General features: G+C 44.4%; 1 protein-coding gene across 2 annotated transcripts; it reads left to right on the top strand.

The window, feature by feature from the left end:
* The first annotated feature begins 29,629 nt into the window (after positions 1 to 29,629).
* Positions 29,630 to 103,294, top strand: LEPR (leptin receptor). 2 transcript variants are annotated; one of them, XM_075321141.1, is made up of 19 exons: positions 29,630 to 29,689; positions 47,736 to 47,793; positions 53,216 to 53,527; positions 53,936 to 54,059; positions 57,045 to 57,220; positions 64,252 to 64,400; positions 65,953 to 66,097; positions 72,980 to 73,273; positions 74,971 to 75,088; positions 79,515 to 79,720; positions 85,356 to 85,519; positions 86,562 to 86,715; positions 87,233 to 87,315; positions 93,097 to 93,313; positions 96,334 to 96,513; positions 99,563 to 99,658; positions 100,711 to 100,807; positions 101,161 to 101,236; positions 101,448 to 103,294. In XM_075321141.1, the coding sequence occupies exons 2-19, from the start codon at positions 47,757 to 47,759 to the stop codon at positions 102,240 to 102,242; spliced, it is 3,423 nt and encodes a 1,140-aa protein (XP_075177256.1). In that variant the 5' UTR covers positions 29,630 to 29,689; positions 47,736 to 47,756; the 3' UTR covers positions 102,243 to 103,294. The 2 variants fall into 2 exon arrangements, with proteins under 2 accessions (XP_075177256.1, XP_075177257.1); XM_075321142.1 differs by having other exon boundaries at positions 101,452 to 101,537.
* The last annotated feature ends 40,885 nt before the right edge of the window (positions 103,295 to 144,179 follow it).

Genomic DNA, 144,179 nt, shown 5'->3' with positions numbered 1-144,179 from the left:
ACTGCCCCCCTAGGTGAGTATTATAAAACTAATTTTTACGTTATACAGCACGGCCTGGCCTTTTATTTACAGTGTTCTCTAACGCTGTATATAAGAGCTCAGTGGTGGTGGCCGCAGCTTACAGTCGCCAAATCTGGTGATAGGTTCCCTTTAAAAACGTTTTGCCAGACATACCGGTTAGCTGCTTATTCTTACAGCAATAAATCTATATTTCCTCTTGCTATAAGCACAGGCAGGAGAATAGTCATAGATCAAGAAATACATAGCTATTTTAGGGACACTGTCTCAAAGTCTCATCTACTAAGAACATCTGGATGGACAGAGAGACCTGGTCCCTAGGAAGTGTAAGCCAATGTATGAATCTCCCCCTCCTGCCCTGTATATCTGTACCCGTCTGTATAAAGTATTATATTACTTTCAGCTTATTGCTGAGGAGGTGACTGGAGCTTCATTTGCTCCCACGCAGCCTCCCGCCTGTTGTCCGGTTCTGCACAGTAATGACATATTTACAGCCAAACATCCCAGATATTGATGCCGCTGCTGCCAATTCTCCACCTGCGTGAACCATTAACCCAGGTGGTCAATACATATTACATTACTCCGCTCAAAACACAGGACAAAGGTATTTTCCCTATATATAACTACTGAAGAAATTATCTACAGCAATATACAATGTATTCAGACAAGTCCAAATACAGTTAGTCTAGAAATATTTGGACATTGACACAAGTTTTTACATTTTAGCTATTTATCAAAACATATTTAAGATCAAGTTATATGGGCTTAAAGTGCCGACTTTCAGCTTCAATATGAGGAAATTCACATTGTAATTGGAGGAAGGGTTTAGGAATTACAGCTCTTTAACACTAGAACTACTGAGATAGTCATTTTGACTACTTTGCACCATGTATTTCTAAATAGGTGTCACGAGTCCAGTAGTTCTAGTGTTAATATGTAGCTTCTTTTTCAACGGACCAAACGTAATTAGACAATTATCTAAAAAGCTCTTTAATGGGCTGTATGGGCGACTCCCTCATTAATCCATCATTAATCAGGAAAAAGGTCTGGAGCTGATTCCAGGTTTGGCATTTATATTTAGAGCTGTTGTTGTGAACCCACAACATGCGGTCAAAAAAAACTCTTAATGGAATAAAAACAGACCATTATCAAGCTGAAACCCCCCCCCCAGGAAATCCATCAGAGAGATAACACAAATATTAGGAGTGGATAAATTAACACTTTGGTACTGTCATGTGTTTGGATTCAAACCCTTAAGTCTGTGGTCAGCTTCTCTGTCCAGTAGATTCACATTTTCTTTGGGTGTTTAGTTTCTGTAATCCTTGAATTAGTACTATTAGGCTAATTTGTGTATTCATTTACTCATTTGCCTGCCCAATCATCTTTCAGGTGTGGATGTGATTTTCCTCTTGCTGGTGATATTCTCATTTTGAAGTCTAACCACATCGTTGTTAGTTTCTGCCAGTCAGCGGAATACCAGCTACGATATTTCCCTCTGCTGTTTTCGTTCTCCACTCTACACCTATCTGGTTTGTTGTCAGTAAGTAGGTGCCATATTTTTGGGCAATATTCACCTTCTCTGGTATTTTGCTGTTTGTTTTACTCATTCTGGGGTCACTTTCCACTTCAGCACATCTTCCCTTCTGTAGGTACTTTGCTTTCTGCTCTGCTTTCCAGTTCTTTAGGAGGAATGTGAAGTGTTAAATGGCCGAAAAGGCAGCATAGGCCCGAGTTGCCATTAGTGTCAGTGGTCAGGGCTATTCCAACTCAAGCAGGGACCACTAGGAACTGCAAAGTTAGTGTTATGATCCAGGCCAGCTTCCGCTACTGTGGTTTCCCCCAGCTCCGGTCTGGTCATGTCAGAAGTTAATTCCTCCCTACTTCATTCTGGCTCCTGGGACACTATATCTTGGCGCTGCACCTCCGGTTCAGCGCCAGTGATTTTCTATGCTCCACGGCGTGTGTTTTTGGCTCCGGTGAGTTCCCCAACCTTCCCTGTCCCCCTGCTACCTAGTTCTGACTCGTGTCTCCCTTTGTTCGCCCTCCCATCTCGGTTCCTTACTATTCATCCCTGTCTGTCTTATCCCGATTCTGACCTGCTTGCCCTCCTCCTCTCTTGTCTGTGCTTAGACTTCCCGGCATCTGACCTGTATCCTCGTTACCCACTCTAGTCTTGTCTTTCTCTTCAGCTGTATCCGTGACCTCTTGGCTTCTGAACCTCGGCTATCACCTGACCACGATTTGCATATCCCTGTGAACTGTCTTGACCTCCTGCTGCTGACTCGGTGTGTTGACTACTCTGCTGCCCTCTGCTGGCTTGCCTGCTAACTGCACTCTGAAGTTACATTGCTGGTAACTTCAGTATCTTCCTAGTGCAATGTGACAGTTAGGATGTTCAGTCTGTACAGGAACCAGTTGCACATTTTAGTGTGTTACCTTTATTCCTTTGTGAGTTGTTGTATGAACATAACAGATACATTCTGCAATAAAAAAGAGTGCACTGTTGAACTTGGGGCTCAAAACAGCCTAGACATTCACGGAAGACAACAGTGATGAATGATCACAGAATCATTTTCATAGTGAAGAAAACCCCCTTCACAGCATCCAACTCTATCATAAAGAGATGACATAATGAGAACAAATACAGAGGGGTCACCATTCATGCAAGCCATTCATCAGCCTAAAAAATAGAAAGGCTAGGATAGACTTTGCTAGAAAATCATCCAAAGAAACCGCTCAGTTCTGGAAAAGCAGCAGAGGACGGATGAGACTAAGATCAACATGTACCATAATGATGTACCAGAAAGTCTGGAGAAGGCTTGGAGCAGCTCCTGATCCCCATCACAGCACGTCCTCTGTAACACATTTCGGAGGCGGTGTGCTGGCTGGGCATGCAGGACTAACAATGGCCCTGGGGCACTAGTGGTTATTGATGATGTGACTGAAGACAAAAGCAGCCGGATGAATTCTAGAGTGTACGGGCGATACTTTCTGCTCAGATTCAACCAAATACAGCAATGATTGGACGGCGCTTTACAGAAAGATGAACAATGACCCAAAACATCCTGCAAAAGCGAAGAGGGATATTCTGCAATGGCCGAGTCATCACCAGATCTTACCCCATCGAGCTGCATTTCACAGGATTAAGACAGAAAGAGCCACAAACAAAAAACAACTGAAGACGCTGCAGTAAAGGCAGCAAAGCATCACACATGAAGAGACCAGCGATGGAGACGTCCATGGCCGAAAGACTTCAGGCATCCTTGCCTGAAAAGGATTCTCTACAAAAGATTAAATATGGACATTTTAGTTATGGATTAAGTTAAATTGTCCAATTACTTTTGCGTCTCTGAAATGAGGAGGCTTTGTAAAAAAATGGTTGCTATTCCTAAACGTTTCACGTTTTTTTTTGTCCAACCCCTTTAATTAAACCTGAAAGTCTCCACTTCAATTGCATCTCAGTTGTTTCATTTAAATAAAAAATAGTGGCCTGCAGAGCTGAAATCACGAAGATTCGGTCACTGTTCAAATATTTTTGGACCTAAGTGTATATATTATTATATTTTCTCTATCTACATTACCGTATGTCCACATTACCATATTATATGTAGTATCAACACCACCCCATGTCTATATTACTGTATTATCTATAATATCTACACTACGTCATGTCTATATTACCGTATTATCTGTGATATCGACATCACCTCATGTTTATTTTACCATATTATCTGTAATGTCTACATTATGTCATTTCTATATAACCATATCATCTGTAATATCTACATTACATCATGTCTATATTACATTATTATCTATATTATCTACATTACATCATGTCCATAGTAGCGTATTATCTTTAATATCTATATTACCCCATTTCTATATTACTGTATTATCTGTAATATCTACATCATCCCATACCTATTACCATATTATCTATAATAGCTACATTACATCATGTCCATATTACCGTATTATTTATAATACCTACATTACTCCATGCCCATAGTACCGTATTACCTATAATATCTACATTACTCCATGTCCATATTACCGTATTACCTATAATTCTACATTACTCCATGTCCATATTACCGTATTACCTATAATATATCACCCCATGTGTTGTTTCATGGTAATGGGCTGCAGAACATCTGCTTCATCCTAATGTCTCCATGTCTGTAAGATCCAACGAGGTTTTAATTAGTAATGACTAAGCCTGATGCAATAAAACAGTGACAATTTCACTCATGGAGCGTTTTGCCTCCTCCTTTCATAAGCAGTGACACAGGCTGCTCGTCTGCGGGGAGCGCTGCATTAATAATACATTCACGCTGTCTTTCGGTGAATTCAATCACTGGATTGAATTACCTCATATTCCTGCGCTTCTTCCCGACAAAATAACTAAACAACAGATCTTGTTTCCATACAAGTGATGAATGTGAACGACGTTTAACCCCTGGGTTTCCTGGAGCTATTTTGGTGCCAAAAGTGATTGTCTCCTGTGCGCAAGGATATTTAGTTATAGTGGGGTCCAATGACGACTAGCCGATCACAGGGTCGCCGGCTGCCAAGACACAAAGCGATTATTTGTACTCTCACCACTCTTCAGGCCGCTTTACACGCTGCGATATCGTTACCGATATCGCTGGCGCACGTACCCGCCCCCCTTGGTTGTGCGAGATGGGCAAATCGCTGCCCGTAGCGCACAACATCGCTCAGAGCCGTCACACTACTTACCTGCCTAGCGATGTCGCTGTGACTGGCGAACTGTCTCCTTTCTAAGGGGGCGGTTCGTTCGGCGTCACAGCGACGTCACTAAGCGGGCGCCCAATAGAAGCGGAGGGGCGGAGATGAGCGAGACATAACATCCTGCCCACCTCCTTCCTTCCTCATTGCCGGCGGGACGCAGGTAAGGCGATGTTCCTCATTCCTGCGGTGTCACACATAGCGATGTGTGCTGCCGCAGGAATGACGAACAACATCGTACCTGCAGCAGCAACGATAATTGAGAATAGGGGGGCATGTCACCGATTAGCGATTTTGCACATTTTTGCGACGATGCAAAATCGCTCATAGGTGTCACACGCAACGGCATCGCTAAAGCGGCCGGATGTGCGTCACAAATTCTGTGACCCCAACGAGATCGCTTGAGCGATGTCGTAGCGTGTAAAGTGGCCTTTCTATGAAGCGCTGCCACAGACTTCATAGGTGTACAAACATGGTGGACGCTGGCCTTCATCATGCCTCGGGACACTATGACCATGCCATTAACAATCCACAATTGTGTTCCAGAAGAAGTGATGATTGTTGGATGAGACCCTTCCTGCTTACTTTTTACACCCTCTTAGGGGTACTTTGCACACTACGACATCGCAGGTGCGAGGTCGGTGGGGTCATGTCGAAAGTGACGCACTTCCTGCGTCGCTCTCGACATCGTAGTGTGTAAATCCGAGATGATACGATTAAGGAGCGCAAAATCGTCATAATGGTATCATCGGTGTAGCGTCGGCGAATTCCATAATTACGCTGACGCGACAGTCCGATGTTGTTCTTCGCTCATGCGGCAGCACACATCGCTGTGTGTGAAGTCGCAGGAGTGAGGAACATCTCCTACCTGCGTCACTGCGGCTCCCGTAGGATATGCGGAAGGAAGGAGGTGGGCGGGATGTTTACATCCCGCTCATCTCCGCCCCTCCGCTCCTATTGGCCGCCTGCCGTGTGACGTAGCAGTGACGCCGCACGACCCGCCCCCATAATAAGGAGGCGGTTCGCCGGCCAGAGCGACGTCGCACGGCAGGTGAGTGCATGTGAAGCTGCCGTAGCGATAACATTCGCTACGGCAGCTATCACAATGATATCGCAGCTTCGAGGGGGGCGGGGACTATCGCGCTCGGCATCGCAGCATCGGCTTGCGATGTCGTAGTGTGCAAAGTACCCCTTAAGTGTCACTGTCACAATTGATAGCAGCATCTAAGGGGTTAAACTTACTTAGGTGCTGACTGTTCAACACAGCTGCCACTGATGCTGTATGGAACCTCCCAGCCCATTCCATACATGCAGTGTTTACAGGGTAAAGAGGGCCTCAAGTGTATTGTGCTCCTGCACTTACCTGGATTCATAAGGTGTTTGTGCCAACCCTCCACATAACCACTGGACACCAGGGAATGACATATTAATGGATTGGGAAACTGACCACTAATCAACGGATGCATTGGAAACAACTACATTCTGGAACACTAAAGCAATCAAAGCAGAATGGGGCAAATTAAATAGTGGACACCAGGGACTAAGTCGTTAAACTACTGTCCACCAGGGATAAAGAGGACACATCATGAAAAAATTGCTATGTAAGGAGTCGGCTTTGCAGAATATGAGACCTATCAAGATCAGAGGAACTGGTGACGTTGGTCACACTCCCTACCCAGTGGTTGTGGGCATTAGGCTTCATGTTTTGAGTTTTACCCAGCATTTTGCCTGAATAATCTGGTTGTGAATGAGTATAATGTGCGCAGAATTTGCTGCTGCTCTCGACTTCTGTATTCTTGGCAGACACAACACTCCGGCTGTGAGGCTACAGCTGCTGATATGGAAGACTTACAAACAGCGCACAAGAGGAAAGAGCCAGGAGATCACTGTGACTTTGAGACCTGACGCATCTAAAAGCTAATTTTCTGCAATAAATCCTTTCCCCACACCCTCAAAGGCAGTCTTATCCTCCATACCATTATCGTACAATTTGGGCAGTACGGTGGCTCAGTGGTTAGCACTGCAGTCTTGCAGCACTGGGGTCCTGAGCTCAAGTCCAACATCTGCAAGGAGTTTGAATGTTCTCCCTATGTATGTATGGGTTTGCTCCCACACTGCAAAGACATACTGATAGGACATTTAGCATGTGAGCCCCAATCGGGACAGTGATGATCATGTTTGGGAATTTTGTTTGGCAGCTGCCTCGGCACCAAATCCAGTTCACTTTTTAATAGGTCATTGATAAGACCAGGGGCAGACATATGGTTGGGGCAACCTGTGTAGTTGCACAGGGCCCCAGGAGGTAAGGGGGCTCATGACTACCTCCAAAGCAGGTGGAATTGTGCATTATGATGAGTTTTTGGACAGCCAAGGAGCCATATACTGTTCCTGCACAGAACCCTCTTCTGTCTGTTCCCACCACTGGATGAGTCCTATCGTTCAGACAATTTGATCCTTGTCAGAGTCAATCAGAAAGTTAAGCCTGCTTTACACCTTACGATCCAGCATACGATATCGTATGCGATCGTAACCGCCCCCATTTTATGTGCGGCACGTTCAATTTGTTGAACGTGCCGCACAAACGATTAACCCCCGTCACACGTACTTACCCGTCCATATGACCTCGCTGTGGGCGGCGAATGTCCACTTCCTGGAGTGGGAGGGACGTTCGCCATCACAGCGACGTCACGCGGCAGCCGTCCAATAGAAGCGGAGGGGCGGAGATGAGCGGGTCGTAAACATCCCGCCCACCTCCTTCCTTCCGCATTGCTGGGCGGGAGCCACAGGACGCAGGTAAGATCTGTTCATCGTTCCCGGGGTATCACACAATGCGATGTGTGCTACCCCGGGTACGATGAACAATCTGATGTGCAATTCTAGACAAAGGAACGATGTGCGTGCGATGAACGTTTTACCGTTCAATCGCAATCGCACGTACCTGTCACACACTGCAATATATCTTACGATGCCGGATGTGCGTCACTTACGACGTGACCCCGCCGACACATTGTAAGATACATTGCAGCGTGTACAGCGGGCTTTACGCTTGTCAAATTTTAGTGCTTCCAACATAACAACTTGAAGACCTGACGATTCACTCCCCATCTAATATATCCCACTCCTGACAGGCACCATCGTCACTAGATAATCAATGTTAATCACTTTACCTGTCGTTGGTTGTAATGTTATGGCTGATCCATTTTTTCTACATTACTATTAATTATTTCCATCCCATGCACCAGTGGTTGCTGTTCATTCACTGCATCACTGGTCATAAGAATCTATTGAGAAAAGCGGGACGAGGAGGACAAGTTCCCTCGATTAAAGTTTTCTAAGAACGTTTGAAGACGATGACATCAAATCCACCAAACGTTCTGTTCAGCCCTTAGAAGGAGTGAGGACGACCATGAGACGGTGCGGCGGTGCAGACACAATACATATAAAGGAGATGAATAGAAGGGAAAGGCTGCACACATTCAGCCAGCAGAGGACTGCTCATCCATTGTATGTGCATCACTACGCGGAATGAGTCAGTCGTGTAGGGAGATTCTAACTCCCACCATCTGCAGCCTCTGATTCACCCCATTCCTTTACCAGATGTAAATCTGTCAACTTTTAGAGAAAACTTCAGCTGAAGACTTTTATTACGTAAATCTGACAACCCTATTACGTGTCCCCAAAAGTGCACCAATGATCTGAGGATGTGCAAATATACAGATTCAATTATTTTACAAAAGTTTATGAACCGGACACAACCACATTATCCACATGCACGTCATGTCGTTGGAAGATATTTGGGGGAAACAGTTCCTGCAGTTGAAACATTGTATAAAAATGTTCATATATTTATGTTGTGGTTCGTGTATATTAGAACTGCATACCAGAAAATTTGCCCTAAAATTTGCTGGTCACGTGTGTGTAATTATATATGTGATGCTAACACTAGGGGGAGCCGGTACTCAGGTAGGATGTAGTGATTCTAAGTGTAGTTAGGCGCAAGCCCACTAGAGGTCACTAGCATCTGCGGAAGGATGCAATAGAATGGTCGATCAAGCCGAAGGTCAGTGCCGGGAAGTCACGTAGGTACAGAGGGGTAAGCGGAGCCAGAGTCAAGTGAGAGCCGAGGGTTGGAAAACCAGGAGGTGTCGTCAGGAGCCGGAGGGGAGCAGAGCTGTAGTCAGATAGCAAGCTGGGGTCGGAAACCAAGAGGACAAGTAAGTATAGAGGAGGGAGCGGAGAAGTGATAACAAAGCAGAGAGCGGGTTAGGGAGACAGGGAGGTAAGACAAGACGGGAAGGACGGAGGTCAGGGAAAGCAGTACTAGGTAGTGGGCAGGATCAGAACAGACTCACAGGAACCAGAAGCACACACTGCAGAGCAGGAACTATCACTGGCGGCCTACCAAGAAAAACAGTTCCAAGATAAACCAGCGTGACCCCCGGAACGAGGTACGACAGAATAGGCTCCTCCTACCGGACCTAACCTCGGAGAATGCAGACAGCAGGAAAACAAACACATACAATGGCTCTACACAAGCAGAGTCATACATGAATCATGGCAATATACTCTCCTCAACATTCAAATTGAAACACCAAGAAGGAATTTGTGTTGTGAATCGCTATCTCAGCATTGGTAACTCAGTCACCAACCACAGAAGGAACAATTGTTTCCTTGTGCTAAGAAAAAAGTTTTACTGACACATACACCGCCATCACTTTGTGGGGTTGCTATTAAAGCCTCTATGCCTCATCCATAACCCTGTTACTACATAATCACCCCATTACTTAGGTATATGTAGTATATCATCAAATTACTGATATATAGACCCTGTATGCTTTGGCGGACGAGGCTGGGTGGCAGAGGGGCATATACTACCAAGCAGGTCCCCTAGTAGCTGTTTAGGGTCACTTGGCCCTTTAGTGTTTTAGCAGCCATTACCTTTAAATACTCTGTGGCCACCTTACAATATGTAACTGGTGTAGCAAATATAGCAAATTGTGGTTACACCACAGGCGATTTAATAAAAGGTACTTTGCCGCTAACACAACCGGTGGCACGGAAACCTAAAGAATTACTCTGCTAGAAATCATTTAAAGGCCCCTGGTTACTTCATGTTTTAGTGGTGCTGTATCTTTCAATCTGCAGATACAACAGAATCTGTTGTACTTGTCTATAACAGTACATGTCTGCCGGAGATGAATGCAGGCCTGAGAGGAGGGCAAAATTGAGAGAAGTGATGGGGCTGTTTTTAGAGGGGCTAAAGAGCAATGAACTGCAAGAGGTGTCTTTATATAGAGGAGAAAAGCTATGTATTGCAGTAGGGGGTGTACATAGTGGATTTATGTACTAAAGGAGTGGGCTACATATAGGGACACTGATAGGTGCAAACTACTGCAAGACTGGGCTGTATATAGAGGGGCTGAGGGTGTGATGTACTACAGGATGGGGCTGTATATAGAAGAGAGGCACTATGTAATATTGGAGGGGGCTGTATATAAATTAACTGATAAGAGTGAAGTACTGAAGGATGGTGTTGTATATAGAGGAGTTGAGAGGAGTGAAATACTGAATTATGCGGCTGTATGTAAACAGCCTGAAAATAATGATGTATTGCAGGAGGGAACTGATTATAAATTGGCTGTGACAAGTTATATAGTTCTGGAGGGAGCTGAATAAAGTGGAGCTGAGAGGATTGAGGAGGCTGTATGTTGGCAGGCTGTGAGGACTGATGGGGCCATATACTGAGGAGTGATGTACTGTATATAATGAAGAAAAGCTATGTAATGCATAATTGGGCCATATATAGAGGGAGCTGAAAGGAGTGATGTGGAGTGATGTGGCGCATTATGGAGCTGTATATAGAAGGCCAGTGGTGTACTGCAGGATGGGACTGTCTATAGAGGGGCTGAAAGGAGAGATATGCTCCCTGATGGAGCTGGATACAGAGGGGGCTGAGAGGAGCAATGTCGTGCAGAAGGAGGCTGTAAATAGAGGACTAAATAGTGATGTATTGGCAGGATGGGATTGTATAGTGAGAGGGCTGAGAGGAGATAATCATTTACTGCACATCAGAATCTTTAAAACAACCCCACATGCCACCACACGTCTTCATGCTTCATACTTTTATGGGCAGGGACACATTATGCATAGATGACTGTGACGTTAAGTGAGTTTAATTTTTCATGCAGTAGTATTCAGGTTGTTGAGTGTTTATTAGTGTTTATTAGTTGCCATTGGAATGCGTGCTTCCTATTGTGTAAACACTCAACATTTTATGTATTTATTGTAACAATGTGGCGCAGCATTGCTCTAGATCTTTTGGGATGGGGATATGGTTATAGATTTGGGTGAAATGTATTTATTTATACAATAGGGGTGCACTGTTTGGAATGATATTATAATTTGGGGTGGGGTGATTAATGGGTTATTTTTTCCAAAAACTAAGTAATCCTCTATTCATAGGATAGAGGATAACTTGCTAATTGCTGGGCACACCATCTAAACACTCTATAACTTGTAGAGGTCATACTGGTGGATTTCCTGGTGAAGAAGTGGGGTTACACTTCGAAATGCGTTGAATTAAACCACCTTGCATTATACCTCTCCTAGATGTGAGTCGTATCTCCAGCAGTGCAGTAATAGTTCCACATTTACAGTGTTCCCGAGTGATCTTTGGCTTCTTCAGCAAGTTGGCTCTGCAGCAGCTGGTTACAAGCTTTACTTCTAGTTGTGTGATACACAACCCAATAAGGTGAGCACATTCCCTTATTACTTTTATTCCTTGTACTGTGTAAGGGCTCATGTGCACGTTGCGTAATTGCATGCATTTACGCTGCGTGTTGCACTGCAGCGTAAATGCTTGCGTCCTGCGTCCCCAGCACAATCTATGTAGATTGTGCATGATACGTGCGCACGTTGCTTTTTTGAACGTAGCGATTTGGATGCACATGTGCTGTCAAATCGCTGCAGAATATTCAGCATTTATGTGCGAACAAGCCCTAAAGGGGGCTTTACACGCTACGATATCGTTAATGTTTTATCGTCGGGGTCACGTCGTTAGTGACGCACATCCGGCGGCATTAACGTTATCGCAGCGTGTGACACTTATGAGCGATTTTGAATCGTTGCAAAAACGTTCAAAATCGCTCATCGGTGACATGGCCCCCTATTCCTTAGAAAGGAGGCGGTTCGCCGGTCACAGCGACGTCGCTAGGCAGGTAAGTATGTGTGACGGGTTTGGGCGATGTTGTGCGGCACGGGCAGCGATTTGCCTGTGTCGCACAACCGATGGGAGCGGGAACGCATGTTAGCGATATCGGTACCGATATCCCTTCCCACACAGCGCTGGCTCCTCCTTCTTGACTGATGGCTCCTTTGCATGAAGTCACACTACATAGTGGCAATCAGTCAAGCAGATGATGGTGCTAGATGGGTATAGATCTGGAGCGACAAAGGCTTCAAATCTACAACCTCATTTGCATATCAGTTCAAACACTGATTTCTCAGTTACAGATGCACTGACTGGTCACGTAAAGGTATTGCTGGACTTGTCTTTAAAAGAGGTACATGCACATATAAATAATTTGGTGGGTAAAATCTTGCTTTCAGATTCCATTTAAAGGAAGAAAAAGAATGTAAGGAAACATCACAACAAACATTTCATCGTCAGCAACTTGTTACAATTACCTTACAATCATACGGTAGTATAAAGAAGAGTTCTTCTACTATTTATTATACAAAGCATTTTAATTAACCTCCATTTACAATACTATACTTCCTGTTGAAGAAAGGTGACATTCATGTTTTACATTAAAGAAGCTGAAACTCATCCTGTCCCAGTGCTGATGACATAACTACAGTTTGCTACATTTTGCATCAAGAAAATCTTTGAGATACAGTAAAGCGGCAGAAATCTCCCTCTTCTCTTGTACTTCAGATTGATGTCACCACGAGGTCATGTATACAGCTTTAACTGTTCACAAAAAGTTAGGGATATTTGGTTTTCGGGTGAAATTTCTGGATGATCCTAATATGCCCTCTGACCTTTTCAGGTGACCTTAATGTGACTTCTCTACACGTGAATGCTCATATCCAACTGTTCAGTGTTAAATAGTGTTTCAGGACTTTTTGCACAATTTGCTGTTCTCTAACAAGGAGCTTATTGGCAAGATTTACAACAGGTGTTTGATTCATCGCCCAATAAATTACGGGGTTCAATTAGGATTTTCATTAAACCGTCCTCCTCATCAGGCTGAGCATATATTGATATCATGAGAACAAGATGACACCTAACAATTGATCAGCAGCACCACGCCATTGTGAGGCTTAAAACAGGAGGTTCCCAGACGGAGGTGGCCACTGAGCTTAGAGCGTCACAGAGTGTTACCAGCAGGTTGTACAGATATACAGAGAGACTGGAAGAGTCACAGAAAGGCAGAGAAGTGGACATCCCTCGGCCATATCCCACACTGATGACCACTTCATTGTGAACAATGCCTTTTGGAACCGGATGATGATTTATGCCACACAACTCCAGGCACATTTAATAGAGGTGAGAGGCACCCAAGTGTCACGTCAGACCATTCAAGACCATTTGCATCAGCCTGGTCTGTGTGCTAGACAACATGCAAGGTACCTGACCACATCACCAGGCACAGGCATCATCTATGCTGGAGGAGGGGCCATGGGATCAGTGCTGGTCACTGATGAAAATTGATTCGCACTGAGCAGAAATGATGACCGCCAACGATGTTGGAGACATCAAGGAGAGCGCTATGCATCAGCCACTGCTGTCACCAAATAAGCCTTTGGTGGTGGTGTTACAGTGTGGGCCGGTGTCTAGTCAGTACAGAACGGCCCTACACTGTGTGAATGGTACAATTACAGCCTCTACATTAATCCAGTCATTGTGCCTCTGCATGAAGAACAACGGCCTAATTTCATCTTCATGGAGGATAATGCTAAAGCTTATCAAATTTGCATCATTAGGGAGCGGCTGCTAGAGACTGGAGGACCTCAAATAGAGAGGCTGGCACTTTCTCAAAGACCTGAATCCCATTGAACTCTATGGGATCAGCTGAGTCACCATGTAGAGGCCGTAACTCTACACCCCAGAACCTCAATGACCTGAGGACCGCCCTTCAAGGAGAGTGGGATGCTGCCTCCACAGAGAATAACTCCACTTTAGGGCCAGCAGGAGGCGTCATCGTCAGCTGGAATTCATATTTAAGATCACATGACAAGTTATTGAGACCCTAAAAGTTTGGGGGGTCTCCACCACTGGTGTTGGATTTTGTTTCAATAAATTGTTTAACATGAGGAAATCACCATTGCTGCTTCTACATAAATGCCCGACTGTTATGATAAAATATCACTGTAGCGAGAACATTTTACTTTTTCCATAATTTTCACCCTAAAGCCAAATATCCCTATTTTTTTATGACTAGTGTATGCACCTTCTCTGGTTTGTTTAGAGCCATAATAGGGCACTCATTGACTTCTATAGGATCTAACTATCAAGTGTATGTCTCTGATTTCATAAATATGTTTTTAGGCACTGTTACGAAACAGGGGGTAGGAAGCGGAAGTCACACCCTTCCTTTCTACCACCCGACAGACAGAGCACGTGACGCGCTCTCTAGCGCCCCTCTTATAGTCAGGCCAATTATGGAATTGCCCGACAATAAGCAAGAAGGCCGCTATTCTACTATGCCGATGATTGAAGGGTTCCCGGTGAGAGTAAGGTATATATTACCCCGGCCTCAGCGGACGGAATATATCTAAACCTCCCTCAGATCTCACTGGTTGCCCCACAATGATCCTTGGCATAAACTCGCTGCCACCAATCAATTATGATAAGTATCATGCCGAGCACACAGACGTGGAGTTCAGGATCGAGATAACAGAACAGCCCAAGATTAATTATATATTTTAATCGGCCTAAATGGCACACTAGAAATTACAATATATACAATATGGAATTTACAAAATATATACAAAGGTCAGAGTACATCTACAAATAAGGCATGGTTACAAACAGAGGCAGATCAGGCAATTACCTTATGCGTCTGGCCACAGGGGGGCGCCGTTTGACCAGGGTTCCAGGGACTTTCTCACAGGTGTATAGGACACTTGACCCCCGAGCAAAGACAAGCTAAAAATGTCTGAACTGGGATTATCAAACTGGCTCAATCCATGTCCCCTCCCCTTTTGGTGACCTCACAGGGGAGCACTGCCCCACCCCTGTCTTGACTCTAAAATAATATCCCAAAGTGATTATTGGCCATAACTTTGCCTGGGAACGTCGCAGGCGGACGCTAATGCTCTCATTTTTACAGTTATGATTTTACCTTTACAATGATAGGACACATGGGTAGTTTGCTGGTACCCCAATGGCCCATATCAAATTTGGGATACCTACAAAGGTCCCACACCTATATAAAATATGTGCTGGAATCATCAGCATGCCAGGATGCCATATTCCTGTTTGACATATTTATAGGAAGCACGGCTCACGAGATATTACACATTTATTCCTGGTGCCTGTCTGTCTCAGGTGTTCAGGATGCCTGTTAACTAGTTAGGAACTTCTTCTACAGGGTCACCGAGGGGGGTCTTCCTCCCCCTTTGTTCTCGAGGCCTGAACAGGACACCTAATTTCCATATCATACGAGATTGCCTTTTGTTCACTCCACTGCTAATAGAAAATTGCCTCAAGTTAATTAGCATACTGATTAAACCCTCTTTAGACCTGAAGGCCCAGTCACAGACAACCCTGACAAGATGGCGGCTATAGGAATATGGCTTATAGCTCAGAATATCCCTATGTCCTCACAGGCACATTCCATGAAATGCTGCATTATCGAGATATTCCCCCTAGAAGCAGTGATTTGGAATATACATAGGGCACCACATGCAGCACCATACTCCTGCGAATGTACATGTGCTCCAATTGTACATCGTAACAAATCCATCAGCTGTGTAAAATATAGTCCAGTCCTAATAAATGTTATATGTGGAAACAGACAACACTAAAAAGACATCATACAATGGACCAAAACTTGGACTATTATACAAGAATGTAGCGTTCATTCCACAAAAGACCAAGTGACTCATCCGACAGCAATGCATAAAATTAAAATGTTGCTAATTCCATCAAAATACAAGGTTTGTGTCCGCTCCTTCATGTGAGAGGGAATGTTACATAATAGTGGACAGTTATAACATAATAGACTTGCTGACTGTTCACAGCTGCAGAGTGATTTGTGTTAGAAAACCAAAAAGTATCCCAAAAGGCTCAAGAAATGTATCCGGCATTCCTGAGTGACTCCCTGTACAATAAGAAACTTTCCAACTACAAGACAGACATATTCTAATTCACAAAAACAAACTTCTCTAGTGGGGTCCAGTAAAAGTATTTAGGGTAATATAATGATGGCCTCTAGGAGGCAGCACATTGCTTTCTACAAAATATATTCAAGAAACCTTGTGGAGTATTTTTGTGCATGCACTGAGAACATGCAGACATACTCTCCGGGGAAGATTTTTCATGATTTTAAAAGGAACCTGTCAACAGAAATTTTGCTCTAAACCTAAAAGATTCCCCTTCTGCAGCTCGTGGGCTGCATTCTTGCAAGGTTCCTATTGTTATTGTGCCCCCTTTTAGACCAAAATAAATACTTTATAAAGTGGTACCTTTTCCTATGCAAATCTTGTTAATCGTACACGGGGGCGGGCTGTCTGGTGTCCGTTATCCTGCGTCCTGCTGCTTTACGCCGTCCCCATCGCTCAATTTCATACTTCAAGACACCGCCCAGTGCGCCCCAGGTCTCGCGCATGCGCCGTGCCACTCTAGCGGGACTGCACTGTGCACAGTGTGACCGCTGGTGACGTGTTGCGCAGGCGTGAGATTATAGGCGGCGCTGTGATTTTCATCAGCAAGTACCCGCCCATAATCTCGTGCCCGCGCTTTCCCCTCTGTCTCCACTGTTCTGCGCAAGCGCTGGCCAGATGAATCCACGTCACCTCTTCTCCAGATAGGAGAGAGGATTGAAAGCGCAATAAGGTCTTACCCTAAACACGTGTAGAAAGTGATAGGGGACTGTGCTCACCTTGTAGGGTTGTGTGACACACAACCAGTATTTAGACACGTAATCCAGCTTCTGCAGAGTATTCATTCTAAAAAGCCAGGGATAATCCGGAACCAAATAAAAGTGGAACTTTTCTGCGCTGCTGTAAGTATGACAAAAATCCAAAAGGTGCTGATTAAAATAATCCAAAAGAAAAAAATATTCCAGCTCACCTGTTTTCCCTTGCTCGATGCTGATTAAAATGTTTTATTTTGCACGTTTCAATGTGTCCATACTTCTTCATCAGGAAGATCGGTGGGGATCCTGATGAAGAAGTGAGGACACATTGAAACGCGTAGAATGAATCCACCTTCATTTTATTCAGCACCTTTGGAATTTCATCATTCTTACAGCAGCGCAGAAAAGCTCCACTTTTATTTGGTTCCCGATTATCAATATGTCTGACTTTAAAGGGAAGCTGTCACCAGGATTTTCCCCTATAAGCTGTCATCAGTGAGCCAATTATATACAGTATTCTAGAATATTGTATATAAGAGCCCAGGCCGATGTTTAGAACGTAAAAAAGACCTTTCTTATACTCATCTGTGGGCGGTCGGGTCCAATGGGCATCACTGCTCTCAGTCCGGCGCCTCCTCTATCTTGTGCAGTCGACATCCTCCTTCCCAGCCCCGTGTGGATGATGCATCCTATGCCATCCACACAGAGGACGCCATTTCATTACACGCCTGGGAACTTTGATCTGCCATGCTGAGGGCAGGGCAAAGTACTGTAATGCGCAGGTGCAAGAAAAGGTCAAAGACCGCCCGCGCATGCGCACTACACTAATTTAATCTGATCAAAGTGCACATGTGCAGAAGCGCAATGGCAGCCATTGTGTGGATTATGCATGCGTCATCCACTCTGGACTGGGAAGGAGGACGGTGACTGCACAAGATAGAGTAGGGACCGGACCAAGACCATTGACGCCCATTGGACTCGACCGCCCCCTAGGTGAGTATAATAAAGGTCTTTTTTACATTCGACAGATCGGCCTGGGCTCTTATATACAGCATTCTAGAACGCTGTATATAATGGCTCACTGGTGGTGGCCACAGCTGATAAGGGAAAATCCTAGTGACTGGTTCCCCTTAATGTCTATTATACTAAATAATTTCCTCTGGCTCAAACCCCCACATAAATAGGGATGTCAGACTAGACCCCAAAAAGTATTATATTTTAGTGACAGATCTGCTTAAAATGAAATAAAATGGGGACTTGTAGATTGACTTTATTCCTTTCCCCACCTCCCTAAATATACCTCAGTATCAGAATCTTTTATGATACTATTTTCCACTCAAAGCCCTCTGGGACATTATTATTAACCCAGAATGTTCTGTGACATCATTATCCATTCATAATGTTCTGTGACATCAAGAATCCTCTGGGACATTATTCACCCAAAATGTTCTATGACATCATTATTCACTCATAATGTTCTATGACATCATTATTCACTCGTAATGTTCTATGACATCATTACCTTGGAATTTTCTGTGATATAATTTTCTACCTTTGACATCATTATCCACTCACGATCCTTTGTGACATCATTATCCACTCACGATCCTCTGTGACATCATTATCCACTCACGTTCCTCTGTGACATCATTATCCACTCACGTTCCTCTGTGACATCATTATCTACTCACGATCCTCTGTGACATCATTATCCACTCACGTTCCTCTGTGACATCATTATCTACTCACGATCCTCTGTGACATCATTATCCACTCACGATCCTCTGTGACATCATTATCCTCTCATGATTCTCTGTGACATCATTATCTACTAACGATCCTCTGTGACATCATTATCCACTCACGATCCTCTGTGACATCATTATCCACTCACAATCCTCTGTGACATCATTATCCACTAACGATCTTCAGTGACATCATTATCCACTCACGATCCTCTGTGACATCATTATACACTCACGATCCTCTGTGACATCATCCACTCGCGATCCTTTGTGACATCATTATCTACTCATGATCCTCTGTGACATCATTATCTACACACGTTCCTCTGTAACATCATTATCCACTCACATTCCTCTATGACATCATTATCTACTCATGATCCTCTGTGACATCATTATTCACCTACAATCACCAGGACAAAATTTCCACTCAGAATTATCTGTGACATCATTAATGATTCAGAATCTTCTGGGACATTGTTATCCATCAGTGTGTGTTTAACCATATTTTTGCAAACATTAAGTTAACCTTTTTCTATTTAAAATCAATTCTGAAAGTCAATTTTGTAATAAAGTATCTTTATTGTCAGTCATTAAACATTTACATTGAGGTAGTTAAAATTATTGTCCTGTTATACAAAGTTACTGAATTCCAGTCAAGCCCAGATATATATCCTGTTCTGTAGCAGCAGGACTCAATGGTTTGAAGTTCTCCTATTTAACAGGAAATTATGATGTTTGTAAAATTTTGGTAACAAGAAAAGGAAACATCATTTGATAAAGAGACAATTTGTACAATAGTCAGAATACCCAGGGTGCAACATGAGAGGCAAAGGATTGGCAAATACTGAAGTCAGGAAAATCCCCCACCGTGTATGTTAATAAGCATTGTTCTCCAGCTCACAGAGAAACATATAAAAATCAGCAGTCATGTTCTTTTTCATCATGATCATCAGTAAATAAGAAATAAATTCAATTTCTGAGACGAATTTAATAATTTACTTTAAAAAAAAACATACTTTTAAAATTTAAAAGTAACCAGTAAACATTTTTAAAAATGACTGCTCTTTTTGGAAATAAAACAAGATCTTTTATAACATTGCCCACTGTGTACAAGAATAATACCCTCTGTATAAGCATATAACTACTAAAATACTGCTCCCATGTACAATCATATAACTACTATAATACTGCCCCTATGTACAAGACTATAACTACTATAATACTGCTCCTATGTACAAGAATATAACTACTATAATACTGCTCCTATGTACAAGAACATAACTGCTATAATACTGCCCCCTATGTACAAGAATATAACTACTATAATACTGCCCCCTATGTACAAGAGTATAACTACTATAATACTGCTCCTATGTACAAGAATATAACTACTATAATACTGCCCCCTATGTACAAGAATATAACTACTATAATACTGCCCCTATGTACAAGAATATAACTACTATAATACTGCCCCCATGTACAAGAATATAACTACTATAAGACTGCTCCTATGTACAAGAATATAACTACTATAATACTGCTCCTACGTATAAGAATATAACTACTATAATACTGATCCTATGTACAAGAATATAACTACTACAATACTGCCCCTATGTACAAGAATATAACTACTATAATACTGCTCCTATGCACAAAAATATAACTACTATAATACTGCTCCTATGTACAAGAATATAACTACTATAATACTGCTCCTTACATACAAGAATATAACTACTATGATACTGCCCCTTACGTACAAGAACATAACTGCTATAATACTGCCCCCCTATTTACAAGAATATAACTACTATAATACTGCTCCTATGTACAACATAACAACTACTATGATACTGCTCTTATATACAAGAATATAACTATTATAATACTGCTCCTATGTGCAAGAATATAACTATTTTAATACTGCCACTATATATATATATATATATATATATATATATATATATATATATATATATATATAAAACTATAACTACTATAATACTGGCCCTTATGTACAAGAATATAAGAGCTATAATACTGCACCCTATGTACAAGAATATAACTACTTTAATACTGTCCGTTTGTACAAGACTATAACTACCATAATACTGCCCCTATGTACAAGAATATAACTACTATAATACTGCCCCTATGTACAAGAATATAACTACTATAATACTGCTCCCTACGTACAAGACTAACTACTATAATACTGCTCACATATACAGGAATACAGCTAGTGAAACAAGCATCAATTAGTGTAATTTTCAGGCGTTCATATATTTATTATATCTCACTGCCATAGCCTTGGATAGGAAAATTCCTATAATATTCAATAGTTACACAAATTACACACCTCATCGTTTTCTTAGGCCACGTGCTCACATTGAGTATTTGGAGAGGTTTTTGCCTCAGTATTTGGAAGGCAAAACCAGGAGTGGGTAACAAATGCAGAAGTGATGCCCATGTTTCTATTATCCTTTTCCTCTGATTTTTCCACTCCTGCTTTTGGCTTACAAATACTGAGGTTAAAAAAACCTCAACAAATATTTGACGCGTGCACGTGGCCTTATTGTTCCTCCTTTCTGCTCAGAGAGTCATTCTTTTGTTCTTATACTATAGCTCTGTTTATATTGATTGGCTTTTTAGATATTATCAAAAACTCACCAGGAATATAGTTCTTATAGCTCAGTTCCATTATAGTAAAGGAAGAATGATATACAAAATAAAATGTAAGTAGGAGCATGTAGAGATGTATGGGAGAAAGACAACTACCTGTACAGGAAAACCAAGCAGGTATGCAATCTGAACATCTCCAGCTACACAGATACATATAAATTGTGTGAAAAGGGTGCACATTCACTATAATTATATAATTTCCTTACAATGATTGAATATATACAGCATGTGGGTCCAGTACCAATGCAGGAAAGAAAAAAATATTATCACATCAGCCCCATTAAGGTCCAACACAGACAAAATTTTATTGTTTGTGCCATTCTGTACCTAATGTTCCAGGAAAAAGAACATGATAACTATTGGATATTCATACCGGTTATTAACTGTTATTCTTCACATCTCAAAGGCAGTAGCAACAAATCCTGATGTCTGTGTTACATACAGTGGCATGTAAACGTTTGGGCACCCCTTTTCAAAATTACTGTTATTATGAACAGTTAATCAAGTTGATGATGAAACGATCTCTAAAAGGCATAAAGTTAAATATTACACATTTCCTTTGTATGTTAGGCAAAAAAAATATTTCCATCTTTCACATTTGAAAAATTACAAAAAGGAAAATGGGCCGATGCAAAAGTTTGGGCACCCTTTGATATTTGTGTGCTCAGATAACTTTGACCAGGGTTTCAGACCTTATTTAGCCTGCTAGGGTTATTATTTGTTCACCACCATTGTTAGGAAAAGCCAGGGGATGCAAGTTTCACAGCTTTACAAAAAAAACCAGAATCCTCTAACCTTGTGCCAAAAACAGCAGCCATGTGTTCCACTAAACAGCTGCCTAGCACTCTGAAAATTAAACTGGTGGAGGCCCACAAAGCAGGAGAAGACTATAAGATAGTAAAGTATTTTCAAGTTGCCCTTTCCTCAGTTTGAAATGTAATTAAGAAATCGCAGTTAACAGGAACAGTGGAGGTCAAGATAAGGTCTGGAAGACCAAGCAACATTTCTGTGCGAGCTGCTCGTAGGAGTGCTCGAGAGGCAAATCAGAACCCCCTGCGTGACTGCAAAAGACATTCAGGAAGAGGTAGCAGACTCTGGAGCTGTGGCACATTGTTCTTCTGTTTAGAGACACCTACACAAATATGGCCTTCATGGAAGAGTCATCAGAAGAAACCTCTCCTGCATCCTCACCATAAAATTTAGAGTCAGAAGTCTGCAAAAAAACATATGAACAAGACTGATGCATTTTGGAAAAGTCCTGGGCACTGATGAGATTAAAATACAACTCTTTGGCCACAATGATCAAAGGTATGTGTGGAGAAAAAAGGGCACAGAAATTCAGGAAAAAAAACAACTCACCAACCATTAAGCATGGGGGTGGATCATTCATACTTTGGTGTTGTGTTGCAGCTAATGGCACGGGGAACATTTTTCATTTTAGAGGAAAGAATAGATTCAATGAAATTTCAACAAATTGTTGATGCAAATATAACACTATTTGTAAAAAAACTGAAGTTGAAAAAAGGACGAAAAGAGGAGAAAAGAAAATGGCTTCTGCTTCTACAAATGGATAATGATCCTAAACACACGTCAAACTCTACAATAGACGACCTCAAATGGTGCAAGCTGAAGGTTTTACAATGGCCCTGACAGTCCCCTGATCTGAACATCATTGAAAAATTTAGCTAGACCTCAAAAGAGCAGTGCATGCAAGACGAGCCAGGAATCTCACAGAACTGGAAGACATCATCAAGGAAGAATGAATGAAAATCCCTCAAACAAAGATTGAAAGACTCTTGGCTGCTACAAAAAGCGTTTACAAGCTGTGATATTTCCCAAAGGGGTTGCTACTAGTTACTAACCAATGCTAATGCAGGGTGCCCAAACGTTTGCATTGACTCATTTTCCTTATTTGTTAATTTTCAAATGTAAAAGATGAAATTTTTTTTTGTCCTAAAATTGTCATGATCGGCCGCTGTGGTTTGATTATTTTATCCAGCTCTGGCCTAGTCATGTCAGGGGTTAACGCCTTCCTGACGCACTCCGGTTTCTGGGACACTATATTCTGGTGCTGCACCTACGGTTCAGTGCCAGTGATAGATTATGCTCTGCAGCGTGTGTTACTGGTTCTGGTGAGTTACCTGATCTGTCCTGCCTCCCAGCTACCTTGTTCTGACCCGTACTTTCCTCCATTTGTCTGTCTCTCCCAGTCCCTGACTACCCGCTCCTGTCTACTGTAAACCCTTCCCTGTCTGTCTTATCTTGGTCCTGACCTGTTTGTCCTCCTCCCTTGTTTGTACTTGGACTTCCCGGCATCTGACCTGTATCCATGTTCCTGAATCTGGCCTCCGTCTCTCCCTTCCCTATATCCATGACTTCTTGGCTTCAGACCCTCGGCTATCACCTGACTATGATTTGACTATCCCTGTACTATTGTCGAGACCTCCTGCTGCTGACCTGGTTTACTGATTACTCTACTGCCCTCTGATGGTTTGCCTGCTAACTGCACTCTGAAGCTACACTGCTTGTAGCTTCAGCGTCTACCTTGTGTACAGAGTGACAAAAATACAAAGGAAATGTGTCATCTTCAATTTTAAGCCTTTTAGAGATCATTTCATCTTCAACTTGCTTAAATGGTTATTCCCATCTCCAAGATCCTATCCCAATATGTAGTAGGTGTAGTAATAATAATAATATTAGCAAATACCTCCAATTAAAAATGTAATATAACTCTACTGATTCACTATGTCGCTTGGCCCTTATCCAGGGCATTGCAGGACCTTAGGTATACATGGTTACGACCATGCATATAGTAACAGTTAGTTAGTTATTAGTGGCTTTAACGATGGATACCTAAGGTCCTGCAATGCCCTGAACAAGAGGTAACTGACATAGTGAATCAGAAGAACTATATTACATTTCTAATTGGAGGTATTTGCTATTATTATTATTATTATTATTATTATTATTTCACCTACTACATACTGGCTATGATCCTGGAGATAGGAATACCCCTTTAACTGTTCACAATAACAGTAATTTTGATCAGGGGTGCCTAAACTTTCACATGCTACTGTCTATCTCCTATATTTCTTGTTTAAAATGTTCAGTTTCATATGAAAATGTACTGCAAAACACTTGGTGAACATGATCATCTCTAGGTAAGAAGGAAAGAAGGAAGGAAGAGAGGTAAAAAAGAATGATCATAAGGGAGGAGAAGGAGGATGGATGGATGGATGGAGGGATGGATGGAGGGATGGATGGAGGGATGGATGGAGGGATGGATGGATGGATGGGTGGGTGGATGGAGGATTTTGACAGAGAGAGAGGGGAAGGCAGAAGTGGAAGGAGAACAGAAGAAGGAAGGATAGAAGAAGATAAACAAGGATGGAAGGAAGAAGAAAAAGGTTAGAAAGCAGGATAAAGCATTCGAAGGAAAGGAGAGAAAAGGAATAACGTTATGAAGGAAAAATTGAACATGGAATTAAGGAATGCGGAAAAGAAGGGGAGTGAGGATGAAAAGAAGGAAGGGAGAGAGGAAGGAAGCAAGGAAGGTGGGTGGGATTGTAAGGGGAGAAGAAAGAAATGTCATAGATGTGTGTGAGAAGATCACATTGTAGAAGTTTGTTTACCCGAAGCCACCCATTGTTTCCAAAATAAAGCTTGTTTTGTATTAGGCTATGTGCGCACGTTGCGTACTAGCCCTGCAGAAATTTCTGCAGCGATCTGAAGAGCACATGTGCGCTTTAGATCGCTGCAGAAATGTCCGTAGTGAGCGCCGATTCCATGCGCTCTGCCTGCAGCTCCTGCCATAGACAGAGCAGGACCTGCCGGCAAAGCGCAGGAAAGAAGTGACATGTCACTTCTTTTTGCGCAGTGCTTCGGCAGTAGCCGAAGCGCTGCGCTCTGAGACGCCACGTGCGCACGGCCCCTGCACAATCTCCATAGACTGTGCAGGGGACGCAGGACGCATGCAGTTACGCTGCGCTGCAAAGCGCAGCGTAACTGCATGAATTTACGCAACGTGCGCACATAGCCTTACTGTTATTTCTAGTTTAAAGCCGTACTATTTCTTTGGGGTAAATAGGGGGTGTTAAACAGAAATAATAGTGTTAGACAGCATGTCTGATTTAGGCACTATTCACAATGTGTTTTTGCAGTGTGTTTGAGGGTTTCATATGAATCCAAATACAAATGGGATCGAGACAAACCCCTTATGGAGTCAAAGGCTTTTGTGACACTTAGGGATACTTTACACGCTGCGACAATGCTAGTGATTGCTAGCGATGTCGAGCGCGATAGTACCCGCCCCCGTCGCACATGCGATATGCGGTGATAGCTGCCATAGCGAACATTATCGCTACGGCAGCTTCACACGCACATACCTGGTCGGTGACGTTGTGGTGACTGCCGACCAATCCTTCCCTCAAGGGGAAGGTGCGTTCGGTGTCACCGTGACGTCACCACGACGTCACTAAGCGGCCGGCCAATAGAAGCGGAGGGGCGGAGATGAGCGGGACGTAACATCCCGCCCACCTCCTTCCTTCCGCATTGCCGTTGGCACGCAGGTAAGGAGATGTTTGTCGCTCCTGCGGCTTCACACACAGCGATGTGTGGTGCTGCAGGAACGACAAACAACATCGTACCTGCGGTCGACCCGACATTGTGGAAATGAACGACGTTACACAGATCAGCGATATTGTACACTTCTGTGCTCGTTCATCGTCAAACCTAGGATTTACACGTTGCGATGTCGCTACCAGCGCCGGATGTGCGACACTAACGACGTGACCCCGACGATATATCAGTAGGGATGTCGCAACGTGTAAAGCACCCCTTAGAGTTCTCTCACACTGGTGTAGAAAAAAATCGGTCCCATTCTCATCCAGAAAAGTCGGATGAGTGAAATCCGTTTTTCACTCCATATGTCATGTGAGTGTTTGATTTTTTTTTTCACCTAACATCTGTATGACATGCGTTTTTTTTCTCAGTAACTCTTATTCTACAGTCATTTATAGGACCATTTAGAGTGTTTTATGCTATAGAATGGTAATGTATCTATAGAAAAACTGATGTCACATGTGCGACCCATTGACTTGCATTGATGAGTTGTGTTCGATAGACGACTGCAGTCCCAGGATGCTGCAATTTTTTTCTTCAGTCCAATTTGAGATGAGGAAAAACTTGCAGATCTGCTCTGCACTCGCTCGTTTTATACGCCAGTGTGAGAGAACCTTACGGAGCTTACATAAACTTCATTTGTGCTTTTTCTGATTGTCATTTCAGACTACATTTCTGTGCTTGTTTGAAATGACAGACACTTTCAGAACAAGCACAAATGGAATTTATTTGAACTCCGTTAGTGTCATGGCAGGCTGTTGCTCCATCAGGGATTTGTCTCAATTCTGCTTGTCAGGCCCCCTTCAAATGTCCTGCTGCTTCCGCGTCCACGATGTCGTGAATATTCATGAGCATAATTAGTGGGACCCAGAAGCAAGTGACAGCAGCACCGAAGACAGCAGTGCAGGAGACAGGTGAGTATAGAAAATAATTTTATTTCAAAGACGTGTTTTCTCCGTTATGTGTCACACTTATGTCACTTGGATCGCATCAGTGTGTGGTCCGTGTGACATCAATGCTGCTGGAGAAAAACGGACATATCTCTGTGCGGAACACACAGACACGTGTGTGCTTCATACGGTCATACGGTCCTTGTGAAAACACTGATGTGTGCACAGATGGGTCTGCGTATGTCCGTGTCTCCGGTGAGTATGAAAACGAACGTCATATGTACCAGAATCACTGAAGTGTGAAGGGGCCTTAGGCAGGTCAGCTACATGGAGAACACTCACTCTGGAGGACTCAGCACTACCATACATTACACTGATAACAATGGGAACAATGTAGTAGTGCTTCACTTTCCCTCTGATGTTGCTGTGGGAATATAGTTTGCAGTATTCAGTTTGCACCTGTTCACATTAGAAAGGTAGGATGTGTCATCAGTCTTTTTCTTAAATTACAGGGTTATGCCTTCTGATTGAGCTCCAGCTCTTCAGCCTCAGGTGATTTTAATTATCAATTTTAAGGTTCCTGTCCTCTCATAAATTGGAAGTTTTTTACCCCAAAGAGAGGCATTAGTTTAATAGGGACCCAACAAAAATGAGGTCACCTTGCCGCTGGCTGTTGGGCTCACACAAAATCTGGCAAATTTTGTGTGCTAAGTATCTCAATTTTTACATGCTTTTCATAGCAGTATTGCGTATCTATATGCCCATATTCATTGTTACATATATCTTAGCACTACAGAGAGCAGCGGTCTCCTTTTTGTTACTATGTTTCATATTCAGTATGCACCTGTTCACATTAGAGAGGTAGGATGTGCCATCAGTCTTTTTCTGAGAACACTTATTGCCAGATTAAGTCGCAGATGACAGTTGATCATTGGGCATTTCACTTTGTGATCTTCACCATCATGGGATCATGCTAACAAAATAGAATTACATAGTGGACCTGTGGTATGGGACTAAGATTTTTGGTACAAAATATCCACAACATGCCATGCACTTAGTTATTGATTAGAAGCATGACAGATACCCAGCAACATAAATCTCTGAGCAGAGCCAAAGGGGTTTCGTTGATCTATAGTACGCTTTTCATTCTGGAAATTAGCAGTGATCCAAGATCAAGTCAGATTAGAAGATTAGTGTAAATGATTTTCCCCTTTAAGTCAAAGCAAAAAAGTAAAGTGAAGGTGTTAGATGGGGATTGAAGACATAGCCGTGGTGCTAATAGACCCCTGAGATCCATCCTGACTCTTTATCTGTCAGTCACTCGGACATACAGTAAGAATATCAGGAACTGTGGCATCTGCTCCATTGAATTCTTAACACAAAGATGAATTAAGTGCATTCAATTATCCGGCGTTGCTGCCTCTTTAATGAATAGCTATTGATTCTCATAACACTCCAGTGATGACGGCGCTGAGACTTGAAGTGGAGTCACTGACTTTAAACAGGAGGATCTCCCATTTCATTAGTGGGTTATGTCTTCTGGGGTTCTTGATTTTATAGATTTAGATATAACATAACTGATCAATAATGACAATAATTGCGGCACTCTATACTAATCCTTTTGCTATTTCTTGTGCTGCCGGATCCTGATCGAAACCTTGATCAGTTTTAGGGTCTGTGCGCACTGGGAAAATGTGTTTCTTAAGTAAAATGTGCACTCTCTGGCAAAATTCCGCACCCGCGGCAAAAAAAACCGCACCAAAAATCCGCATGCGGTTTTACCGCGGTTTTGGTGCAGTTTTGCTGCGGTCTTTCCGCGGGTTGGTCTCTACGGTTTTTAACCATTATTTAATGGCAAAACCTCAGGTCACTGCGGAAAATAAGTGACATGCTACTTCTTTTTGCTGCAGAAATTCTGCAGCAAAACCTGTAGGAAAAAAAAACCGCACTGTGCGCACAGCATTTTGGATTTCCCATAGATTTTACTGGGGAAGGACTGTAAAAATGTTATTATTATCATTATTATTATAGCGCCATTTATTCCATGGCGCTTTACAAGTGAAAGAGGGTATACGTACAACAATCATTAACAGTACAAAACAGACTGGTATAGGAGGAGAGAGGACCCTGCCCGCGAGGGCTCACAGTCTACTGGGAATGCGTGATGGTACATTAGGTGAGGACATGAACAAAAACTGCACCTTTTCTGCAGGAAATCTGCGGCAAAAAACGCAGTATGTGAACAGGGCTTTAAAACAAACAAAAAAAAAAAACCAAAAAAAACCCCCTAGATTAGTTTTTTTCTTATTCTAGAAAAACATGGTAAAATTGACACATGAAAGATGAAAATGGTAAGATTGTCAACTGATATTCAGAATTAGTAAGGTAAGAAGAACTGAACATTAAAATTGGGTTTTCTTTCTACGACATGCCCTTCACATACTGGATTTATAAGAAGCGCTCTAGATACATCATATAGGGCCATTAGCCCGTGAGCACGCTACGGCACGTTTCATCTCTTCTAGTCCATGGTTTGTTTGGCACATTACTGCTTTTGGTAATTACATTGATAAGATTTGTTCTTTCATGCTCCCTTGTGGCTCCCTGATGAATGAGAGATCCTGATGGATCCAGATGTCCCTTGGTGTCAGGATGGCATCTCTGCCCGCTCACTTCACCCTTCAATGAACAGCTCTGTGATTCAGCTTTGCAGTCCTCAGCATATGTCAGCCCCCCTACCCTCCCCTGTGTATGTGTGGGAGCTGGGCTGGCTCTTCTAGGGGGTGTGATAGCTCACATACCCACATCAGGATCTGCAACTGCACACAAAGCTGGAAGAGCCTGTGAGCACTTCACACACTGACCCAACACTGCTGCAGCTTCACTGGTAATGTACAAGATTTCCTCTGCTACTTTATTACTTTCCACTCTTATTTAATAATATCTTTGTCAGATGTTGCAGAGCTGAGTTTGTCATTTGGCACAAGATATGGTGCTATATCAAAAGGTGTATTAACCTTGTAGGATATCTGCAATCCTAAAAAGATAAATGACAAATACAGCTCTGCTACATTGACTATAATTATACATTAATAACATTTTATAAAGAAATCTGAATAATTGCATATTTTCAATTGTCAGTATCAATATTATTTCTTATCTTGTCAATTGTCAGAGCCAATAAGATTATATCATCATATTTAGGTAATATCAGCTTTCAATGTCAGTATATAAACTAATTATGTCATTATTGCTTACTGTCAATTGTCAGGTGTGATATGTATATATTGTTAGATATCATAGAGATTGTTATTGTCAGTTGTCAGGGTTATACACACATGGCAACTGCCAGGATTATACTACATGCACTTGTCTTTTTTTTCTGCCCAGATCAATATAAAAGCATGAATCTGTATCTCTTCTATCAGTATAATAAATGTTATTATTGTCACTTGCTGGTATCATACTGTATGCATTTATTTGCACTGGCAGATGACTGCGTGACTGTGTATGTGCTGACTGTCAGTGTATGTTTATGTGAATGTCAAGTATCAAACTTTTTAGGCAGTCAGTAAGGATGACTTTAGAGGAGTTAAAAGAAATGAGTACTGAATATAACTGGAATAATACTAGAGGCTTATACAGTATATTGTATCCATATTATACCATACTAGAGCTGGATACATTGCTTCACTAGTAATGTACAATACTAAAGGTGGATAGAATGTATCACTATTATATTAAAAGTGATACAATATATCACTATTATATTAGTTGTGAATACAATGTATCATTATTATACGAGCGGTGGATACAATGTATCACTATTAGGCTGGATGTGTATACAATGTATCATTATTATACGAGCGGTGGATACAATGTATCACTATTATACTAGTGGTGACTACAATGCATCATTATTATACTAGAGGTGGATACAATATATCACTATTATACTACTGGTGAATATAATGTATCGCTATTATACTAGAGGTGGATACAATGTATCACTAATATACTTGTGACCGGTTATGTCACTTGTATCACATGACCCGTGAGGGATGCGTCCAGCAATGCAAAATCACACTAAATTTTATGTCCTGTCCCACTGATCCCAACAAAAACAGGACTGCCCTTTTAATCTAAATAAGTCTGGAACACACCCTTTGAAGTCTGATAGGTGAGACAATCCCATCAAGGTTGCTGCTTTTCAAAAATGTGATTAATATGTTAGTTAGAGATGAGTTAAACAGTATTTTTCACCTGTTATGGGCAAAGTTGCAAATATATTGTACAAATCCTGCGAATGTATAACACACAAACATATATAGACACCACATTTAATGAAATGGTCATGTGACTAGATCATAAAACTGCTGCCCATGACATCACATTGCTGCTGCCCATGACATCACATTGCTGCTGCCCATGACATCACATTGCTCCAGGACATGACATCACATTGCTCCAGGACATGACATCACATTGCTCCAGGACATGACATCACATTGCTCCAGGACATGACATCACATTGCTCCAGGACATGACATCACATTGCTCCTGGACATGACATCACATTGTTCCTGGACATTACATCACATTGCTCCTGGACATGACATCACATTGCTGCTGCCCATGACATCACATTGTTCCTGGACATTACATCACATTGCTCCTGGACATGACATCACATTGCTGCTGGACATGACATCACATTGCTGCTGCCCATGACATCACATTGTTCCCGGACATGACATCACATTGCTGTTGGACATGACATCACATTGTTACCGAACATGACATCACATTGCTGCTGGATATGACATCACATTGTTCCCGGACATGACATCACATTGCTGCTGGACATGACATCACAATGTTCCCGGACATGACATTACATTGCTGCTGGGCATGACATCACATTGCCGCAGGACATGACATCATATTGCTGCTGGACATGACATCACATTGCTGCTGCCCATGACATTACATTGTTCCCGGACATGACATTACATTGCTGTTGGACATGACATCACATTGCCGCAGGACATGACATCACATTGCTGCTGGACATGACATCACATTGCCGCAGGGCATGACATCACATTGCTGCTGGACATGACATCACATTGCTGCAGGACATGACATCACATTGCTGTTGGACATGACATCACATTGCCGCAGGACATGACATCACATTGCTGCTGGACATGACATCACATTTCTGCTGGACATGACATCACATTGCTGCTGTCCATGACATCACATTGTTCCCGGACATGACATCACATTGCTCCTGGACATGACATCACATTGCTCCTGGACATGACATCACATTGCTGCTGGACATGACATCACATTGCTGCTGCCCATGACATCACATTGTTACTGTACATGACATCACATTGCTCCAGGACATGACATCACATTGCTGCTGGACATGACATCACATTGCTGCTGGACATGACATGACATTGCTACTGGACATGACATCACATTGCCGCAGGACATGACATCATATTGCTGCTGGACATGACATCACATTGCTGCTGGACATAACATCACATTGCCGCAGGACATGACATCACATTGCTGCTGCCCATGACATTACATTGTTCCCGGACATGACATCACATTGCTGCTGGACATGACATCACATTGCTCCAGGACATGACATCATATTGCTGCTGGACATGACATCCCATTGCTGCTGGACATGACATCACATTGCTCCAGGACATGACATCATATTGCTGCTGGACATGACATCACATTGCTGCTGGACATGACATCACATTGTTCCTGGATATGACATCACATTGCTGCTGGACATGACATCCCATTGCTGCTGGACATGACATCAGATTGCTGCTGGACATGACATCACATTGCTCCAGGACATGACATCAGATTGCTGCTGGACATGACATCACATTGCTGCTGGACATGACATCACATTGCTCCTGGACATGACATCACATTGCTGCTGGACATGACATCACATTGCTGCTGGACATGACATCACATTGCTCCTGGACATGACATCACATTGCTCCTGGACATGACATCACATTGCTCCAGGACATGACATCACATTGCTGCTGGACATGACATCACATTGCTCCTGGACATGAAATCGCATTGTTCCCGGACATGACATCACATTGCTGCTGGACATAACATCACATTGCTCCCGGACATGACATCACATTGCTGCTGGACATGACATCACATTGTTCCCGGACATGACATCATATTGCTGCTGGACATGACATCACATTGCTCCCGGACATGACATCACATTGCTGCTGGACATGACATCACTAGCAGTCATGTGGTTTTATACACAGATCTTTAAAAAATAATGTTATTAGTATAGTAAATGCATTTTTGAATGCAGTATGTTTATCAATTATAAAAAGTTATCAAAGTACACGTTTTATGTTTCTGTTGAGTAGAAACAGTCAGCAAGAAGGTTAAAGCATCTTATTTTATTAACGTAGTTAGGACACTGTATCTGCGGAAGTCTAAAGCGGGCTTTACACGCTACGATTTCGTTTCATTACATCACATTGCTCCTGGACATGACATCACATTGCTCCTGTCCATGACATCACATTGCTCCTGGACATGACATCACATTGCTGCTGAACATGACATCACATTGCTGCTGAACATGACATCACATTGCTGCTGCCCATGACATCACATTGTTCCCGGACATGACATCAAATTGCTGTTGCACATGACATCACATTGTTCCCGGACATGACATCACATTGCTGCTGGACATGACATCACAATGTTCCCGGACATGACATCACATTGCTGCTGGGCATGACATCACATTGCCGCAGGACATGACATCATATTGCTGCTGGACATGACATCACATTGCTGCTGCCCATGACATTACATTGTTCCCGGACATGACATCACATTGCTGTTGGACATGACATCACATTGCAGCAGGAAATGACATCACATTGCTGCTGGACATGACATCACATTGCCGCAGGGCATGACATCACATTGCCGCTGGACATGACATCACATTGCCGCAGGACATGACATCACATTGCTGCTGGACATGACATCACATTGCTGCAGGACATGACATCACATTGCTGTTGGACATGACATCACATTGTTCCCGGACATGACATCACATTGCTCCTGGACATGACATCACATTGCTCCTGGACATGACATCACATTGCTGCTGGACATGACATCACATTGCTGCTGCCCATGACATCACATTGTTACTGGACATGACATCACATTGCTCCAGGACATGACATCACATTGCTGCTGGACATGACATCACATTGCTACTGGACATGACATCACATTGCTGCTGGACATGACATCACTAGCAGTCATGTGGTTTTATACACAGATCTTTAAAAAATAATGTTATTAGTATAGTAAATGCATTTTTGAATGCAGTATGTTTATCAATTATAAAAAGTTATCAAAGTACACGTTTTATGTTTCTGTTGAGTAGAAACAGTCAGCAAGAAGGTTAAAGCATCTTATTTTATTAACGTAGTTAGGACACTGTATCTGCGGAAGTCTAAAGCGGGCTTTACTCGCTACGATTTCGTTTCATTACATCACATTGCTCCTGGACATGACATCACATTGCTCCTGTCCATGACATCACATTGCTCCTGGACATGACATCACATTGCTGCTGAACATGACATCACATTGCTGCTGAACATGACATCACATTGCTGCTGCCCATGACATCACATTGTTCCCGGACATGACATCAAATTGCTGTTGCACATGACATCACATTGTTCCCGGACATGACATCACATTGCTGCTGGACATGACATCACAATGTTCCCGGACATGACATCACATTGCTGCTGGGCATGACATCACATTGCCGCAGGACATGACATCATATTGCTGCTGGACATGACATCACATTGCTGCTGCCCATGACATTACATTGTTCCCGGACATGACATCACATTGCTGTTGGACATGACATCACATTGCAGCAGGAAATGACATCACATTGCTGCTGGACATGACATCACATTGCCGCAGGGCATGACATCACATTGCCGCTGGACATGACATCACATTGCCGCAGGACATGACATCACATTGCTGCTGGACATGACATCACATTGCTGCAGGACATGACATCACATTGCTGTTGGACATGACATCACATTGTTCCCGGACATGACATCACATTGCTCCTGGACATGACATCACATTGCTCCTGGACATGACATCACATTGCTGCTGGACATGACATCACATTGCTGCTGCCCATGACATCACATTGTTACTGGACATGACATCACATTGCTCCAGGACATGACATCACATTGCTGCTGGACATGACATCACATTGCTACTGGACATGACATCACATTGCCGCAGGACATGACATCACATTGCTGCTGGACATGACATCACATTGTTACTGTACATGACATCACATTGCTGCTGGACATAACATCACATTGCCGCAGGACATGACATCACATTGCTGCTGCCCATGACATTACATTGTTTCCGGACATGACATCACATTGCTGCTGGACATGACATCACATTGCTCCAGGACATGACATCACATTGTTCCTGGGCATGACATCACATTGCTGCTGGACATGACATCCCATTGCTGCTGGACATGACATCAGATTGCTGCTGGACATGACATCAGATTGCTCCAGGACATGACATCAGATTGCTGCTGGACATGACATCACATTGCTGCTGGACATGACATCACATTGCTCCTGGACATGACATCACATTGCTGCTGGACATAACATCACATTGCCGCAGGACATGACATCACATTGCTGCTGCCCATGACATTACATTGTTTCCGGACATGACATCATATTGCTGCTGGACATGACATCACATTGCTGCTGGACATGACATCACATTGTTCCTGGACATGACATCACATTGCTGCTGGACATGACATCCCATTGCTGCTGGACATGACATCAGATTGCTGCTGGACATGACATCAGATTGCTCCAGGACATGACATCAGATTGCTGCTGGACATGACATCACATTGCTGCTGGACATGACATCACATTGCTCCTGGACATGACATCACATTGCTGCTGGACATGACATCACATTGCTGCTGGACATGACATCACATTGCTCCTGGACATGACATCACATTGCTGCTGGACATGACATCACATTGCTGCTGGACATGACATCACATTGCTCCTGGACATGACATCACATTGCTCCAGGACATGACATCACATTGCTCCTGGACATGACATCACATTGCTCCAGGACATGACATCACATGGCTGCTGGACATGACATCACATTGCTGCTGGACATGAAATCGCATTGTTCCCGGACATGACATTACATTGCTACTGCCCATGACATCACATTCTTCCCGGACATGACATCACATTGCTGCTGGACATGACATCACATTGTTCCCGGACATGACATCACATTGCTGCTGGACATAACATCACATTGCTCCCGGACATGACATCACATTGCTGCTGGACATGACATCACATTGCTGCTGGACATGACATCACTAGCAGTCATGTGGTTTTATACACAGATCTTTAAAAAATAATGTTATTAGTATAGTAAATGCATTTTTGAATGCAGTATGTTTATCAATTATAAAAAGTTATCAAAGTACACGTTTTATGTTTCTGTTGAGTAGAAACAGTCAGCAAGAAGGTTAAAGCATCTTATTTTATTAACGTAGTTAGGACACTGTATCTGCGGAAGTCTAAAGCGGGCTTTACACGCTACGATTTCGTTAATGAATTATCGTCGGGGTCACGGTGTTTGTGACGCACATCCGGCATTAACGAGATTGCAGTGTGTGACACTTATGAGCGACCTTAAATGATCGCAAAAGCGGTCAAAATTGTTTGCCGCGGAGAGGTCGTCCTGAAACAAAAAATCGTTTTCTGTTTATTAACGATGTTGTTCCTCGTTCCTGCGGCAGCATACATCGCTGTGTGTGACACTGCAGGAGCGAGGAACATCTCCTTACCTGCCTCCACCGGCAATGCGGAAGGAAGGAGGTGGGCGGGATGTTACGTCCCGCTCATCTCCGCCCCTCCACTTCTATTGGATGCATGCCGTGTGACATCGCTGTGACGCCGCATGAACCGCCCCCTTAGAAAGGAGGCGGTTCGCTGGCCAGAGCGACGTCGCAGAGCAGGTATGTGCGTGTGACGCTGCCATAGCGATAATGTTCGCTACGGCAGCAATCACCACATATCGGCCGTACGACGGGGGCGGGTGCTATCGCGCTCGACATCGCCAGCAAATGCTAGCGATGTCGTAGCGTGTAAAGCCCGCTTAAGAACACTATTGGCATTTCCCCTTTAAATCTGGATTCCGTCTATAAATCTGATCTAGTCAGTTACATGAAGGTTCGTTAGGAAGACGTTAATGAGCTCCGATAACTGAGAGGAGTTTTATAGACCGGCACCTGCTTGTGAAATAATGAGTATTCATTCAGTGATCTGCCTGGATATCGATGCTTCCTGGAATACAAGGGGGATCAGGTTACGAGCCTGCTGTGATTTATGCAGAAGAGATCAGCCAGACAGTAGCACAAAAACTTTCCAGGGGCTTCAGCATTTGCATGTGATGATGATGTCATCATTAGATCACTAAGTATTCACAGACTATGACATCATGATCCAAAATAAGCTAAACCAAGATTAGCTAACCATGTCAGTGGCAGAGGAAGGGTCCATCCTTTAACAACATTTTGGTTTAAAGGGATTGTCCACTACTAGGAAAACATTACAAGGAAGACAGAGCTCCCTTCCTATTCATCCAAAAACTGGGTCAATAAGAGTGAAGAGTGAAGCCTGCGCTGATCGGACGCAGGGTTCATGTGTTGTAACAACCTCATGTGAGTCCTGTGAAAACGATTACTGACACCCCTGGAAACTGCGCTGCTACGGGAGGTGAGAATAAGCTTTTTTTAAGGCTGGAATCACACGATTGTATGAAAAAACGGTCCCATTCTCGTCCAGGAGAGTCGGACGAGTGGTATCCGTTTGGTAGTCCATGTGTACTGCAAGTGGGTGATTTCTTCCTCACTTGTCATCCGTGTGCTGTCAGTATGCTGTCCGTGTGCAATATGTTTTTTTCTCAGCAATTATTAGACATTTACAGGACCATTTACAGTGTTATGTGCAACATGATAGTAATGTATTCATAAAAATGGACGTCATTAGGATGGTCCATGTGCTGTCCATGTGGCGTCCGTTTTTTTATCGCACCCATTGACTTGTATTAGCGAGACTCGCACGATTTCGGCAACAAATTGCATCATGTTGCGACTTTTCCCTCCTACAAAATCTGGAGGAGAAAAAAAACTGACCAACTGCTCTGCCTCATTGACTAACATTGGTCCGATTGCAATGCAAGATTTTCTCGCATTGCACACATTTGTGTGAGCGTACCCTAATGGGGACAAGCGTGCTAGAGAAGGGGTTGTCCAAGTAGTAGACAACCCCTTTAATATTTGTGTTGAGTAATGCAGAAACAAAGAGCTAAATAATTAGTCTACCTGCTGTCACCTCTAGGGGGAACTCATTGCATACAACTCACACATTGACCTCAGTAATATACTGTATATGTATGTAATAAGCGCCTCCTAGTGGTGGCTGCAAACAGTCAGAATTGAATAATTTAAAGGGAAACTGTTAAGTGATTGACAGGTCATTCCTAAAGCCTGCTTTACATGCTGCAATGTATCTTACAATGTGTCGGCGGGGTCACGTCGTAAGTGACGCACATCCGGCATTGTAAGGTACATTGCAGTGTGTGACAGGTACGTGCGATTGCGATTGAACGTTAAAACGTTCATCGCATACACATCGTACTTTTCTCTAGAATTGCACGTCAGATTGTTCATCGTACCCGGGGTAGCGCACATCCGTGTGTGTGACACCCCAGGAACGATGAACAGATCTTACCAGCGTCCTGTGGCTCCCAGCCCACAATGCGGAAGGAAGGAGGTGGGCGGGATGTTTACGTCCCGCTCAGCTCCGCCCTTCCGCTTCTATTGGCCGGCTGCCGCGTGACGTCGATGTGACGCCGAACGTCCCTCCCACTCCAGGAAGTGGACGTTCGCCGCCCACATCGAGGTTGTATGGAAGTTAAGTTCGTGTGACGGGAGTTAATCGTTTGTGCGGCACATTCAACAAATTGAACGTGCCACACATACGATGGGGGCGTTGCAAATCGCATACAATATCGTATGCGAAATTGCAACGTGTAAAGCAGGCTTAATGCACACTAGAAGGAAAGATCTGTCAATCAACTGCAGCGGCTTTGGGAAGACCCGGACTTGTCTGTATCCTAAAGTATATGATATACTTACTTGCATTTGTAAGTAGCCAGGTTGTAGTTTGAGCAGCATGAATCGTTCGACAGGTTCCCTTTACTCTTGAACCATCTGTTAATGACATCAGTGGAGCTTTACTTACATTGTACTGTACTTCTTGTTTATTTTGCATGCAGTGTCTGCACTTAAAATTTGTCTAATTACAACTTGACCTGAGAGATAGAAGAACTAAAGGGTTCGTGCAGGATCAGAAGGGCATGACGCATGACTGCTTTTTTAAGGGTGCTTTCAGTCTGCATTGCACTCCCTGCTCAGTGGTCCTGTTGGGGCGTCCATTGGAACCCCCCACAAAATATTTGGATGTATCGGGACCACTGACTATAATGGTTCAGACGGAGTCACCGTGTGCTTTGTTGTGGACCATTTTCGGGCGTATACGCCTATGGAAGGCAGACACCCAGACATAGCAGACTGTGTTTGGTTGCCGCCTGCTGTTAAGGGCTTTCCCCCATGAAAATGGTGCACGACTGAGTACACGGTGACTCCATCTGCATTATTGTAGTCAGTGGCCCCGACAGCGCATACATCTGAATCCCATTTTGCAGGAGGCTTGGATGGAAGCCCCGACAAGACCACTGAACGGGGAGAGGAACGCAGAGTGAAAGCGGCCTAAGAAATTGCACTACACCTAAATATGGGTTGGTCTAGTATGGCAGCGTGCTCCATTTAAGTGCAGTGTTTTTTTTTTTTTAATTAGTTAATTTTTAAGAAAGCCGCTTCACCTTTCACCCCTGGACGCTACCATTTCTGTGGTTCTGATATTTGTCACCAGCATAGGACAGATCTGTTTACTGCTATTACTCCTATTGACCTGCAGAGGATATTAGTATGGATCGCCCCCTAGAGATGACAAGAGACGGCACAGCTTTTTAAAATTCTAAATATTAGAAAACGTGGCAAATGTTATATGGATGACAACAGTGGAGGTGCTGCAAACTGACCAGAGAACAAACATGGAAATCTTACTCACCATGTTTACCTTCCCCTTGATAGAGTATTAATTGATATGGAAAGGTCTGTTATTTGCTCAGGTTCAATATTACAAAGCTTTTAGGAGAACCTGGAACACGTTTTCTAACAAGCACTTAATTGCGTCACCTGCAGAATCAGCGCAGTATGGCACTGGCAGGACGAGCTTGTAATGAGCACCTTCATTTTGACTCTTACCTGCTTACGCCTCAGTTCCCCCATTATAGATGCGAATGTTACATTTTACTTGTGTCAGATAATGACTTTACAGTTAAACCAGCCAAAGCTACAGTGAAAAAAAGCAAAACTAGAGCAGGACGCGAGGTGCACGGTGCAGAAGTCCCTGCTGGGAGGCCTGCATTAAGGTTAGCGGGTCAGCCATTTAAAGGAAGGCAGCATGAGTGCATTATACTAAAGGCGAAGAAACCGCGTTACAAATACACTAACTCTAGGCATACACCTCCTGTGGCAAGAGATGTTGGAAATTGCTCCCACGCGTTTCGTGACACTTCCATGTTGTAAGTTGTTAGTGATGTAAGGTGTTTTGGTCCATAGCTTCCCACAGAACATAATCTGGAGGTGTGAGATTGGATGACCATGGTGGTCCTATGTCCCTAAACATTAATCTATCCCCCAAGACATTGCAGACTGAAAGTATGGAGGTAACCGCTGTGTATACAGCAAATTTATCCTGATAGGAAAGTGAACGGCCTGGTGAAAGGATACAAGATCAGTCCATAACAATGCCCCATGCTTATGATCCCAGCTAGGAATATGTCTATCTGTCTAATGTTTTCATGTGGACCTACCTGTTAGCTTTGTACTAATTGAGCTCTCCGCCTGCCTAATGGCAGCTGCAGACAGACAGAATATTGGCATTCAAAGGGGTTGAACCCCAAAACAAGCTTTATCACTTATGTGACGCCCTGGCCTATCAGGTCGTCGCAGGGTATTGTGCAATCTGCCCTTCTGCACAGTATCCACTCCTCCTTGGTTATGGATCCTGGTCCTTTGGTGTTGCTAACAGCTTAGCCAATTAAAATCCTAGGAACACTTTACACTTTACCCACCAGACACACCATTGGGGGGCCTGAAGGGAATAGGGCCGCCCACTTGGGGGGTTGGTGAGGGGAAAGTGAGAAAGTGACGGAGAGCGAGTTGAGCAGAGGAAGGAGAAGGAGGCTGAAGTGACTCTCTGTGAGGGAGAGGTCACCGGCCTGGAGCTGGGCTCCTCAGTTACTAGGTGGCAGAGGTTGGTCTGGGCCTGGTAGGAGCTGGAACCCCGGTCGCAGGGGATTGTGTCAAGGGGTACGGACTGCCGAAGAGGGCAGACGGCGGCCTTGAGCTATCACCGGGCAGGGGTCAGGGCACGACGGGGTACGTGGACCCTAGGCCGGAATGTAGCTTCACGCGTTCCAGTAATTTACCCGACAGGGGGAAGACTTCAAGATTCATTCCCAACCCGCTCCAAAATCGGGGTACCAGCGCACCGATGGGATATGACTTTTCCAATACAGTCCAAAGAAATCCTACGCATGAACCCTGAGAGCAAGCTCACTCCGTTAGCCATACGGGTGAGCGGGACCCGAAGAGTTTCACACTTGAGGGTCCAAATAGAGACAAAGGTGACAAGGAAAGGGCCACAGGCTAACAGCAACACCAAGGGCACAGACCCAAGCATGCTCCCTACAAGCTGCAGTGGTGCTCAGAATTCTGGTTTACAAGCTGTCGGTGTTGTTAGTCCTGGACTGAGTGAGTACACTCAAAAACCCTTTTCCTATCCCCAACGGCACCCCAAGCACCAACAATCCAACGGGCCCTAGGACATAAACCCCCTACCCACGGAGGGGTTAAACATCCTGCTGCTACACCATCGTCACCGGGCTCCCCAACAGTAGCAGTGGTCCCTCATATTACCACGCACCGTGGGTGGTGTCACGAACTTTCTAATCCCCCTGTACATACCCCCCCTTCTTTTAATTAGAGTGTCCACGCGGAACCCCACAGGACCGGAGACCCCTCGAGCCACTGCGGCTCCGGATCCGAGCGGCTCGGCCGCTGGCATGGGGGCGGTACACTTATGCACAGGATAATGGGTAATATGTGTATGATCAATCTGGTCTGGCTGCTGAGACTCACACAATCTTCAGAACAAAGGTCCCAAAGTCCATTGTGTAAATGAGCATGTACAACCACTGCTCTTAAAGCCAGTAAAAAGGGCAAATAGCAGAGTGGTTACACAGAGTAATTCCACTCCATACACACAGGACTTACTACCTACTTCAGTGGGGGTCCCCAACAAACAAACATTTATCATTCATCCACAGAATTTATGTTGTTTATGAATTAACCCAGGGGTGGGATTCAAGTTTTTAACAACAGGTTATCTGTGAACCCCGGCCATTTGAAAGCCACACCCATTAGGTAACTACACCCATTTTGTTAGCCACACCCATTTCACGCACTTTCCTCCACCAAAAAATACAAGTAATTTAAAATATAATCTCTCTCCCCTTCTTACCCTCCTATACATTCACTCTCCTGTTCCAGTCACTGTCAGTCATATTGTATTAAACGGTGTTTCTACATTTTTTAAAAATTATTACTAAAGGAGACCTGCTAAAATTGGAACGGACGACCTTCCCCATACAGATCTCATCCCATGTGGCTGCTTTTCCAGTGCAGTTCCCATCCCATGTGGCTCCTTTCCCCCTACAGATCCCATCCCATGTGGTCTCTCTCCCCTGCAGATCCCATCCAATGTGGTCTCTCTCCCCTGCAGATCCCATCCCATGTGGTCTCTTTCCCCTGCAGATCCCATCCCATGTGGTCTCTTTCCCCTGCAGATCCCATCCTATTATGGCCTTTTTCCCCTGCAGGTCCCATCCCATTATGGCCTCTTTCCCCCTGCAGACCCCATCCCATTATGGCCTCTATCCCCTGCAGATCCCATCCCATTATGGCCTCTTTCCCCTGCAGATCCGATTCCATTATGGCCTCTTTCCCATGCAAATCCCATCCCATTATGGCCTCTTTCCCCTGCAGATCCCATCCCATTATGGCCTCTATCCCCTGCAGATCCCATCCCATTATGGCCTCTTTCCCATTCAGATCCCATCCCATTATGGCCTCTTTCCCCTGCAGATCCCATCCCATGTTGCCTCTTTCCCCTGCAGATCCTATCCCATTATGACCTCTTTCCCCTGCAGATCCGATCCCATTATGGCCTCTTTCCCATGCAAATCCCATACTATTATGGCCTCTTTCTCCTGCAGATCCCATCTCATTATGGCCTTTTTCCCATGCAGATCCCATTCCATTATGGCCTCTTTCCCCTGCAGATTCCATCCCATTATGGCCTCTTTCCCCTGCAGATATCATCCCATTATGGCCTCTTTCCCCTGCAGATCCCATCCCATTATGGCCTCTTTCCCCTGCAGATTCCATCCCATTATGGCCTCTTTCCCCTGCAGATACCATCCCATTATGGCCTCTTTCCCCTGCAGATCCCATCCCATTATGGCCTCTTTCTCCTGCAGATCCCATCTCATTATGGCCTTTTTCCCATGCAGATCCCATCCCATTATGGCCTCTTTCCCCTGCAGATCCCATCCCATTATGGCCTCTCTCCCCTGCAGATCCCATCTCATTATGGCCTCTTTAACCTGCAGATCCCATCCCATTATGGCCTCCTTCCCCTGCAGATCCCATCTCATTATGGCCTCTTTCCCCTGCAGATTTCATCCCATGTGCTCATTTTCTCCTGCAGATCCTGTCCCATATGGATCTTTTCCCCATATAGTTCCCATCTTATGTGGCCTCCACTCCCCATATAGTTCCCGTCTTTTGCGGCTCCTCTCCCCGTATAGTTCCCATCTTTTGCAGAGAGAGCAGACACTGACAGAAGGGCTCCACTGAACCTGGAAGTGCGGCGTGGAGGTATGGGGATTAATTTATATTAGTGTCTTAAAGACACTAACAAAAGTGAATACAGGGAACCGGATCGGCGAAGCAGTTTCTTGCCGGTTCGGCAATTGACATGTCAATTGTTTTTGCCATTTGAGTTTTGAACTGCACAGCAGAGTTTTTGCCCAAATTTCTGCCACAAAAAGGCAGCATTTTGAACTGCATAGTGCGGTTTAGAAAACCAAATTCCCATAGACTTTGCTTGAAAAGCAGAACACATCCATTTTGGCATTAAACGCTGCAGTTGAAAAAGCAGCAAAAAAGGAGGTAAAAAGCAAAGTGCGGTCTCAGCCTTAATGTAGCAACCCCACAGGAGAAATGACGTATTGCATGAGTCCTATTAAAATGAACGAACTGTCTGTATAAGGACCTACGTGCTGACTCCTAAAAGTGCAAGATGTCTTTTGTAGCTTCTGATCAATAAGAATCATAATAAGGAACCGTTATATTAAGTTGAAATATCCAAATATCATGGAAATGGGAGTTTCATTGAAACCATAATCCCAAGATGTAGATTGAAGCTCCTTGACCTCCAATTTGTTCCTAGGGCCTTCAGTTGTCAGTTATAGAATTTCTGCCTTCTAATATGACATTGGGACATTTGGACCCCGCCACACACTATAATTGCCACCCCTTTGCCCTCTATGTCTTTGCTATTGAAACACATGCTGTTATTATTTTTTTCTTGTTTTCTTGACGTCAACTTGTATTACAAAACGAAAGGACCTCAAAAAGTCTTGTTACATTTCCCTGCTTTGGAAAGGACAGAACATTGTGTCTCTCAGGTTGTTTAAAAGGGAAATAATGAGAGTAATGACAATGATTATATCTGTAACTGCTTACCAGACCTGTAATCCGCTTTTTGTAATGTGTATATTGCAAATTAGACTGAGCTTGAAAGTTACATTATTTTTCCATCTGGAAGAGTTTAATAATAAGGATTCACCCGAGGAGATCGAATACCTGCGACCTGGGAGATACGGATGATGGCTCTGTCATGTCGGCCCTCAGACTTTTGAAATTGATTCTTGGTATCAGTGTACTCTGATATCTTCCGAGGGATTCCAGAATGTCAACCATTTGGAGAAGCGAAGCACCAAGGGAAGTTGAGAACCTCCTTTATATCAGTTCTCAAGGGTCTTAGATAATGAGGACATGAGACGTTACTGCCTTTAGACAAGGATATCAGAAATGCAGCCGTTTGTGAAGCTTCATTGCGATCTTGGAGTGGAGCTTGATATATCCAGAAGAGCCAGAAATTTTGCTTAGACATTCAAAATTGTACATTATTCACTGTATCTGATCTTCAAGTCTCGTGACCAACAAAACCATTGGGTGCAAGGGCTACAGAGGTCTAGTTCATGGGCAGAACCAGTGACTGATATCGGGCCCATGGGCTCAAGATGCAATCTGTTGGATTTGGTCCAACAGATAATGTCTATCTATCTATCTATCCATCTATCTATCTAAACATTGAAAAAGGTTGGTCACAACCGAAAGTTAGCCATGTAGGCTAATAAACTCCACTTTTTTCACTTTATTTGGAGTGCTGCCTTCCCATTTTGCTTATCTATCTTTAGAAGCATTAAATATATGAGATATAAACCACATTACTACAATATAGATTGTATTCATAAAATGAAGCTGGACAATTCATGAGAGCCCACCAGCCACGACAAGGCATACCTTTCTTTGATGGGACCCTAAATCTAAGGGGCACTTTGCACACTACGACATCGCAGCTGCGATGTCGGAGGGGTCATGTCGAAAGTGACGTACTTCCGGCGTCGCACTCGACATCGTAGTGTGTAAATCCTAGATGATACGATTAATGAGCGCAAAATCGTCGCAATCGTATCATCGGTGTAGTGTCTGGGAATTCCATAATTACGCGACTGCGACAGGTACAATGTTGTTCCTCGTTCCTGCGGCAGCACACATCGCTATGTGTGAAGCCGCAGGAGCGAAGGAACATCTCCTACCTGCGTCCTGAAGCTCATGCCGGCTATGCGGAAGGAAGAAGGTGGGCGGGATGTTTACGTCTTACATCTCCGACACCTCCGCTTCTATTGGCCGCCTGCCGTGTGACGTCGCTATGTTGCCGCACGACCCGCCCCCTTAATAAGGAGGCGGGTCGCCGGCCAGATCGACGTCGCAAGGCAGGTGAGTCCATGTGAAGCTGCCGTAGCGATAATGTTCGCTACGGCTGCTATCAAAGAGATCGCTGCTGCGACGGGCGCAGGGACTATCGTGCTCGGCATCGCAAGCATCGGCTTGCAATGTTGTTGTGTGCAAAGTGCCCCAAATATTTATCAAACATTCCTCTCCTGAGCTAAGAGCTACAAATATAAAGGGCAGGTAGGATCCATCACTAGTTAAAACACATTCTAGGCTGATAGGAAGAGTGCTCAGTCAAATATGGAGGCAGCCACCACCTCCTAATGAGGGGTAGAAAGGAAAAACAAAAAAGTAACCAGCACATACTAACAGGAAAAAAATCAAGTGTGAACAAGTACAAGCTTCTATGACTGCATAATATGCAAACAAAAGAAAATAGCAGCCTATCTATCTATCTATCTATCTATCTATCTATCTATCTATCTATCTATCAATCTCTATTTGCCAACTTTAGCTTTGATTTAATAAAGTATAGTGAACATCCCGCATGGCTATGTACTTACTTATTCTGTGTACATCAATACATATGCTATACCTGCAGGGGAGATTCCCACTGACAATGAATCAGTGCAGTGTTGGAGTTAATGTTGCTATTCTGTTATAATGTAACAAATTCCATTTCTACTTTAATCCAGCAACCTGAAAACAATAAGAAAGATTTCACAAGTGACACCTCGGGGGGCTTAAAAGTGACTAGACTTAATGAGATACAGAAGACCTGGCGGTAGAATATGTCCAGCTTTACAACCTGTGCATCTGAAATAAAAAATAAACTAACTTGAAAAATAGTCTTGACTATACACCTACTGTTTTGTGAGTAGCTGCTGTACAATACAATTTGTCTCCATGGCAACAGACTACAAACCACTTTGTGTAGTCTGATCTTACAATCACACTCCCTCCTTCTCGTTTGTCTCCTACGACATCTTGGTGATATTGGTTGTCACTCAAATTTCTTAAAGACAGATATACGGTAACTAAATAGCATTTTTAAAGCTTACATGTCACAATATTCGCTCTTTTATATAGAATTACAATTGATGACATTTCGGTGGTTACTTCTTTTGTGTTGTGAGATTGCATTCTAATTAAGCTTCTATAGGTCTCTGTTGTTCATCTCGTGCGGTGTATCAGATCTCACTTGAACATTACTCATTCACTGCATACAAATAACCCCCAACCCTCAGAGCAGCAATCTGCAGGAAACATAACTCACCTGAATTAATATGATAATTAGATAAGACCTGAGGAGGGGGATGGCAGCCAGGGGTCAATCTGACAGGGAATAGATTAATCAATAAACCTTGCATGCGGCAGGAATGTTAATTTTGGGTCGTGAAGGAAGTTTACTGCTCTTCTGTGTTTAAAATAATCACATATTGTATTTCAGATTTGTCCTTAAGAAAAAGACATGGTCCTAAGATGGATATTGGCAGCTCTACTTCAAGGTAAAAAAGATCGATCTATCTATATATCTATCTATCTATCTATGTATCTATCTCTCTGTCTGTCTAGCCATCCATCCATCCATGTATCTATCTATTTATCTAACTATCCCTCTATCTATCTATCCCTCTATCTATCTATCTATCCCTCTATCTATCTATCTTTATATCTATCTATCCCTCTATCTATCTATCTATCTATCTTTATATCTATCTATCTATCCCTCTATCTATCTATCTATCTATCCATCTATCTATCCCTCTATCTATCTATCCATCTATCTATCCCTCTATCTATCCCTCTATCTATCTATCTATCCCTCTATCTATCTATATCTATCCATCTATTTATCCCTCTATCTATCTATCTATCTATCTATCTATCTATCTATCTATCTATCTATCCCTCTATCTATCTATCTATCCCTCTATGTATCTATCTATCTATCTATCTATCTATCCCTCTATCTATCTATCTATCTATCTATCTATCTATCTATCTACCTACCTATCTATCTATCTATCTATCCCTCTATCTATCTATCTATCCCTCTATCTATCCATCTATCTATCCCTCTATCTATCCATCTATCTATCCATCTATCTATCCATCTATCTATCCCTCTATCTATCCCTCTATCTATCCATCTATCTATCTATCCCTCTATCTATCTATCTATCTATCTATCTATCTATCCCTCTATCTATCTATAAATCTATCTATCTATCTATCTATCTATCTATCTATCCCTCTATCTATCTATCTATCTATCCATCTATCCCTCTATCTATCTATCTATCTATCTATCTATCTATCTATCTATCTATCCCTATCAAGTGGCCGTCATATACAGACCCCCGGGCCCAACCACTGCCTTTATCGACCAGTTCTCCGCCTGGCTTCTACACTTTCTCTCTGCTGACATCCCCACTATCATCATGGGTGACTTCAACATCCCCACTGACACCCGCCAGTCAGCGGCCTCCAAACTCCTCTCCCTCGCCTCATCTTTTGGTCTAACTCAGTTGTCCGCCTCTGCCACCCACAAAGATGGCCACACACTAGACCTTATCTTCACCCGTCTCTGCTCTCTATCTAACCTCACTACCTCCCCTCTCCCCTTATCTGACCACCATCTGCTGACCTTTTCAGCCTTGTCCTCCTCACCTGCCCCCCCTGTCCAGCACATATCACACCCCCGCAGAAACCTTGCACACATCAACATACACACCCTTTCTGACTCTATCCTACCGCTGTCCTCCATATCTTCACTCCACGACACAAACAGTGCCACCATTTTCTACAACGCCACTCTCACATCAGCTATTGATTCAGTCGCTCCTCTTGTGAACGGCAGAGCAAGACGAATCAATAGACAACCCTGGCACAACAGCCTCACTAAAAAACTACGGCAAGTGTCTAGAGCCGCAGAGCGGCGCTGGAAGAAAACGCACTCCCAGGAAGACTTCACCACATTCAAAAATGCAATTCACACATTTCGCTTGGCCCTTACCTCGGCTAAACAGAATTACTTCAAAAACCTCATATCCTCTTTAACACACAACCCCAAACAGCTATTTAACACTTTTACCTCCCTCCTTCGCCCACCGCTGCCCCCTCCAACCTCCCTCATCTCCGCAGAAGAATTTGCCACATATTTCAAAGAAAAGATCGACCAAACCAGACAAGTCTTTTCTGCTGAACCACCACAACCCCTTTATATAACAGACCACTGCCCCTCCCCCATAAACTTCCTCCCCACTATCACCGAAGGAGAGCTTGCACATCTTCTCTCAAAAGCGCACCTCACTACATGCGCACTTGACCCCATCCCATCCCACCTCCTCCCCAACCTCACCACTATCCTTATTCCCGCCTTATCCCATCTCTTCAACCTATCTCTAACAACTGGTACCTTCCCTTCTGCCTTTAAGCATGCAACAGTCACACCTATCCTAAAGAAACCTTCCCTCGACCCAACCTCTACTACCAGCTATCGACCCATATCGCTACTCCCACTTGCCTCAAAACTCCTGGAACAGCATGTCCATGCTGAACTTTCCTCCCACCTCTCCTCTAACTCTCTCTTTGACAACCTACAGTCCGGCTTCCGTCCACATCATTCCACTGAAACTGCCCTGACTAAAATCACAAATGACTTACTTACCGCCAAAGCTAACAACCACTTCTCTGTACTCCTACTTCTAGACCTATCCTCAGCCTTTGACACTGTTGACCACTCCCTGCTACTACAGATCCTCTCTTCCCTTGGTGTCAGAGACCTCGCTCTCTCTTGGATCTCTTCATACCTCTCCAACCGCACTTTTAGTGTCTCCCATTCCCACACAACCTCTTCATCCCGTTCTCTCTCTGTTGGTGTCCCTCAAGGCTCTGTCCTGGGACCCTTACTTTTTTCTATCTATACATTTGGCCTGGGACAACTCATAAAGTCCCATGGCTTCCAGTACCACCTGTATGCCGATGACACTCAGATCTACCTCTCTGGTCCAGATGTCACATCTCTGCTGTCCAGAATCCCAGAGTGCCTATCTGCTATATCTTCCTTCTTTTCCTCTCGCTTCCTAAAGCTCAATATGGCCAAAACTGAACTGATCATCTTTCCTCCATCTCCCCTGCACTCTCCACCTGATCTATCCATTACAATTAATAACATCACGCTCTCCCCAGCACCCAAAGTTCGGTGCCTCGGAGTGACCTTTGACTCTGCCCTGTCCTTCATACCGCACATCCAATCCCTCACCACCTCCTGCCGTTTTCAACTCAAAAATATCTCCAGAATCCGCCCTTTTCTCAATCCCCAATCTACAAAAATTCTAGTGCACGCCCTCATAATCTCCCGCATCGACTACTGCAACATCCTCCTCTGTGGTCTCCCTGCTAACACACTCGCCCCTCTCCAGTCCATCCTTAACTCTGCTGCCCGACTGATCCACCTCTCTCCTCAATACCACCCCGCTTCTCCTCTCTGCAAGTCCCTCCACTGGCTCCCAATCTTCCACCGTATCCAATTCAAATTACTAACACTGACCTACAAAGCTATCCATAATCTGTCTCCTCCATATATCTCTGAACTAATCTCTCGCTACACTCCAAAACGTAACCTCCGGTCCTCCCAAGATCTCCTTCTATCCTCCTCTCTCATTCGCTCCTCATGCAACCGACTCCAAGACTTCTCCCGAGCATCCCCAGTCTCCTGGAACTCACTGCCTCAACACGTCAGACTATCTACTACACTCGCAAGCTTCAAACGGAACCTAAAGACTCATCTGTTCAGAAATGCCTATAACCTTCAATGACCTCACTGCTTCACCACCGTGCGGAGCTGCCGCCCCACCACCGTGCGGAGCTGCCGCCCCACCACCGTGCGGAGCTGCCGCCCCACCACCGTGCGGAGCTGCCGCCCCACCACCGTGCGGAGCTGCCGCCCCACCACCGTGCGGAGCTGCCGCCCCACCACCGTGCGGAGCTGCCGCCCCACCACCGTGCGGAGCTGCCGCCCCACCACCGTGCGGAGCTGCCGCCCCACCACCGTGCGGAGCTGCCGCCCCACCACCGTGCGGAGCTGCCGCCCCACCTACACCCCACCTACTGTCTCCTCCCCAAAATCCTTTAGGATGTAAGCCCGCAAGGGCAGGGCCCTCTTCCCCCTGTGCTAGTCTGTCTATTGTAACGTGTACATGTATTCTGTATGTAACCCCCTCATGTACAGCACCATGGAATCAATGGTGCTCTATAAATAAACAATAATAATAATAATAATAATAATATCAGATTTCTACCTATAAAGTAATCATTTTTCTTTTTTGGCAATTTAACTTAAAAGCAATGTTTAAACCCTAAGGCCTGGATGAGACTGGGCAGTCAGTTCTGATATTCCCACATAATTGATGTTATTGTGATATGATTGGTTCCTAATGGATTGGTGAATTGACTTATTGAATATTGCTCAGCTCCTGGACTTTCAGCCATCACGGTGTGTAAAGTTGGTGATTAGCAGAGCTATTATGTGACATGAACAATCTACATTCACAGTACATCACACCAATAAACCACTTATCAATATATTGATAGGTTGATTGTTCAGAGCTGTCCCCTGGGTGATCGTCACAGTGTGTCAGGATATAGAGAATATAGTGTGGGGATTTATTATTCCCAGATTTTCCACCAGGATTTTAGTATCTGCATTAAAATGTGTGATGGTGAAAGCTCGGTTCTATTGAATGAGTGATTCTTCGGGGTGGCTATGCACAACAATCACTTTTATGCATGGCTTTGGGACTGGCTGGGTCTTGGGATCTGTTCTTCTCCTACCACGTAGATCTTGCAGAAGAATTCTGATTGGGTGTATATACTATATAACATTTTATAATGCATGTCATAAGAATATAAAAAGTTAAGATGCTCAGACTTGAAAAATGTTGTACGTTAAGTGTATACAGCTATTATGCAGAGCTATGTATCTTCATGGTTACAGACTGTGTGCAGTCTGATCCCCCAGTCCATGTGCTACTTCCCATCCTATTTCTCCTCTTCTTCTTGTTTGGATTCTGTGACCATACAAACATATAGTTCTACCTAAGAGCTGAAAACCCAAATTGTTAGGAGACTGTAAAACTGCTTCATTTTTTTTTTTTCTTTTTATAAATCCTGGATACATTGGAAAATTTACAAAGCTAGTTGCAAAAGTTTACACACCCTTTAATTAAGTATCATGTAATATCTTACATTTTTATTGTGCAAAACTACATTTAGGCCTTGTGTGCACGCTGTTTTTTTTTTTTGCTGCGTTTTTGCTGCTTTTTTTGGTGCAGTTTTGGGTGCAGTTTGTGGTACTAAACTGCATGTATGACCTTCTCCTGCAAAGTCTATGAGAAATCTGAAAGGTTGTACGCACTTTGCTTTTTTTTTTTTTTTTGCCTGTAGTTTTGATTGCAGAAAAAAGAAGCAGCATGTCACTTCTTTTCTGCATTTTTTGCTGCATTTTGCCATTGACAATGTTAAAAAAATGAAGGGGGCAAAAAGGTACCAAAATGCGGCAAAAATACACCAAAACGCATGCGTTTTTTTATGCGTTTTTTTGACCAGAGGTGTGTTTTTCTGCTGTAGAAACAAAACTGCAATGTGCACACATACCCTTAAAGATCAAGAACCAGTCTGGGTAAAACATGTAAAGAGGAAGGGGTTGAATACTTTTTCATATCACTGCAGCTCTAAAGAGTAACAAAGGGGAGACCTGCTGAGACCTTTAACAAGGCAAAGAATCTGAAAAGCCATAGATCAGTCTCTCTAACCTGCAGCTGTCAGAGCATGTCGGGAGTTGTAGTTTTGCAACAGCTGCAGGGCTACAGGTTAGAGGCCACCGCTATAGATTAGTCTCTAATAATAATAATTCTTTCTTTCTAGACTGTCTGGCTATATCCATCGTATCCTCCGAGGTGCACATAGTTCCTCCTTCAGGAGTCTATCTCTCTTACCTGTTGACCAATGGATCATCCTCTTCTCCACTGCTGGAAGGTCTGGGACCAGAAGAGGCCACAGAGAAGCATGGAGATGTACAGCAAAGAAATTCCTCATGTGTCCATGTACAACACAGCAAACCTGCAGAATATGGCATCCTGTGTGCGTGGAATGGGACCGGGCACAATGCTGACACAGCGACTCAGGATTATATGGCATTCAACAAGATTATGTACCCTTCAGATTCACACATAATAGGTGTGTGGTAAACATACAGCAAAACTATGCACATACATATTATGTCCTGAGTAACATCCTGTATTTAATTTTTTAAATTGTATATATATATATATATATATATATATATATATATATATATATATATATATATATATATATATATAATATGTGTCCAGAGCTGCACTCACTATTCTGCTGGTGCATACATTACATTACTAATCCTGTACTGATCCTGAGTTACATCCTGTATTATACTCCAGAGCTGGACTCACTATTCTGCTGGTGCAGTCACTGTGTACATACATTACTGATCCTGTACTGATCCTGAGTTACATCCTGTATTATTGTCACACAGAATTTTGCACAAACTTCGCCGACTGTCATGGCGGCATTAATAATATTTTTATATGTATTTCTTCTTGATAGATTACACATGGCAGTTGCAGTGCTTTATCAAAGAAAATACAAATCAAATGACCTGTGTGATCCAATATGTGACGCAGGAGACAGATATGAATCTGGAGTTTATCCCTCATCTACACTATGCAAGGTGAGTGTGTACGCGCTGCCCCTTCACCTAGGAATTCACTTTAAGGCCTAATTCAGATGTCCGTGAATTACATGCTTGTTCTATCCTTCTATCCATGAATATCAAAGGTAGAACACATTAATTAACGCACCACTACAGGTTTTTTTTATTGCACCACTGGAGTAGTGCTTAAAGGGAACCTGCCATCAGAAATTTAGCTATAAAGCTAAAAGTTCCCCCCTCTGCAGCTCCTGGGCTGCATTCTAGGAAGCTTCCTATAGTTTTTGTGGCCCCTTTTATTCCAAAATAAATACTTTACAAACTTGTACCTTTTCGTATGCAAATTTCTTAAATCTTCCATGGGGGCGGGCTGCCTGATGTACGTTGCTGTCCTCCTGCCGATCTACGCCGCCCCCGAACGCTGAATTTCAAACCTCAGGACGCCGCCCCTGGGCGCCCGTGGTTCCGCGCATGCGCTGTGCTACTGTAGCGGTGCCGTGCACTGTGTGCACGTGTGACCGCTAGTGACACTTTGCGCGGGCACGAGGTTATGGGCGGCGCTGTGAGTGTCATCAGCAAGTGCCGCCCATAACCTCGTGACCGCACTTTCCCCTCTTCCTCCAGCGTTCTGCGCAAGCGCTCGCTGGCCAGATGACCGGACGTCACCTCCTTCCCATCCTGCTCAGCAGCAGGAAATAGATGGGAGGAGCGGACGGAGCAGTCAGTGCCCGCGCAAAAGCGTCACCAGCGGTCACACGTGCACACAGTATTAATGAGGAAAAAATGAACTTTTTTGAATTTACCAAATGGCTGCAATGAAGCAAAGAGTGAAAAATCTAAAAGGGGTCTGAAGCCCTAAGGCTGGACTCACACGAACGTATTAAAAAACGGTCCCATTCTCGTTTGCGAGAGTCGGACAAATTTTTCTCACTTGTCATCAGTGTGCTCTCAGTGTGCTGTCAGTTTGCTGTCCGTGTGCAATCCGTTTTTTTCTCTGCAGATATTAGTCATTTACAGTCAATAACATGAACATTTACAGTGTTCTATGCTACATGATAGAATTGTATTCATAAAAACGGATGTCACCAGGATGGTCCGTGTGCCGTCCGTGTGCCGTTTGTTTTTTTCTCGCACCCATAGACTTGTATTGGCGAGTCAGAGACGTTTTATGTATGAATACGCAGCATGCTGCCACTTTTCTCGCATCCAGAATCTGGATGCGAAAAAAGCTGACCAACAGCTCGCACTCATAGAATAACATTGGTCCGAGTGTAATGCGAGAATTTCTCGCATTGCTCTCGTCCGATTTTCATGATCGTGTGAGCGTACCCTAACATTGAGAACTCTGTTATTTACTGGAAGCAAACCAAGAATTTACTAACTTCAATGACTAATTGTAAGATCATTACACAATGGAGTTCCCAGGGGCCTGAGTTTTACATTTTTCTTTTATTTATATTGGTTTTGTTTTATTTTTGTTTGTTTTTGGGCATAGACCTGAGAAGAATAGTCTCAATGTGTCGACCACATGAACACAGAACATTAGAGCTCAGCCAGAAGGAACAGTGTGTATCCTTGCAGGGGATTATAAAAAGATTCAAAACAGAGCGTTGTCCATTTTTACGCTCTCGCCTGTAAACGATTCATATTTAACATGCCAAGATTCCAGAATTCCAAGAAAACGAGCCCGCGGCAGAAATACGATGTACTGTTCCATATGTGCAGCAGAGGTGAATCTCTCCCTGAGAGCTTAGCAGTATCGTCTTTTTTTAATATTATGTACAGGGTGTATAAATATTTGCAAACATTTTGTTTAATTGGATGAAAATAATCATATTTTGCAAAATATGATATACTGTAACATTTAATTAAAAAAAATCACGGATTGAATAAAGACCTTGAATATGTAATCAACGTATATTGAAAAGATGAGAAATTATGTAAACTGACAGGTTTCTACTTGTTGTCAGTGAATGGAAACAATTTAAAGTGCACCAATCACCAGGATTTTCCTATATAACCTAAAGCCAGTGTTATACTGGCACTATGAAGCTGATTCTATACATACCTTTAGTTGTCAGCTCGGATGTATAGATTTTGAAACACAAGCAATTAAAGTTTGGAAAATGAGCAGCTATTTGAATGACAGCAGCTACCAATCATCTGATACCTGGGATGGGTTTTCATAGTGATTCCCACCCCTACCTGTTGTTCCTCCCCCTATCTGTTATTTATGCTAATTCTATTATACAATCATTTAACTAAGTGGCTAGAAGGACCTGTGCTGATGTCATACCCATGTGACCAGAAGGGGCGGTGACTCAGCCAACACAGCTAATACCAGGAAGCAACATTATTTTTCTGTTGGCTGAGGCCCCACCCCTTCTGGTCACATGGGTATGACATCAGCACAGATCCTTCTAGTCACTTAGTAAAATGATTCTATAATAGAATTAGCATAAATAACAGGAGGAAGACGGACAGGCAGGGAGCGGAAATCACTATGAAAACCTACCCCAGCTATCAGCTGATTGGCAGCTGCTGCCAGTCAAAAAGCTGCTCATTTTACAAACTTTACTTGTTTGTGTATCAAAACCTAAACATCCTAGCTGACCACTAAAGGTATGTATAGAATCAGCCTGATAGTGCCAGTATAGCACTGGCTATAGGTTATGTAGGAAAATCCTGGTGATTGGTGCTCTTTAACATGCATAGACTTTTACTATGAAACATAGCAGAATTTTCTATGCAGCTTTGGGTGTGAATAGAGTATGCAATTTGCTTATCTTTAGTCCTATGCTTGAAGTGATTCTTATGGCAATGTTCTGCTCAGCACAGGGTGAGCGTGAGGTTGGGGGTTCGTGAAGCTGTTGCTTATGTTAATGAGGCTCATATGTAAGTGCCACTAAAGGATCGCTGCTGTGATGTCTCTCTAATCACACATGCTTTTGATGGATTGTCTCCTGGGGTACAGATTGTTCAGAATTTTCCTTTACATTTATGTAGGAATGACAAGGATGGAGACAAAATGGAAGCTGATTGCAGATGCCACAGACATAAGCGGTGTGAGTGCGACATCTCTCCTGCCGTATACAACGAGTCCTACACCCTGTGGATGGAAATTGTTGGTCCTGTCACATCGCTGCGCTTCCCTCCAATGCTGCTCCGAGCTGCGACCATTAGTAAGTGACACCTCACAAAGCACAGAAATTGTTAAATTTTCAGTTACATCTCACTAATGCTACTTTTGTCAAGGGATTTTCACACATTGGTAACTATTCACTCATAGTGTATCGATTTCTACACTATTTGCTAAATTTATTGATCCATTAGTCAGTGTATAGGGAAAGATCACCGATAATATTAGTCATATCCAAAATATCATATATATATGATATATGACATATATACATATGATATATGACATATGTGCAAAATCTCATATCTGTCTGCCTCACATAGCTACAATGAAACAAACAAGCAAAAAAAATTATTAGCACCTCCTTACAGAATGAAGAGTGAACACGTAAAAGCTGCTGTGACTATGTAACATTTCGCCGTTTTGGCTCCAATGTGGCAAAAGTATTCGGCATTTCTTGAGAAAGGCTCATTTTTTTGGAGTAAAAATGTTGCATATTTTGGCCATGGAATAATAAACATTTATTCCTCTTTGAATTAAAGGATTAGATTGGATTAGAACAGTTTTACAATATTGTTTTTAATTATCATCTATGTTTTTATATCTATTATCTATCTTTCTTTCTATCTACTGGTAGACACAGACGGAAAAAGGGCCCCTGTGCAAAAATAATATATGGGCCCTTTGCAGCCTAAACGTTCATCATCAAAAAACACAATTCTACTTATTTTAGAGGTAGAAATAGCCCCCAGCCTCTTCCAGCCGCACAGGCTAGACCAGGGGTCGGGAACCTATGGCTCGCGAGCCAGATATGGCTCTTTTGATGGCCGTATCTGGCTCGCAGACAGGGCTCCTACCTGTCTATGGGAAGGATCAGGGCCGGCGCCAGCACAATTGAGAGCAATGATGAGAGAGTGAGCGGCGCTCTCTCTCTTATCATTCTCCCCGCTGTGACTGCGTTCTGACAGCTCTGCAGCGAGCGCGGTGACGTCATCACTGCGCACCTGCTGAGAGGTCAGCGAGCGACAGCAATGGACGATGCGCCGAGGAGACCGGATCAGCGGGGGAACGAGAAGTGAGTCGCCCCTCTACTGACACTGGGCTCCCCTGACTCACAGGCCGGCCACTACACAGCGGCACTAGTACACATAGGGGCCCGGCAGCCGCTCTGCGTCTATGTGTAGTGCTGCTGTGTAGTGGCCGAACTGTGAGTCAGGGGAGCCCAGTGTCAGTAGAGGGGCCCCTGACCTGGAGAGGCCACCAGCCATGTCTGAGCTGCAGGAGTGCTAGTCCTGACCTGCACAGCAGACGGAATCTCCATCCTGCAGGACCTGCGATGATGTCACGCCCATGTGACTGTGTGGGAGGAGACACAGGAGGCCGGGCAGAAAGCAAGAGACTGAATCCTGAAGGAGATAATGGACACATGATGACTGGTAATAAGAAAAGAGGGGACATGAGGGTGAGGGGGGCTGCAGGGTGAGGGGCATATGAGGGCTGCAGACTGTGACATAAGCATGTGAAGGGGTGCAGAGTGTTTGAGAGGGGTAAGTTGGGGTACAGGCAGGGTGAGATATGTGAGCAGGGTGTGTGAGATATGGGGGTGTATTGTGTGTGATATGGGGGGTGCAGGCTGTATGGGAAGCAGGGTATGTGACATATGGGGGTGTAGTGTGTGAGATCTGGGGGGTGCAGGCTGTATGGGGAGCAGTGTGTGTGTGTGATATGGGGGGTGCAGGCTGTATGGGAAGCAGTGTGTGTGTGTGTGATATGGGGGGTGCAGGCTGTATGGGAAGCAGGGTGTCTGGGCCACTGACAGATACAATTGCTCCAGCGGTCACTTAGTACACAAAGGAGTGTTCCTCTCTGCTGCACTAAGCCACCGCTGGACCTAAACAATAATTCGCTGTAAAATAATAAAATAGATAATTGACATAACTGACAATGCGTTGTGTGACATGTCCAATATTCCAGCTTCTTTCTTCTGCGAATGCCTCAAAGCTGGCATTCTCTCAACATCAGGTGGGAAGAATGCCAGCTTCCAGTCATGCGCAGGAAAAAGAAGAAGCCAGACTGCTGGACTGATGTCATGCATCGCAAGTTCACAATGTAAGTTATTTATTTGATTTTTTTACTGCTAATTACCATTGTTTCAGTCCAGTTGTGGCTTTATACAGCAGGGAGGAGCATTCCTTGCTGTACTAAGTGAACATTGGAGCGATTGATCTGTCAATGGCCCTTTAAACATATTGTACGGCTCTCGCTGAATTATATTTCAAAATATGTGGCGTTTACGGCTCTCTTAGCCAAAAAGGTTCCTGACCCCTGGGCTAGACCAATGATATGTCCGCCTCTGTATGTATGTCTGTATCTATCTGTCTATCTATTATCTAACTATCTCTTTTTCGTCTATTTATCTACCTATCTATCTAACTCTTAAGTTCCTATTAATGAGAAAAATAAGAACTTCATGGGCACTCGACCTTCGGTGATACATGCATTTGCACCTTCTTGGCCTTTGGTGGTGTCTAAATTACATTCCTGGTAATTGTGTTGTCGTCTTCATTCCTGGTGTTCTCTCCACAAGACTTTGATAAATATTATCATTAGTGATAATTGCCGCCGTCTCTCCAGACCGTCCAGCCTCGTGGACAGACACTTCCCTGGATACCTAATAGGCTTCATGTAATGAGTTATCACATGGAGGTGTGCGGCTCTCATATCTCACCGACTGGAGGCAGATCGATAATCGTGTCAGTGCTCGATGTAAAGCTGCGTTCACTTATTTAATGGTACGGAGTGGTGTAAGTGAAGCAATATTGTGCACCAGTCATGTCATCTGTCACCCACTTCTGCAACTTAATGCGTGCAGGATTGCAGAACTGAAGCAATAAGACTCCAATGATCATTTAATTCCATAAAATAGTGAAGTGAACACTGAGTAAAGGAATTTTATATTAATACTGACTTTATATAACTTTCTAATAGACTTATTGTTCACCATTTTCAAGATCTCTGCTTGCTGATAACAATGCTGTTTACATGCAATGGCTGACAATCAGTACAGACTTAGGGGTACTTGTCACATAGCGAGATCGCTGCGGAGTCACGGGTTTTGTGACGTACCAGTGACCTCCTCAGCGATCTCGCTGTGTGTGACACTAAGCAGCGACCTGGCCCCTGCTGTGAAATAGCTGTTCGTTACACACTGTTCTGGTTCATTTTTTGCTCGTTGGTCTCCCGCTGTGCAGGACACATCAACGTGTTTGACAGTGGGAGACCAACAAGCACCGACTATGTGTAAGCAGCGTACGCTGGTAACCAGGGTAAATATCGGGTAACTAAGCAAAGCGCTTTGCTTGGTTACCCGATATTTACCCTGGTTACCAGCGTACACCGCTAAGCGCTGGCTCCCTGCACACGTAACCAGGGTAAATATCGGCTAACTAAGCAAAGCGCTTTGCTTAGTAACCCGATGTGTACACTAGCTACGTGTGCAGGGAGCCAGCGCTAAGCGGTGTACGCTGGTAACCAGGGTAAATATCGGGTAACCAAGCAAAGCGCTTTGCTTGGTTACCAGATATTTACCCTGGTTACCAGCGTACAGCGTACACCGCTTAGCGCTGGCTCCCTGCACATGTAACCAGGGTAAATATCAAGTATCTAAGAAAAGTGCTTTGTTTAGTAACCCAATGTGTACCTTGGTTACCAAGCGCAGAGTCGCTGGTGGCTGGTCACGGGTGAGATCTGCCTGTCTGACAGCTCACCAGCGACCATATAGCGACGCATCAGCGACCATATAGCGACGCACCAGCGATCCTGACCAGGTCAAATCGTGGTCGGAATCCCTGGTACGTCGTTTAGTGAGACGGTACCCTTACTACTACTCACAGATGAGGACAACCTGCATTTAACACACACAGATTTTACAGCAGATACGGAGGGGGGGGGGGGGAATGTGCAACAAAAACTTATTGTGTGAACTTAACCATGGAAATTCAGGATATTGAAGTCCCACATTGGGACCATCTGGGAAGATCTAGCAAAAATGCTCACCTTTGGGTGTGTTTTTCCTAAATTAATCCCATTTTTTATTCAGTTCATGGGACTATCCTGGCAAAATGTGGATCATTGGTAATTTTGTAAGGAAGAGTAATGTCTAGTATGGATACAAATGTAACAAACTCTCAGCTGTGACATGTTTGGTCTGTAGTGTTTTTTTAGTCTTTGGATGTAAACAAAAAACAACATTTCATTCAGTAGCCGCAAGCTCTTGAAGATGGTCAAAAATTAAAGCAAAAAATATTAGAACGTTTTTAATTGCTTTTTTAGAACTTGTCTGTATATAATTATTAAAGGGTATCCATTGTATTCTAAACTGGGCTGGGAGCTAGGATCTAAAAGATCAGATATGGAAGGCTATAGTCTATGTACAATAGATCTGTGCATCCGTGCTCCATACTTTAAAAGATAAGTTAATGCGAAAACTGAAAGAATTCCTGGAAGACAGCCAGGTGTCTTTTTGAGTATCTTTCCTTGAAAAACTGTTAGCGATTTCCTTATTGTTGAATGAAGTTTTAAAAAATGACCAGAAAACAAAACTAAAAAACAAAGAAAAGTCACTACAAATGACGCTTCAGGAAAAAAAAAACAACGCTGGCATTTCCTAAAGCGTCTTCCTCTAGAAAAACTTGGCGAGTTCACCTGCTTGCTCAAAAGGATTTGGGATTTTAGGTTAATTTTGAAAGGGTTCTTGCTACTTTTTTCTATAGAGAAATACTCAGGTTGCACCCCAATCATAGTAATGGCATGAGCCTTTCAAGATTTGAGGATGACAACCATTGCTGTGTAGACTTAGCTTTAGGGCAGAATCAAACTTGCGTATAGGATGCAATATGTTAATGACCCTCGGCTCAGTCTCTGCTGCGAGTGTGGTCCGAGTATCATGTGACTGTGATCCGATCCTGAGATCAGATCACAGCTGTGGAGGAGAGGGAAAGATTAATCTCCCTATCTCCTCCATTGTAAGCCTGGGTGTATATCGCACTGCACTTGAATGTCATCCGAGTGCAGTCCAATGTTTTTCTTGTACCCATGAGTGCGAGTGACACGGCTCTCGCGGACAATCGCTGCATGCTGCGATTTCTTCCTCAGTCTGTTTTAGGGCTGAGGAAAGACTTGCAGATCTGAGCTGAAGCATTGTCTTACATGGGGCCGAGTGCAATAAGAGATGCATGCGAGTCATATGCAAGTGTGACTCTGCCCTTAAACTGGAAAATTGTAGTAAGTGGAAAGCCCTGGTGCAAACAATGCCTGGTATATTGTGACATATTGCATTGTGTGGCGAGTGACATGCCTGACTTGCCAGTGTAAGGAGCCTTATAAGCCATGGAATGCTCCTTAGATAAATTAGATATGCACATTGCCTCTTCAGAGAAGGTAGAGGACTTGAAGTCTAGTGCCACCTATTGAAAGTAGCAATCATAAAAGTCAATATCGACCCTTTAATGAGCCTTTCTCATAGCATCGCGATGCTCGGACTGGCCAGCGGTTCTCCTGTCCCGAGTGTGAAAGCGTCTGTTTCTATGCAGGTGTCATGCTCACGTCAGGAGAGCCACCGGCCAATCCGAGCATTGCGATTCAATCATCATCCATGTTATACAGCTGTCTGACTTCTCAATTATGACAAGGCTCGTTAAAGGGTCAATATTGCTGCTTCAATTAGGAGGAACTAAAATTCAAGTCCTCTTCCTCCCTCAAAAGGAAATTTGCATATTTAATTTCTCAGAGAGGCATTGCACGGCTTATAAGCCTCCTTACACTGGCATGTTACTCTACAAAGAGAAACGTTACCTCTTAGACTACAGTTAAAAGATTCCCGTATAGCAAGATCAGATTTTCACTGATGAGGGACAACACTTTGAAACACTGTTCCTGAAAATCTGAGATTCTGGTTTGGGCTTTTATCCTAAGTCATATGATAAGGCTCGTTAAAGGGTTTATATTGTCTTTTAGGATTGCTACTTCCAGTAGGTGACACTAGATTTCAAATTCTCTTCCTCTCTGAAGAGGCAATATGTATACAGTATGTCCACCTATATCCTGTCCACCACCATTAACTTGAGAACGGCAGCAGCTATAGGAATAAAAGTGGTGTCTAGGTATAGTAAAGTAGCCATGCGCTACACAATGGAACCACCTATAGCGCCACCTGGTGGAAACCAACGGAGTTAGCATTTTTATCTCGAAAACGGAAGAAGATAGAGAAAAAAAGTGAATTACAAAGTTGTAGGGCATCATCAATTCAATACGAATCGACACCTTGCAGAAATGCTATTATATGAAACCCATGACCTCCCCAAAACATTGAATGCTGGTCACGCATGTGGCGCTCAATTAACTTTGATGCTCAAAGTGGCCACCGTCAGCTGCAATGCACATCTGCACTCTGGACAGCATACTGTATCTTGCTGCACGTTGTGCAATATGGTAGGTGACACGTTTGCACAAGCATCTGTGATACGTCGTCGTAGGTCCTGTAATGTTGGTGGAGGGGTCGCATACACCTGCTGTTTGATGTGACCTCACAGAAAGAAGTTGAATGGGGTCAGGTGAGCGTGGAGGCCACTCCACACAGCCACCATACCCAATGACTTGTAGGAAGGTCTCCATGAGGTATCGCTTCACGTCCGCAGCCTTGTGAGTTTTACACATTCTAATCATAGAATTTCTGTATGCAAGGCGTCGATTCGTATGAATTGATGATGCCCTACAACTTTGTAATTCACTTTTTTTCTCTATCTCGTTCCGTTTTCAATGCTAACTCCGTTGTTTTCCACCAGGTGGCGCTATAGGGGGTTTCATTGCGTAGCGCATGGCTACTTTACTATACCTAGACACCACTTCTATACCTTTAGCTGCCGCCATTCTCAAGTTAATGGTGGTGGACAGGATATGGGGAGACACACTGTATATGGTATATTGTAATCCCAATCGTAGATTAGCTTCAGTTTCCAAGACACTTCTGCTACCTGTATTGCAGTAAACCATTCATGATATTCTTATTATCCACAGTAATGCCAGATCCACCAAGTCACCTCCGGACAGAGATAACCAGTGACGGAAAGTTAAAAGTTCTTTGGTCCAGTTTTGCGTCCACTTCCCATAGGCTTCAGTGTCAAGTGAAACATTATCTGAGCACAACAGAGAAGATCTCCCCTCCGGTAAAAACCTGCATGTTATAATACGTCCAGACTCCAGTAATATGTAGGCACATGTTAATTCAGACTGTGACCCCATCACTGACCTGCACGAGTAATCAGTGGCTTCATTATTATAAGCCTGTAACGAGGGACTTGTGTGGTTTATATTGTGTTCATATATTGTAAATCAATGAAAATTTCTGCTAATGAGGAATGTATATACTGCACAATGTTGAAGAGAGGGAAAGGGGGCTACTAGAAAGTTCTCGGGTCCTCTAATATGATGTTTTTGGAGAAAAGTTGTTTTGGACCTTGGAGTTTAAAATTTATTTTTTACAAAACGAAAATTGAAAAATGTCCTCCCTAATTATTACTGTAAGACATTTATTTAATAACTAAGCACAATAATAACATTCTGGCTGAATGCATCTTCCACTAGGGGGAGCTCTTTCTATATGGATTTCTTACAAATCCCATTGAAGTCAATACCAGCTGCACAACAAATCTGTATGCAGTAAACTCCCCCTAGTGGTGACTGCAAACAGCCAGAATTAAATACTTTAGCAAAATAGGGAAATAATTTGGAGATCTGGATAGAAAAAAAATAATTTATCTTACTCACTATTAAAATATATATGAAGAAGAAAACGGCACTTCCTTCGTATATATTTTGAAAAGATGTTGGGGTGCACTTCAGGTTCCAAAGCCATAAAACAAGAAGTAACAAGGCACTCCCAAAGTATGATGAAAAAGTGTATTTATTATTCATGGCAGCCCCCATGCAGCGGTGGATTCCGCGCCCGCAGTCCATGCCACATCACTCCTCACATTTGTGCTACTGAGGAAGGTCCAATTTGGACCGAAAACGTTCTTCAAGCACAATAAATACACTTTTTCATCATACTTTGGGAGTGCCTTGTTACTTCTTATTAAAATATATGGCAGTGTCTGTTGGACTGGATAGTCAGCAGATGCTTTTGGACTTTTCAGGCTCCAGGGCTGCACCTCATATAGTTTGAATATTGGGCAGTGTTCACACACTGCATCTTATACTGTATTTTTGGTGCATTTTTGAGGTCACAAAGATGCACCTAAATGCATGCATTTCCTTCTTCCAGCAAAGTCTATGAGACTTCTATTTTGCTGTCCACACACTGGGCATCTTTTTTTGGCTGCATCTTGGCTGCGTTTTTGAAGATGCAGCATGTCAATTCTTTTTGCGTTTTACCTGCGTATTTGAGCCATTCCAGTAAATAGATTTCACTTTAAAAACGCATTGGGCAAAATGCGGTAAAAAAAAACCGTGGCAAAAATGCGTAAAAAAATGCATGATTTTTTGTCGCGTGTGCATTTTTTGGGGCCAAAAAACGCTGCATCTTTGTGGTTAAGAAAAGATGCAGTGTGTGAACATAGCCAAAATCAGAATTCATACATTTTGGCTTCTTCTCTAACTTTTTAATTATTAATAAGAGGCTTCTTTGACAATGGGCTTGTTAAACTCTTCTATAACAATTAAATAAACAATACATTTTTGCTATTTCTAATGTGCAAAACTAACTTTTCATTTATACAGTCTTATGCGGTGGTAGAGAAAAGCTATGTCATCTTAGATGTCCCAGAATCCTGCTCACCATTGGTATTTGAGGTGCGATGCAGACGATTCCCTGCACTTGGTGTTTGGAGTAACTGGAGTCTTCCCACAATCCTTAAATCTCAAGGTAAGTTGCATAACTAATTGGGAAAGGGAATGACCATATATCTCACTTGCCATATTTGCTATAAAAAAACCATGGCACTTAAAAGATCGACTTTATTTGCAGATCCACTTTTCTATAATAATATAACAATACTGTCTCTTATGCACAAGAATATAACTATATTAATACTGCCCCCTTTGTACTATTACATAACTACTATAATACTGCCCCCTATGTACAAAAATATAACTACTGTAATACTGCCTGATATGTGCAAGAATATAACTACTATAATACTGCCCCTAATATAACTACTATGATACTGCCCCTATGTACAAGAATATAAATACTATAATACTGCCCTCTATGTACAAGAATATAAATACTATAATACTGCCCTCTATGTTCAAGAATCTAACACTATAATACTGCCCCCTTATGTAGAAGAATATAACTACTATACTACTGCCTCTATGTATAAGAATACAACTACTACAATATATACAGTTAGGTCCAGAAATATTGGGACAGTGACACAAGTTTTGTTATTTTAGCTGTTTACAAAAACATGTTCAGAAATACAATTATATATATATAATATGGGCTGAAAGTGCACACTCCCAGCTGCAATATGAGAGTTTTCACATCCAAATCCGAGAAAGGGTTTAGGAATCATAGCTCTGTAATGCATAGCCTCCTCTTTTTCAAGGGACCAAAAGTAATTGGACAAGGGACTCTAAGGGCTGCAATTAAACTCTGAAGGCGTCTCCCTCGTTAACCTGTAATCAATGAAGTAGTTAAAAGGTCTGGGGTTGCATTACAGGTGTGTGGTTTTGCATTTGGAAGCTGTTGCTGTGACCAGACAACATGCGGTCTAAGGAACTCTCAATTGAGGTGAAGCAGAACATCCTGAGGCTGAAAAAAAAGAAAAAATCCATCAGAGAGATAGCAGACATGCTTGGAGTAGCAAAATCAACAGTCGGGTACATTCTGAGAAAAAAGGAATTGACTGGTGAGTTTGGGAACTCAAAAAGGCCTGGGCGTCCACGGATGACAACAGTGGTGGATCATGCAGGGCCGGATTATAGGCGGGGCAGGCGGGGCTGGAGCCCAGGGGCCCCCACCAAAAGAGCTTCTAAGGGGGCCCCCACCATACTTAGCACTAGGCACCTGTCAGCATTTTTTTTTTCACACCCTCTCCCCCTCCGTAAAGACAGTCTAATAAATCAGCTGTGTTTTCGGGGGGGGGGGGGGGGGGGGGGTGGCACCGCTATTTATTTGCATCTGCGTCTTTAACACGCAAAAACAAACTGCGGGCACAGGACGCTGATTGATCTCGGAAGTACCAGCAGCCGCTTGAACTTCCGGGGTCAGAGGTGTGCTAATGCTCCCTGCTATGTGCTGCGGCCGTACCTAGAAGCAGGGGCACGGTGTGGTGGGCCGCTGTCTGCTGTCCCCGCTGCGCTCCTTACATGCCAGGCACACTAGCAGGAGCAGGAGGCAGCGAGCTGTGCCGGCTCTGCTGTGTGCCGGCTCTGCTGTGTGCCGGCTCTGCTGTGTGCCGGCTCTGCTGTGTGCCGGCTCTGCTGCCGGCATGTACACTGCAGAGGAGCGCAGCAGAGCCGATGACCGCAGCTTCCTGTTTCCGTTCCTATTCAAATGTATTTGCATCTTTCAGACGTAAATACATTTGAACAGCGCGCCGGGACTGGGCCCCGCCCCCGACGTGCAGCAACGTGATGAGATCAGCACCTTGCTGACATCATCACAGTGCTGCCGGCGCCACACTGGGGACATGAGGAAGCGAGCGCTCCATGAAGGAGCTGAAGAGACAGGTGTAATTAATGGGGATGAGTGAGGAGGGGCAGAGGACACAACGGGGAACATTTGTGAAGGAACAGAGCTCTGTGACAGGCAGAGGAGGAGCACTGTATTCCGAGAGAGGGGGGGGGAGGGAGGCAGGAGTGTGTAGGGATGGAGCAGTGTAATTTGTGTGTGTAGGGGGTGATGAGGGCTGTATTGTGTGTGGGGGAGGGGTAATGGAGGGTGCATTGTATTGTGTGTGTGTGTGTGTAGGGGGAGGGGTAATGGGGGGTCTATTGTGTGTGTGTGTGTAGGGGGAGGGGTAATGGGGGGTGTATTGTGTGTGTGTGTGTGTGTGTGTGTGGAGGGGTAATGGGGGGTGCATTGTATTGTGTGTGGGGAGGGTTAATGGGGGGTGCATTGTATTGTGTGTGGGGAGGGGTAATGGGGGGTGCATTGTATTGTGTGTGGGGAGGGGTAATGGGGGGTGCATTGTATTGTGTGTGGGGAGAGGTAATGGGGGGTGCATTGTATTGTGTGTGCGTGTGTGTGTAGGGGTAATGGGGGGTGCATTGTATTGTGTGTGGGGAGAGGGGTAATGTGGGGTGCATTGTATTGTGTGTGAGGAGAGGGGTAATGGGGGGTGCATTGTATTGTGTGTGGGGGGAGGGGTAATGGGGGTGCATTGTATTGTGTGTGGGGGGAGGGGTAATGGGGGGTGCATTGTATTATGTGTGTGTGTGTGGGGAGGGGTAATGGGGGGTGTATTGTGTGTGTGTGTGGGGAGGGGTAATGGGGGGTGTATTGTGTGTGTGTGTGTGGGGAGGGGTAATGGGGGGTGTATTGTGTGTGTGTGTGTGTGGGGAGGGGTAATGGGGGGTGCATTGTATTGTGTGTGTAGGGGTAATGGGGGGTGCATTGTATTGTGTGTGTGTGTGTGTAGGGGTAATGGGGGGTGCATTGTATTGTGTGTGTGTGTGTGTGTGTGTGTGTGTAGGGGTAATGGGGGGTGCATTGTATTGTGTGTGTGTGTGTGTGTGTAGGGGTAATGGGGGGGTGCATTGTATTGTGTGTGTGTAGGGGTAATGGGGGGTGCATTGTATTGTGTGTGTGTGGGGGGGGGTAATGGGGGGTGCATTGTATTATGTGTGTCTGTGTAGGGGTAATGGGGGGTGCATTGTATTGTGTCTGTGTGTGTGTGCGTGTAGTGGTAATGGGGGGTGTATTGTGTGTGTGTGTGTAGGGGTAATGGGGGGTGCATTGTATTGTGTGTGCGTGTGTGTGTAGGGGTAATGGGGGGTGCATTGTATTGTGTGTGTGTGTGTAGGGGTAACGGGGGGTGCATTGTATTGTGTGTGCGTGTGTGTGTAGGGGTAATGGGGGGTGCATTGTATTGTGTGTGCGTGTGTGTGTAGGGGTAATGGGGGGTGCATTGTATTGTGTGTGTGTGTGTGTGTGTGGGGGGGGTGTGGGGGGGGGTGATGGGGGGTGCATTGTAGTGTGTGTGTGTGTGTGTGTGTGTGTGTCAGAGATGTGTGTGTAAGAAGCAGTACTGTGTGTGTATATATGAATTAGAGCAGTCTGTGGGCCCCCCCCCCGAACTATATGGGTTCCCCAGAGCGCTATGTCACCCATCGCAGTGATGAGTACACCACCAGAGCTGTTTGCCACTCCAGTAACGTCTATGCCCCCTGCCCCTCCTGTAATGTATATATCGTAGCCCCCAGCCCCTCCTGTGATGTATATACAGCAGTGCTGCCAGTGTGCAGTCATGTGTGTTAGTGACAGCCATCGTGAAACAGCCACATGTCCTGAAGGAGCTGGACGGAAACAAGCGGGAGAGGTGAGTGAGGCTCCTGGCGATTTCCCCATATTAATACCTGTAAAGGCTCATGCACACGTAACTGCTGAATATTCTGCAGCGATTTGACAGCACATGTGCGCGTCAAATCGCTGCAGAAACACTGCATAATGGATGTAGTTATTCTGTACAGAAAATCCGATTTCAAGGGCTCTGGCTGCTGCCCCCACCATAGACAGAGCGGGAGCTGCATCCATAGCGCACGGAATAATTGACATGCTCATTTTATGAACGCACGGATTTGGGTCAACATTTTAGCACCCAAATCACTGCGTTCATAAAAGCAATGGGTGCACGTATCATGCACAATATACATAGATTGTATAGGGGACGCAGGACGCATGCATTTACACTGCAGTGCTATACGCAGCGTAAATGCATGTAATTACGCAACGTGCGCACGAGCCCTAATGCGTCTGTGTCTGCATGTATGTCAGTGTATATGACTGTGCATATATTTGTCTGTTTATATGTATTTTTCTGAATTTGTCTTCAAATATGTATATACGCATGCCTGTATGTGTATGTGCGTGTCTGTGTGTGGATGGGGTCCACTGAGACTCTTTCACCCGGAGGCCACAAAAACCTGGAGCCGGCCCGGGCTGCCTTAACATTGGGATCAATAAAAAATATGTGACAAAAGCGGGCTTTACACGCTACAATATATCTAACGATGTCTCGGCGGGGTCACGTCGTAAGTGACGCACATCCGGCATCGTTAGTGATATTGTAGTGTGTGACAGCTACGTGCGACCCTGATTGTGCGTTAAAACGTTGATTGCATACACGTCGTTCATTTTCTAAAAATTGAACGTCTCTTTGTTCATCGTTCTTGAGGCAGCACACATCGCTCCATGTGACACCCCGGGAATGATGAACACAGCTTACCTGCGTCCCGCCGGCAATGCGGAAGGAAGGAGGTGGGCGGGATGTTTACGTCCCGCTCATCTCCGCCCCTCCGCTTCTATTGGCCGGCCGCTGTGTGACGTCCCTTTCACTTCAGGAAGTGGATGTTCGCCGCCCACAGCGAGGTCATTTGGAAGGTAAGTACGTGTGACGGGGGTTAATCGTTTGTGCGACACGGGCAACAAATTGCCTGTTCCGCACATACGATGGGGGCGTGTGCGATCGCATACGAGATCGAAATGTGTAAAGCAGCCCTAACTCTACTTTCTGTGTGTAAGTGGACAGCTGTGATTTATCCTGGACTGTATCTGTATTGTAGTGCTGTAAATCTGAATGTGGCAGAACAGGATAAGATAAATGTTCATTGGATTTATATCTAAATGCTACGGTTCGTGCTCTACTGTTATGGCTAAAAATGTTAACGTTATGGGGCCCCCACCAGATTTTCTGCCCAGGGGCCCCCACCAACCTTAATCTGGCCCTGGGTGGATGATCGCCACATACTTTCTTTGGTGAAGAAGAACCCGTTCACAACATCAACTGAAGTCCAGAACACTCTCAGTGAAGTAGGTGTATCTGTCTCTAAGTCAACAGTAAAGAGAAGACTCCATGAAAGTAAATACTAAGGGTTCACATCTAGATGTAAACCATTCATCAATTCCAAAAATAGACAGGCCAGAGTTAAATTTGCTGAAAAACACCTCATGAAGCCAGCTCAGTTCTGGAAAAGTATTCTATGGACAGATGAGACAAAGATCAACCTGTACCAGAATGATGGGAAGAAAAAAGTTTGGAGAAGAAAGGGAACGGCACATGATCCAAGGCACACCACATCCTCTGTAAAACATGGTGGAGGCAACGTGATGGCATGGGCATGCATGGCTTTCAATGGCACTGGGTCACTTGTGTTTATTGATGACATAACAGCAGACAAGAGTAGCCGCATGAATTCTGAAGTGTACAGGGATATACTTTCAGCCCAGATTCAGCCAAATGCCGCAAAGTTGATCGGACGGCGCCTCATAGTACAGATGGACAATGACCCCAAGCATACAGCCAAAGCTACCCAGGAGTTCATGAGTGCAAAAAAGTGGAACATTCTGCAATGGCCAAGTCAATCACCAGATCTTAACCCAATTGAGCATGCATTTCACTTGCTCAAATCCAGACTTAAGACGGAAAGACCCACAAACAAGCAAGACCTGAAGGCTGCGGCTGTAAAGGCCTGGCAAAGCATTAAGAAGGAGGAAACCCAGCGTTTGGTGATGTCCATGGGTTCCAGACTTAAAGCAGTGATTGCCTCCAAAGGATTCGCAACAAAATATTGAAAATAAAAATATTTTGTTTGGGTTTGGTTTATTTGTCCAATTACTTTTGACCTCCTAAAATGTGGAGTGTTTGTAAAGAAATGTGTACAATTCCTACAATTTCTATCAGATATTTTTGTTTAAACCTTCAAATTAAACGTTACAATCTGCACTTGAATTCTGTTGTAGAGGTTTCATTTCAAATCCAATGTGGTGGCATGCAGAGCCCAACTCGCGAAAATTGTGTCACTGTCCAAATATTTCTGGACCTAACTGTAACTACTATAATACTGCCTCCTATGTGCAAGAATAGAATTAATATAATACTGCCCCTAATATAACTACTATAATACTGCCCCTATGTACAAGAATATAAATACTATAATAGTGCTCCTATGTACAAGAATATAACTACTATAATACTGCCCCTATGTACAAGAATATAACACTATAATACTGTCCTCTATGTACAAGAATATAACTACTATACTACTGCCCTCTATGTACAAGAATATAACTACCATAATATTGCCCTCTATGTACAAGAATATAACTACTATAATACTGCCCTCTATGTACAAGAATATAAATACTATAATACTGCTCCTATGTAAAAGAATATTACTACTATAATACCGCTCCGTATGTACAAGAATATAACTACTATAATACTGCCTCCATGTACAATAATATAACTAATATAATACTGCCCCTATGTACACGAATATAACACTATAATACCGCTCCGTATGTTTAAGAATATAACTACTACTATAATACTGCCTCCATGTACAAGAATATTACTACTATAATACTGCCCCTATGTACAAGAGTATAACACTATAATACCGCTCCGTATATTCAAGAATATAACTACTATAATACTGCTCCTATGTATAAGAAATATACTACTGTAATACTGTTCCCATCAAAATGATTGTGAGCAGACTGGTCATTTTCATCATTTACAGTCTGGTAATAATTACAATGTCACTTGTGTTGTGCTATTTTCACTCGTTTCTACAGGTGGATATTATTTTCCACAGAGGATTGTCGTGGGCAGCGGATCTAGTGCTTCAGTATTTTGCATGTTCTGTGAAAAAAACAAGAAAATTCCATCCAAGGCCATAACCTGGGGTTTGAACCTGGCAGAGCAGATCTCCCCCAAGCATTATACCGCAGTGAGCGATTATGTTGGAAAAGTCACAATTGACAATTTAAATACGACAACGCCGAAGGGAAAGTACCAGTTTGATGCATTGTATTGCTGCGTCCAGGGCATAGAGTGCCAACCACGATATGCAGAAATCTATGTCATAGGTAACAATACTGATGTTCACTTTTGTATGCTCCATGAGCGGGGATGAAGCTATAGGGGGTGCAGACGATGCTGTTGTACCCAGACCTTGATGTCTGAGAATGGCCAAAGGCACCTCTGCCCTGAAGGATGATACCAGGCGTAGGCTCTGTTAGGTATCTCAAATTGGAGCCAATGTTCCCCTTTTGCCAATCTTATTGGCCGTGGAAATTTCCAGCAAGTAGGATAAGGATTTCATGGTGCAATCCAGTATTTTTTCCATCCCATTTGGCCATAGGAAGATTTATAACATTTATTGCAAAGGAAATGAGGAGCAGTTGCATATAGAAACCTAATCAGATTGTAGAAAAGTGATTTTAAAAATAAAAATAAATAAATCTTTATTTTATTTTAGCGATCTGATTGCTATGGGTATTGTAATCACTTTTTCTTTGCACCAGATTTAATAAATCTTTAGGCTAGAACATCTGTAAATTATCCTAATCCAGATCCAAAGTATTTATTTTATATATATATTTATAGGACATATGTGCATAAAATCGCAAATATTGGGGAATGCAATGGAGCTGCTTTTACCTACGTGACTGCAACTTCTCTAGAACAGGTTGCTCCGCATGCACAGATAAGCAGGGGTGGGGTCTATTTCGACTAAGTGCTTAACTTAGTCCAACTAGACTAGGTCCTAGAAAAAGAGAGGGCACAATCTACATGTAAGGCCTGTTTCACACGTCAGTGAAAACCACAGACATTTTTCACTGATGTGTTAAAAATGCATATGTCTCTCCAAGTGCTGTGATTCACGATACACGTGTGTTCCCCATGTGCTATCTATGATCTGTGATAGCACATGGAGATCAGGTATTCCAAATTCACAAGTGCCAGCTCCTTCTGTCTGTGGTGCTGAATCTCCGACTCTGCTGTGTCCAGCTGCCGCTGTCTCCCCTCTGCAGCTACTTCCGGGTCGGCTGTTCATAACTACATATTCATGACCAAAATTAGCCGGGCTGGATGCAGAGACAGCAGCGGCCAGAGACAGCGTCGCTGGAGACGGGTCATTATAAAAAGCTTTTTATTTTAAATGTATATGTTTTTCTGGTACGTGTTACACGAACACACCATTGTGTGTTCCGTGTGACATCAGTGAAGGCAGTAAAAACATGGACTTGTCTCCGTGCGGAAATCAAGGACATGCGTGTACACCGAACGGAGAAATCACTGATGTGTGCGCAGACCCATTGATTTTAATGGTTCTGGGTATGTCCGTGATTTTGGTACGTATAAAATCTGTCACCCATAGGTACCAGAATCACTGACGTGTGAAAGAGGCCTAAGTGATAGAGGCAGAAGGTAAGAGGGTCATGAGATTCCTCATTTATGGAGTCACAGAATGGAAGAGCAATTATAGGAAAGTATATTCCAGACTGCACGTGTATTCCAGAACATTTGGGCATTGTCACAAAGCCATGATCGTAATCACACTTTCATTATACTTTTACAGAAAGTTAGGCAAGGTCAGAAAATAATGTATCATGACTATGATGCAAAATCTACCATGTGTCATTTATAATACTGGTGTCTTTACATGTAGCAGAAAAGCATCTATAGCCCCTCAGACACCAGGATCTTGGTGTGACTGCCATCTACTCGCCCCTCCCCCCCATATAGTAATGTCTGTTTAATCTATTTCTTCATTATATAGACACTAATATCAGCATTACCTGTGAAACCAATGGAGAATTTACAGTTATGACCTGCAGATGGATGCCCAAGCAAGTCGTCTCCCTAAAAGACATCACCTTAACATTCCGATATTATGAGTAAGTATGAGCTGTGTTGTGTAAGTACAAAGAGCCTCTGCTGCCATCTTGTGGTCTACTATGTGTATAGGAGAATTGCTTTCCATCGCTTCTCTATGTAAGGCCTCTTTCATACGTCCGTTAAAAAACGCAGACGTTTTTTACTGACATGTTAAAAAGGCATATGTCCCTCTGTGTGCCGTGATTCACAGCACATATGTGTTCTCCATGTGCTATCTGTGATCCGTGATAGCCCTTGGAGATTAGGTATTCCAAACTCACCAGTCCCCGCTCCTGCTCTCTGTGGTGCTGAATCTCCAGTTCTGCTGTCTCCAGCTGCCGCTGTCTCGCCGCTGCTGTTACTTCCGGGTCGGCTGTGCAGTGCATATTCATGAGAGTAATTAGTCAGTTTGGAAGCAGCAGGCAGCAGCGGCCGAACACAGCATCGCTGGAGAAGGTGAGTATAAAAAGATTTTTATTGCAAAAATACGTGTTTTTCTGGATTGTGTTTCACGAATAATACCATAGTGTGGTCCATGGGACATCAGTGATGCCAGAAAAAAAATCATGGACACGTGTGTACGCCGCACGGAGACACAGTTAGTGAAAAATCACTGATGTGTGCACATACCCATTGATTTTAATGGGTCTGCGTATGTCCATGATTCTGGTACGTATAAAAACTAGAACATACGTACCAGAACCACTGACGTGAAAAAGGCCTAAGGGGTACTTTGAACGCTGCGACATCGCACCTGCGATATCGTCGGGGTCAAATCGAAAGTGACGCACATCCAGCGTCGGTAACGACGTTGCAACATGTAAAGCCTAGATGCGCCGATAAACGATCGCAAAAGCGTCATTAATCGGTGATCTGTGTAGTGTCGGACATTTTAATAATGTCGCACCAATAGGAGATACGATGTTGTTCCTCGTTCCTGCGGCAGCGCACATCGCTGTGTGTGAAGCCGCAGGAGCGAGGAACATCTCCTTACCTGCCTCCACCTCCAATGCGGAAGGAAGGAGGTGGGCCGGATGTTTACGTCCCGCTCATCTCCGCCCCTCCGCTTCTATTAGACGGCTGCCGTGTGACGTCGCTGTGACGCCGCACGACCCGCCCCCTTAGGAAGGAGGCGGGTCGCCGGCCACAGCGACGTCGCAGGGCAGGTAAGTGCGTGTGAAGCTGCCATAGCAATAATGTTCGCTACGGCAGCTATCACAAGATATCGCATGTGCGACGGGGGTGGGTACTATCGCGCTCGGCATCGCTATCATCGGCTAGCGATGTTGCAGCGTGCAAAGTACCCCTAAAGGTGTGTGCGCACGGTACATTTTTTTTATGCAGAGTTGGTGCAGTTTATCGTGCAGATTGTTTCCCAAATCTACATGGCTATCCTTATCCCAGCAAAGTCAATGAGAATTCTGAAGTGCTGTGCGCACGTTGCTTCTTTTTTTCCTTGCAGTTTTGGGTGCAAAAAAAGAAGCAGCATGTCAATTGATGGTGCATGTTTTTCCTGCGTTTTTCACCCCTTCCAGACAATGATTTCACTAACCACATGGCACAGATTCGTTTTTGGTACTTTTTTCTGCCACAAAGTGCATTTTTGGGTGCATAACATTTCTGCACCTAATCTGCAGTGTGTGCACACACCCGAATAGCACAAGATTGATAGACTCCAGTGGCCAGAAGTGACCACTTGATCACCAGGAACCACACCAATAACTTGGTTTTCCAGAATATCAACTGACAATCTATCCATTGGACGGGTCATCAATATGGGATTAGTGGTGGGTCTGACAACTGACACCCCCACGGGTCTGCTGGAATCAAGTGAATGGAAGTTAAAATGCAGCGGCCTCTTAGTAGTATACAGGGCTGCTGAGCTGCCACCTGAATGGTTTATATCAGGCCGCTGCCAAAGCAGAATTCAGCTGATTGGTGAGGGTCCTAGGTATCTAAACTCCATTATTTACCATCCCATCCTATGAATATGACTTTAATAGGGATGATCGAAAACCTCAAATATTCGGCTTTGCGAATATTTGCCGAATAGGTCGCCACTATTCGACTATTCTCGAATATTCAATGCGCAATGTAAGTCTAAGGGAAACCCGAATAAGAACTATTCGGAACTATTTGAGCTTCCCATAGACTTACATTGCGCATCGAATATTCGCATAGCGGAGAGTTATTCGTCGGATATTCGCAAAGCCGAATATTTGAGGTATTCGATCGTCCTTAGCCTTTAATTATTAAGTTCTGGAAAACCTTATTAACCCACTAGACACCAGGATCACAGTATAAACCCTCTAGATACCAGTGATAGGAACCTAAAATGTTTCAGGATGAGCTTAGAGATAACAATATTAACCCAATAGACATCAGAAACACAATTATAAACCCACTTTACACCAGGGATACAACTATTAGTCCACTAGTCACCCAGGAAACTAGTATTAACACGCAAGACTTTAGTGAAAAATATAAGAACACAATTCGCTCAAGGGAGATATTAGGTAACAATACTAACCTGCTAGACACCAGGGACATACCGTATTTTTCGGATTATAACACGCACTTTTCCTCCAAAAACTTTGGGAGGAAAATGAAGGGTGCGTCTTAAATTCCAAATGTAGCTTACCGGGGGGTTGTGCAGAGGGGTCAAAGGAGGCAGGGAGATGCTCCGAGCAATGCACTGTGCTGCCGGCGCTGCTGGTCTGTGTGACGCTGTTCTGTGCATCGGCCAGCGCCGCTCTGTTCTGTTTGGAGCTGCTCCGTTCTGCTCCGTGCACGGCTCCTCCGTCCTGCTCGGCTGCTCTGTGCACGGCTGCTCCGTCCTGCTCGGCTGCTCTGTGCACGGCTGCTCCGTCCTGTTCGGCTGCTCTGTGCACGGCTGCTCCGTTTTGCTCAGCGCTCAGCTGCTCTGTTTTGCTCGGCACTCGACTGCACCATCACCAGCCCCGCACAGAGCAGAGTGGTGTCGCCGGCATGCACAGAGCAGAGCAGCGTCGCCGGCCCCGCACAGAGCAGAGCGACGTCGCCGGCCCCGCACAGAGCAGAGCGGCGTCGCCTGCCCCGCACAGAGCAGAGCGGCGTCGCCTGCCCCGCACAGAGCAGAGCGGCGTCGCCGGCCCCGCACAGAGCAGAGCGGCGCCGCCGGCCCCGCACAGAGCAGCACCCGCAGTGAGTATCTGGGCCCCCCTCTATAATACGTGCAGTACTCCAGTACCGCCCCTGCCTCCTGTGACCCCCGCTCCGCTGCTGCCCCCTCTCCCTGGTAAGACACCTCCAGATTACAAAATGGACCCCATATTTTTATTTACCTTTTTTTTCCCTCCAAATTTGGGGTGCGTCTTATAATCCGGTGCATCTTATAAAACAAAAAATATGGTAAGTATTATCACATTAGACTTAAGGGATATAAGTACTAACTCAAAGACTTTAATGTAATATAAGGAATCCAATTTGCTCCTGAGAGAAATCAGGAACAATTTTGTCTGGACACCAATGACACAAATATTACTCACTCATATGACACCAGGGAGCACAACATTAACCCACGAGACACCATTGACGCAATTATCAGAGCAAACACCAGGGATACAAGTATTAACCCATAAGACATTAGTAGAAAATAAAGAAACTCCATGTTCTCCAGGGGAAAAAGACAGGAACAATACCAACCTACTAAATACATAGAATTAACCCACTAGACACCAGTTATACTAATATTAACCCTCTAGACATCAGGGTTGCAACTTTTAACTTACAGGACTTTAAAGAAAAATATAAACACTCAGTATGATTAAGGGTGATGGGAATAGTAACCCTCTAGACATTAGGGAAACAAATATTAACCAGCAAGACACTAGCACTACGTACTAGCTCATAATGAATTAACCCAGGGACACAGTGATTAATTCACTAAACAATTGGGATGAAAATAAAAAGGAACTCGCCAACTTTTCTCCAATATAACCTCAACCAATAATAAAAACACAAAACTACCCTAGAATGTCACTTCTGTCATTACTCATATAACTACTACTATCTGTACTAATTATTCTGGCACTACTAATAATACTATTATTAATACTGACACTACCACTACTCATATTACTACTATTACTACCACAAGTACTATTCCATATATTGGCATATATGCTAGCATATTACCTACGCTTCATATACAAAGCCGGAAGCTGTAGAGAGGCGCGTGGAGTCCCCGAGGCTCCAGACTACAGAATGTGTGTCGCCATATGGTGCTCTATATTATAGGCATACTTTCTCCAAAAAGCAAAACTGCAAGGGAACATACCTCTGAAATATGAAATCTGGCTCTGCAAAGCTGATACTATGACCACTCCTGTTATTATTTTGGCAGATGATACTACAAGTCTGTGACTAACAGTAAATTGCATTCTTGGTTTTTTTTTGTTTTTGAAGGGATATAATGAAAAACTATTTATTTGAGACAGATATAAAATACGACGCTTCCACTTTGAAGACCTGCGAGATGCAGCCGGACGGCTCTTATAAATGCATTTTCAATAACATTAAGATCATGTCCAGTTACAACATGTGGGTTGAAATACAACACCCAAGCGTCACCCTGCGATCCCCTCCAGTGTCTCTGAGGCCCATTGATGTTGGTAAGAAGCTGCTGAATTACACAGTTGTCTGCATAATGTGGAGATTGTCATATTGCATCAAGTACAAGGTGATAAAGAAAAGCCCCCAAATTAGGCTGCTTTCACACGTTGAACGGCATCCGTTGCTATCCGCCGCCTTGAGGAATTACGGAAACCGTTGCAGGAAACCGTTTTATTCCTCATAGACTTCTATTAGCTACGGATAGCAACGGATGGCCTTGCGTTGTATCCGTCAGCCTACCCTGCGTTGCATCCGCCTGGCGGATGGAACGCTGCATGTAGCGTTTTTCTGCGCTTGGCGGAGTGTCAAAAAAACGCAACCTGCAGGATTCCGTCGGTGTCCGTTGTTTTTATAATGGATAGTGATTCCCGCCCCCTTACCTGTTGTTCCTCCCCCTATCTGTTATTTATGCTAATGCTATTATAGAATAATTTTACTATGTGGCTAGAAGGACCTGTGATGATGTCATAACCATGTGACCAGAAAGGACGGTGAGTCAGCTAACATAGCTAATACCAGGAAGCAACATTATTTTTCTGTTGGCCGAGGCCCCAACCCTTCTGGTCACATGGGTATGACATTAGCACAGGTCCTTCTAGTCACTTCATAAAATGAAGTTTGTAAAGCCAGTAGCTTTTTGATTGGCAGCAGCTGCCGATCAGCTGTTAGCTGGGGTGGGTTTTTATAGTGGTTCCCACCCCCCTGTCTGTTGTTCCTCCCCTATCTGTTATTTATGCTAATTCTGTAATAGAAGTGTTTTACTAAGTGACTAGAAGGACTGGGCTGATGTCATACCCATGTGACCAGAAGGGGCGAGGCCTCAGCCAACAGAAAAATAATGTTGCTTCCTGGTATCAGCTATGTTGGTTGAGGCCTCACCCCTTTGGTCACATGGGTATGACATCGGCAAAGGTCCTGCTAGCCACTTAGTAAAACACTTCTATAATAGAATTAGCATAAATAACACATAGAGGGAGGACGGACAGGCAGGGGGCGGGAATCACTATGAATACGCACCCCAGGTATCAGCTAATCGGCAGCTGCTGCCAATCCAAAAGCTGCTCATTTTACAAACTTTACTTGCCTGTGTTTCTAAAACATTATATCTGAGCTGACAACTATAGGTATGTATAGAATCAGCCTGATAGTGCCAGTATAGAATTGGCTTTAGGTTATATAGGAAAATCCTGGTGATTGGTGCACTTTAACTGTTTTTCTTTTTGTGACTTCTCAGCACCAAATGTCGCAAAAAAAATGAACGACTCCAGAAACCTTATACCAGGTGGAAACGGGCGTGAGATGCACAAAAAATGTGATATTTCACAAAAATTGTCTTTCTTCAATCTGCCTAAGGGCGGCATCACACGCTACGATATATCGGGCGATATGTCGTCGGGGTCACGGATTCCGTGACACACATCCGTCATCGTTAAAGATATCGTAGCGTGTGACAGCTACGAACGTCTGTGAATGAGCAAAAATACTCACCTTATTGTTGCTCGTTGACACGTCGTTCATTTTTATAAAGTCGTTCCTCCTTCTGAGCGCCGGTTTTTCGTTGTTCCCGAGGCAGCACACATCACTCCGTGTGACACCCTGGGAACGACGAACACAGCTTACCTGCGTCCCGCCGGCAATGCGGAAGGAAGGAGGTGGGCGGGATGTTACGTCCCGCTCATCTCCGCCCCGCCGCTTCTATTGGGTGGCCGCTGTGTGACGTCGCTGTGACGCCGAACGTCCCTCCCCTTTCAGGAAGAGGATATTCGCCGCCCACAGCGACGTCGTTCGGGAGGTAAGTACGTGTGACAGGGGGTTACCGACTTTGTGCACCACAGGCAACAAATTGTCCGTGACGCACAAACGACGGGGGCGATATATATCGGCCCGTGTGACGCCGGCCTAAGCCATCGGGTTAAGCAAAGTTGTTGTGGAAAAATAAAAATAAAGGCTTAAAAAAGAAATAAAACTTAAAAAGTGGCACAAAATGTATAGAGTATAAGATGTAAATATTAAAGCCACTAAAAAGAGCAAATTACTCCAGAAAACTGGAAAGACAGAAGTGATGAATCAGTTCTCTGATGATGCCTATATGATCAGATACCTCATCACAGAAAGGAATTGTGCATTCATGTTTATTTATCGCCACCTGCAGGTGGAGGGCAGAATTTACACATCTCCGACAGATTTGAGGATACATGTTGCAATTCTGAGTTCAAAATCTAGATGTAAAAGTCTGGGACAGTAGTAACAGTAATGCTTTATCATCTGCAACTTCTCACATGCGGTAGAAGACCAGTTACAAGTAGTTGTATAGTTTTATTTTACATTTTATTTCGGGCTCGAGTGTGCGCCAACATATTCCGCAGCACTGTACACAAATTTACATGAATCCATGGGCTGATGTGAAGCACAATGATTGAACAATAACATTTTCCATGTTTATAACATCAGAATACAAACCTCAGCTGCTGCTGACCTGGCGGTGTGCTTGGGATCATTATCATGCTGAAAGACCCAGCCATGTTTCATCTTCAATGCCCTTGCTGACACTCAAAATCTCACGATATATGGCCCCATTCATTCTTTCATGCACACAGATCAGTTGGCCCGGTTACATTGCAGAGAAACAGCGCCAAAGCATGATGTTGCCACCCCCATGCTTCACAGTAGGTATGGTGTTCTTTGGATGCAACTCAGCATTCTGTCTCCAAACATGACGAGTTGTGTTTCTACCAAACAGTTCTACTTTGGTTTCATCAAACCATATGACATTCTCCCACTACTCTTCTGGATAATCCAAATGATCTCTAGCAAACTTCAGACGGGCCCGGACATGTGCTTGCTTAAGCAGGGGAACACATTGCATTGCATTCCAGGATCTGAGTCCCTGGCAACGTAGTGCGTTACTGATGGTAGCCTTTGTTATGGTGGTCCAAGCTCTATGCAGATCATTCACTAGGTCCCCCTTTATGGTTCTGGAAGTTTTGCTCACCGTTGTTGTGATCATTTTGACCCCATGAGGTGAGCTCTTGCGTGGAGCCCAAGATCGAGGGAGATTATCAGTGGTCTTGAATGTCTTCCATTTTCTTATTATTGCTCCTACAGTTGATTTAATCACACCAAGCTGCTTGCCTATTGCAGATTCAGTCTTCCCAGCCTAGTGCAGGGCTACAATTTTGTTTCTGGTGTTCTTCGACAGCTCTTTGGTCTTTACCATAGTGGAGTTTGGAGTGTGACTGTTTGAGGTTGTGGACAGGTGTCTTTTATACTGATAACAAGTTCACACATGTGCCATTACTACAGGTAATGAGTGGAGGACAGATGAGCCTTTTAAAGAAGAAGTTACAGGTCTGTGAGAGCCAGAAATCTTGCGAGTTTTTAGATGACTAAATACTTATTTTCCACCATAATTTGCAAAAACAAATCTTGTCAAATCAGACGCGGTGATTTTCTGGATTTGTTTTCTCATTTTGTCTTTCATAGTTGTGGTCACCTGTGATGTCAGTTACAGGCAAATCTCATCTTTTTTAATTGGGAGAACTTGCACAATTGGTGGCTGACTAAATACTTTTTTTCCCCCACTGTATAAACCTCAGCTGCTGCAGAACCTCATATTACACATCTCAGCTACTGCATACCCTTAAGGGGGCTTTACACAATGCGATATCGCTAACAATTTATCGTCGGGGTCACGGTGTTTGTGACGCACATCCGGCGCCGTTAGCAACATCGCAGCATGTAACATGTATGAGCGACCTTAAACGATCGCAAAAGAGACAAAAATCGTTGGTTTTGGAGAGGTCATCCAAAAAACAAAAATTGTTGTCTTGTACATAGTGATGTTGTTTGTCGTTCCTGCGGCACCACACATCGCTGTGTGTGACACCGCAGGAGCGACGAACATCTCCATACCTGCCTCCACCGGCAATGAGAAAGGAAGGAGGTGGGCGGGATGTTACGTCCCGCTCATCTCCGCCCCTCCGCTTCTATTGGGCGGCCGCTTAGTGACGCCGCAGTGACGTCGCTATGACACCGAACGCACCTCCCCCTTGAAGGAGGAATTGTTCGGCGGTCACAGCGACGTCGCTGACAAGGTATGTGCGTGTGACGCTGCCGTAGCGATAATGGTCGCTACGGCAGCGATCACCACATATCGCACAAACGACGGGGGTGGGTGCTATCGCGCTCGACATCGCTAGCAATCGTTAGCGATGTCACAGCATGTAAAGCCCCCTTTAGAATATGAACCAAAAATGTTGCATCTTCAAAATACACACATCAGCTGTTGTGAAACATCATAATGCGCATTTCAGCTGCTGCAGAACCTCTTCATACATGTTTCAAATAAATTCTGTAATAATATTATAATACACACTGCAGTGACTGCAGAACATCATAATACTTTTATATACCGTATTTTTCGGATTATAACACGCACTTTTCCTCCCAAAACTTTGGGGGGAAAATGAAGGGTGCGTCTTAAATTCCGAATGTAGCTTACCGGGGGGGTTGTGCAGAGGGGTCAAAGGAGGCAGGTAGATGCTCTGAGCAATGCACTGTGCTGCTGGCGCTGCTGGTCTGTGCATCGGGCAGCGCCGCTCTGTTCTGTTTGGAGCTGCTCCGTTCTGCTCTGTGCACGGCTCCTCCGTCCTGCTCGGCTGCTCTGTGCACGGCTGCTCCGTCCTGCTCGGCTGCTCTGTGCACGGCTGCTCCGTCCTGCTCGGCTGCTCTGTGCACGGCTGCTCCGTCCTGCTCGGCTGCTCCGTCCTGCTCGGCTGCTCCGTCCTGCTCGGCTGCTCTGTGCACGGCTGCTCCGTCCTGCTCTGCTGCTCTGTGCACGGCTGCTCCGTCCTGCTCGGCTGCTCTGTGCACTGCTGCTCCGTCCTGCTTGGCTGCTTTGTGCTCGGCTGCTCAGTCCTGCTTGGCTGCTTTGTGCTCGGCTGCTCAGTCCGTTCTGCTCGGCTCCTTTGTTCTGCTCGGCTGCTTTGTTTTGCTCGGGACTCGACTGCTCCATCACCAGCTCCGCACAGAGCAGAGTGGCGTCGCCGGCCCCGCACAGAGCAGAGTGGCGTCGCCGGCCCCGCACAGAGCAGAGCGGCGTTGCTGGCCCCGCACAGAGCAGAGCGGCGTCGCTGGCCCCGCACAGAGCAGCACCCGCAGTGAGTATCTGGGCCCCCCTCTATACTACTTGCAGTACTCCAGTACCGCCCCTGCCTCCTGTGACCCTCGCTCCGCTGCTGCCCCCTCTCCCTGGTAAGACACCACCAGATTATAAGATTATAAAACGGACCCCATATTTTTTTTTACCTTTTTTTTCCCTCCAAATTTGGGGTGCGTCTTATAATCCGGTGCGTCTTATAAAACAAAAAATACGGTACTTCACTTTATAAAATTCAGCTACAATAGAACATATTACAGACATCAGCGGCTGTGGAACGTAACAGTTCAGCTGCTGCAGAATCTCCTTATACACACCACAGCTGCTGCAGAACCTCATTATACACCGCAGCTGCTTCAGAACCTTATTATACACACCTCAGCTGCTGTTTATCCTCACAATATTCATAATGACCCCTGAATATTCAATTATATGGACTAGTTCTGTATAAATTGTCTCCTCTTTTCTGTATATAGTGAAGCCGAATGCTCCACAGCTGTTTCGGGCTGAAATGATAGTGGACACTGAACATGCCATGAGACGTTTACACGTGACCTGGGGACGGCCGAGGTTTGTAATGGAGAAGGACATCTTTTACCAGCTCCGGTATCGGCTACAAGGACGGGAGACAGAGTGGCAGGTACTCAGCCCCTGAACATTTGATATATGCATGATAGTCATTTTTTACAAAAATCGCAAGCGATCCTCCATATACCTCCACAAACAAAATTACAGAGAAAAGTATCTAAACATAAAATTAATTATAATAAACAGGAATTAATACAGAATGAATAAGATTTTCTGTCAGTTAATGAAAATATAGCCAATGGCAGCAAATGATTACAACATTGCCAAAGGCCATTGATTGGCTGCAGTGGTCACCTGCGCATGATCGACCCATCATCACTGCAGGAGAAGTCACCGAGACCGATGGAGAATACAGCAGTGCTGGGTTTACTATCATCGGCACCGCTCTGTACAGCAGAAATGATGACTTCCTATGAACTCCAGCTCGCAGCCAGCATCCATAGGAAGTTCATTATGACAGTCACAGGGGTCATCAGCTGATCCTACAATCATTTCATGGGGCCGCTGATGGCAGCGGGGAATAAGGCGCTTCCCACTGGCGCGTGTTAAATCCGACTGTCAGAGATTGACAGAGGGATTTAACTAGTTAACAGCGGCAAGTGGATCTGCAGGTATTCCTGGCTATTGCTGGCTGTGTACTGCATATGACAAAAATCGCCCGTATTCTTCTTATGTCCGGCCTGTGGGGTAAGATGGCAAGACAGAAGCCTTTTCTTACAAAGAAAAACATCCAGGTCAAGCTATTCAGCCAAAAGCATGTGAAAAAATGTCTTATGATGATGAGACCAAGGTTGAACTGCGTACCAACACAATGCATCACCAAAACATTACCATACCCACAGTGAAGCATGGTGGAGGCAGCATTATGCTTTGGGTCTATTTTTATGGTAGCTGGGACTGAGTCTGTCTGGTTGGTGGGGAATATGAACCATTCAAGATATCCGTCAATTTTACAACAAAACCTTCAGGTCTCTGCTAAAAAGTTGAAGGTGAAGATGATTTTCAATTTTTAGCATGACAATGACTCTAAGCGACCTTCAAATTAACAAAAGAATGTTTTTATATAACAAAGTTTCAAATGTCTTCCTTACTAGGTTATAGACATCTACGGAAACGAATCTGCTACCATATTCCAAGTAGATGTCTGCCAGTCCTACACCATTCAGGTCCGATGCCAAGTAGTTAATATGTCAGACATCTGGAGTGATTGGACCAATCCGCTTAATACAGTTGTCAAAGACATCAGAGGTTGGGATGTTCCTTCAATTAGAGCAAAATGTGAAGCGTTGTGCTGTTCTGAATTGTGTGATGAAACATCTTTTGTGATATGTCCTGTGTGATGTCACTTCCTCCGTGATGTAACATCTCATGTGATGTCATGTCTTGTGTATTGTCATGTTCCGTGTAATGACATGTCTTATTTCATGTCATGTCTTGTGTGATGTCATGTACTCTGTAATGTGATGTCATTTCTTGTGTGATGTCAAGTCCTGGATGATGTCGTCTTGTGTGTGATGTCGTCTTTTATGTGATGTCATGTCTCTTTTATATCATCATGTGCTATGAAATCATGTCTTAAGTGAGTGATGTCATGTGTGATGTCAAGTCCTGGATGATGTCATCTTGTGTATGATGTCATGTCTTTTATATCATCATGTGTTATGAAATCATGTCTTAAGTGAGTGATGTCATGTGTGATGTCATGTGTTATGTGATGTCATGTCCTGTCTTATGTGATATCACATCTTAATTTTATATTTTACAGAACCTTGGAGAGGTCCAGAATTTTGGAGAATTATGACAAAAAATAACATCCAAAAGGGAGACAACATTACATTGGTTTGGAAGGTAAATAACAAGAGTGCTTGAAAACTGCTATCAACCCCTTCATCCCTATATACACCCCTAACATTTATACTATGCCTGAAGCACTAACTAATTCCCTGAACAGGAATTAACTACAAAAAAGTCAATTAAAATTGGTTGTCCAGAGCTAAAATATTGATTATCCCACTGTCAGATTCAGACAGAAAAGGGCCCCTGTGCAAGAACAATATATGGGCTCTCTGCAGTCCAATAGCTCATCATGTCACACAATTCCACCTGCTATGGCGGTAGTCATGGGCACCCTTACCTATTGGGCCCCAGGTTGCACCAATGATATGTCCGCCCCTAGTATAGGACACCAATATCAGATTGCAGGGGGTCTGAGGTGCAATACCCCAAAACGGTCACTTTACAGTGTATGGATCTGTAGTGAACCAGCTCTGTACACTATGTAGTTCCAGCATTCACTGGTCCTGCCAATAGCTGATCGATGGTGACGCCTAATATCAGACCTCCCACCAATCTGTTATTAGTGACATCATAACAGCCAGTGGTGAGTGCACTTATGTTCTTGATCAGGACTGTGGTACAGTATAGTACCTCTACGAGCATTCCCGTGTCACTGTTGGAGTCTTGCGTAGTCTAAAGTCTATCTCCTGTGTTATCAGAGACTCGGGTTGAAGTTCAGTCTGTACTCTCCAGAATTTGTGCTGCAGCTCTGCTTGTTCTGATTGTCTGTTGTGTATAAACACAAGCTCTCCATGAATTTAACAAAGGCAGAGCTGATATTCTTTATGGTAATAATGACGTAATTATAAATTACAAAGCAACTAAGCCATTAGTTGAAAAAAGATTATCCTGCAGCTGTTGAAATGAGCTTTATATTGTCACGCTCCCGGTGTCCCAGCAGCGCTCCTTACCTACTAAGCCGGTCTCACCATCCAGGCACCGCTCCGTAACCACTGAGCCAGTCACATCTGCGTCACGCCACCGCTCTGTACCCACTGATCCAGCCTCGCCAGCGTACCACCGCTCCTTCCTCACTGGTCCAGTCCATGCGTCCACCGGTCACGCCTGCCATTGCCGCTCATGCTCCCCAGAGTCCTGTTCCTGGTCTCAGGAGTCTGATTCTGACTAATGTTCTGTATAGGACCGGGCCGCGCCCACTCACCTGGTCTTATAGCCCCAGCACTGCTGCAACAGGAAATGACCTGAGGCTGTGCTGAGTATATAAGACTGGCCTCTCCATGTGGGCGGCGCCTGATCATCGCTTGTGTTTCTATGCCTTGTCTTAAAAAAAATTGTTTAAAAGAACAGAGAGTCCTCAGTGGTTGATACCTTTTAATGGCTAACTGAAAAGATGGTAATAATTGCAAGCTTTCGAGACTACTCAGGTCTCTTCATCAGGCATGGTATAACACAAAATCTGAAGAGTCACGTATTTACATTTAAATACGTGACTCTTCAGATTTTGTGTTATACCATGCCTGATGAAGAGACCTGAGTAGTCTCGAAAGCTTGCAATTATTACCATCTTTTCAGTTAGCCATTAAAAGGTATCAACCACTGAGGACTCTCTGTTCTTTTAAACAATTTTTTTTATCTCTACTGGCTAACACGGTACAAAGATATATTTTACTTGTATGCCTTGTCTTGTGAGCTAAGTGCTCAGGTCTTTGTTCCTGTTTCCTATTACTGCCTTAAAGTACGCTGTGACCTTAGTGACCTGGTCCTGTCTTTGCTTCCTGATACCGGCACCTGTTCCTGCCACGTTAGTGCTCCAGCTACCGTGCACCCTGCCCTCCAGGTGGGGTGCTCGGTCCAGTGGATCCACCTCCTGGGCCTACCAGTCCTCCCCGACCCTCACATATATTCTATAACCAAATTGAACTCAACTAATTTTGTGGTGCTGAAAACAAATTTGATGCTTAAATTTACTGATTGGCTTTAATTTTCAAGACCTAGAGGAGTTTGTAATTATTTATGATACCTTTAATCCAGGTTTATAGAAAAATTGTGTCTTTCATCTTTATTACATCATCATCATCATCATCACCCATCACCCATCATCATCTTATTTGTAGCTAGTCTATTACGTCATTTATTTAGTCTATTGAGCCTTCAGTATTCTATCATCTTAGGGTGACCAATCAAAAATCGCCAACTCAACTCCGATGATATAATCCTAATTACAGTGGCATCACCTACTTTTATAAGTGCTCTCTGTGTAAGGTATACAGTTTTAGGATCTCTTAGCTTACAGTATTTTTTGGACAATAAGACGCACTGGACCATAAGACGCACCTAGGTTTTAGAGGTGGAAAATAGGAAAAAAATGAAGAAAAAAATGTGGTCATTACACACTGATGGGGGGATCTGCTTCTGACACGTATAGGGGTAATGTCCCCCAATTCTGTACTAATGTCCCCCATCCTGGTATATATGTCCCCCATCCTGGTATATATGATCCCTATCCTGGGCCCATCCAGTATGTGTCCCTATCCTGGTGTATGTGTCCCTAACCCAGTGTATGTGTCCCTATCCTGACAACATCCTGGTATATATGTCCCCATCCTGGGCCCATCCAGTATATGTCCCTATCCTGGTATATATGTGCCCCATCCTGGTATATATGTCCCTAATCCTGGTATATATGATCCCCATTATAGGCCCATCCTAGTATATATGAGCCCCATTATGGGCCCATCCTGGTATATTCGTTTCTCATCCTGATATATATGTCCCCATCCTGGGCCGATCATCGTATATATGTCCCTCATACTGGGCCCATCCTGGTATATATCTCCCTAATTCTGGTATATATATATATGTCTCACATCCTGGCTTATACGTTGCCCATCCTGGTATATATGTTCCCCATTATACCGCACATATTAAAAAAAATAAACGGTTCTACTCAGTTTCCATCCGCTCCCTCAATGCATGGCGTCCTCTTCTGATGCCGGTAACTGACTTCAGCGTGTAAGCAATGGGCTGCAATGGGCAGCGCATAACTTCACTACCATGCACCCCCAATTATACACCAATGTCAGCTCCTGCTAATCCAAAATTAATATTGATTGCACACGTGATCGCCCCAGTAGCTGCAGTACGCTGGCATCAGCAGTGATCATTGTGTCCACTATTAAGGAAAATGAATATTCACTGCTCCCCATACTCTCACCCACCTCTAGGGCTGACTTCAGTGCTGAGATGTGGGCGGGATTATGGGTGTGGGGGGGATCAGTGAACATTAATTTTTCTAATAGGGAGCACATATGTTCGCCCCAGCCACTGGCTTCCTGTAGTGGTGACGCTGTTCCTTCCTCTTGTGACCTCCCCCATAGCGAGCAAAGCACATCCGGACAATAAGACACACTCCCCACTTTCCACCCAAATTTGGCAGATAAAACAGTATGTCTTGTCTTATAGTCCAAAAAATATGGTAGTTTCTTTGCATATTGACATGTTTCTAAATGATTTTTTTCAGATACTGTATGCCTCAATCTTGCATTAACAATGTGGATATTTTTTGCTGCATATGCATAGAAGTCACTTTTGCGTGACAAAGGTGAAACTTTACCATGATAGGGAAAGCCTACAACCTGTATTTTGTTTGCAGAAAAAGAGATCAGGACAAGAGAGGGGTTCCTCACATATGCTGCAATAGTTGTACATCAGTGGTTGCATAGAAAAAGGCAATCTGTGCCTTTTGCACTCCCAATGATCTGGAAAGAGACAACCGATCACAGTTCAAATTGCTATTTCTTCATGGTGTCCCCTATTAGAAAATGAGTTTTAAGGAAGAAGTGGACTTTACAGTACTACAGGTTCCAAAAGCACCAGAAACATTTTCAGTTGAGTCAAGTGAGGAAGAAGGGTGTCATGAAGCATCTTCCTCTCATGACTAAGACTTTGTCAGCAGCCTCAACTGAACTACATACACCTTGTAACGCAAAGTTAACTGAACAATCTTGTTAGAGATTTGGACCTGCCCCAGAATAAGGCTGAGCTCTTAGGTTCCCGGCTACAGCAGTGGAATCTCCTTTGGGGCGAGGTTTGGATGATAAAGATCTTATCTAATATTTCTTAATGGAGCGCAATCTTGTGGCATGTAGGAACATCAACAGTTTAATGCAAGCTCGGAAGATAGGTCATAATCCAGAAGAATGGAGGCTCTTCATCGATTTGTCTAAAAGAAACCTAAAAGCTGTCTCGCTGCATAATGGCAATGCGTTACCTTCAATTCCAGTTGGTTATCTGGTCCACATGAAAGAAACCTATGACAAAATGAAGCAGCTGTTGAGGTGTCTGAACTATTACCAACATTTTTGGCCCCTCTGGGGTAACTTAAAAGTGGTTGTCCTCATACTTGGTCTCTAGGGTCGATACAGAAAGTACTGATGCTTTCTGTGTGAGTGGGATAGTCATGCAAGAGAATATCGCTACAATAAAGGCCTCTCCTACATTCACTTCAACCAGGGAGTAAAAATGCCCTGCATCCAGCACTTGTTGACCCACATAAGATTTTGTTACCACTAATGATGATTGAGTTTCGAAATACTCGGATTCGCGATACTCGTAACGAGTACTGTCTAATACTCGCATATTCATTTCGAATAGTGTGTGCAATGCAAGTCAATGGGGAAAAACTTGCAATGTAACGAGTAACCCTAATTCTGCACTATTCCGTACTTGCACGAATAGTACGGTATTCGGGTTACTCGTTACATTGCGAGTTTTTCCCCATTGACTAGCATTGCACATGCTATTCGGAATGAATATGCGAGTATTAGACAGTACTCGTTACGAGTATCGCGAATCCGAGTATTTCGAAACTCACTCATCATTAGTTACCACCATTGTATACAGTAATCTTCTTCAAGATGAGGAGTTTGTCCATTTGTTGTATTGAAAGGAAAAGGCTGCATGGGGAGCATTCGCATTAGTGGTAACTAATTTTTTGAGGAAACTCAAGAGCAGATAACTATGAAGAGTTGGTGGAAACTCTCCTCAAAACATATAAGGATCTTGACTGTTACATGTCCTTAAAGATTAATTTCTTATATTTGCATCTAGACTTTTTTCCACCTAACTGTGGAGATGTGAGTGATAAACACTGTGTGAGATTTCACCAAGATATTGCAGTTATGGAGAAAAGAGATTAAGAAAATGAAATCCATCAATGCTTGCAGATTACTGCTGTATAATTGTAAAAGATGATCCGATGCATGAGTACAAGAGACAAGCAAACGAGTTGTCAATGAATGAGGACTAAATTTTGCAGAGCAATTTCTGCAACTGTTTATAATTTGCAATAATGTTTAGACATGTTTTAGTTATTTGAATTGTTACTAAGTTTCCTCTAAATAAGTATCAGAAAATTGTCATAAGAAAATATTCTGCATCTTTATACTTGCAAAAATAATAATGTTGCAAAGCACTGAAACTTGTATGCATTAATACTTATATATACTGAAACTTGTATGCATTAATAATTATATATACTGAAACTTGTATGCATTAATAATTATATATACTGAAACTTGTATGCATTAATAATTATATTTAGCTGTAAAAGGAAAACTTTTTGATATCATAAAAACAGGAGAACTAAAAATTTTCATTGCCAGATTTGAATTTAGGAGGTCAAAATAATTAAGAAATAGTTCATTACATAACTGAACCTGACAACTTTTGTAAATATGTAGAACAGGGAGTTAAATTATGGCTGTGTGGAGTCAAGTGTGTACTGCTTCATACAGCATAGGTAACAGATTTTTTTTTTTGCTTTATTTGCAGCCATTACAGAAGGCACAGTTACTGTGTAGCATCCAGGGTTATGAACTTGTACAACAGGTGTCCAATATCATCAGCTGGTCCACGTATGTGGGCAATGTAACCAGCTACACCCTGACCCTGCAGCACAGCGCCGTCACACTAACCATGCGAGCAGTCAACTCTCTGGGGCATTCGAAGGTGAACCACAATTTAACGCTGTCTGAAGACGTGAGCAACGGTAACAAATCATAAAAAAAACTTTCACTAATATAATAAATGTATCATATGTGTTATTATATAGCACCATCATATTCCTCAACGCTTTACAGACATTTTCATCATCGTCCCCACTGGGGCTCACAATCTGTAGTCCATATCTTTGGGAGGAAACCTGAGAACCCGGATGAAACCCATGCAAACATAGGGAGAACATACAAACTCCTTGCAGATGTTGTCCTTGGTGGGATTTGAACCCAGGACCCAAGTGCTGCAAGACTGCAGTGCTAACCACTGAGCCACCACAAGACTGCAGTGCTAACCACTGAGCCACCGTGCTGCCCTGTAATATCATTTTAATACACCAAATGCGTCCTTCCTTAAAGGATTTGTGTGGTGACAATAAGTTAACACATATTCACGGGATAGATAATAAATCATTGATTGGTGGGGGTCTGACTGCAGGGCCTCTCCCTATATGCGCACATAAGGAGAGTCCTTTCACTCCAGGGCAGTGGGCATGGAGAAGCCGCCAGGGACCTGCCTGTCTGTCCTGTCTCTCGAGCGCGTCGCTCCCCGGCGGCTTTAATGTATGTTTTTTTTCTTAAACGCTGCAGTTTTCCAGCGTCAAACATACCTGGCTGAGATAATACAGCCAGTGCCTGACTCATGCTGCTCGTGGATCAGTCTCAGGTTCACTTTTAGGCTATATGCGCACGTTGCGTATTTGCATGCAGTTACGCTGCGATCTGCACCGCAGCGTAACTGCATGCGTCCTGCGTCCCCAGCACAATCTATGAAGATTATGCAGGAGACGTGCGCACGTGGCTTAAAAAAGCGCAGCGCTTCTGCTGCTTCCCGAAGCGAGCGTTCTAAGAAGTGACATTTCACTTATTCCGTGCGCTCTGCATGCAGCCCCCACTCTGTCTATGGGAGGGGCTGCACTCAGAGCGCATGGAATCAGCTATTTTTTTTTTTTCATTACGGACTCTTTCAGCAGCGATTTGAAGCGCACATGTGCTGTTCAAATCGCTTCAGAAATTTCTGCAGGGCAGAACGCTACGTGCGCACATAGCCTTAAAGTGCCCCAAGGGGGAAACTATTCCCTGTTTTGCCGATTGGTGCGAGTCCCAGTGGTCGGATACCCACCAATCAAATGTTGTCACCTATGCTGTAGAGTTATCCTATCCTTTCACTGGATAACCCCTTTAATTTATTTTTACATTTGACATATCCCAAGGTGTATGGCAAGAGATTTTAGGTGAACATGAAAATAAAATATACATCTGTTAATTGCATTGACTGATGCTTTCCATCGGCCATCCATCAACCATAGGTTCCCATGTTACAAAATGCATATATTAATGTATACTATTACTAGTGTATGGTGCAAGATTATATTGAATTGTTATTATGGCTAATACCTTAAAGGGAACCTGTCACCAGTTTTTTCACTATGAAACCAAAAGTGTCTGCAGAAGGTGACACTTTTTGTTTCATAGTGAAAAAATTGGTGACAGGTTCCCTTTAAGTCAACTAACACATCTGTAAAACTTTCTTCTACTTATACACAGTAATACAGTATGTGTTGTGATTAGTGATGGGCAGACAAGGATTGTAAAAGTCCGGATCCATGCAGTTTCAAAAGTACCAAAATGATTGGTCTGGAGTTCTCAGGGATCTCCGAGTAATGATCCACATCTGGCAATTCGGGATAAAAACAAAATAAAGAAGAAATAAAGAAAATAACAATAAAGCAGGCGCGTTATACTTACCAAGTCTGCAGCGCAGCTGTATCTGCTCCCTCATTCTACTTCCGGGGCCGCTCATTACTGCTCATCCATATGCACTGCTTTCCCCGCCCACCGGCAGTCCTGGCGTCTGTGATTGGTTGCAGTCAGACGCCACCAGCCTGTGTGACAGCATCTGACTGATTTCAATCACAGAATCTATCTGAGGGTCTATTGTGGTATAAAAATAAATACTTTTTTAAAAAATTGGTGTAGAGTCCCCCCATATTATGATACTCAGCACAGATAAAGCATACGGCTTCAGGCTGCAGCCCCCAGCCATGTGCTTATCTTAGCTGTGTATCAAAATAAGAGGAACTGCATGCGACTTTTTAAAATTATTTATGTCATTCAATCTCCCCAATGAGCTGGATCCTGGCCCCAATAAACTTATATGGTGACCGGCATCCAGCCAGATATCCGGGATCAATTCTGGGCCGGGACCATTTTTTTTAACCCGGTTAGACCCGCCGATCCTGGTTATCTGCGAGATCGCCCATTAGTCTATTATAGGTATAGTATTCTGTTATTATGTGGATGTTATTAGTCTGTTGTCTATCATTAGTATTTTATATGTGCATTATCAAGCTATTATATATGTATTATAGGTTAATTATATAATAATGCATTACCTCTTTGTTATTTCATATGCATTATTAGTCTATTTTGTATATATAGATTAAGAAGGAAGAAAGGATTAGGAGAGGATGTATAACTTTAAAGCACCACCCCAGTGTTTTGGTTTATTTTGCTTTATTGGAGCGGTGCTTTAACTCCTGCCTTATATTCACCTTCCAGCGTTTTCATTTTTCTAGCAGCGCTCCGGTTGGTCTCTTGTGATTTGTGTTTCATGGAGCAAGTCGGAGGTCACAACTCAATACATTTCTAAGAGAGAATCCTTCTAGCCTCATTCTGGCTCTCAAAGACTTGTGTTGAGACCTTGTGATGTAACTTCTGACTTTCGGACAGTCAGAAGTTACGAGCACAAGATGGCGCTGCAGGATTGGAGTGGCGTCTGGAAGACGTGAAGACGCTGGAAGGTGAGTATATGACAGGTGCCACAGGACTCAGATTTAAAGCGCCTGGAGTGGTGCTTTAAGCTGCTTATAACACTTTCTGCATTATTGATCATTTGCCATTTATTTGTGACACACTTTGACCGAGGCGTAGATTATACGGCATTTTGACAACAATCAATTTCATTGTGTTGTACATATCCAGCTTGTCATCAAACATGTTTTAACCTTTTCAGTGAAGGCAGTTCAGTCGTTGAACATCTACTCCAAAAACAGCACGGTACTTGCAGTATGGAAAATGGCTCCAGCCCCATATGATCTTCTAGGGTTTGTGTTGGAATGGAGGAACCTCAGAGTAAGGTCCCAAATGCAGTGGACATATATTCCGGCCAATGTCTGCAGATATTATATTGAAGGTAAGTGGAATCATAATGGTTTGAACACATGCAGATTATATGAATGGTCCCCTGTGATCGCTTGTGATCACCATGGGAATTGGTGGCTGCATGAGACATACATAAATCCTATATATACAAGGTGGCCATAAAATAACCTAAGGTGTTTGGAGCCGTGTGCAGACTGTCCCAGTGGACAGAATTGGCTGGAAAATTGGTATGTATGCTATTCAAGGCACGGGGAAACGGAAGACATCTTCAAAAAAGTTTTATGCCAAAACTTCCCACCAGATGAAAGTAACGCTCTACAGTGAGCGCGCCATGCAACTCAGTTTGCAAGATGCCTGTCTCTTTGCCGGATCGTGCGCTATTAGTGCAGTTGTTTTATGAGAATGCCAGGAATGCTACAGCTGCACTGAGAGCCTTTCATCATTTGAAAGACCTTCACACATAGTGGTGCAATGGCTGTCAATTCGATGAGACAGACGATGACACATTTTGAGGAAACAGGGTTACTGAATGTTCAGCCAGGGCGCAGACGACGACCGATAAACAGACAGGTTGTAGATGACATTTCCTCTGCTGTCGTGGAACAGGGCATGAACAACCCTGCCGGGAAAAGCAGTGCACTCAGTGTTTCCAGGCAATTGGGGCTCCCGTACAGCACAGTGTGGAAAGTTGTCCGAAAGGTCTTGTGGGCATACCTGTACAAAATTAGACATCATTAACTTCTTCCTCGTGACAATGATAACCGCATGACATTTGCATTCATGTGTCTGGCGAGAGTGGAAGTGTGCGGCAATTGACCATGGAATGTTCTGTGGTACGACGAATGGAACTGTGAACACACAAAACTGTCATATGGGCTACCGAAAATTCGCAAGTGGTCTAGAGGGTTCTGCTGCATTCGCCAAAAGTAACCATTTGGTGTGGCTTCACCTCATCATTTATCCTCATACCGTTCTTTTACGAAGAAATTAGGTCAACTGGAGTTGCTACCTGTTCCATCACAGCAGCGAGATACCAGACAGTGCTGGAAACAGTGGTCGTTCCGCAACTCCAACAGTGTCTTCAGACGACCACCTTCATACATGATGGAGAACCTCCTCACATCACAAATCATGTGAAGAATGTTCTGCGTGCACATTTTCCCAGGATTTTGAGCCGCTCCTTCCCCAACACATGGCCACTGCGTTTGCCCGATCTCAATCCTTGTGATTTCTGGTTGTGGGGACACTTGAAAGAGCATGTATATCGGGGAAATGTCAACACCCTGGCTGACCTCAAAGACTGCATCCTTTTGGAAGTGCGCAGCATCCCACCAGACATGTTACACGCAAGCGTCGAGCATGTTCTGCATAGGATGAACATTATCACCATGCATGATGGTGGCCATATTGAACAGTTATGCTAGTCTGTGCAACAATTGTGACATCTCCAATTTTTGGCACACGGTTTTTGGGCCACTGTACAGCGCCACTTTTTCACCTGGTGGGGAGTTTTGGTTTAATCTAATATTTTTTTAAAGTTGCCTTCCGTTTCCCCTTGCCTTGAATAGCATACATACCAATTTTCAGCCAATTCTGTCCACTGGGTCAGTCTGCACATGGCTCCAAACACCTTAGGTTATTTTATGGCCACCTTGTATATATCAATGGGATAACATAATGTGTTGATGAAACAGGCCTTCCAGCATGGACCTCTTCATAGACATTAGTTGGACATGTGCAAATGACCAGCTAAGGTATTAGACACATGGCTAGATAAGAAATCTGTTGGTCCAAACACTATCCCAATGTGCTTCCGAATTTATCCAGAAAAACACAGAGCAACATTTCCATGGCTAACAGAGGCGCCATACTATACCTCTAAGCTGTAAATCTATTCTGCAGCCCTTGTACAACTATATAAGTAGCTCGCCATGGTGAGAAATACAGAATTACTCAGCAACTTCTTTGAAAACCTACATAAAGGTGTCAGGCTTCTTTTCAATTTGTAACCATTTTCCTGACATCTACTTCATCAAAGTGAATGAAACCATTGCTCATTTACTTTCAGGTTACAATGTTTGAAAGTTTGTTATTAAATAAGCACTCCCATCAAAACTTTTACCCTTGTAATATATTGCAGTCATCACATTAGATAGCACTATATACTTACAATGGCTCATTTTTCCATTCTATACAGTTAACACTTCTCTTTTTCATTAGGTCAATTACATCACGTGATTAAAAACAGACTAGCTGAATCCTTCTAAGCTCTATGTAGAAACAGGAAGTATCTTTTCCCTGCATAAATCATCACTGCAAAAATGTCAATGACAGGGGGATTGGGAAGCTAGTTGGGTCAGGAGTTGAAGAGGAGGATGACTCATGCAGGGAAAAGACTTCCTGTTTCTGCATAGAGGAGAGAAAAGAGAAGAATTTACTGGGTAGAAAATCAAAATGAGCAATTGTAAGTACACCGCGTTTTATAATACGATGACTGCAATATATTAAGAGGATAAAAACTTTGATTGGACTGCTACTTTAAGTATTTGTGTATTTCATTCTGGAGCACAGCACACACCAGTTACACAAAATTCCTAATATGATATATTGTAATACACCCTCCAGCTATTTAAGAAGGGAAAGGACAGCTAGACAATGGTATCATAGATAACCATAATAATAAATGGAAATGCTTTGCATGCAAAAGGGGTTGTCGAGGTTTTGTACAAAAGTTTGTTCTCACTGCCCAGGAGTGGTCGGTCATATGACCACAAGTATATATTTTGCACATTTCCGGCCACATTCTGAATAGACATGCACCGCCTCGCTCAATACAAGTGAGTTGAGTGAGGCTGCACACATCTAGTTGGAATGTGGCCAGAAGAATGCATATGACATAACCATCTGATGCTGGCACCGCAGAATCTTGACAGTGCGTGCCATGTGCGGTGTGAGGATTCACAAATCTGCAGTTACATAGAGTGAGTGCAGATTTTCGTGCCACATCTGGATAACCTCTTTAATTCACAGTCATGTACATTGTAGAAAAATCCTTTAATACTATTATATGTAATTTACAGATAAATTCTTTGCCATTGAGAAATACCAATTTAGCCTGACTCCAGTGTTTTTAGAAGGTGTCGGCAGCCCTCACATTACATATGAATTTACTAAAGGTAAGAACCTTATATCAACTAATGCACGTTTTCACATAAATAAAGTACATTAACAATATTCTTTTAATTTAACTGCCAATCTGAAATATTGATGGCATACCATAACCATATGTACAAGAATATAACTACTATAATACTGCGCCCCTATGTACAAGAATATAACTACTGTAATACTGCTCCTATGTACAAGAATATAACTACTATAATACTGCCCCTATGTACAAGAATATAACACTTTAATACTGCCTCTATGTACAAGAATATAACTACTACAATACTGCTTCTTGTGTACAAGAATTTAACTACTATATTACCAGCTAATATATAAGAATATAACTACTATAATACTGCCCCTATGTACAAGAATATAACTACTATAATACTGCCCCTATGTACAAGAATATAACTACTATAATACTGCTTCTTGTGTACAAGAATTTAACTACTATATTACCAGCTAATATATCAGAATATAACTACTATAATACTGCCCCTATGTACAAGAATATAACTACTGTAATATTGCTCTTATGTACAAGAATATAACTACTATAATACTGCTCTTATGTACAAGAATATTACTATTATAATACTGCCCCTATGTGCAAGAATATAACTACTATAATACTGCTTCCTGTGTACAAGAATTTAACTACTACAATACCGGCCAATGTATGAAAATATAAGTAATATAACATTGTCTGCTATGTACAATAATATAACTGGTATAATACTGCCCCCTATGTACAACAATATAACTAATATATTACGGCTGTTATGTATAAGAATACAACTACTATAATACTGTCCCTATGTTGTTGCAGCTTAAGCTATATCCTGTATGGATAAAGGGATAGTAATATAAATAGAAATGGTTCTGTGTCAAAATGGCTCTTCTGATGTATGCGAGACCTCCATCTTTTAAATATTATTGGTTCTAATTTGTTTTGATGATTTAGCAAACAATTTTGATTTATTGTAGTGTTATGTGATTATTGTATAGATTATAATAGAATTTATCTTTTTTTTTCCCCTCATTCCGGTGGACACAGATGAAATGCAGAATAACACAGGCTTATACATTATTTTACCTGTGATTACCGCAACGTCTTTTCTGCTGGTAATAACTTTTGCAATATCACATCAAAGGTAATGCAAATATTTTCTGTACTGTATATTTCACTCAAATTCTATACTGTTTGTTTATTTTATGTCAGAACATCTGAGACATGTACATTTGCAACCACATTTTACTGCAAAGAGAGCAAAATATAAAAAAGTAAGCCCCTTTGCAAAGTCTTGCTAAAAATGTCATCTACTGTACTTGTTTGCTGATGGTTCCAGTTACTGGATAGGGGATGACCAGCTGATTATTGACCAGATGTGTAAAGGACGGTATTGCCATAATGAGAAAATGCTAAATATAAATTTGGCTTCTTCCTTTGTATAAATTTAGATGTCATGTAGTTTTTCAGCAATGTCTATCATCTATTGTATTTCAGAATGAAACGATTGTTCTGGAAGGAAGTGCCCAACCCCAAATACTGCTCCTGGGCTCAAGGAGTCAATTTTCAAAAGGTTAGTTTGTCCACATCAGTTGAGTTGTTTTGGTCTGAACATTTACGAGAGTGTGTTCAGTAGACAGTGTTCCTGAAAAATCATATTAGGATATTAAATCTAAACATAAATCATCCATTATTGACATTCGTGAGCTTTCCTCTAATCTAGTTACTGTGTTTCCCGGCATGAACAAGCATAACTAAGAATAAATAATTGCGTTTTTGTCCAGCCAGATACATTAGAAAACCTTTTCATGAAGCATCGTCAACACCCGGGGCACAATTTTCCATTCATTTTAGAACCTGAATCTATTTTTGAAAACCTGAATACTGATAAAGGATGGAAGAAAGAGGACATCGACAACGTCTCGATAGTTGACCGGTTGACCGACGACCATGATTCTGCTTGCGCCACGAGCCAATTTAGTAGCAGTTGCATTTATACAGATGAACTGGAGACTTCCACATATAGAGATATCTCTTGCCAGTCCAGTGTAAAATATGCCACCATAATTGGCAACCCTCAACAAGGCAAGCCAAGTATCAATGAGAGAAAAATTAGCGTCAGCTCTGGAGATGGATGTTTTCTGACCAATAATTCTATCGTTATCGGGAATCTAGAAGAAAAGACACAGGCGTTTCTCTTCATGGCTGGATTACATACAAAAGAACCCAAGATGATGTCTTCAAACTCCACTGTATCCTCTGAAGGGTTTTCTGAGCCTACTGATCAGGAGGAAAGTTTTGAAGGTGATAGCCCAGAGAGAAATCTGTACTACTTGGGTCTGGATCCCAACCAAAATAGTGAACAGGACAATTATTTTTCAAAAAATCCTTTGGTCACCTTCCACATCCAAGAAAATATATCATATCAGGAGCTAGACTTTCGGAGAGAAAAATCTTCCAAGATAATAGAAAATGACTATGGACAGCCAGGATTTCTGAAGAGAACGTTGCGCCCGTACGTGCCGCAGTTTCAGAGCCAGTCTCCGGATGACACAGAGGTGTTTGATATGTGTACGTGATACATTGCCGATAATGCTTTACACACAATCATACAAGAATGTTAAAAGATGACCATTTCACCAGGGGTGGATTGAGTATTTAGCTTCCGAGTGTTATAGACCTATTGGCTCTCGGTTGTTTTCCACTTCAGTGTTGAATTCTTGTAGCGAATGCCTCCAAAAAACATCCGTGGTCCGCTCACAGCTTTTGATCTTTAGTTGTCCAGTTGACCTAATGTGATGTTACTGCATCTGTCTGCAGGTCCAGCTTCAGTTAGTATGGGATATGTGCTGCAGTCGTTGGATTCAAAGCTGTTTTATAGAAAGCACTTTCTACATGGAGCAAAATTGCATGCTCTGTGTAATCGGGGGTAAAAATATATCCTAGAGTGAGCTACACGAACAGGGCAATTAATATTCCACAGCTTAGAAAAATGGGGTCTTGTTATGAGAAAGGATGGGTTTATTTCATTCACACACATATAAATAATAAAAAAAATTACCATAGTTTAGAAATTTTTGGGTTCCGTTAAAGCTGGGGTCCCCAACCTGTGGCTTATGGGCCCGTGACTTGTGACTCGGCTGCCAGCTTAGTAAATTAGCACCAGGTCTAGCAAACAGTCATGAAGAGCAGGTCTCCGGATGGTGACTTTTTTGAGTAGCCCTCACAAAGGAGCAGATCTGGATACGTATATACTGGCCTTGTAGGTTTATAGATAATTTATGCATGGTAAGCTGGAGACAGGATAATACTACCCGTCAGTGGAGGTGCTTGAAGCTGGATGTGACAGTTTGGTGGGACTTCTTGATGTGAAAATACTGACTAGAGTAAGATGGGAAACCCTTGATCTTGCTATATTACCTTGGTGTGTTTTCTATGGAAAAGCTTTGGCTATAATTATACAGTATGGTATGGCTGTCACTAATGAGAGACTGGTGGGAGTTGAATATGGCTCTTAAAAAAGTGGTTCACCCATATTTATTATTGGCCACAACAATATTATATTGAGAAACAATGTTTCTTTGTCGCTCCATTGGGAGACCCAGACAATTGGGTGTATAGCTATGCCTCCGGAGGCCACACAAAGTATTACACTAAAAGTGTAAAGCCCCTCCTCTTCTGCCTATACACCCCCCGTGCTCCCACGGGCTCCTCAGTTTTTATGCTTTGTGCGAAGGAGGCAGACATGCACGCATAGTTCCACAGCTTAGTCAGCAGCAGCTGCTGACTATGTCGGATGGAAGAAAAGAGGGCCCTTAACAGGGCCCCCAGCATGCTCCCTTCTCACCCCACTCTTGTCGGCGGTGTTGTTAAGGTTGAGGTATCCATTGCGGGTACGGAGGCTGGAGCCCACATGCTGTTTTCCTTCCCCATCCCCTTTAGGGCTCTGGGTGAAGTGGGATCCTAATCGGTCTCCAGGCACTGAGACCGTGCTCCATCCACAGCTCCTGGGGACTCTGCTGGATAAGGAGCCGAGTATCGTCAGGGACATGGCCCTGCTACTTTCAGGTACTCTGTGTCCCCGTGGGGACCGCGCACAGAAACACTCCAGCATTGCTGGGTGTGTTAGTGCGCCGGGGACCGCAGCGCTGACCGCGCTTGTGCCATCACACACTGCAGCGTGGCTGGGTGTGTTAGTTTACTGGGGACTACCGCGCTGACCGCCGCTGCCATGTTTACTCTGCGGCGTGGCTGGGACTGTTAGTATGCCGGGGACTACCGCGCCGACCGCGCTTATACGGCGGCCGCGCTTATAACTTTAGTCCCCGGCTTTTGCGGCCTAGTCTCATTCTTTTCCCGCCCCCAGGCCTGCCAGTCAGGGGAAGGGCGGGACGCTGTACAGGACATCAGCACTGAGGGCTGGAACATGCTTTGCATACTCCACCCCCCTCACTGTGCACAGTGGGGCACCAGATTCCCGCACTTTCTAGGGCACGCCCACGGCCCCCTCCTCTCCTCAGGAAGCCGGCAGCCATTCCTGTCAGCTCTTCTGACGCTGGAGAGGGGAGACAAGCTCTGGGAGACCCAGGCAGGGATTCTGGTGACCACACAACCGCTCTGAGCGGGCGGTAAGCAGCACCTGAGGTGCTGGCCCCACTTGTGCAGAAGTGTACTTATAGATTATATGTTTATAGGCTATACTTTACACTGTATGGTGCACGGTTGATTTTTGGCTATATACCCTCCTGGGTTGCTCAGGGGAGACAACAGCATGGCGTCCACAAGAAGCAAGGGTGCCAAAACACAGGCTTACTATGCTGCCTGCGCCGCATGTAAGGCTTCACTACCGGCAGGTTCCACTGACCCTCATTGTGTACAGTGCTCGGCCCCTGTGGCACTTGCTCAGCCGGAGCCTCTGCTAAGGGTGGCCCAGGGGGAGCCACCTGCTAACACTGTCCAGGTGACAGGGACGGAGTTTGCAGTTTTTACTGAAAGACTTTCTGAGACTATGGCTAAGATACTAGAAGCTTTGCAGTCCAGACCGGTATCTCAGACCAGGGGCACTGTGGAATCATTGCCCCCTGGTTCCCCTCTGTTGGAACAACAATGTCCTCCCGGGGTGTCTCATAGATCCCAGGGTGAGGTCTCTGACACGGACCGCAGCCCCAGACCGCCTAAGCGAGCTCGCTGGGAAATCCCCTCGACATCATCACATTGTTCAGGGTCTCAGCGGGAGGACTCTCTGTATGATGAAGCGGAGGTAGCTGATCAGGATTCTGATCCTGAGGCCGCTCTCAACCTTGATACTCCTGATGGGGACACCATAGTGAATGATCTTATCGCGTCCATAAATCAAATGTTGGATATTTCTCCCTCAGCTCCTCCAGTAGAGGAGTCAGCTTCTCAGCAGGAGAAATTCCGTTTCAGGTTTCCCAAGCGTACAACGAGTATGTTTCTGGACCACTCTGACTTCAGAGAGGCAGTCCAGAAACACCGAGTTTGTCCAGATAAGCGTTTTTCCAAGCGCCTTAAGGATACACGTTATCCCTTCCCCCCTGACGTGGTCAAGGGCTGGACTCAGTGTCCCAAGGTGGATCCTCCAATCTCCAGACTGGCGGCTAGATCCATAGTTGCAGTTGAAGATGGGGCTTCTCTCAAGGATGCCACTGACAGACAGATGGAGCTCTGGTTGAAATCCATCTATGAAGCTATCGGCGCGTCTTTTGCTCCTGCATTCGCAGCCGTATGGGCACTCCAAGCTATCTCAGCGGGTCAAGCGCAAATTGACGCACTCACACGTACGTCTGCGCCGCAAGTGGCGTCCATAACCTCTCAAACGTCGGCATTTGCGTCCTACGCTATTAATGCTGTCCTGGACTCTGCGAGCCGTACGGCGGTTGCAGCCGACAATTCGGTGGCAATACGCAGGGCCTTGTGGCTGCGGGAATGGAAGGCAGATTCGGCTTCCAAAAAGTGCTTAACCGGTTTGCCATTTTCTGGCGACCGTTTGTTTGGTGAGAGATTGGATGAAATCATCAAACAATCCAAGGGAAAGGAAACATCCTTACCCCAGGCCAAACCAAACATACCCCAACAGAGGAGGGGACAGTCGAGGTTTCGGTCCTTTCGGGGTGCGGGCAAGTCCCGATTCTCCTCCTCCAAAAGGCCTCAGAAGGATCAGAGGAACTCCGATTCATGGCGGTCTAAGTCACGCCCTAAAAAGTCCGCCGGAGGTGCCGCTACCAAGGCGGCTTCCTCATGACTTACGGCCTCCTCACACCGCATCCTCGGTCGGTGGCAGGCTCTCCCGCTTTTGCGACACCTGGCTGCCACAGGTAAAAGACCGTTGGGTGAGAGACATTCTGTCTCACGGTTACAGGATAGAGTTCAGCTCTCGTCCTCCGACTCGATTCTTCAGAACATCTCCGCCTCCCGAGCGAGCCGATGCTCTTCTGCAGGTGCTGGGCACTCTGAAGGCAGAAGGAGTGGTGGTCCCTGTTCCTCTTCAGCAACAGGGTCACGGTTTTTACTCCAACCTGTTTGTGGTTCCAAAGAAGGACGGGTCTTTCCGTCCGGTCCTGGACCTAAAACTGCTCAACAAACACGTAAAGACCAGGCGGTTCCGGATGGAATCCCTCCGCTCCGTCATCGCCTCAATGTCCCAAGGAGATTTCCTTGCATCGATCGATATCAAAGATGCTTATCTCCACGTACCGATTGCTCCAGAGCATCAGCGTTTCCTGCGCTTCGCCATAGGAGACGAACACCTTCAGTTCGTGGCACTGCCGTTCGGCCTGGCGACAGCCCCACGGGTTTTCACCAAGGTCATGGCTACAGTAGTACCGGTCCTCCACTCTCAGGGTCACTCGGTGATCCCTTACTTAGACGATCTGCTGGTCAAGGCACCCTCTCAAGAGGCATGCCAGCACAGCCTCAACGCTACTCTGGAGACTCTCCAGAGTTTCGGGTGGATCATCAATTTTCCAAAGTCAAATCTGACACCGGCCCAATCGCTGACATACCTTGGCATGGAGTTTCATACCCTCTCAGCGATAGTGAAGCTTCCGCTGAACAAGCAGCGTTCACTACAGACGGGGGTGCAATCCCTCCTTCAAGGTCAGTCACACCCCTTGAGGCGCCTCATGCACTTCCTGGGGAAGATGGTGGCAGCAATGGAGGCAGTCCCTTTCGCGCAGTTTCACCTGCGTCCTCTTCAATGGGACATCCTACGCAAATGGGACAGGAAGCCGACGTCCCTCGACAGGAACGTCTCCCTCTCTCAGGCAACCAAAGCTTCCCTTCGGTGGTGGCTTCTTCCCACTTCATTATCGAAGGGGAAATCCTTCCTACCCCCATCCTGGGCGGTGGTCACGACGGACGCGAGTCTGTCAGGGTGGGGAGCAGTTTTTCTCCACCACAGGGCTCAGGGTACGTGGACTCGGCACGAGTCCTCACTTCAGATCAATGTTCTGGAGCTCAGGGCAGTGTATCTGGCCCTAAAAGCGTTCCAGCAGTGGCTGGAAGGCAAGCAGATCCGAATTCAGTCGGACAACTCCACAGCGGTGGCTTACATCAACCACCAAGGCGGAACACGCAGTCGGCAAGCCTTCCAGGAAGTCCGGCGGATTTTGATGTGGGTGGAAGCCACGGCCTCCACCATCTCCGCAGTTCACATCCCGGGCGTGGAAAACTGGGAAGCAGATTTTCTCAGTCGCCAGGGCATGGACGCAGGGGAATGGTCCCTTCACCCGGACGTGTTTCAGGAGATCTGTTGCCGCTGGGGGATGCCGGACGTCGACCTAATGGCGTCCCAGCACAACAACAAGGTCACGGCATTCATGGCACGTTCTCACGATCACAGAGCTCTGGCGGCAGACGCCTTAGTTCAGGATTGGTCGCAGTTTCAACTCCCTTATGTGTTTCCTCCGCTGGCACTGTTGCCCAGAGTGTTACGCAAGATCAGGGCAGACTGCCGCCGCGCCATCCTCGTCGCTCCAGACTGGCCGAGGAGGTCGTGGTACCCGGATCTGTGGCATCTCACGGTCGGCCAACCGTGGGCACTACCAGACCGACCAGACTTGCTGTCTCAAGGGCCGTTTTTCCATCTGAATTCTGCGGCCCTCAACCTGACTGTGTGGCCATTGAGTCCTGGATCTTAGCGTCTTCAGGATTATCTCAAGAGGTCATTGCCACTATGAGACAGGCTAGGAAACCAACGTCCGCCAAGATCTACCACAGGACGTGGAAAATATTCCTGTCGTGGTGCTCTGCTCAGGGTTTTTCTCCCTGGCCATTTGCCTTGCCCACTTTTCTGTCCTTTCTTCAGTCCGGATTGGAAAAGGGTTTGTCACTCGGCTCCCTTAAGGGACAAGTCTCTGCGCTCTCTGTGTTTTTTTCAGAAGCGCCTGGCCAGACTTCCACAGGTACGCACGTTCCTGCAGGGGGTTTGTCACATCGTCCCTCCTTACAAACGTCCGTTGGAACCCTGGGATCTGAACAGGGTGCTGATGGTTCTTCAGAAACCACCGTTCGAGCCAATGAGGGATATTTCTCTCGCACGCCTTTCGCAGAAAGTGGTTTTCCTAGTAGCAGTCACTTCACTTCGGAGAGTGTCTGAGCTAGCAGCACTGTCATGCAAAGCCCCTTTCCTGGTGTTTCACCAGGACAAGGTGGTTCTGCGTCCGGTTCCGGAATTTCTCCCTAAGGTGGTATCCCCCTTTCATCTCAATCAGGATATCTCCTTACCTTCTTTTTGTCCTCATCCAGTTCACCAATGTGAAAAGGATTTGCACTTGTTAGATCTGGTGAGAGCACTCAGATTCTACATTTCTCGTACGGCGCCCCTGCGCCGCTCGGATGCACTCTTTGTCCTTGTCGCTGGCCAGCGTAAAGGGACACAAGCTTCCAAATCAACCCTGGCTCGGTGGATCAAGGAACAAATTCTCGAAGCTTATCGTTCCTCGGGGCTTCCGGTTCCATCAGGGCTGAAGGCCCATTCTACCAGGGCCGTGGGAGCGTCCTGGGCCTTGCGGCACCAGGCTACGGCTCAGCAGATGTGTCAGGCAACTACCTGGTCGAGCCTGCACACTTTCACGAAACACTATCAGGTGCATACCTATGCTTCGGCAGATGCCAGCCTAGGTAGGCGAGTCCTTCAGGCGGCGGTTGCCCACCTGTAGGACGGAGCCGTTACGGCTCTATTATGAGGTATTATTTACCCACCCAGGGACTGCTTTTGGACGTCCCAATTGTCTGGGTCTCCCAATGGAGCGACAAAGAAGAAGGGAATTTTGTTTACTTACCGTAAATTCCTTTTCTTCTAGCTCCAATTGGGAGACCCAGCACCCGCCCCTGTTTTTTTGTGTACACATGTTGTTCATGTTGAATGGTTTCAGTTCTCCGATATTCCTTCGGATTGAATTTACTTTAAACCTGTTTATAATTTTTTCCTCCTTCTTGCTTTTGCACCAAAACTGAGGAGCCCGTGGGAGCACGGGGGGTGTATAGGCAGAAGGGGAGGGGCTTTACACTTTTAGTGTAATACTTTGTGTGGCCTCCGGAGGCATAGCTATACACCCAATTGTCTGGGTCTCCCAATTGGAGCTAGAAGAAAAGGAATTTACGGTAAGTAAACAAAATTCCCTTCTTCTCTCAAATACCTTGTGTTGTCAATAGTGCCTGTGAGTGGCGCTATTGCGGACCGCTCTTCCCGATCACCTGACCCCTGGGCTCCGTGACTTCGGGGATCCAGTGATGTCAAGTCAACTTCCTGCTCACCTGACATCACCGTGGTCTGCCCCAGTCTCCATGAGTGACTGGCCTGTGGGGGGAGTTTTTTTTTCTCTCTAGCAGCTGTTAAATTTCCTAGCTAGGTGTCCACCGTGTCAGTACATGTAGTTCATTGTACTAAACTGGATACATGACATTCTTTCTGCTGTGCAACAGACTGCCTCTTCACGTTATACAGATTTTGTCATGGTGAAAAGAAAGAGCAGGGGACTAGGCCTCCTAGACTGGCCCTCATACTAGAAGGCCCTAGCTATCCCTTATCTCAGAGTTACCTTTGAAGGTGAGGATGTCTGAGCCACCTTCCTGACCCTGCTCCTGATCAGCCCTGATCTTATATCCCCTTCCTCCGTACCCCAGGAGAGGGCCAGGACAGGAGTGTGATAAAACCAAGAGAGATAGACAAATAGGGGGAAACCAAAACTCTATCTCACAGAATGCTCACACAAAGGTATAAGACAATAAGAGGTAAGGATGAAAATAGGAGTAGGGAGGAAACAACAAGACTCCTAGCACCACGCAATACAATCACCAGCAGGACTGGGACACAACAGCGCACAGACCAACACAGCAAAGCTATAGTTGGCATCGAAAGACAGTTTTCACCATCTTAAAAAGCAGGGGAGTAACTGTGATAGGTTTCCAACAACATGTGATCCCAAAGTTAACCAGCAGGCTAACAGAGTTTAACTCTTGCTAGCCTGACCATTAATAAGCACACATCTGGTCGACACCCAAGCCTGCCTGTGTAACTCAGAAACACCATAGAAACCATAGTGTGGAGTGGCAGAATATGTAGTGTGAACAGCGTCTGATGCCGCCATGACATTAACCAAGATTTGAGCAAAAATGTATGTCACAGACTTGTTTTAATTCCATTCAATAAGAAAATAAAAAAACATGATGAGATTTCTGCTACAAGAGGAAAGTTAGTAGGACAAAAAAGGGATGTGCAAAAATATCTTGTATAGTAAATCATTGTAAGATCAACATTTCTGACCCATGAGGAAACATCAAGTAGGAAATTGTCTGAGACTGGTTATTCACCAATATTGCCAAGTGAACTTGGTAGACACTACCAGTGAAAAGTAATATTACACAAAATTCATTTAACGAAATAGACGACTGTGTCCTACATAGTCCTGTTTTGCAGGGTAGAAGTTCCTTATTGCAGACGGTCATAGAGAGTGGGTTCCAACTAGACTTCTTAATGTGGACTAAAGAGTATATGGACAGGGATTACCCTTTATGTGATATCCGCACTACCATTTTGGCGAACTACAACTATTCTATGGTGTTTTTGAAGACCATTTTATTGTATTATACCAGTAAAATGGCTGTCACCCTATTGACATAAATTTAGGGATCAATACTTTGTAGCTCCTATTTTTTGATCCTTTGGTATATTTTACCCTAAACATTAAAGGGGGTGTTTCACGCTACGATATATCTGGCGATATGTCGTCGGGGTCACGGATTCCGTGACGCACATCCGGCATCGTTAGAAATATCGTAGCGTGTGACAGCTACGAGCGACTGTTAATGAGCAAAAATACTCACCTTATCGTTGCTCGTTGACACGTCGTTCATTTTCATAATATCGGTCTCATTCCTGGATGCAGGTTGTTTGTCGTTCCTGAGGTAGCACACATCGCTCCGTGTGACACCCTGGGAACGACGAACACAGCTTACTTGCGTCCCGCCGGCAATGCGGAAGGAAAGAGGTGAGCGTGATGTTACGTCCCGTTCATCTCCGCCCCTCCGCTTCTATTGGGCAGCCGCTGTGTCACGTCGCTGAGATGCCGACCGTCCCTCCCCCTTCAGGAAGTGGATGTTCGCCGCCCACAGCAAGGTCGTTTGTAAGGTAAGTATGTGTGATGGGGGTTACCGACTTTGTGCGACACGGGCAACAAATTGACGCACAAACGATTGGGGCGGGTGCGATCGCACATTCGATCGCGCAATAAATCAACGCGTGTAACGGGGCCTTGAGATGTATAAATTGTAAGACTATTTTTGTATATGTACCCTACATGAAGATGTTCAGAATAATGTTATATTTTTGTGTCTCAGAGTTATAAAAAATATTAAATAAACAGAAATTATTTAGATTCATCCTTACCATGATCTTTATTTACAAATCGGAGCGGTGATACAAAGTTTGCTCCTAATGGAGTTATGTAATAAAGAAATTATCATTTGTGTAAATTTTGGGATTTGCTGCTGCCACTTGGACAGCATTCTTTCTTATTAGCCTCTATCACAGCAAGAAGTCCCAGCATGAAGTGAAGCAACAATCAACAGTCGGGGTATGTCCAGCCAAGAAAATGTCTCTAACCAAAAGCATGAGAAAACTGACTCGATGCCAGTTATCTCCTTCAATACATAAACTTTGTTAACATAATGCAGTTACCAATCCCCCTTGGCATTATCCTTGTCTTTAAAGGGACATTCTGGTTTATAAAACTACTGTAGAATTTAAATACCATATTGGAGAATTTTAAATTACTATGAAAGTGAGGTATTTCCTAGTGATGAGCGAGCACCACTATGCCTGGGTGCTCTGTACTCGTAACTAGTGATGAACGGGGGAACTACCATGCTTGGGTGCTCAGTACTAGTGATGAACGAGCACTACCATGCTCGGGTGCTTGGTATTCGTAACTAGTGATGAGCAAGCACTACCATACTTGGGTGCTCGGTACTCGTAACTAGTGATGAGCGGGCACTACCATGCTCGGTACTCGTAACTAGTGATGAAGGGGCACTACCATGCTTGGGTGCTCAGTACTAGTGATGAGCGAGCACTACCATGCTCAGGTGCTTGGTATTCGTAACTAGTGATGAGTGAGCACTACCATACTTGGGTGCTCGGTACTCGTAACTAGTGATGAGCGGGCACTACCATGCTCAGGTGCTCAGTACTCGTAACTAGTGATGAGCAAGCACTGCTATGCTCGGGTTCTTGTTATTCGTAACTAGTGATGAGTGAGCACTACCATGCTCGGGTGCTCGGTACTCGTAACTAGTGATGAGCGAGCACTACCATGCTCGGGTGCTCGGTACTCATAACTAGTGATGAACAGGCACTACCATGCTCGGGGGCTCAGTACTCGTAACTAGTGATCAGCGAGCACTACCATGCTTGGGTGCTCAGTACTCGTAAGTAGTGATGAGCAGGCACTACCATGTTCGAGTGCTCTGTATTTGTAATGAGCAGTTGGATGCTCGGATGGGGGTGACTCGAATACCCGAGTATAATGGAAGTCAATGGGGAATTTGAACATTTTTCTGGGAAATCTTCCAGAAAAATGTTCGATTTCCCCGTTGACTTTCATTACATCAGTCATGTAGCCACTTCAGCCAATCATTGGCCTCACCGCTTACATACCATACATGCCAGCATCACGACTGAGGCTAGTGACTGATTAAACAAGGATGTGAATGATAAACCCATCGGACCAGTCGGAAGACTGGCAGGGACCACTAGAGCATCAGTCCTGGCAAGGCGAAGACTCTAAAAGGTGAATTTTGGTTGTCATTGTGTTATTGCATTGCTTGCTGTTACATTTCATAAATTCATAGAAAACTCCTTTAAGTAGGAAAGCTCTTTAAAAATAGTCTCCCATCTAGGATATAAGCACAGCCTGTGTTTTCCTGTGTCAGACCAGAATATGTAATTCGCCTTGATCAGCGTGCAAAAATGCACGCAGCAAATGTGAACTGACTCCCCCCTTCCTCCAAGAAGATCCCTACAGCTGACAAGTTAATTGCTCTTAACAGTTTCTCAGCAGCCGGTAAAACTTTGAAGAGAAGATGCATAATTATAGCGAGAGCCGTCCTCCGAGAATTTACAGAACAGTCATATTAATTGCATGGATGTTTTCACAGATCTTGGGAGTGACAGAACAATGACTATAAAAAGTACAGCCTGTCAACCGCTCATAAGTCTGCTCTTCTATAAACTCTATAAAGTGCCCCAGTGGCTTAAAACAGAAGAAGAGACAGTCCCAAGTCTGTGGGAATTAGTGACGCCACTTTTCATGAATTGTGGTTGCTGGAAATGTGGAAATGACAAGCATTGGTGATAACTAGGGATGATCGAATACTGAAATATTCGGCTTCGCGAATATTTTCTGAATACCTCACCACTATTCGACTATTCGATGCACAATGTAAGTCTATGGGAAGCCCGAATAGTATCGAATAGTTGTTATTCAATTTTCCCATAGACTTACATTACGCATAGAATATTCCTGAATAGTCGAATAGTGACAAGGTATTCGGAAAATATTCGCGAAGCCGAATAATCAAAGTATTCGATCATCCCTAGTGATAACTGATATGCATTGAATCCTGAGGACTAGTGAAAATGCTGTTTACCCTAACAACTGTTCATTTAGAAATTCTTCTGGATAAGATGTGTCTATATAAAGAAATATTCTTGGAAGGTACTGGTTCTCCTTGCAAAGATACTTGGTGTACAGAATCCTAGTCTAAGCTTTGTTGGAAAAAGTATGCATATTAGCTCACCCTGTAATCCAATATACAACCCATTATAAAGCCCAAAAAAAGTTATAGCCATCTCATAAATGGATTGCATATCATTAGGAAATGTGACCTCCATCTTCCATTAGAACATACCTGAGTAAAGTGCTGCTCATGCAAATAGGGCTATTTTGCTGTTCTAGTGCAGGCAGCCCTTAGGGGTACTTTGCACGTTGCGACATCGCACCTGCGATATCGTCGGGGTCAAATCGAAAGTGACGCACATCCGGCGCCGGTAACGATGTCGCAACGTGTAAAGCCTAGGAGAGAAAATGAACGAGCGTGAAATAGTCAAAAATCGGTGATCTGTGTCACGTTGTTCATTTTCATAATGTTGGGTCGACCACAGGTACGATGTTGTTCCTCGTCCCTGCGGCATCACACATCGCTGTGTGTGAAGCCGCAGGAGCGAGGAACATCTCCTTACCTGCGTCCCGCCGCCAATGCGGAAGGAAGGAGGTGGGTGGGATGTTTACGTCCCGCTCATCTCCACCCCTCCGCTTCTATTGGCCGCCTGCCGTGTGACGTCGCTGTGACGCCGCACGACTCGCCCCCTTAGGAAGGAGGCCGGTCGCCGGCCAGAGCGACGTCGCAGGGCAGGTAAGTGCATGTGAAGCTGCCGTAGCGATGATGTTCGCTACGGCAGCTCACACTACATATCGCATGTGCGACAGGGGCGGGGGCTATCGCATTCGGCATCACTAGCATCGGCTAGCGATGTCGCAGCGTGCAAAGTACCCCTTAGACTAGGACAACCATTTGGCTGCTACCCACCCAGGGGCGCACTTTCACCAATATCTGCATCCTCGGGATGCAATAAAATGCAAATTAATTATTTACAAATCATACACAGGTAACGAGTTCAAACAAGTGCAATTATTACAGGTTATGAGTGCAGAGTAGGAATTTCTTAAAGAAAAAATAACAGGTCTTTGAGAGACAGAATTCTTGCTGGCTGGTCGATGATCAAAAACTTATTTCATGCTATAAAATGACCATTATTTTTTAAAAAATCATGCAAATGTGATTTTTTTGGATTTTTTTTTGGGAGGATTCTGTCTGTCACAGTTGAAATGTACGTACAATAAAAATTACAGACCTCTCCATTCTTTTTATGTGAGAAAACTTGCAAAATTGGCAGTGTATCAAATAATTATTTTCCTTACTGTGCAAAAATTAAGGTGTACTTTGCACGTTGCGACATCGCTACCGAAATATCGTCGGGGTCACGGTTGTTGTGTCGCACATCCGGCGCCGGTAGTGACATCACAATGTGTAAATCCTAGGAGCGACGATAAACGAGCGCAAAACAGTCAAAAATCGCTGATCTGTGTGACGTTGTTCATTTTCATAATGTCGCTCCTGCTGCAGGTACGATGTTTGTCGTTCCTGCGGCATCACACATCGCTGTGTGTGAAGCCGCAGGAACGACAAACATCTCCTTACTTGCGTCCACCGTCATTGCGGAAGGAAGAAGGTGGGCGAGATGTTATGTCCCGCTCATCTCCGCCCCTCCGATTCTATTGGCCGGCCGATTAGTGACGTCGCGGTGACGCCGAACGCACCTCCCCCTTGAAGGAGAGATTGTTCGGCGGTCACAGCGACGTCGCCGACAAGGTATGTGCGTGTGAAGCTGCCGTAGCGATAATGTTCGCTACGGCAACGATCACCAGATATCGCATGTGCGACGGGGGCGGGTGCTATCGCGCTCGACATCGCTAGCCGATGCTAGCGATGTCGCAACGTGTAAAGTACCCCTAACTTGTTACTTGCAGTATGAATCAGCAGAGCTGAGAGAGTACTCACAGGTCTGGGCCATGAAACAGAAGTTAGATATTAGAAAGCAAGCAGTAGTTATTGAAAAGATAGCATGTGCAGGAGGAGAGCGTAAGGCCCAGCGCTTCAGCTGGGGCAGGTGAGCAACACTTTCACTTGTTACCTTAACTCATAAATGCTCATTTTAATTTCAAGGCTATACAGCCATTCTGACATGGATTTTCATAGAAAGTACACCAGACAATCAGATCTCAGAGATCTATATAATAACATATATAGTTTGTATTGAGAAATATGATGACACGTTAATGAAATTTCCATATTTGCTAGCAGTTCATAATTTTGTGGCACTGGGAAAAAGGGCAGTTGAATAATTATTTTATACATTCAAATTATTATACCCTGTTTTTCCAAAAATAAGCCCTCCCCCAAAAATAAGCCTTAGCTTGATTTGTAGGGACTTTTGGAGTAGGCTTTAAATATAAGCCCTACTCAAAAACTAAGTCCTAGTTAGTCAGCGCCTCCAGCGCTAGGTTATGTCACGTGACGCTAGGTTATGTCATTAACATCAGAGAGACATAACCTAATGCTGGAGGCCCTGGAATAGGCATAATATAGCTCCCAAATCGTCCTGCCACTTCCTCCCATCATGGCGGGGTAAAATCTACTGACCTCCTCCCGAGTCCCACCTACTGAGTGTTGTCACCTGATTCCCGCCTCCTGGCTGAAACTGAGCAATAATATTTGCTGTTTCCTCTCTCGAGTCCCGCCTCCTGAATGCTGCCTCCCGGGTCAGACCTCCCGGCCGCTTCTGCGCTATTGTGTGGGCTAGGCTGTCGCTCCAGGGTTCCACCTCCCGCCTCTTGGATCCTGCCTCCTGGCCGGCCCTGCTTACTCCCGCAGAAGCAGTCATGTCCGACGACACAACCACCGTCGTTCCCGACTCCTGCTCCCGACTCGCGCCTTCTGCCAGCCGCATAGAGAAGAAGAGTGCCAGTGCAATACAATGTTTTGAGAGTGCTACTATAAGAGACACTGACACTACACCAGCAATTGAGAAAGTAAGTTATGGTTAAGGTAATTAACCCTAAAGCTGGCCTTACACCTTCAAGCTGAATTGAAGCATAAATGTGTGATTGTTGTTCATGGAAAAAAATAAGCCCCTTCCCCAGAAATAAGCCCTAGCCCTTTTTTTGGAAACTTAAATAATATAAGACCCTGTCTTATTTTTGGAAAAACATGGTATTCCCCTCCAAAAGAAAAACAAATTATTATTATTTATTATTACTTATTATTATAGCGCCATTTATTCCATGGCACTTTACATGTGAAAGGGGTATACATAGTAGGAACAAGTACAATAATCATAAACAATGCATGGCACAGACTGGTACAGGAGGAGAGAGGACCCTGCCCGCGAGGAGGAGAGAGGATCCTGCCCGCGAGGAGGAGAGGGGATCCTGCCCGCGAGGAGGAGAGGGGACCCTGCCTGTGAGGGCTTACAGTCTACAGGGGATGGGTGAGGATACATTAGGTGTGGGTAGAGATGGTCGTGCGGCGGTATATCAGACAGAGTTACAGCAGGTTGTAGGTGTGTCGGAAGAGGTGGGTCTTCCGGTTCCTTTTGAAGCTTGTCAGGGGAGGCGAGAGTCTGATAAGTTGTGGCAGAGAGTTCCAGAGTATGGGGGAGGCACAGGAGGAATCTTGGATGTGGTGGTGGGAAGAGGAGATGAGAGGGGTGTAGAGAAGGAGATCTTGTGAGGATTGAAGGTTATGTGCAGGTAAGTACCAGGAGACTACGTCACAAATGTAAGGAGGAGACAGGTTGTGCATAGCTTTGTATGTCATGGTTAGGGTTTTGAACTGGAGTCGTTGGGCGATGGGAAGCCAGTGAAAGGATTGGCAAAGAGGAGAGGTCTGGGAGTAGCCAGGGTACAGGTGGATTAGTCAGGCGGCATAGTTTATAATGGTATATATAAGGAGAATAAATGGGAGCATTTAAGGCTAACTACAAAAATGTTTCTTTATTTATCAAAAAAAAAGGATAAAAACTTCACATCATCAATACATATAAATAGAAAATGTGAAAAAGGTGCTAGATGTCAAAAACAGGATGACCACCCATATGATTGCAAGGAAAAAATTGAAAGTTAAATGCAGGATATCTAAAAGGGCATGGTATGGCAAGGTCAAAATGACCATGTGTAGCCCTATAAATTAGTAGCTACAGCTATAGTAGGGATAGAAAATGAATTAATTAAGGAAGCCATATAAGGCCAAAAGCCAGGGCTCTAAATGTATACAATCCCCCTACATTTACTCAATCAGTCTATCTCTAAAGGCTGCTTTACACTCAGCGACATCGCTAGCAATGTCGCTCGTGAAAGCACCCGCCCCCGTCGTTTGTGCGTCACAAGCAAATCACTGCCCGTGGCGTACAAAATCGCTAGTACCCGTCACACATACTTACCTTCATAGCGACGTCGCTGTGGCCGGCGTAAGCCTCTTTTCTAAGGGGGCGGTTTGTGCGGCGTCACAGCGACGTCACACGGCAGGCGTCCAATAGAAGCGGAGGGGCGGACAGCAGCCACATGAAAGTCACGCCCACCTCGTTGGCGGAGGACGCAGGTACAATGCTGTTCGTCGTTCCTGGGATGTCACACGTAGTGATGTGTGCTACGAACAACATCTGTGACGAACAACCTGCGTTCAAAATCAGCAACGACATTTGGGAAATGGACGACGTGTCAACAATCAACGATTTGGTGAGTATTTTGAATCGTTAGCGGTCGCTCGTACGTGTCACACAACGTTGCTAACGAGGCCGGATGTGCGTCACGAATTCCGTGACCCCAACGACATCTCGTTAGCAATGTCATTGCATGTAAAGCCCCCTTAAGGCAATAGTGAAGGGATCACAGCAGTCAAAAGATGGTTTTTTTTGCCCAAAAGATTACCTATGAGTCAAGGTAATGTTCAAATCCCTTGCAAGCAATAATAAACAAGCCTCCAACGTGCGTTTCACAGCAATATGATGTCAGCTTCTTCAGGGAAGGTGTAATGAATGCTGCTGTTCAAAGACACTAAATAGGTGATCATGTGACCACATTGGATCTTCCAGGACATGTCACCTGGTGTCCCAGACAATCGAATCGCTAGAACGGTGCATGCGCACCGCGTGGCTCACGCCCACACCCAGCCATCCAGTGAGAGGAAGTGCATGGCGTCCCCGATAAACAAGGACGCCAGGCACACCTCGCCCACAGTGTAAGGATGCCTAGGAGAACGGGGCGGCACGCTCCTCAAGCAGGGCGCATGCGCACCACAATTCAAGGACCATGCACCAGTATAATAGACTATGCATATAGATACTGTAATTATACATATAATGGCCCCTGAAATATGCATTATAATGATACAATAATTTTCTCCATATCAATAATAAATAGTTTTATATAAAATAATACACCGGAGTTAATTTCAGATCTTCTTAAAGTGACAGTGCATCAATTCATTCTTGAGAGGGTGAAAAAAATAAAAGGCTGACATTTTTTTTTTCTCAAACAGTGTCCATGATTTAAAAATCCTCCTTTGGAGGCAACATGATCCTAAAACAGCAGCAAAACAATTGGAAAAAGGGGGGCTCAAATAGCACTATATATGATTTAAAAACAATTAAAAAGGTACATATAGAATACAGAAATGGTTAATCTATAAGAATGGAGCAAAATTTAAAGCCTCATTAAGGCACTTCGGGGTCACAGTATCTAATATGGTAATCCATTTCATTTTGCGTTGCGCCAAAAGTTTTTTTTAGATCTTCTATGTCATTGTGATTGTGGGAAGAGGAGATAAGAGAGGAGAGGAGAAGAGAAGCAGATCTTGTGAGGATCAGAGGTTAAATGCAGGTGAGTACCGGGAGACTAGGTCACAGATGTGTGGAGGAGACAGGATGTGCAAGGCTTTGTATGTCATGGTTCCTTCCTTCTTTGAATACCTTATCTCTCCTTTGGGAGTCCACGGGGTGCAGCAGCTCCAGCCTAAAGCTGGTGTCACACATAATGACGACGACAACGACGTCGCTGCTACGTCACCATTTTCTGTGACGTTGCAGCGACGTCCCGTCGCTGTCGCTGTGTGTGACATCCAGCAACGACCTGGCCCCTGCTGTGAGGTCGCCGGTCGTTGCTGAATGTCCAGCTTCATTTTTTGGTCGTCACTCTCCCGCTGTGACACACACATCGCTGTGTGTGACAGCGAGAGAGCGACGAAATGAAGCGATCAGGAGCCGGCACTGGCAGCTGCGGTAAGCTGTAACCAGCGTAAACATCGGGTAACCAAGGGAAGACCTTTCCCTGGTTACCCGATGTTTACGCTGGTTACCAGCCTCCGCTCTTGCTGCCAGTGCCGGCTCCTGCACTGTGACATGTGGCTGCAGTATGCATCGGGTAATTAACCCGATGCATACTGTAGCTAGGAGAGCAAGGAGCCAGCGCTAAGCAGTGTGCGCGGCTCCTTGCTCTCTGCACTGTGACATGTGGCTGCAGCACACATCGGGTTAATTAACCCGATGTGTACTGTACCTAGGAGAGCAAGGAGCCAGCGCTAAGCGCGGCTCCCTGCTCTCTGCACATGTAGCGACGTTATGATCGCTGCTTCTGCTGTGTTTGACAGCTAAGCAGCGATCATAACAGCGACTTACAAGGTCGCTGTTACGTCACCGAAAATGGTGACGTAACAGCGACGTCGTTGTCGCTGTCGCTTAGTGTGACACCAGCTTTAGGAGATCTAATTATATTGACTCAAACATCAGATTAGCCTGGCTCTGTGGGAACGGAATTCCTCTTATCTGATCCAGGAGTGAGACGCTGACCCAAACAGGAGGATTGCAGGAGCTCTGAGCACCAGCAGCAGTGAAATGTAAGGCTGCTGTGTGATCATCCTCAGCAGGATCTGTGTCGGCCAGGCAAGGGGTAACCTGGATCTCTCTGTCAGTGCTAACAGACAGTGTTGTACCTGGAGTACAACACTCGTAGGTGAGTGGAATTGTTTCATTATTCACCACATAAAGTTTACTCTTACACACAGGAGCGCCCTCTTCTCTCTTTTTTTCTTTCTATAGCTTTGTATATCATGGTTAGAGTTTTGAACTAGAGTCGTTGGGCAATGGGAAGGCAGTGAAAGGATTGGCAAAGAGGAGAGGTCGGGGAGTAGCCGGGGGACAGGTGGATTAGTTTGGCGGCATAGTTTATAATAGAATGTAGGGGTGCAAGACTGTTAGAAGGGAGGCCACAGAGCAGGAGGTTGCAATAGTCCAGGCGGGAGATAATAAGGGCATGCACTACGGTTTTTGTAGCTTTTTGGGAAAGGAATGTACGAATCCGGGAAATATTTTTGAGTTGGAGGTGGCAGAAGGTGAAGAGTGTGCCGCCCCCACGCCTGTAGAAGCCGAGCTGCTCGGATCCGGACCCGCTGTGTGGGTTGTGGGATCCTCCGGACCCAGGGGTCACGCGGACACGTCAAATGAAAAGGGGGACGTAGTTGTATGGGCTTGGCCGTAATCGGTTTGTGACACCACTCACGGTGTGTGGTGAAGTGTGACACCACCGCTGCTGTTGCGGGATACCCAGGGGAGGTGTAATGGCAGCTGGATGTTAACCCCTCCGTGGGTAGGGATGGTTGCCCCGGGACCCGGTGGGTTGGTGCAAGGGATGGCGATGGCAGGGGCCAGCGCGCCCAGACGTACCAGGGGATGTTACTCACAGTTGAATAATTCACACGAGTCTTTTGGTAAACCAAGGTGCTGGTGGCCGGCCGCCGCGGCCGGTTGTACTCTGGTACCCCACCCAGGCTGGTGGTCGCCGTCTTTTCCCTCAGCATTGTTTTGTTTGTGTAGACTTCCCGGTGTGAAACCCGAGAGTCCGCTCCCGGTGTATTGTGTACCTGAGGAGCCGTGCCCGCTGACGCGTGGGATCTACCGGGCCCTGGCGGATGCCCTATCCCTCTCTGTGGGTGGTTGTCTGCTTTTGGGACTTTGGTTGGGACAGGACCTAATATCCTGCCCTCAATTGGTTAATTAGCTAGGCCGTTGGTTATTATTATTATTATTATTATTTATTTATAAAGGTTGTATATATTGTGTGTGTATGTTGTTATAAATGGTTCCGCTTCTGGCTTCAGGGTCCAAGTACCCCCTCTGTGCACGGTTTCCGGGTCGGTTCTCCGGTGTCAGTACCGGCGGGCTGCAAACCTGTCCTGGTCCATCTCGGATCTCCGGCTGCCGTCTTCCTATTGCCTACTGACGGAGACCACCGTCTGCCACCTAGCCAATGCACCAGGGCTCCAACCCTGGTGCCAGTCAACTTGAGCTTCACCTCCGCTGGAGCTACACCTAGCCCCATCTTCCACTCCTCTCAACTTGAACTCTAGACTTTATCTGTCGTTTCTCCCGCCCCGGCTGTCTAGACCCCTAGGTGGGCGTTCTTCATCCGCCTGATCCTGTCGACTGGTGTGCCTGTCTTGCCCTGAGGGGGGTGGCTATGGTTTCAGGTCGGCTGTGTGTAACCCTGTGAGAGAAGGTGTTATGCAGGGGCCTTTTGTGTGACCACCTGGCTCTGCCAGGACGTCACAAAGAGGGCTTGGATGTGTGGCTTGAAAGAGAGAGTGGAGAGTCACCCCCAGGCAGCGAGCACATGGGACTGGGGAAAGTGAGCAGCCAAAATAAACACTAGAATTAATCAAGGAATTATTTACTGATTTGAGAAATTATAATAATAACCAGATTCTGAAACTTGAATCTTGGCTTGTTGTCAGCTACAGATGAAGTTGTTTGTAACGCCTACAGATCTTGAAAAAAAGCAAAGGAAAATGGAGCCCTTTAAATCTATTTTTCCAATAGACCACTTCACATTATAGTGTAATAATGTAAATATGCATTTACTGGTACTGAAACATATATCATGTACTTCAGATACCCACTGAGATAACAGTAACCGGCTCTGTATCTGATCAAGCAATTCTCTTTGTTGTATCTCATGCACGGCCTGGGCATCAGCATCACTCCCCATAGGTCACTGAGCTCCCCCAGCCTCCATATTCCTTACATTTTTATTACATATTATTTACTCTGTCGCTTGTAAAACGTATAAATGAAGCTGTTATTGCCATGAGATTTAACTGTGTGGGTGGATTTGATCAGAGCTGAGTTCAACAGAAAATGTAAAAAAAAATTCTACTGCAAATTAACTACATCACCGGCGGTAAAAATATCTTCAGGATCAAATACAGAAGCTGAATCTAGGGTGCACCTGCCAAGATGTTCTGGCTCAGAAATGTTTTTCTATCTGTTCGTAAAATACAGCCAAAATCCACTGCAAAATACCAAGTTATATAATTCATCCTGCAGCTCCTTTAAGAAATGATTTTTTTTCTGTTTCTTTCAATAAACCTTAAAGTAGCAATTAAGAAACAATAAGAAAGTTATAGACCCAAGAGTGTCAGCTAATCTGCTGCAGATTTCAATCTGCTGTGAAATCTGAAGAGGCTAAAACCAGTGGAGAATTGTAGAAATGCGATTACCTGCAGATTTCATCACTTGCGCTGTAAATGGTGAAATAACTTTATATGCAGTTAATTTTGGATGCATAGTGTGGGTCAATTTCTGGAACAAATTTGCTCCGCTATGTTGTTAACATATGTGCGAATACAAATAAGACTATGTTCCTGTGGGACTTATTTGCACCAGAATTTCCACCATGCAAAGTCTACAGCTGCAAAAATCGGGAAAGACTTTGTTGCAAAAGCTTTATATATGTCACAAAGGGCCGGCTCCAGGTTTTTGTGGGCCCTGGGCGAAAGAGTCTCAGTGGGCCTCATCCACACCTAGACATGCACAGATACATACTGTCACGCTCCTCGGGTCCCGTCGTCGCCTGTCACTCACCGCTCCGGTCCCCGGTCCTCCTGCCCGCGGCTGTCCTTCTCACTCTCCCTCCTGTGCGTCCTCCGTGCCACCCGTTCGCCGGTCCCGGCGCACCGCTGCAACCCAGGACCCCCTGCCTGGCTCCTCTGCATCCTCTTCACCGTCCTCTCTGCTTCCTGCACTGGTTTCCGGCACTCGGGCCTCGCGCATGCGCATTAGGGCGCGCGCGCACTCACTCACATCTTCTTAAAGGGCCAGCGTCCCGGGAACAGGATATGGCTGATACAGGTACAGGGTATATAAGACTCCTTTTCCATGAGGGCGGTGCCTGATCAACGTGTTTCCATAGCTAGGTGTTCAGGTCCCTTTGTGCTTTGTCTCCAGTTAATACTGTCTCTTCCGCAGAGCCTGTCTGCCGTCCTAATCTGGTCCAGATTGCTGATTCCCCAGGAACTGTCTGTCGGCTGTGGATCCCGCTGATTTTCCATCAGCCTGAACCCGTCAGCAACCCCCGATTCCACCTGGTAACTTCAGCCTGCACGTCTCGCTGGATCCGGACCCCATCTGCTGTTCCTACTTAGCACCTGAACCCGGTTCCAGTCACCCGTTCTGCCTACGGTTCCCTTTAGACTAATGGTCACCTCCCGAACGGACTTCCGTAGGACCCGTAATCCGAACCCCAGGTGTTCCGGCTGTCGTGCATCTAGGCCCTCTGGAGGGGTGATCAGACAGACCCTGTATAGGGAATTGCTCTTGGTCGCCTCTCTGGGGGAGTCCGGTGCGCAGTCCCGTGGATCCACCTCCAGGACGTTACACATACTCATACAGGCATACATACACATACATATTTAAAGAGAAATTCACAAAAACACATATAAATAAACATAAATCTATACACAGTCATATACACTGACATATATAGATACACATCATACATGCACACACAGACACATTAGAGATATTTCTAATATTGGGAAGATGGCAATAGCCTCATTCGCATCTCCTGCTTGTCTCCATCCAGCTCCTCCTGGGCATGTGTCTGTGCCACGCTGATTGGTGGCCGTCACTAACAGACATGGCCGCAAATAGAGCACACTAACACTGCTGAATATACATCACAAGAGAGGCTGGGGACATACACATTACTGGGGGGGCATACATATTACTGAGGAAAGGGGTATACAGCAATGGGGGGCATACAGCTCCAGAGTGGGGCATACAGCTCTAGAGGGGGGCAGTAACTCTTGGGTGGGGGGGGACAAACAGCTCTGAGGTGGGGTGTGACATGCAGCTCTGGGGGTATACAGCTTTGGGGTGGGGGGACATACAGCTCTGGCGGGTATACAGCACTGGGGTGGGGGGGACATACAGCTCTTCGGGGGTATACAGCACCGGGGTGGTGGGGACATACGACTCTGGAGATATAGTAGTATACAGCCCCCCATATTCCTCCATATAGTGTTATGAAGCCCCCATAGTCCTCCATATAGAATTATGTAGCCCCCATATGGCACTATGCAGCCCCCATATGACATTATGCAACCTCCATATACCACTATGCAACCCCATATAGCACTATGCAACCCCCATATAGCACAATGCAGACCCATATAGCATTAGGCACCCTCATGTAGTATACAGCCCCTATATAGCATAATGCAGACCCATATAGCATTACGCACCCTCATGTAGTATACAGACCCCATATAGCACAATGCGGACCCATATAGCATTAGCACCCTCATTTAGTATACAGTCTGCAAATAGCACAATGCAGACCCAGATAGCATTAGCACCCTCATGTAGTATACAGCCCGCATATAGCACAATGCAGACCCAGATAGCAAGATAGCAATAGGCATCCTCATGTAGTATACAGCCCCCATATAGCACAGTGCAGACCCAGATAGCATTAGGCACCTTTATGTAGTATACAGCCCCCATATAGCACAGTGCAGACCCAGATAGCATTAGGCACCCTCATGTAGTATACAGCCCCCATATCATTTAATGCACCCCCATGGTCATCTGGCCACAGTGATTGAATACCTATTCACTTTTCCTCGTTCCCCCGCTGCTCCGGCTTACTCAGCGCGCCCACTAATGTCACTCTGACCTCACAGCAGGCGCGCAGTGTTGACATCATCGCGCTCTGCTGCTGAGCTGTCACAGCGCCGACAGACACAGCAGAAGAACGATAAGAGAGGGAGCGCGCCGCTCCATCTCATCATTGCATTCAATTGTATTGGCAACTGCGATGCCGCTACAATTGAAAGTGCATTCCTCATCAGGGGAAGAGGTCGGTGACAGCACTGGCACCGGGCCCCCCTAACTAGCAGTGATGTGGCATGCCACTGCATGTGGGCCCCCCGGCAGCCCAGGGCCACGGTATTTCACCGGGTTTGCCGGGTGCTAACGCCGGCCCTGATGTCACCCTTTGCATCCGTTTAGGGCACATGCCCACTATCAGTGTTTGCAGCGTTATGGATGCAGCATGTTTTCACTGCATCCAAAATGCTGCGATGTACGGTACAAGCACAGTGGATGGGATTTATAGAAATCTCCTGCCCACTGTGCGTGTATGGCCTAAAGCGAAAACTGACCTGTGGTGCAGCTTTCCAAGCAGCAAGCATGTAAATTCTTTGCTACGGAGTCGCAAGTGTCCTCCATCGTGAGAACACAAGAATGAGACCACAGCGCCCCAATCCCTAATCGTGGGCACAAGCAGCTGCAGTCTCTTGCAGAGGAGTCTCGTGGCCCACAGGTCAGGACCTGCCACGTCCAGGATGCAGCTGGTCCTGATTGTTGGCACGTACCCTAAATCCAGTCTGAGTTCATTAGTCCTTTGGGTGGTCTTATTTAGTGAAAGACAGCTTTGCTTGTGTAAGTCAATACAAAGTGGCCAACAGTGATGGACTGGGACTGAAATCTCGCTCTGGCATTTGAAAGCACACAGGCCACAGTGCATATGAAATGTTTCTGCACTTAATGGTTATAGCTTATCAGGGTATGTATTTCTGCACTGATACTGTGCTTTCCTCACCCTCCTTTGGTCCATCACATAATCTCCATCGCTGCTCACGGTGCCTGTTGTCTTCAGCACTGATGTCACATCAACAGCTCTGCACCCAAACTGTGAGCTCAGCCGCGACTGTGATATCATTTGTGTACTGCTCATGTAGGTGGCACGAGCCACTGATCTCATTCATTGACTCGAGCGCTGTCAATGGGACAGCAACAATGAAGCAATAACAGACAACGGGAAAAGAGGCGGAGACTCAAAATGAACCAGGGAAGGATGAGTAAAGCACTGTTTGTTTTGCTAAACAAACTCTATCTGAGGCAAAACTTACCTGAAAACAGAAAAAACTTTTAAAAAGGGTTGTGGACTGGAATTAAAGGTAGGGAACACAAGGAGTATTTAAAGGAAATGTGCACCTCCGTATTTGCCAGGTTAGACTGGGTTAACAGGAGTGGTTTGCAACCTGTAAAGCCCCCGAACACATTAAACTAATTTCAGGTGAACATTTTGATATCGACAGGTTTGGCCAATAGTCTAATCTGTATAAGGGGCTTGGACAACTAATTATTGGATGAGCGAAGCATTCAGAATGTTTAATTTTGGACTGCGGATCCTTTTGTTTTCCTGAAAATAAGACACATTTTTGGATATGTCAGAGCAAACTGGCTGAGACAGCCATCTAGTTTGCATGGTAGCATTAGGGATAACTTGGCATAAACCTTTTAATACACTGTTCTGGATTTGTACAACAGGCATCATTCATCATAAATAAACTGTGTTGTACAAATGATACTATTGAAACTGCTGATTTGTAATAATGTATCACTGCAGATCATCCAGACGCTGGCTGGCAGAGATTCCTTCCAGTTACAATGTAAACAGAAAGATAAAAAGTCCATTAACTTATTAAAAGTTTCGAAATACAATTTGCAGCATTCATTACAGGATATAAAGTCTTGTATCTGTGCTGAGTCTGAAAAGGTTAACATTGGCGGTCTCTCTTCTCAATCACCACTGATTTCTAGACTGAACGGACTCTCTAGATCAGGGGTGGGGAACCGTTTTTCTGCCAAGGACCATTTGGAAATTTAGGGGGCCGCACAAAATTATCAATGTGAAAATGACCCTGCTATAGTTAGTCAAACAATTATTTAACTCACTCCTACTGTGGTGGCCGGAGCGGCTTCTGTTTGGTGCGGCTGTGATGTTTGGTGATACTAATCATGTTTCTACTCACAACTGCTTTTCCAGGTTTGTCTCGGTCTGGTGAGCAGTCAACTCTCTTTGTGATAATAAGATTGGGAAATCATATGCATCACATAACAGACGCTGTAAGCACACACATCACATAGGAGACACTGGGACTGCTGTATATACATCACAGGAGAAACTGGGGGTACATACATCACTGGAGGGGCTGGGGGCATATACATGACATAGGAGATGCTGGGACTGATATATTATATACACACACACACATCACATAGGAGACACTGGGATTGCTGTATATATATACACAGCACAGGAGACACTGGGGGCACATATATCACATGAGGAGCTGGGGACATATATATATACCCCCAGCCCATCCTGTGATGTATATGATCCCAGTGTCTCCTGTGATGTGTATGCCCCCAGCACTTCTTGTGATGTATATGCCATAAGCATCTCCAATGTGATGTATAAGTCACAGGCTAAGCTGGGGGCAAACAATACAAGAGGGGCTGGGGGGGCATACACATCAGAAGAGGAGCTGGGGGCGTACACATCACAAGAGGAGCTAGGGCATACACATCACAATAGGTAATAGGGGCTAGCGGCGTACACATCACAAGAGGGGCTGGGGGCACACACATCACTGAGGGGCGCAGACATCACTTGGGAGGGGGCACAGACATCACTGGGGAGGGGGCACACACATCACTGGGAGAGCACATATATCACTGGGGGAGCACAGACATCACTTGCAGAGCACAGATATCACTAGAAGTCACGGACATCACTGGGGCGGCTGCACACAGCGCTGCCAGAGCCCTGACATCACTGGGGGGACACAAACCTTGGCTGATACACAGCATGGGGGGGCACAGCACTGAGGGTTGCAGACAACTCTGCTGGAGGGGTGGTACGCAGAACTCAGGGGCCACAAAGCATTGGATGGGGCTCAGAGTGCCGGAGGGCAGGTGCCGGACACACAGCGCCGGAAGAAGCAGAGGGGTGGGCACACAGCGCCGGAAGGCAGAGGAGCAGGCACACAGCTCCGGAGGGCAGAGGGCGGGCACACATCGCTGGAAGCTGTGAAGCTGCTGTTGGAAATCCTTAATTATCAGATTTGTTACAGAGATGGACATCAAACCAGTATACTGTCTATGTCTTCCAAGCAAAACCAGTCAGATAGACAAAAAGGAAGGAAAAAAGCAGTGCATATCACCTGCAATTTCAGCCCAGCATTATAACATATAGGCAGAATATCTCCCTATCGGGAAAAGATTGAGGAGAACCATAAGTGAATTCTGGATTACTAGCTGTGCTGTTAAGAAGTGATCAGCCAGGAACACAGCACGCCCTACGCGCGTTTCGGCAACACCTTTGTCCAAGGGTTGTAGAGAATGCACTATTATTAAGGCTCTTTATATCTATTTGATTTATGAATTTACATATATATGTGATTCCACTTGATTACAGACATTGTTCTTTATTATCCTTTTTATGTCCTTGTGCTTAAGCAGTCCATTCACACACACTCTACAGCAGTGCTGTAGAGATAGGTAATATATGTTTCATCTACTCTGTGAATTAATATGACAAATGGTTTTGTCAAGGAGATATTATTATACTGTCTGAATTTTAAACCAAAGTGAGTAATCAACCTAATTATGTCACCTTGGCTATTGATATGCAGTGAGGTAGTTTTTGGTAATCATTGACCCTGTCAATATTTATTATATAACCTGTATATTCAATCTAGTGGTTGGAGTATCATATACCGGTACTTTCTTTGTAATGTTTTTATCATCACAGTGGTGTTCTTTTCCCAATTATTTCTTCAATAAAGATATTTGTTTTGCATCTTAATGGACGGTTGATCGTACTTTATTCCTTTTTCTGCACTGTTTAATGTAGGTTAGATGAAATCACTGTTTTATCTGCAGGAGATCATCATTTGAAGACTAGAAAACTTACTGCCTTATAGTCCTTTATATTCATAAACTATAACCAGTGCCGCAAATGGTTGGCCGCTTTTTGCCTATACCCAATGTACACAGAAAGCTGTCAATCAGTGCTATGTCTGAGGTTATACAGAGCTGCATTCAGAGAACTGGTGATATTTATTCATTTTACTCCCGAATATAAAGCTATTAATTTCACAGCGTTTCACAGATTTGATCATCACTGTCCCCATTGTGACTCACAATCCACATTCCCTATCAGTATGTCTTTGGAGTGTGGGAACAAAACGGAGAATTCAGAGGAATCCCACACAAATGTGGGGAAAACATTCAAACTCCTTCCAGATGTTGTCCTTAAAGAGAATCTGTAACCAAATTTTTGCCACCTAATCTGATAGCACCATAATGTAGAGAAAGAGACCATGATTCCAGCGATGTGTCACTTACTGGGCTGTTTAGTGTAGTTTTGATAAAATCATTGTTTAATCAGCAGTACATTAGAGGACTACTTGGCGTGGTGCAGGTAGTCCAGCATATTCGTGAGCTCTGTATAACTGCTAGATCTGCAGCAGAAAAAACATTGATTTTATCAAAATGACAGCAAACAGCTCAGTAAGTGACACATCGCTGGAATCAGGGTTTTTGTCTCTACGTTATGCTGCTCTCAGATGGGGGAGCAAACACCTGGTGACAGAGTCCCTCTAATAATTTTATTAAAATGACCCCAAGTAGCCAAGTAAGTGACACGACACTGGAGTCAGGGTCTCTGTCTCTATGTTATGCTGCTTTTACTTGAGGTAGCAAAAACCTGGTGACAGAGTCCCTTTAATAATGTTATTAAAGTGACACCAAGCAGCCAAGTAAGTGACACATTGCTGGAATCAGGGTCTCTGTCTCTACATTGTGCTGCTATCTGATGTGGTAGCAAAAACCTGGTGACAGAGTCCCTTTAAACACTTACTGCAGACTACAGCTGGGTATCCCAACAACAGGAATCCTTGTGATAACCTTATAGAGAAAACATTTTGGCCCAAAAGGTGTGATTCAAAACAGAGACAAGTCCTTTAAATCACCTGCTTATATTAAGAGTTAATGGGGATTTGCATTTTAGCAACTAAAACCATTGTATAAGGAAAGAAAGCTTCTACATTGTCCAATAAAATTGTGTTTGGAACAGTTTCTGCTTTCCAGGGATTCTTATAGATTGAGGCGGGTGCGGATTTGCCGCGAAAGTCGCGGATTTTCAGGCAAAAAAATCCGCAGGGACATTCTAGCGTGGGCACATAGCCTGAGACTCTGACCTGCAAAGAAAAACTCTGCAAAAGTAACAAACCCTACAGCTAGTGATCATCACATGACTAGGACATAATCTCAATCTATGGAAGAAAACAAAGAATGTTCCCGTTCATCAGCTGCAAACATTGACCCTGAAATACCTTGAAGAAGTGGTGAACAAAGTACAGTATATTAAAAAACTGCAGAAGCTGAAAACCCTTTTAACCACTGATTGCCCATTTCCAGATTTATACCCACATACCATAGAAATATAAAAGGCAGAGAAACAGCATTATAAATATTACAGAGAAATTGTAATAAATGAATTGCAGGTTGTTGGTTTAATTATACTAATGAGGCGCAGATTTCTTTGGAACGGCAATTATGTAGAATGGCAATTAGTCAGCTGTTACTATAGATGAGGATGGTAAAGCTCCTTATACAACCTAATTATACTGTATCTTCACTTAGTTTACATGCATCTCATCATTTATGGTATTCTATATCCTAGGGCCATAGAGATGTTTTTCAAGCTTTCATCTCTGCAATTAATGTTCGATTGGGTTAATTGCAAGTTTATTATTAAATAAATACAAAGCAATAATCTTAACTCTGCCGTCTGCGGTAAATATTATCTCTAGATCTTCCCAATTGATATAGCTCACTCAGGCTGCTTTCACACATCCGGTTTTGGCTGAGCGGCACGATACGGCGCTTTGCAGAAAAAACGCAACCTTTTTTTTTGCTGTCGGTTGCGTTTTTTCCTGCATAGACTTGCATTAGCGCCATATTGTGCCGCATGGCCTTGCGTTCCGTCCGGTTTTTGCTGGATGCGGCATATTTAGCCCATGCGGCGGCCGTATGGAACGTTGGCTGGCACGTTTTTTTGTCCAGCGAAAAAAACCGCATCGTGCCGCATCTAGCCGATGCGGCGCGATTTCCAATGCATGCCTATGGACGCCGGATGCGGCATCCTGCGGCAAAAAACGCATCCGGACGCCGCATGCGGTTTTTTGCACTGCGCATGCTCAGTAGCCAGCCGCAATCGGCAAAAACCGGACGGACCGCATGTAAAAACTTATGCAAAGATTGATGCCAGGTGACATTACAGCTGGTATCAACCCCATATATTACCCCGTCTGCCACCGCACCAGGGCGCGGGATGAGCTGGAGCGAAGCGCCAGGATTGGCGCATCTAATGGATGCGCCACTTCTGGGGCGGCTGCGGCCTGCTATTTTTAGGCTGGGAAGAGTCCAATAACCATGGCTCTTCCCACCCTGAGAATACCAGACCCCAGCTGTCCGCTTCACCTTGGCTGGTGATCTAATTTGGGGGGGGCCCCACGTTTTTTTTTTTTTTAAAAACGCCTGGGGAGCCCTCCAAATTGATCACCAGCCAAGGTGAAGCTGTCAGCTGTGGTTTGCAGGCTACAGCTGTCTGCTTTACCCTAGCTGGCTATCAAAAATAGGGGGGACCCCACGTCGTTTATTTTAATTATTAATTTTTTGGGGGGCTAAATACAAGGCTAGGCACCCTTTAGTGCCACATGAAAGGCACTAAAAGGCGCCAGCTTAGAATATGCAGGGGATGGGACGTTATATTTCTTTGACATCTATCCATTCATCCATTGTAGCATTTTAGGCTATGTGCCCACAATCGGGATTTGCAGCGTTTTGGGCGCAGAGTGTTTTCCCTGCGTCCATAGCGCTGCGTTGTGCAGTAGAAGCACAGTGGAAGGATTTTTAGAAATCCCGTGCCCACTGTGCTTCTTTTCTCCGCAGCATACACTGACCTGTGGTGCAGCTTCCCGAGCCTCAGCATGTCAATTTATGCTGCGGAGATGAGTGTTCTCTGCAGGTAGCATAGAGCTCCACAGCGGCCTGAACCCAAATCGTGGGCATGGGCAGCTGCGTTCTCCCGTGGACAACACTCACATCTCTGCAGGAAGGCTGACACTGTATACTAGACGCCGTGTCGCTGGATCATGGCCACATAGCCTAAAAGTGAGACATTTGTTGCTACAGCAACATTTTTGTGAAGTACCTGTGGATTCCAGTTTCCAAAATGGAGTCACTTGTGGGGGGTTTCTAATGTATAGGTACCCAAGGGGCCCTGCAAATGTGACATGGTGCCCGCAATTTATCTCAACTTTTCCAGAATTCAAATGGTACTCCTTCCATTCCAAGCCCTCCCATTTATCCAAACAGAGGTTTTTGGCCACATGTGGGGTATCCCTGTGCTCATAAGACATTGGATAACAACCTGTTGGGTCCACGGTTTGTTGTTGTCTCTTGAAAAAGTGAGAAATTTGATGCTGAACCAACATTTTTGTGAAAAAAATGAAAATTTTCAATATGGCAACCTAAGCTTATCAAATTCTGTGAAGTATTCGTGGATTCAAACTGCTCACTATACACCTAGATAAAAGCCTTGAGGTGTCTTGTTTCCAGAATGGAGTCACTTGTGGGGGACAGCCACTGTTTAGGCACCTCAGGGGCTCTCCAAATGCAACCTGGCGTCCGCTATTGATTCCAGCCAATTTTGCAGTCAAATGGCACTCCTTCCCTTCCGAGCCCTGCCATGCGCCCAAACAGTTGATTTCCACCACATATAAGGTATCGCCAAACTCAGGAGAAATTGCACAATAAATGTTATGCTGAATTTTTTCCTTTTACTCTTGTAAAAAAAAAAGCTACCTGGTTGAAATAACAATTTTGTGGTAAAATTTTATTTTTTTTTTTTCATGGCTCAACGTTATAAAATTCTGTGAAGCACCTGGGGGTTCAGGGTACTCACCAAACATCTAGATAAATTCCTTGAGGGGCCTAGTTTCCAAAATGGGGTCACTTGTTCGGGGTTTCTGCTGTTTAGGTACCTTAGGGGTCCTCCAAATGTGACATGGTGCCCGCAATCTTTTTCAGCCAAATTTCCTTTCCAAAATTCAAATATTGCTCCTTTCGTTCCAAGCCCTCCCATTTGTCCAAACAAAGGTTTCAGACCACATGTGAGGTATCACCGCGCTCATAAAAAAGTGGTTAACAAACCTTGAGGTCAAATTTTTGGAATTACCTCTTGAAAAAGTGAGAAAATTGATGCTAAAGCAACATTTTTGAGAAAATTATTAAAATTTTCAATATGACAATGTAACGTTAACAAAATCTGTGAAGTACCTGTGGATCTAAAATGCTCACTATACCCCTAGATAGAAGCCTTGAGGGGTCTAGTTTCCAAAATGGTGTCACTTGTGAGGGATTTCTTCTGTTTAGGTACCTTAGCAGACCTGTAAATGCAACATGGTGCCCGCAATCTATTTCAGCCAAATTTGCTTTCCAAAATTCAAATATTGCTCCTTCTGTTCCGAGCCCTCCCATTTGTCCAAACAGAGGTTTCTGACCATATGTGGGGTATCGGCGCACTCATAAGAAAGTGGGGAACAAGTTTTGGGGTCCATTTTGTTGTGTTATTTCTTCTAAAAGTGAATAAATTTGGGTTAGAGCAACATTTTTAGGTAAAATTTAATTTTTGCTTTTTTTCATTCCACATTGCTTTTGTTCATGTGAAGCACCTGAAGGGTTAATAAACTTCTTGAATGTGGTTTTGAGTACTTTGGGGGGTGCAGTTTTTATAATGGTGTCACTTTTGGGTATTTTCTGTCATCTAGGCCTATTGAAGTCACTTCAAAAGTGATGTGGTCCCTAAAAAAATGGTTTTGTAAATTTTGATGTAAAAATGAGAAATCGCTGATAAACTTTGAACCCCTCTAACTTCCTAACGAAAAAAAATTTTGTTTCCAAAATTGTGCTGATGTAAAGTAGGCAAGTGGGAAATGTTATTTATTAACTATTTTGTGTCACAGAAATCTCTGGTTTAACGGTATAAAAATTCAAAAGTTGAAAATTGCAAAATTTTCAAAATGTTTGCCAATATTCAATTTTTTTCATAAATAAACGCAAAAAATATTGTCCTAAATTTGGTACTAACATGAAGTCCAATATGTGACGAAAAAACAATCTCAGAATCACCGGGATCCGTTGAAGCGCTCCAGAGTTATAACCTCATGAAGTGACACTGGTCAGAATTGCAAAATTTGGTCTGGTCATTAAGGTGAAAATTAGCTCCGTCACTAAAGGGTTAAAAAAACTAATTGCTTCATAAACAATATTCATCATTAGAGATGAAGGAATCTCCCAATATTTGTTTCTGGCAGATTGGATTGAATCAGCAGACAGTTTTGTTTCAATCCAAATAAAATTGTTTGGAATTAAAAGTTCCTTGATTACCATGAAAAGTAATTTATTATGCTCTGTGGTCTCTCCAGACACCAAAGCAAATTAATGTAATGATATAGAGGTTAAAAAAAATATTTTTTTTTAAAAAAAAAAGGAAACAAAACATACCTGTCCTAAGGTATTATCGAATTCCTTGAGCTGCCTCCACCGCTGCGTCCGAACGGTTCTTCAGTTCGTCTGACACTGAGGGCTGCAAGGTCATACATTGCCTCTACTACGTGAGAAGAAGGCTATGTGCCCATGTTGCATTTTTATATGCAGAAAATGCATGTTTTGGCAGGAAAAAAAGCAGCTGAAAAAATGTGCTTTTTTTATTGCGTTTGCGCGTTTTTTCCACATACTTTTTCCATGCTTATTTTTGTGCGTTTTTCAGTTATGGTGACCGTGGGGGTTCAGGTGCTGCACCCCCGTGCTTGCCGCCGGGTCTCTGGCTGATGATAAAGCCGGGACCTGGCTCTCTCTACTCAAAGCTGGCCAACCTGGCAGTTTAACCCCCTAAATGCTGCAATCAGTGAGAACGCAGCATTCAAGAGACAGGGAGAGGAATCGCTTACCTCTCCCTGGCAATCGGTTCCCTGCAGTGCAATCACAGGGACCCAATCGCTGCCATAGCAACCCTGTGTTGTCACCATGACGACCCCTGGTTACTGAGGTACAAATCGCCTCACAGACCAGGGCACCTACGTCACTGGAGGTCCCTTCAACAAAGTCCAGCGGTAAAGACAGCGAGGCCTAGGTGCAGGGAACCTCGGTGACGTCACAAAGTGAACTGAGTGCATGCTGGCGGATCTGCAGGAAAACCCCAGTGATCCGCCAGCATGAACTTGATTTACCTTGTAACGTCACGGGAGTTCCCTGCAGCAAGGTCCCATGGTAAAGGTCGCGAGATGAGGACTGGATGCAGGGAACCCCAGTGATGTAAAAAAAAGCACATAAAAGCGCACAAAAAAGCAACATGGACATGACACATGCTTTTTTTCTGCGTTTCGCACTCACTCCATTGAAGTCAATTGGTGAAAAAAAGCAGGGAAAAACGCAGAAACAATTGGCATGCTGCTTCTTTTTTCAGTAACAAAAACTGCAAGGAAAAAAGAAGCAGCGTGCGCACAGCAAGTCAGGATTCTCATAGACTTTGAGGGGGTGCTTTTTCCTTGCTTTTATTGATTAAAAAAAGCAAGGAAAAAAGCATGAAAAAAGCAACGTTGGCACAAGGCCGAATAGTGGAAAATGCTGAACAGTTGACCACTCCATTGCTGCACTCGGGCGGATCAAGTCCTCGAGGCTCAAACTTTGCACTTGGGCCCATCAGATTTTAGGTACACCACTGATATATATATATATATATATATATATATATATATATATATAGGTTTATAGTATAGAACAGGCCCTTTGTTATAATTTGTAACACCTGGGTATTGTGAGCCCAGATGGCTTGAGACTGAGGCCAAGACTCCCAATCACCAGCTCTATCTTGTACCCTTTGATGCAATTGTGTGTTTCCAATATAAAGCATCTCTATAATTACCCCTGTGGAAGGTAACTGATTTTCTTTTTCTTACTGGCTGTTTACTTGCTGGTCCTACGAAATGAAAATAAACTCTCTATCAACTGACTAAGGCTACTTTCACACATCCGGTTTGAGCCCTGCGGCTCAATCCGGCTGTGAAAACTATGCAACGGATGCGGCGAAAACACCGCATCCTTTGCATAAGTTTTTACATGCGGCCGGTCCGTTTTTTTCCGGTTGCGGCATGCTACTGAGCATGCGCAGTGGAAAAAACCGCATGCGACGACCGGATGCGGTTTTTCCCGCATCGCGCCGCATCCGGCCTCCATAGGGATGCATTGAAAAATGCACCGCAGCGGCCGGATGCGGCGCGATGCAGTTTTTTTTGCCGGAGCAAAAAACGTTGCAGGGAACGTTCGATCCGGCCGCCGCATCGGCTAAATCTGCCGCATGCGGCAAAAACCGGACCGAACGCAAGCCCCTGCGGCACAATACGGCACTAATGTAAGTCTATGCAAAAAACCCCGCAATCGGCGTTACAAAAGCCGGTTGCGGTTTTTCTGCAGAACGCCGTATTGTGCCGCAGAGCAAAAATCCGGATGTGTGAAAGCAGCCTAAGGCTACTTTCACACATCAGTTTTCTGCATTCAGGCACAATCCCTTTTTTTTCCTGATCCAAAGGATCCGGCCAAAAAATGTAAAACCGTATCCACCGGATCCGGTTTTTAACGGATCCGTTATGCCGGATGCGTACAAAACCGGATCCGGTGGATACGGTTTGCATCCGTTTTTGCATCTGGTTTGTCCGTTTTTTTGAAGGATCAGCTTTTTTTAATAATTTGGTGCATGCGCAGTTTACAAAAACGGATCCGGTAGCCGCATCTATTTTTTTCCGCATTGCGCCGGATCCGGCGTCCATATGCTTTCATTGTAAAACACGCCGTATCGCGCCGGATCGGCGCGATGCGGTTTTTTTGCCGGACAAAAAAACGTTGCAAGACACGTTGCCTCCGGCCGCCGCTTTGATTAATTTTGCCGCATCCGGAAAAAACCGGATGCAACGCAAAGCCATCAGGTACAATCCGGTAACAATGCAAATCTATGGGGATAAAACGGATGCGGTACCGGATCCGTTTAACCCGTTTTTTTCCGGATTGTACCTGATGGAAAAAAACTGATGTGTGAAAGTAGCCTTACTGCAGAAGTTAGGGCTGCTTCTCACTTGCGAGTTTCTCGCAGTAGAGTAATGCGAGAAAATCTCGCATTGGAATCGGACACATGTTAGTGAATGATTCAGCTCTCATCTGCGATTTTTTTCTCAGTCCGAATCGGACTGAGAAAAAAATCGCAGCATGCTGCTTTTTTGCGAGTTTCTACTGCGAGTTTCTCCAATGCAAGTCTATGGGAGCGTGTAAAAAATCGGATGTCACGGGACGGCACTCACACCATCCTAGTGACATCCGATTTTCTAAATACATTTCTCGCATGTTTCCTAAAACACTGGAAACGAGCGATGTCTCCCAATGTCTGTCAATCACTATTCTCTGTCAGTCGGTCTCTCCCTCTCGGTCTCTATTCTCTCTCTGTCGGTCCGTCACTATCTCTGTCCCTCTCTCACAGTCTGTCGGTCATTTTCCCCTCCTCTCTCATACTCACCGTTCCCCGATCTCTGGCGCGGCGCTGCACGGCGGTCACACTGCTGCGGCGGCTTTTACTATTTTGAAAAAGCCGACCGCTCATTAAACAATCTCGTATTCCCTGCTTTCCCCGCCCACAGGCGCCTATGATTGGTTGCAGTGAGACACGCCCCCACGCTGAGTGACAGGTGTCTCACTGCACCCAATCACAGCAGCCGGTGGGCGGGTCTATACTGTGCAGTGAAATAAATAAATAATTAAAAAAAAATGGCGTGCGGTCCCCCCCAATTTTAATACCAGCCAGATAAAGCCATACGACTGAAGGCTGGTATTCTCAGGATGGGGAGCTCCACGTTATGGGGAGCCCCCCAGCCTAACAATATCAGCCAGCAGCCGCCCAGAATTGCCGCATACATTATATGTGACAGTTCTGGGACTGTACCCGGCTCTTCCCGATTTGCCCTCGTGCGTTGGCAAATCGGGGTAATAAGGAGTTAATGGCAGCCCATAGCTGCGACTAAATCCTAGATTAATCATGTCAGGCGTCTATGAGACACCCTCCATGATTAATCTGTAAGTGACAATAAATAAACACACACACACATGAAAAAATCCTTTATTAGAAATAAAAAACACAAACACATTCCCTCATTACCAATTTAATAAGCCCCAAAAAGCCCTCCATGTCCGGCGTAATCCACAGACCTCCAGCGTCGCTTCCAGCATGAAGGTGACAGGAGCTGCAGAAGACACCGCCGCTCCGGTCACCTCCACACAGCAACTGAGGTGAGTAGCGAGATCAGCTGAGCTGTCACTGAGGTTAATCGCGGCCACCGCTGGATCCTCCAACAGTGACAGCGGGTAACCTCAGTGACAGCTCAGCCGATCGCGCTACTCACCTCAGTTGCTGCTTGGAGGTGACAGGAGCGGCGGTGTCTTCTGCAGCTCCTGTCACCTTCATGCTGGAAGCGACGCTGGAGGTCCGTGGATTACGCCGGATATGGAGGGCTTTTTGCGGCTGATTAAATTGGTAATGAGGGAATGTGTTTGTGTTTTTTATTTCTAATAAAGGATTTTTTCATGTGTGTGTGTTTATTTACTGTAACTTACAGATTAATCATGGAGGGTGTCTCATAGACGCCTGACATGATTAATCTAGGATTTAGTGGCAGCTATGGGCTGCCATTAACTCATTACCCCGATTTGCCAACGCACCAGGGCAAATCGGGAAGAGCCGGGTACAGTCCCAGAACTGTCGCATATAATGTATGCGGCAATTCTGGGCGGCTGCTGGCTGATATTGTTAGGCTGGGGGGCTCCCCATAACGTGGAGCTCCCCATCCTGAGAATACCAGCCTTCAGCCGTATGGCTTTATCTGGCTGGTATTAAAATTGGGGGGGACCGCACGCCATTCTTTTTAAATTATTTATTTATTTATTTCACTGCACAGTATAGACCCGCCCACCGGCTGCTGTGATTGGGTGCAGTGAGACACCTGTCACTCACGTGGGGGCGTGTCTCACTGCAACCAATCATAGGCGCCTGTGGGCGGGGAAAGCAGGGAATACGAGATTATTTAATGAGCGGCCGGCTTTTTCAAAATAGTAAAAGCCGCCGGAGCAGTGTGAACGCCGTGCAGCGCGGCGCCGGGGATCGGTGAGTATGAGAGAGGGCAGCTAACTTCAGTCACTCGGGTGATTAGCGGTCACCGATGAGTCCTTCACTGGTGACCGCTAATCAGGACGCGGCACAGACAGAGCCGCAGCATGACAATGAAGTCGGGTTAAGTTCACCCGAGTTCATTCTGATTGTGCGGCTCTGTCTGTGTCTGCTGTCATCTGCCATTCAGCTCTGCTGCATGGCTGTCTGTGTCTGCTGTCAGCGGCCATGTAGCAGCGCTGAATGGCAGATGACATAGTAAAAAATACGCATTACACACGCATTACACACGCATTACACACCCTAGTAAAATCATTAATTTATTCAGAAATAGCATCGCACTTGCGTTGCACTCGCACCTAACGTGAACTAAAATCAGCCGAGTTTTTTTCAGCCCAGTCGGACCGATTTTACTCGCATAGATGTGTTTCCACCCTTATGGTGGGCTAGTGCTTACACACAGGAGCCAATCTGAAGACGCAGAGCTTCAATGGAAACTATTATAATAAATCATTAAATGTTATAAAGTGACAGTTTTTGCTTTTATTTAAGTGTGAATGCACTTATGTCTTTTTACTGTTCTATTGTGCTTTTTTAATTCTCGCTTAAGCTATTTTTTAAGAGGATATCATATATACATTGACCATTTCCAGCATGGTGCAATCAGAAGTACAGTTATAGCAGCCTTCAGATCTGTTTCCAAATATTTTTATACCCATGACCTTAACATATTGTATTAAATCTATTGCTTCTGACTTTTTTCCATTATAAAAATGACATTTCTATTATTTATTCATTTATTTGCACCTACTAATTTATGCAGATAACAATTCCAAGTAAAGGCAACCAGGTGCCATTCACTGTAAACACCACAGATTATGTGTGAAAACCAACACATTTGATATATGATCTGTAATCCTCATTATCATATCCCCTTATAGCAAAAAAAAAGCGACAAGTTATGCATGTTTCCTGCAGTTCAGTAATGGAGTTCTGCATCCAGTATCTTCCTATGGTGATCATATGATTAGCCTCACCAAGTTTGTTGTTATTCTATAACTGTGGTCACACATAGGCCTGCAATGGGGCTGCATACACAAAACTAAGATTTTTTTTTTTTTTTTTTTTTTTTAGCCAAGACTATTTGTATACAGTATTTGGTTTTTTTTTTTGCTATTTGAGATGCATTTACCACCAAAATAATGCAGTTACGGACATGACTAGAACTGAATGAACCTCCCAAAATGTGATTCAAAGGGACGTTCGGAGATGGAAAACTTGTTAGAATCCCTACAATGGGGTAATTCAAAGTAAAATCAGTTAGTTTAGAATAATGACAAGAGATTTGATTTGCAGTACCAATCTACATAGATTGTGCTAGAGACGTAGGACGCATGCATTTACACTGCAGTGCTAAACACAACGTAAATGCGTGATATTACGCAACGTGCTCACGAGCCCTTACCGGTCAGCATTCCCGGTTCCTCGTTTAATTAGCCAACCTGCTGAAAAGTCATCATTGCAGCATGCCCCACACATGACGTCACACCAGGCTAGCTAATCAAATGAGGAACCATGAATGACATCACTTATGAAGTTCGCTGGACTCCCTGCCACCACCAATGGAATACTGACCTGGGCGTGGCATCAAGGTCCTGCAAATTTATTAGCTCATCTCCAATTTAAAGGGGTTGTCTACTACTAGGACTTCTGATTCCACATGTTTCACCCAGCTAAAATAATAAAGCCTATACTTACCATACCTTTTGTACCGGCGCCCTTACAGCGGTGTCCGGGCTTGTAGTGCCGGGTCTTACATGAGTTTGTGACGTTACACGAGCCCCCTGTCCAATCTGTCTCCCTGCCTTCTGACCAAACAGGATGTGGCTGCACTCACTTCCTGTTGATTGCTCATTTGGTCCGAAGGCAGAGAGAAGGAAGCTGGCATTGATTGGATGCAAGCTTGTGTGACATCACAACCTCATGTGAGGCCCGGCACCGTGAGCCCGGACACCGCTAGAGGTACGGGACAAGAGTATAGGGTTTATTATTTTACCTTGGGCAACCTTGTGCAATCAGAAGGAGTTGTCCATTCTAGTAGTGAACAACCCCTTTAACACTAGAAGTCCCAGAGAGGGGTCATTTAACATTTCTACCATTGGAACCCTATGGAGCTCGAAATTCCTGGGACTTCTAGTGTTAAAACAATTTGCTTGTTCATAGAGACAGCCTTTACTATTTACTTTTTATGTTTGCGAACAAATCATGCAATTTTGCACTAAAGTGTTAATCTTTTCTTCGATGCAACTTTTTTTTTATTAATTTGCCCCTAATTGCCCGTGAGAGCTCAAACTCGAACTTGAGGTCCTGACTCCACAAATCTACAGAACGGTAAAAGAAGTGTAGAACCCATACTGTACCCATACTGTATCTATATGTACCTCCCATTTCACACAAAACCATACACAATTGTGCCATATAAGAGAGATTATTATTTAACTGCCGTCAGCTGGATCTCGAGCCATGACGACTTGATGGATAAACGCTCTGTAGGAAGATCAATCTTGTGCAACCTAGATATTGTCTGTGAAAAGAATAACTTCTAGAGTAGAGTACACTTGTGTTTCGGTGTATTACAGAAGCATTAAATGGCGGCACATGCTGTGCCTCGTGGTCCTGCAGTCTGTGTGCCGCTTTACAGGATCTTCTCTGTGCCATATTACTTTATGTGGTACAAATTACAGATATTAAATGCAATTTCCTAACCCCTGTGACGCCACTTTCTAAAATAACACATGGGGTCATATCTGTGAATGACGCAAAGCGCGTATAATAGAAGTGGCGTGGTGACTGTGCGGCTCACAGCTGACAAACTGCACTATGGCTCCTTTGTATGCATATTAATCACACATCTGTGTCAAAAGGCATGATTCATTAAGTATTTGTGTCACATGCCCTGGATGTATAGCGTGTCCTTTATAGGATCGTCATATCACGTCATCTCCCACTCTACGTGTGAATCAAGAGATACACGACAAGGGCTTAACTCCTTATTGCTACCTCATGTTCATCTGCTATTACCTGATCCGAGGCATCATTAACCCCTTCGTTAGGATGGGCCATTTTTCATTTTTGCATTTTTGTTTCTACCTCCTCTTCTTCCAAGACCCATAACTTTTTTTTATTATTAGTATTTTCTGCACACCCATTTCAGAGCTTGCTTGTTGCAGGTCAATTTGTAATTTTAAATTACTATTCATTTTTACCATATAATATACCAAAAGAGTTGGATAAAATGGTGAATAAAAATGCAATTATGCCAATTTAGTTTTACGACATTCACTGTATGGTAAATTTATCTTGGTTACAGGATTCTGCAGATCAGTATGATAATGGCGAAAAGAAGATACACAATTATGGATTTTGATTCTTTTTTTCTCGTTACAGCTTTTACTGATTGGGTCAATTAATTTCATATTGGGAATTTTGTGAATGTGGTGATATGAAATATTTTTATTAATTTATATTTAATAATGTTAAAGAGGAGTAATTGGCATTTTTAAAAATATTTTTATTCTTTTCTTTCATTCTTTAGTTATTTTTTTGGTTACTTGAACCTGCAATCGTCCTATCGGTTACAGTAAATACTGCAATACCAGCGTTTGTTCACTTTTTTTTCTGCAAGTTTTTCAAGGATAAAAAATGTTGCAGTGTACAGTACCAGCAAAATGAATGTGCCTTCTGAAATCTCATGCACAGGCTGCTGATTTTTTCCTTGCGGAATTGATCAAAGCGTTTGTTTGTTTGTTTTTTTCAAATAGACGAAATGTCAATTTTCAGCAATTTTGCAACTTTTTTCACCCGTGAATGAATGGAAAAAAATGCAAGTAAAACTGCATTAAAAATACGTATATTGTACGC

This window comes from Anomaloglossus baeobatrachus, chromosome 8 (assembly GCF_048569485.1).
Source record: "Anomaloglossus baeobatrachus isolate aAnoBae1 chromosome 8, aAnoBae1.hap1, whole genome shotgun sequence".
NCBI lineage: Eukaryota > Metazoa > Chordata > Amphibia > Anura > Aromobatidae > Anomaloglossus > Anomaloglossus baeobatrachus.
This window is presented reverse-complemented; position numbering and strand designations above follow the sequence as displayed.

What these genes read in the sequence shown, in the direction of transcription:
- LEPR (XM_075321141.1), top strand. Translation starts at nt 47,757, where the DNA reads ATGGTCCTAAGATGGATATTGGCAGCTCTACTTCAAG. An exon ending in TGCAGAAATCTATGTCATAG is followed by an intron (nt 73,274 to 74,970) that starts GTAACAATACTG and finishes TTCATTATATAG; the next exon opens with ACACTAATATCAGCATTACC. An exon ending in AAGGAGTCAATTTTCAAAAG is followed by an intron (nt 101,237 to 101,447) that starts GTTAGTTTGTCC and finishes GTTTTTGTCCAG; the next exon opens with CCAGATACATTAGAAAACCT.